This window comes from Protomyctophum parallelum (assembly GCF_964188405.1).
Source record: "Protomyctophum parallelum genome assembly, chromosome: 13".
In the NCBI taxonomy this organism is placed as follows: domain Eukaryota; kingdom Metazoa; phylum Chordata; class Actinopteri; order Myctophiformes; family Myctophidae; genus Protomyctophum; species Protomyctophum parallelum.
This window is the reverse complement of record NC_139708.1, coordinates 2,942,143-3,067,030: the sequence shown is the minus strand read 5'-3', so window position 1 is coordinate 3,067,030 and position 124,888 is coordinate 2,942,143. Positions and strand designations below refer to the sequence as shown.

At 44.4% G+C, this 124,888-nt stretch overlaps 6 protein-coding genes across 7 annotated transcripts; 2 read left to right on the top strand and 4 right to left on the bottom strand.

The window, feature by feature from the left end:
- Positions 1–10,895: 10,895 nt before the first annotated feature.
- On the bottom strand, positions 10,896–24,395 carry clpp (caseinolytic mitochondrial matrix peptidase proteolytic subunit). The gene is made up of 7 exons (XM_083779619.1): positions 24,321–24,395; positions 22,146–22,247; positions 16,435–16,506; positions 15,456–15,552; positions 15,035–15,222; positions 13,560–13,665; positions 10,896–11,672 (listed from the first exon to the last, which is right to left on the bottom strand). The coding sequence occupies exons 1-7, from the start codon at positions 24,330–24,332 to the stop codon at positions 11,485–11,487; spliced, it is 765 nt and encodes a 254-aa protein (XP_083635745.1). The 5' UTR covers positions 24,333–24,395; the 3' UTR covers positions 10,896–11,484.
- A 1,588-nt stretch (positions 24,396–25,983) lies between these two features.
- Positions 25,984–27,396, bottom strand: LOC310869639 (CAAX prenyl protease 1 homolog; the record flags this gene model as incomplete). The annotated part of the gene is made up of 1 exon (XM_083780470.1): positions 25,984–27,396. One exon carries the CDS (start codon positions 27,394–27,396, stop codon positions 25,984–25,986), a length of 1,413 nt encoding a protein of 470 aa, XP_083636596.1.
- Positions 27,397–29,674: 2,278 nt separating this feature from the next.
- Positions 29,675–30,772, top strand: LOC310869638 (tyrosine-protein phosphatase non-receptor type 1-like; the record flags this gene model as incomplete). The annotated part of the gene is made up of 1 exon (XM_083780469.1): positions 29,675–30,772. One exon carries the CDS (start codon positions 29,675–29,677, stop codon positions 30,770–30,772), a length of 1,098 nt encoding a protein of 365 aa, XP_083636595.1.
- Positions 30,773–38,101: 7,329 nt separating this feature from the next.
- aanat2 (arylalkylamine N-acetyltransferase 2) lies at positions 38,102–39,773 on the top strand (the record flags this gene model as incomplete). Its single annotated transcript, XM_083780464.1, has 3 exons — positions 38,102–38,288; positions 39,156–39,310; positions 39,465–39,773. The coding sequence occupies 3 exons, from the start codon at positions 38,102–38,104 to the stop codon at positions 39,771–39,773; spliced, it is 651 nt and encodes a 216-aa protein (XP_083636590.1).
- A 2,717-nt stretch (positions 39,774–42,490) lies between these two features.
- On the bottom strand, positions 42,491–121,429 carry rhbdf1a (rhomboid 5 homolog 1a). 2 transcript variants are annotated; one of them, XM_083779475.1, is made up of 19 exons: positions 121,103–121,429; positions 72,084–72,228; positions 71,090–71,232; positions 69,632–69,739; positions 63,975–64,188; positions 62,558–62,764; positions 61,340–61,468; positions 60,333–60,502; positions 59,556–59,807; positions 58,184–58,295; positions 57,982–58,056; positions 57,637–57,798; positions 56,448–56,548; positions 49,022–49,085; positions 48,842–48,936; positions 48,439–48,514; positions 47,888–47,988; positions 46,639–46,792; positions 42,491–44,098 (listed from the first exon to the last, which is right to left on the bottom strand). In XM_083779475.1, exons 2-19 carry the CDS (start codon positions 72,198–72,200, stop codon positions 43,679–43,681), a joined length of 2,700 nt encoding a protein of 899 aa, XP_083635601.1. In that variant the 5' UTR covers positions 72,201–72,228; positions 121,103–121,429; the 3' UTR covers positions 42,491–43,678. The 2 variants fall into 2 exon arrangements, with proteins under 2 accessions (XP_083635601.1, XP_083635602.1); XM_083779476.1 differs by lacking the exon at positions 69,632–69,739.
- On the bottom strand, positions 111,793–113,778 carry LOC310869635 (glycerophosphocholine phosphodiesterase GPCPD1-like; the record flags this gene model as incomplete). The annotated part of the gene is made up of 1 exon (XM_083780463.1): positions 111,793–113,778. The coding sequence occupies exon 1, from the start codon at positions 113,773–113,775 to the stop codon at positions 111,793–111,795; it is 1,983 nt and encodes a 660-aa protein (XP_083636589.1). The 5' UTR covers positions 113,776–113,778.
- Positions 121,430–124,888: the final 3,459 nt, after the last annotated feature.

The window sequence follows — 124,888 nt, the reverse complement described above, 5'->3', positions numbered from 1 at the left end:
AACCTGCTTGCTCAGGGATAAACTGAATCTTGGTGATCAGGTCCAAATTCGTGTCAGATCCTAGTGTCTATGTCTGGACCGGTTTGCAGTCGAATGTATGGCGGCTGGGATGAGGATCATCGTCTCCAAATCTGAGGCCATGGTTCTCAGCAGGAAACCGATGGATTGTGCAGTCCGGGTAGGGAATGAGACATTACCCCAGGTGAAGGAGTTCAAGTATCTCGGGGTCTTGGAGAAGGAGATTAGCCGGAGAATTGGAGCAGGGGCGGTATTGCAGTCGCTGTACCGCACTGTTGTGACAAAAAGAGAGCTGAGCCAGAAGGCAAAGCTCTCCGTCTACTGAACAATCTTCGTTCCTACTCTCACCTATGGTCATGAAGTGTTCCTACTCTCCCCTATGGTCATGAAGTGTTCCTACTCTCACCTATGGTCATGAAGTGTTCCTACTCTCACCTATGGTCATGAAGTGTTCCTACTCTCACCTATGGTCATGAAGTGTTCCTACTCTCACCTATGGTCATGAAGTGTTCCTACTCTCACCTATGGTCATGAAGTGTTCCTACTCTCACCTATGGTCATGAAGTGTTCCTACTCTCACCTATGGTCATGAAGTGTTCCTACTCTCACCTATGGTCATGAAGTGTAGGTCATGACTGAAAGAATAAGGTCCCGAATACAAGCGGCCGAAATGAGTTTTCTTCGACGGGTGGCTGGCATCTCCCTTAGAGATAGGGTGAGGAGTTCAGTCACGCGAGAGAGCCTGAGAGGCTCGGGCTGTTACCCGTTCAAGTTTGAAAACGGCATTAAAGTTTCGATCGTCAACATTGCGGTTATGTTACTTATGCATGTAGTCCACACGAGAGCGACGGGGCACTCCGGACACCCAGAGAAAGCTGCGTGTAGTGTAGGCTATATTATGCACGGCATGTAAAATTAATATGTGGCATTGTGGCATAATCATTCAGTATAGGCTACTGGGCATAATAAACTGTGCAGTAGCTAATGTTTTTCTTTCTTTTCATTACAAATCATTAAAATGTTAATGATTTTACATAGGCCTATATTCTCATAACTACCCTCTTCTGCCAGAAGTAGGCTACAAAGTAATGTAAACATTGATTGATTGATTGAAATATTTATTAACAGTTTGTAGAATTTACAGTACATTTTAAGCACAAACTCAATACAAAGACTGTCAACTGTGAGTGGACGACCCAATTAAGCATTACACTTGTTTACAACAGGGTCCACATTGTTCAATTCATCAAAACATTTAAAGACATACAAACATTTAGAGACATACAAATAGACATTTCTATGTAGCTAAAGAACAGAACAGGAATTCATCATATGGGAAGCAAAAAAGGGAAAAGATACAATATACAGTGAGGGGAAATGGGGGGGGATTCAGATTTTACAGAGGCCAGTTTCAAATTGCAGCCATCCGTAGGTGCCCTTTGAGAGCGGTTTTGAAGGAGTCAAGGGATTCACATGTCTTAATGACATAAGCATGAGATTCATAGTTTGCAGATCTAGTGCTCACAACGAGGGGCGGCATACGATGCATTGTGAACTTATGAGTTTGAGTTTGGAGATTTGAATATATTCGCCGGTGTGCAGCAACACCGCTGAATGTCAGATAATTGCTTAATTCCACCTGCTGCCTGCACAGCGCTAAACATTTAGCCTAATCTGCAGCTATTCAACAAGAGAAATTGCACATAGGCTTTACAAAAGTATAAAAAAAAGAGGAATTAAGGTCATTACACACTGGCGAATTAGCGACGCGATATATTCGTGCGAATAATTCGCATTTAAAAAAAAACAATTGAAGTCCATGCAAGCTTCCACATCAGTGGCGAATGTGCGAATGTGCGAAAACGCGACCGTTTTCGCTTTTATTTGTTCGCTCTGGTGTCGTATTTTGCAGAGATTCGCAGGCGAACTGCAACATGCAATATTTCGCATTTTCAGATCGCTTATTCGCATCGCGTCGCTAATTCGCCAGTGTGTAATGACCTTTAGACAGAGTGAAAACAGGCAGGTATAGAGGAGGCCTGAGAGGGACGGACAGACTGCATGCTGCCTATCTTTGTAGCCTATAGGCTACTAATCTATCTTTGTAGCCTATAGGCTACTAATCTATCTTTGTAGCCTATAATCTATCTTTGTAGCCTATAGCAGAGCTACCAACCTGCACACATTTTGTGTACCAACCACGCAATTCTAGGCGTATAGACACCTAGAATTGCGTGGTTGGTACACAAAATGTGTGCAGGTTGGTAGCTCTGCTATAGGCTATAATCTATTCTACACTAAACCATTAGTGGGCTAACCATAATGTAGATCATCCGATTTCTTCTTCTCTTTAAAGATTGGTAATCACCATAATTTATATCTGTTCTCCGAGAGAATTATAGACATTATGTACAAATATAAAAAAAAAGATAGCTGTGATACTGGAGGTGGAAAGTCTGGTGACGTGAGGTTAGTTTGGAGGGGAAATAATCTTATATTTAACGTTTAAAACCACTTGAACCACAGTATCCCATTTCAGGGGGAAACAGTGGCCAAAAATACCCTATGGACAAGCTCACGACATGTCGCAGCATGACATGTTGTGAACGTGTAGAAGAAGACCTGCTAGTTTGTGGTGAAGAGATTTGGTGTAGAAGAATGCACCAAGTACAGTGCAATTAACTAGAAAAGGTGCCCTTCTGGGCACAGGTCTCCACCAGGTTATCCACAGATCCGTGCAGTTAGAGGTAAAAACACTTTTCGGCCAGTTATAGCGCCACCTTGAGGCTGAGTTGAAATTGTTCATGTGGCATTTCGTCCTCGGCCTAGTGGGAATGTGGGTGCACAATTTCACGGAAATCACGCGATGTGTTCATGATTTGCAGCATTTTGTTTGAAACTGAGCACTCCTGTGAACTTTGGAAGCCAATCTTAACCAATCAGGATGGAGTCTGAGAAATCTGAAAGACCGGTTTGGTTGAATGGCTCTAGAGAGACTGTGTACCAATTTGCGTGATGTTTGGACAAAATCTAACTTGTTTTGCACAAAGCGGCCTCCTGGTGGCGCTATAACAGGCCGTTCTGGAAAGTTTGGGGCAGAGGTTCATCGTTGGCATCCAGGGAGTGTGTGTGCAAAATTTGGCATCGACCGGGTTAACGGTGGCCGAGATTAGCTGCTCACGGATGGACGGACACACACACACACACACACACACGGACGGACGGACGGAGTGTAAAACATACTCTCCCCCCATGCCTTCGGCCTGGTGGAGACAATAAGCATAGAGGATCTAGGCGATTCCCCCCCGTCCCCGTCATAGCACACCAGTATTTTACAGGTGCAAGTGTGAGGGAGGATCAATAGTCCAGACATCGGCAAGGCTTTCTTTAACCCATTAAATCTGGGAAAGCATCCGTGTCATTTTAGATTTGTATCTACTTGAAAGTTCTTTAAATTGTGAGAACTACTGATTTAGAAGGCGTTCGTAGAGTGCAAAAGTGTCTTTTTTTTGTTGTTGGCTGACATACAAAAGGCATATAAATCACAGGTGACGTCAGTGTAGTCGAATAGAACACATTATCCAACGATGTCAAACAGAGGCCTCCTTGTTTCATTAGGTTATGGTTCATCAGTCCTCACACCGTCCCACACAAAATACAAACATCCATTTCTAAATTATCCACCTCATACTTCTATGATCATTTTTGTTCACCCGTTAGACCTGTGTATTTTCATTATGTTATTTATCAATACAAGCTATCTGCTATTTTCACTATAAAATATATTTGAACCAATTAAAAAGTACTAACAAAAGTATGTGACTAAATAAGTGCTGAATGCACCACAGGCGTGAGGTCTGGGGGAACATGAGAAGTCTAAATGTACCATAACAGGTCTGTCACTCTGAGAGGGTACATATGGAGCCAAATGGACCATAACAGGTCTGTCACTCTGAGAGGGTACATATGGAGCCAAATGTACCATAACAGGTCTGTCACTCTGAGAGGGTACATATGGAGCCAAATGGACCATAACAGGTCTGTCACTCTGAGAGGGTACATATGGAGCCAAATGGACCATAACAGGTCTGTCACTCTGAGAGGGTACATATGGAGCCAAATGGACCATAACAGGTCTGTCACTCTGAGAGGGTACATATGGAGCCAAATGGACCCTTATGGGTCTGTCACTCTGAGAGGGTACATATGGAGCCAAATGGACCTTTACAGGTCTGTCACTCTGAGAGGGTACATATGGAGCCAAATGGACCTTTACAGGTCTGTCACTCTGAGAGGGTACATATGGAGCCAAATGGACCTTTACGGGTCTGTCACTCTGAGAGGGTACATATGGAGCCAAATGGACCCTTATGGGTCTGTCACTCTGAGAGGGTACATATGGAGCCAAATGGACCTTTACGGGTCTGTCACTCTGAGAGGGTACATATGGAGCCAAATGGACCCTTATGGGTCTGTCACTCTGAGAGGGTACATATGGAGCCAAATGGACCCTTACGGGTCTGTCACTCTGAGAGGGTACATATGGAGCCAAATGGACCTTTACAGGTCTGTCACTCTGAGAGGGTACATATGGAGCCAAATGGACCCTTACAGGTCTGTCACTCTGAGAGGGTACATATGGAGCCAAATGGACCTTTACGGGTCTGTCACTCTGAGAGGGTACATATGGAGCCAAATGGACCTTTACGGGTCTGTCACTCTGAGAGGGTACATATGGAGCCAAATGGACCTTTACGGGTCTGTCACTCTGAGAGGGTACATATGGAGCCAAATGGACCCTTACAGGTCTGTCACTCTGAGAGGGTACATATGGAGCCAAATGGACCTTTACGGGTCTGTCACTCTGAGAGGGTACATATGGAGCCAAATGGACCTTTACGGGTCTGTCACTCTGAGAGGGTACATATGGAGCCAAATGGACCCTTATGGGTCTGTCACTCTGAGAGGGTACATATGGAGCCAAATGGACCTTTACAGGTCTGTCACTCTGAGAGGGTACATATGGAGCCAAATGGACCTTTACAGGTCTGTCACTCTGAGAGGGTACATATGGAGCCAAATGGACCTTTACAGGTCTGTCACTCTGAGAGGGTACATATGGAGCCAAATGGACCTCTACGGGTCTGTCACTCTGAGAGGGTACATATGGAGCCAAATGGACCTTTACGGGTCTGTCACTCTGAGAGGGTACATATGGAGCCAAATGGACCTTTACGGGTCTGTCACTCTGAGAGGGTACATATGGAGCCAAATGGACCCTTTACAGGTCTGTCACTCTGAGAGGGTACATATGGAGCCAAATGGACCTTTACGGGTCTGTCACTCTGAGAGGGTACATATGGAGCCAAATGGACCCTTTACAGGTCTGTCACTCTGAGAGGGTACATATGGAGCCAAATGGACCCTTACAGGTCTGTCACTCTGAGAGGGTACATATGGAGCCAAATGGACCTTTACGGGTCTGTCACTCTGAGAGGGTACATATGGAGCCAAATGGACCTTTACGGGTCTGTCACTCTGAGAGGGTACATATGGAGCCAAATGGACCCTTACAGGTCTGTCACTCTGAGAGGGTACATATGGAGCCAAATGGACCTTTACGGGTCTGTCACTCTGAGAGGGTACATATGGAGCCAAATGGACCTTTACGGGTCTGTCACTCTGAGAGGGTACATATGGAGCCAAATGGACCTCTACGGGTCTGTCACTCTGAGAGGGTACATATGGAGCCAAATGGACCTCTACGGGTCTGTCACTCTGAGAGGGTACATATGGAGCCAAATGGACCTCTACGGGTCTGTCACTCTGAGAGGGTACATATGGAGCCAAATGGACCTTTACAGGTCTGTCACTCTGAGAGGGTACATATGGAGCCAAATGGACCCTTTACAGGTCTGTCACTCTGAGAGGGTACATATGGAGCCAAATGGACCTCTACGGGTCTGTCACTCTGAGAGGGTACATATGGAGCCAAATGGACCTTTACGGGTCTGTCACTCTGAGAGGGTACATATGGAGCCAAATGGACCTTTACGGGTCTGTCACTCTGAGAGGGTACATATGGAGCCAAATGGACCCTTTACAGGTCTGTCACTCTGAGAGGGTACATATGGAGCCAAATGGACCCTTACAGGTCTGTCACTCTGAGAGGGTACATATGGAGCCAAATGGACCTTTACGGGTCTGTCACTCTGAGAGGGTACATATGGAGCCAAATGGACCTTTACGGGTCTGTCACTCTGAGAGGGTACATATGGAGCCAAATGGACCCTTACAGGTCTGTCACTCTGAGAGGGTACATATGGAGCCAAATGGACCTTTACGGGTCTGTCACTCTGAGAGGGTACATATGGAGCCAAATGGACCTTTACGGGTCTGTCACTCTGAGAGGGTACATATGGAGCCAAATGGACCTCTACGGGTCTGTCACTCTGAGAGGGTACATATGGAGCCAAATGGACCTCTACGGGTCTGTCACTCTGAGAGGGTACATATGGAGCCAAATGGACCTCTACGGGTCTGTCACTCTGAGAGGGTACATATGGAGCCAAATGGACCTCTACGGGTCTGTCACTCTGAGAGGGTACATATGGAGCCAAATGGACCTTTACAGGTCTGTCACTCTGAGAGGGTACATATGGAGCCAAATGGACCCTTTACAGGTCTGTCACTCTGAGAGGGTACATATGGAGCCAAATGGACCTTTACCGGTCTGTCACTCTGAGAGGGTACATATGGAGCCAAATGGACCCTTACGGGTCTGTCACTCTGAGAGGGTACATATGGAGCCAAATGGACCTCTACGGGTCTGTCACTCTGAGAGGGTACATATGGAGCCAAATGGACCTCTACGGGTCTGTCACTCTGAGAGGGTACATATGGAGCCAAATGGACCTCTACGGGTCTGTCACTCTGAGAGGGTACATATGGAGCCAAATGGACCTCTACGGGTCTGTCACTCTGAGAGGGTACATATGGAGCCAAATGGACCCTTACGGGTCTGTCACTCTGAGAGGGTACATATGGAGCCAAATGGACCTTTACAGGTCTGTCACTCTGAGAGGGTACATATGGAGCCAAATGGACCCTTACGGGTCTGTCACTCTGAGAGGGTACATATGGAGCCAAATGGACCTTTACAGGTCTGTCACTCTGAGAGGGTACATATGGAGCCAAATGGACCCTTACGGGTCTGTCACTCTGAGAGGGTACATATGGAGCCAAATGGACCTTTACAGGTCTGTCACTCTGAGAGGGTACATATGGAGCCAAATGGACCCTTACGGGTCTGTCACTCTGAGAGGGTACATATGGAGCCAAATGGACCCTTACAGGTCTGTCACTCTGAGAGGGTACATATGGAGCCAAATGGACCTTTACGGGTCTGTCACTCTGAGAGGGTACATATGGAGCCAAATGGACCTCTACGGGTCTGTCACTCTGAGAGGGTACATATGGAGCCAAATGGACCTTTACAGGTCTGTCACTCTGAGAGGGTACATATGGAGCCAAATGGACCTTTACAGGTCTGTCACTCTGAGAGGGTACATATGGAGCCAAATGGACCCTTTACAGGTCTGTCACTCTGAGAGGGTACATATGGAGCCAAATGGACCCTTATGGGTCTGTCACTCTGAGAGGGTACATATGGAGCCAAATGGACCTTTACGGGTCTGTCACTCTGAGAGGGTACATATGGAGCCAAATGGACCTCTACGGGTCTGTCACTCTGAGAGGGTACATATGGAGCCAAATGGACCTCTACGGGTCTGTCACTCTGAGAGGGTACATATGGAGCCAAATGGACCTCTACGGGTCTGTCACTCTGAGAGGGTACATATGGAGCCAAATGGACCTCTACGGGTCTGTCACTCTGAGAGGGTACATATGGAGCCAAATGGACCCTTACGGGTCTGTCACTCTGAGAGGGTACATATGGAGCCAAATGGACCTCTACGGGTCTGTCACTCTGAGAGGGTACATATGGAGCCAAATGGACCTTTATGGGTCTGTCACTCTGAGAGGGTACATATGGAGCCAAATGGACCCTTTACAGGTCTGTCACTCTGAGAGGGTACATATGGAGCCAAATGGACCCTTATGGGTCTGTCACTCTGAGAGGGTACATATGGAGCCAAATGGACCTCTACGGGTCTGTCACTCTGAGAGGGTACATATGGAGCCAAATGGACCTTTACAGGTCTGTCACTCTGAGAGGGTACATATGGAGCCAAATGGACCTTTACGGGTCTGTCACTCTGAGAGGGTACATATGGAGCCAAATGGACCTTTACAGGTCTGTCACTCTGAGAGGGTACATATGGAGCCAAATGGACCTTTATGGGTCTGTCACTCTGAGAGGGTACATATGGAGCCAAATGGACCTCTACGGGTCTGTCACTCTGAGAGGGTACATATGGAGCCAAATGGACCTTTACAGGTCTGTCACTCTGAGAGGGTACATATGGAGCCAAATGGACCTCTACGGGTCTGTCACTCTGAGAGGGTACATATGGAGCCAAATGGACCTCTACGGGTCTGTCACTCTGAGAGGGTACATATGGAGCCAAATGGACCTTTACAGGTCTGTCACTCTGAGAGGGTACATATGGAGCCAAATGGACCTCTACGGGTCTGTCACTCTGAGAGGGTACATATGGAGCCAAATGGACCTCTACGGGTCTGTCACTCTGAGAGGGTACATATGGAGCCAAATGGACCTCTACGGGTCTGTCACTCTGAGAGGGTACATATGGAGCCAAATGGACCTCTACGGGTCTGTCACTCTGAGAGGGTACATATGGAGCCAAATGGACCTTTACAGGTCTGTCACTCTGAGAGGGTACATATGGAGCCAAATGGACCCTTTACAGGTCTGTCACTCTGAGAGGGTACATATGGAGCCAAATGGACCCTTATGGGTCTGTCACTCTGAGAGGGTACATATGGAGCCAAATGGACCCTTTACAGGTCTGTCACTCTGAGAGGGTACATATGGAGCCAAATGGACCCTTTACAGGTCTGTCACTCTGAGAGGGTACATATGGAGCCAAATGGACCTTTATGGGTCTGTCACTCTGAGAGGGTACATATGGAGCCAAATGGACCCTTTACAGGTCTGTCACTCTGAGAGGGTACATATGGAGCCAAATGGACCCTTATGGGTCTGTCACTCTGAGAGGGTACATATGGAGCCAAATGGACCTCTACGGGTCTGTCACTCTGAGAGGGTACATATGGAGCCAAATGGACCTTTACAGGTCTGTCACTCTGAGAGGGTACATATGGAGCCAAATGGACCTTTACAGGTCTGTCACTCTGAGAGGGTACATATGGAGCCAAATGGACCTCTACGGGTCTGTCACTCTGAGAGGGTACATATGGAGCCAAATGGACCTTTATGGGTCTGTCACTCTGAGAGGGTACATATGGAGCCAAATGGACCTTTACGGGTCTGTCACTCTGAGAGGGTACATATGGAGCCAAATGGACCCTTATGGGTCTGTCACTCTGAGAGGGTACATATGGAGCCAAATGGACCCTTATGGGTCCCATAAAGGTGTCATTCATGCATGTGTGGTGTGGCAAGATTTCCTTCAGCTTGGCAAAGACAAAACCCAGATAATCGTCTTTTGTGCTTAAGGAAAAAGAAGTTGAGCCAAACATCTTTGTGTAATTATGGATTCAGATCTAACCTTTTAATAATCACATCAAGGCATTATAACAAAACAACAAGCCTATTACCGTCTTGGAAATAGAGCAAGAATTACACGTTTCATGTCCACGCAAGACGTAGATACAAACATGTCCAATGTCTTAATCTGCAGCAGGTTAAGACTACAGATATGGGCGTCTCGGGGGAACAGCAGGGGGCCAAATGTGCCATAACGGGTCTGTAACTCTGAGAGCGAGTAAGGGGGTTATAAACTAGACTTGAGCACCAAAGTCCTGACGTCACTCCCGCCCACTACCCCGTATTGTGGGTAGTGGATTCGAATCCACCGCGGTGCATTCGGCTTTGTCGAGCGTCTTTCCAAAATGGCTGGTGTGCATAGAGCCTATCGACACTGTACATAATCCTATGGGCTGGGAGCGTCACCTGTCAGCAGGCAGTGTTGGGCGAGAGGAGTAGGACGAAGGCTCTACGTCCTCCCAGTAGGTGCTCCTCACTGGCAGGTGAGTCAGTAGGATACAACAGTGACGACACAGAAATGTGCATGGGGGATGAATGGAATCAATTAATTCATGTTCCAAAAACAGATCAGCCTGTTGATTCTGTCAGCTATTGTGTCTCGTTTATGATATAGAGTTATATTTTCTTACTCTTTGGATAAATGAGTACTTTTTCCACCGTCAGTTGATGCTTCATATCCGTACGAGTAAAATCGCCTGGCGGATTTGTTTATTTTTGGAACACGGTTCTTCTTATATGACTCGATCTAAGATTTCCCTATATGGGGAATTTCAATAGAAAATGATGATTCTGTGATCCAGGGGGAGAGCGGCCTTCAGAGCCAGTGATGTCAGACTTGGGTGCTCTATAGGGGGGGTACTGAGTTCCAGTAGGACTGTGTTTAACCCATTCTGACCGGGCACCCATTTTGGTGTTAGCATCATGTTATGCTTTAGCTATTGAAAAATAGCAGATCTACAAGCTCGTATCGCGCCACCGAGTGGCGCGATACGAGCTTGTAGGTCTGCTATTTTTGAATAATCGAAGAACGACTGACATTTTTAGAATCTGATCTCGGGTCAGAATGGGTTAATCAGACCAGTGTGTGTCCAGTGGAAACCTCGTATGAATCTGATCTCAGGTCAGAATGGGATAAAGGAGGCTAGGGGTTGTGGGTGCCTGTGGGGGCCTATGAGGGGGCTATAGGGGTGTCTGGGGAAGCTGCCCCGGGGCTCACAGAGGCTGCAGCAGCCTCCTTCTGTGGGGGCCTATGAGGGGGCTATAGGGGTGTCTGGGGAAGCTGCCCCGGGGCTCACTGAGGCTGCAGCAGCCTCCTTCTCCTGTGGGGGCCTATGAGGGGGCTGTAGGGGTGTCTGGGGAAGCTGCCCCGGGGCTCACTGGGGCTGCAGCAGCCTCCTATGAGGGGGCTGTAGGGGTGTCTGGGGAAGCTGCAGCGGGGCTCACTGAGGCTGCAGCAGCCTCCTTCTGTGGGGGCCTATGAGGGGGCTGTAGGGGTGTCTGGGGAAGCTGCCCCGGGGCTCACTGAGGCTGCAGCAGCCTCCTATGAGGGGGCTGTAGGGGTGTCTGGGGAAGCTGCAGCGGGGCTCACTGAGGCTGCAGCAGCCTCCTTCTGTGGGGGCCTATGAGGGGGCTGTAGGGGCGTCTGGGGAAGCTGCCCCGGGGCTCACTGAGGCTGCAGCAGCCTCCTATGAGGGGGCTGTAGGGGTGTCTGGGGAAGCTGCAGCGGGGCTCACTGAGGCTGCAGCAGCCTCCTATGAGGGGGCTGTAGGGGTGTCTGGGGAAGCTGCAGCGGGGCTCACTGAGGCTGCAGCAGCCTCCTTCTGCACCAGCTCCGGCTCGTCCCAGCCGGCCTGCGGCGGGTGCACCAGCACCTTGTCAATCAGCCCAAAGTCCTGCGCCTGCATGGGACTCATGTAGCGGTCTCTCTCCATCACGCTTTCTGGGAGAGAGAAGACGACACATGAATCCCACCTTCCACCTCACATTAGAACCCTTTAAATAAATACCTTCTACATCAGAAACTCACTTTGATTTCTTGATTTTTTTCAAAAATGTTCAAAAATAGCAAATAGCTAAATATTGTACAAGCTCACAGTGCAGCATGAAGTGATGTGAGCTCACAGCGCAGCATGAAGTGATGTGAGCTCACAGTGCAGCATGAAGTGATGTGAGCTCACAGAGCAGCATGAAGTGATGTGAGCTCACAGCGCAGCATGAAGTGATGTGAGCTCACAGTGCAGCATGAAGTGATGTGAGCTCACAGCGCGGCATGAAGTGATGTGAGCTCACAGCGCAGCATGAAGTGATGTGAGCTCACAGCGCAGCATGAAGTGATGTGAGCTCACAGCGCAGCATGAAGTGATGTGAGCTCACAGCGCAGCATGAAGTGATGTGAGCTCACAGCGCAGCATGAAGTGATGTGAGCTCACAGCGCAGCATGAAGTGATGTGAGCTCACAGCGCAGCATGAAGTGATGTGAGCTCACAGTGCAGCATGAAGTGATGTGAGCTCACAGCGCAGCATGAAGTGATGTGAGCTCACAGCGCGGCATGAAGTGATGTGAGCTCACAGCGCGGCATGAAGTGATGTGAGCTCACAGCGCGGCATGAAGTGATGTGAGCTTGTATATCTTATATATCTTGTATATCATGAAGTGATGTGAGCTTTTGTATATCTGCTATTTTTGAATAGCTAAAATGACACGGAGGCTTTCCCGGTTATAATGGTTAACAACAAATGTCTGTCCCATTTAACCCATTCTGACCTGAGATCAGATTCATACGAGGTTTCCTCCGGACACACACTGGTCTGATGAACCCATTCTGACCTGAGATCAGATTCTAAAAATGTCAGTCGCTCTTCGATTTTTCAAAAATAGCAGACCTACAAGCTCGTATCGCGCCACTCGGTGGCGCGATACGAGCTTGTAGATCTGCTATTTTTAAATAGCTAAAGCATAGCATGATGCTGACACCAAAATGGGTTCCCGTTCAGAATGGGTTAATATTAATAATACCAGTAAGACGCCCTGAGGGTGTTTTTCCTTTTTTTAATTTGTCAGTTCGCTTTTCGGCTACCGTATGCTCCGCTCTGCAGTCATATTAGCTTACCGTTGACTTAGATGTTAGCGCGGCAGAAAGAATGACTCGTCTCTCCTAATCCAGGGCGCTCTCCGTGGTTATGAACGGATCGATAATATGCTGGCGCTTCATTTCTGCTCCTCATCCGTCTCTCTCCCGCAAAATATGAACGCTTTTTGGATTATATATCGTATAAACTAAAACGATAGCAATGTAAGCTAGCAATGTAAAGCACACCTATTTAGCGGATTGTTTCCGGGTCGTGGTTTTCAGAGTAAAAGCGGCCATGTCTTTCTGGCACCCCAGAGCTCCTATTTTGAACGACTTCCGGCACTGATTGTGTTAAAGTCCATAGACTTTGATGCCATATGAAAAATGGTTTGGGTTCCAATAAATGTAATCAAATAACCGCTTGTGCCCAAAACAGTGAAACTATTAAAAGAGTCAGTATATTCAGTATTTACTCGAGTATATCATCGCTATTGGGTGGAAACCTCATGTGTCTGAAAACTGTTCGCTTCAGGATTAAAATTTTAAAAATAGCAAAAGTAGCAGATCTACAAGCTCAAAACGTGGTAATTCATGCTTCGTTTCGAGCTTGCAGGTCTGATACTTTTATGTGACGCCATAGTATGATCAAGTGGTGCATTCATTTACGAGAAAGCACACAAAAACGTTTGAATATGGAGGTGAGACGATGCTTTGTGCACCACTGGCAAACACACATGGACTGTACAGTGACATACCGATGGTTTCCAGAGGCTGGCCGGTGTGTTTGGCATAGATAATGTTGAGCTGCCTCTTCAGTTTGAGGATCTCTTCAGCTTGGATGGCAATGTCCGTGGCCTGCCCCTGTATGGACACGTACAAACAACAACAAACACATTAGTCAAACTAGAGTAGTCACAACATCTCAGAGGCACAGAACACCCAAATGTAGTTCTAATCCCGCCCACCCGGACATCTGAATAGCCCTCTGGCTCCTCCACAAGCTGGGTTTTAAACTAGGGATGCACCGAAAAGGAAATTCTTGGCCGAAACCGAATACCGAATATAGGAAACAGTTGGCCGAAAACCGAATACCGAATATCCGAATATGATTCATATTATATATAATTTTTCCTACCATTGCTGTCATGGCCGTACCTTAAAGCTACCTGATTTATGGCAAAGGAAATGGCTATGGCAAAACGTAACTTAAATAATAATCACCATTATGGGTCCATAAAACATTTATTCAGCTCTTTTGAATGCATTAATTGCATACACTATTCAGTGATATATTTTCTGCCTATTCGGGGGAGAAGCCGAATAGGCCGAAAATGCATTTTATAGCCATTTTCTGCCGCATATTTTCTGCGGCCGAATATTCGGTGCATCACTATTTTAAACGTTTAATTTCTTCTGATATGATATTTCGAAAAGGTTTTTCAGTGGACTTCGGTAGAACATAGTCTAAACCTACAGTAAATGATAATATGAGCGCCGGCGTTTTCGAATTCCATTCATCAAGTTTTTTAAGTGGTGCAACCACTTCTACATCCAGCTTACAATGTCCGTGTGCCTGTTTGTGTGTGTGTGTGTGTGTGTGTGTGTGTGTGTACCCCTGAGCATGAAATTGGAACGAGAGAAGTATGTGACATGGCTGCCACCTGCTGGACGCAAACGATACAGAGAAGAAATTGGAATCATACAAATTGGAACGAACCAATAGATGGGAGTTGCACCACTTGGTTCACACTGGTGTGATTTTTTTCTTCAGTTTTGGATTCTGGACTCACCGTTAACAGAATTGTTTAATCCAGGGTTCCACCGCTCGTAAAACACTATACCCGACATTTGTTTAATGCGTTTAATTCGCAGTTTTAAAATAATTAAAAAGAAACAGCGGATTTATCCGGGACCTGGTGACGAGGCCGTCACGTTATGATGACGAAACCGGAAATCAAGTCATCATCTGGGCTGCTAGGGCTTCTGGGAAATTGAGCCCAATGCAAGTGGACGGGGGGGGGGGTTTGTTTGGACTACAACTTGCTCTGCACTGTGGTTTCGTTCCGTATTGTCATGGCCGGATATTCGTGGTTGAAAGCTGCAAATACTTCAGCGTATGCTCTAAAAGGCAATAAAACAGTCTCGGCAGCGTAGAATATTTGATTAAATAGCGGGTAAAGCGTTTTATGCCGTCAAACTGTTAAGGAACGTTTCGCAAACTAAAACTCACCCTGGCTCCTCCAGACGGCTGGTGCACCATGATGCGCGCGTTGGGCAGCGAGTGCCTCATGCCCGTGGTGCCCGCTGTGAGCAGCAGGCTGCCCATGCTGGCGGCCTGGCCCACGCACCACGTGGCGATGGGGTTCAGAATGTACTGCATGGTGTCATAGATGGCCAGGCCCGACGTCACTACGCCACCTACAGCACCGGAGGGGAGGAGAACACACACACACACACACACACACACACACACACACACACGGTTGGTTCCTCAGTGGTTCCTTAAGACACTGGTTTGACTGTGTTCCTAGTTATAACTGCCATTTCCCCCTAGTGCTTTTTAGATGTGAACTGACCACTGTCTGTAATATGCATAAAACTGCTGAATGTGATGCCCAATGTCGTGTTCATTAGTATTATTATCATCTTACCAGGACTATTAATGTACATATGGATAGGTTTGTTGTTGCTTTCTGACTGTAAAAACAACAGCTGTGCAATAACCAGACTGGCCACCGTGTCATCAATCTGGAGACACAGACAGAGAGACAGACAGAGAGACCTTTGTTAATGCCGTGGGGGAAATTCCATTTCAGCTTCACCCGGCTGATGGTTTAAGCTTAGTTTACTGTAGTTTAAATATCTTGCTTGGACACACTTTTATCAATAAATAGACATGACCTATGAACAGCCATGAACACCTGTAAATCGCAACGGTTAACATTTAAATATTGCTGCCATTTGTTTCAAGTGTATCCCAAGCTAACCATTACCTTCGTGTACTGTAACGACACTCGTTTTAAAGTATATGTAAATTGTATTCATGTTTACAACTCGTACCCCATCAAAGTACATACAAGATATCTCAATCTGCCCAACAAAGCAGATCTACAAGTTCTGCTATTTTTTAGCAATGAGATTAAGTATAGACATTAGACAGAAAAGAAGTGGGCCAAGTACAGACAACTCACGTCCAGTTCACTAACTCTGCAGAGTAGTTCACCCAACACGTTACCGGTACTTATTTTACACACCTTGAATTCACGGAGATTTCTTCGTTTTTGCCAATTTGTCAAAGCAAATGATTTAATGCCATTTGTGTGGATGAACTACTCCTTTAGGTGTTGAAATTTAACCCATTCTGAACGGGCACCCATTTTGGTGTTAGCATCATGTTATGCTTTAGCTATTTAAAAATAGCAGATCTACAAGCTCATATCGCGCCACCGAGTGGCGCGATACGAGCTTGTAGGTCTGCTATTTTTGAAAAATCAAAGAACGACTGACAATTTTAGAATCTGATCTCAGGTCAGAATGGGTTAATCAGACCAGTGTGTGTCCGGCGGAAACCTCGTATGAATCTGATCTCAGGTCAGAATGGGTTAAAGGGAAAGTGTTGTGTTTACGCACCGGTCCCATGACACATATGATCCTTTCTCTGAGCAGACGAGAGTAGATGTCGTAGGCTCTCTCCCCTCGGCCCTGACAAGACAAAACATTAACAACAAGAATATAAATGACTGAGATTGAGAATCGGTTCCATCACAGAATTAATTCCAAAGTCATTGAGAATCAGAGATTTTGGCTTATCGAATTGTCTTATCTAGTGATGCACCGATGTATCGGTCCACTTATCGGTATCGGCTGATATTTGCTGTTATTGGTCCATATCGGTAAATAAAACTGACTTTAACCAATGGCAGTAGCTGATGTTTATCTGTAGTTGATAAGCATATATTTTGCATTGGCTATACCCAGGGGGCAAACCACCCTTTTTTTAGGAAACCTGCATTTGCCATGACCTCAAAGGTTGTCCACCAGAAATAGTATCTATGACCCCGTAGGATCACAACCTATATGGACAACCCGGTCAATTTTTTGCTGGAAGTCCAATATGGCCGCCGCAATATTGGCCCCTATTAGTTATAATGGGGGGTGAATAGGGCAACATTTTAAACCAAAACCAAAATCCACGAAACTTCTCAGGTTGATCAATGATATAAATATGAACATATTTTGTATTGAAGGTTTCCATGAAATTCAATATGGCCGCCACAATATGGCCACCACAATATTAGCACCCAGAAAATAGGTTTGGCTCTAACTTCTGAACCAGATGAGCTAGAAAGGCAAAATCAGTGTCTATTTCATGTTTTCTGACCATGAGAGACTCAATGGAATACCTATTTTTATTATTGGGTGTGTCTGGACCCTTATTGTGCATATTTACAAGATGGTGGCTACCCGAAATAGTGCTTTACCATGATTTCTACCATGATTGTTGACTGTTTTGAATATCGTCACCTTATTAAACTAATTGCCTAAGTCATTTTTTGCCAAATTGCTTTTTTGGCCTAAATCACCACCTGGTGATGCTGGCCACCTCTGGTAAAATCACCCGAGCCCTAATGTAAAAGGCCTTCCTGTTACACCCTATTAAAACAATGGCCTATGTCAAGAGAGAGATATTATTTTGCCTAAGTCATAATAAAATGTGACTTAGGCCATTTTAACACATGGGAATGGGAGTGAATGGGACTGAATGGGAGTGAAATGGAGGTACTGTTACTATGGGACTGATACTATGGGAGTGCATGGGAGGTACTGTTACTATGGGACTGATACTATGGGAGTGAATGGGAGTAAATGGGAGTGAAAGGGAGGTACTGTTACTATGGGTAACAGTACCCGGCCAGGAGACAACCCACAGAGCCTAGTCCCTCCATGTGCCAGAAGTGTACCTCCCAGCCTTGGCAGAGTAGTTCTGGAGTAGTTCCAACAGATTGTGTGCCCCTGGTTTTTCCCTAGTGCAGAGCTACCAACCTGCACACATTTTGTGTACCAACCACGCAATTCTAGGTGTCTATACGCCTAGAATTGTGTGGTTGGTACACAAAATGTGTGCAGGTTGGTAGCTCTGCTAGTGGGACTGATTGAGGGTAGCTACTGGGACGTAAGTCGGGACTTGATCACTCCCGGCTGGGTCGCCTAAGTGATGGGTATGATGTTGAGAGATCCGAAACACCGTTGACCTCAGGATACATCACTGAGGATACGTCCCAGGTGCATCTATGCGATGTTTTTTAGTTATAGTTCTTCTATTTATATAGTGACTCATAGGAATAGACTATGTGACAACCAGGTATAGTCTGGTGACACCGGAGAGACGGGTGACAGCCGGAATGTAGACGGCACCCGGGTGAGCAGTATGGGTTAGCACCCCAGCCTGTGTCCTCCGTGAGGAGGAAGTCCAACAACCCTCGGTGAGGCCTTTGGGAGGGCCATGCAAGCAGCAAGCGGAACCGCAGCACCATGACCCTGCAGAACCATTGCCCAATGCCCACCACTCCTGAATGAACTGTCTGGTGCTGGGACTCTGGTGCAACGCACAGGTCCTTGCTCTACTCCTGGTGAGAGCAGGAGTGGACCTGGTGAGACGTAGGAGGGGCCCGACCAGGAGACAACCCACAGAGCCTAGTCCCTCCATGTGCCAGAAGTGTACCTCCCAGCCCTGGCAGAGTAGTTCTGGAGTAGTTCCAACGGATTGTGTGCCGCTGGTTTTTCCCTAGTGGGACTGATTGAGGGTATAGCTACTGGGACGTAAGTCGGGACTTGATCAACCCCGGCTGGGTCGCCTGAGTGAGGGGTATGATGTTGAGAGACCCGAAACCCTGTTGACCTCAGGATACATCACTGAGGATACGTCCCAGGTGCATCCATGCAACGTTTTTTAGTTATGGGACTGATACTATGGGAGTGCATGGGACTGAATGGGAGTGAATGGGAGGTACTGTATGGGACTGAATGGGAGTGAAAGGGAGGTACTCTTACTATATGACTGATACTATGGGAGTGAATGGGAGTTACTGATACTATGGGACTGAATGGGAGTGAAAGGGAGGTACTGTTACTATGGGACTGATACTATGGGAGTGCATGGGAGTGAATGGGAGGCATTGTTACTATGAGACTGATACTATGGGAGTGAATGGGAGGGAATGTAACTGAATGGGAGGTACTGTTACTATGGGACTGACACGATGGGAGTGAATGGGACTGAATGGGAGTGAATGGGGTGTACTGTTACTATGTGACTGAATGGGAGTGAATAAAAGTGAATGGGAGTGAATGGGGGAGTGAATGGGACTGCATCGGAGTGAATGGGAGGTACTGTTACCATGGGACTGTCACTCTCATTCACTCCCATTCAGAGTGAAAGGGAGTGAATGGGAGTGAATGATATAGGTACTGTTACTATGGGACTGTCACTCCCATTCACTCCCATTCAGAGTGAATGGGACTGAATGGGACTGAATGGGAGTGAGGGAGTGAATGGGAGGTACTGTTACTATAGGACTGTCACTCCCATGCAGTCCCATTCAATCCCATAGTATCAGTCCCATAGTAAAGTAATCTCTAAGATACATTGTTTTGGTCTCTGATTTTATCTTAAATCATTCCTACAACTCTACATAGGATCTGAGGGGAAATGACAATATGCAAGGTCAAAGATATATGTCCCTTTTGTGTCATAAATCTTAGCCAATGGATTAATATTGCTTGTGTTTGCTAAAACAGTCAACAATCATGGTAGAAATCATGGTAAAGCACTATTTCGGGTAGCCACCATCTTGTAAATATGCACAATAAGGGTCCAGACACACCCAATAATGAAAATAGGTATTCCATTGAGTCTCTCATGGTCAGAAAACATGAAATAGACACCGAGTTTGCGTTTCTAGCTCATCTGGTTCAGAAGTTAGAGCCAAACCTATTTTCTGGGTGCCAATATTGTGGCGGCCATATTGTGGCGGCCATATTGAAATTCATGGAAACTTTCAATACAAAAAATGTTCATATTTATATCATTGATCAACCTGAGAAGTTTAGTGGATTTTGGTTTTGGTTTAAAATTTTGCCCTATTCACCCCCCATTATAACTAATAGGGGCCAATATTGCGGCGGCCATATTGGACTTCCAGCAAAAAATTGACCGGGTTGTCCATATAGGTTGTGATCCTACGGGGTCATAGATACTATTTCTGGTGGACAACCTTTGAGGTCATGGCAAATGCAGGTCAACCCCCTTTGCCCCCTGGGTACTATGTTGGTTATCTGTAGTCTACCAAGCTGCAGATTCTGAACATTTATTTCTTGTATTGAAGATGTGTAGTTTAGTTTCCCTGGCACAAAAGGAGGAAATAAAAACAACAAAAATGAAATAAGCATATATCGGTATCAGTATCGGCTAAATTGTTATTTTAAACATCGGTATCGCCCAATAATTTCCATATGGGTGCATCCCTACTCTTATTGATTCCAGCGGGACCTGACGTAATGTCATTGAAATCAAATCACTGGCACAATAATATTCCAATTCTAATCCTAAGAAAGATTTTGACTTCTGTTGAAGCCAACATTTGATGGTCTGAGGACATTAAATAAATGTGATCTAGTGCCAGTTTTAATCTCCATCCCTGTTAGAGCTATCACGATTATGACATTTTACTTGACGATGAACTATCCCTCATATAATGGCAATTTAATTGTGTTTCTGTCATTGAACATTATGTTCAATCACATTTCTGTTTAGCTTTTAGTCTTCATAAAAACACAAATAACTTATTTTAATAACTTAATTCTTCATAGTGGAAATATCCGATCTACAACATGCGTTTTGAACTGAAAATGGTAAATGGTGCATTTATATAGAACCTTTATCCAAGGCACATTACATAGATTGTGCATTACATTACATTGTGCATTACATTACATTCACCCATTCACACACACATTACATACATTACATTGTGCATTACATTACATTCACCCATTCACACACATTACATACATTACATTGTGCATTACATTACATTCACCCATTCACACACATTACATACATTACATTGTGCATTACATTACATTCACCCATTCACACACATTACATACATTACATTGTGCATTACATTACATTCACCCATTCACACACATTACATACATTACATTGTGCATTACATTACATTCACCCATTCACACACATTACATACATTACATTGTGCATTACATTACATTCACCCATTCACACACATTACATACATTACATTGTGCATTACATTACATTCACCCATTCACACACATTACATACATTACATTACATTACATTGTGCATTACATTACATTGTGCATTACATTACATTCACCCATTCACACACACATTCATGCATTACATTACATTGTGCATTACATTACATTCACCCATTCACACACATTACATACATTGCATTACATTACATTGTGCATTACATTACATTGTGCATTACATTACATTGTGCATTACATTACATTGTGCATTACATTACATTCACCCATTCACACACACATTCATGCATTACATTACATTGTGCATTACATTAACCCATTCACACACACATTCATGCATTACATTACATTGTGCATTACATTACATTCACCCATTCACACACACATTCATGCATTACATTACATTGTGCATTACATTACATTCACCCATTCACACACACATTCATGCATTACATTACATTGTGCATTACATTACATTCACCCATTCACACACATTACATACATTGCATTACATTACATTGTGCATTACATTACATTGTGCATTACATTACATTGTGCATTACATTACATTGTGCATTACATTACATTGTGCATTACATTACATTGTGCATTACATTACATTCACCCATTCACACACACATTCATGCATTACATTACATTGTGCATTACATTACATTCACCCATTCACACACACATTCATGCATTACATTACATTGTGCATTACATTACATTCACCCATTCACACACACATTCATGCATTACATTACATTGTGCATTACATTACATTCACCCGTTCACACACACATTCATACACCGATGGCGACCAATGGCGAACCCTGACGCCACGTGTGTGTGACGCCCCTCTGGCACTCCTATTGGTTAGCGAAAATACAATGTCTCGCCCGGGCGTTTTTGAAAACAAACCGCCTGCGGTCTCCGAGGCTACGCCTGGCCTAACACATAGGAGAACTGAACCCCCCCCCCCCCCCCCCCCCCCCACCACCACCAACACACACACTGACCGTTTGCTCCACCACTATAGGGATGAGAGGACTCTTCCATTGGGGGCTGTGATGGAATGTTCTGCTGCATCTGAATGCTGTGCTTCCACACTGCAACACCCTCTGAAACACACAGACAGCAATGTTATTCACCCATTCTGACCGGGCACCCATTTTGGTGTCGGCGTCATGTTATGCTTTAGCTATTGAAAAATAGCAGATCTACAAGCTCATATCGCGCCACCGAGTGGCGCGATATGAGCTTGTAGGTCTGCTATTTTTTGAAAAATCGAAGAACGACTGACATTTTTTTAAATCTGATCTCAGGTCAGAATGGGTTAATCAGACCAGTGTGTGTCCAGTGGAAAACTCGTATGAATCTGATCTCAGGTCAGAATGGGTTAACCTGGGGGGGGGGGGGGGTAGATTTGTATTATTACTACAATACCCACTTCAGCCCTATACACAGTTCGGCCATTTGAAAATAGCCAATCTACAAGCAATATGTCTCCATGCAACGCGTTGTGACTGAGCTTGTAGATCAGCTATTTTCAAGAGGGTTTTAGACACTTTAAAAACATATGAAATGGGACAGTCTGCACATAATGAGTACTTTCTACTTTTGGTTAAATAAGTCTTTTACCAAGACTTTTGTACATTCACTCAATTACATTTCTACATTGCAGTATTGCAGTAAAAAGAAAAGTGAGTACTTTTTCCCATCACTGGTAATATGTCCTAAAACGGTGGTTCTTAAAGTGGGATTGGGGACCCCCAGAGGTCAATGAGAGGGTTCCAGGGGGTCCCCAGAGGTCATTAGTCCCCAGTGAAATGAGTTAGAGGCTAGAGGGACCATCTCACAGCGCTTCCCAATGTGACACGTTGTGAGCTTGTAGATCTGCTATGTTCAACAACAACAATAACAATAGTAATAGTCTTCTGGTCCTTTCTGCTTTTCCCTTCAGGGGTCACCACAGCGAATCATCTACCTCCAATCTCACCCTGTCCTCTGTCACCACAGCCAATCATCTGCCTCCATCTCACCCTGTCCTCTGTCACCACAGCGAATCATCTACCTCCAATCTCACCCTGTCCTCTGTCACCACAGCCAATCATCTACCTCCAATCTCACCCTGTCCTCTGTCACCACAGCGAATCATCTACCTCCAATCTCACCCTGTCCTCTGCCTCCTCTTCTCTCACACCAACTAACGTCATGTCCTCTTCACCACAATACATCCAGAAATCCTCTCTGCCTGGCAGTTCCATCCTCAACATCCTTCTACCGATATACTCACTGTCCTCCTCTGTACGGGAGCGTACCTATGTTCCCCAGGTTCTATATGTTCCCCACTTACCCCTGCAAAAAAGGTTCTATGTTCCCCACTTACCCCTGCAAAAAAGGTTCTATGTTCCCAGGGTTCTATGTTACCCACTCAACTAAAAAGGTTCTATGTTCTCCATTTAGCTATAAAGGTTCTATGTTCCCCATTTACCTCTAAAAAAAAAAAGGTTCTATGTTCCCCGCTCACCAAAAAATGCAGGAAATATTACAATTTATAATTCAAATTATGAATGATATGTCTAAGCACACATAATGGGGAGAAACTTGTCCTTTGGGTGACCTAAGAGTATCCTTTGCCCTGGTGGTCATCCTGGTGGTACTATAGACTATATAGCTTCTCTGCTATAGTCTATTAGACTAGCATTGTTTCTGCTATAGAGTCTATTAGAGCAGATACATTACAGTACATTTCAAGGCAAGCACAACTCAATGCAAAGACTGTTAACTGTGAGTGGACGACCCAATAAAGCATTACACTTGTTTACAAGAGGGTCGACCTTGTTCAATTCATCAAAAAACATTTAGAGACGTACAAATAGACACTTCTATAGCCAATGAACAGAACAGGAATTCATCACAAAGGAGGTAAAAAGGGAAAAGAAACATAAACAGTGAGGGGAAGGGGGGGGGGGGGGTGATTCAGATGTTACGGGGGCCAGTTTCGAATTGCAGCCCTTTGAGAGCCGATTTGGTCAGTTACACTTGCAGCGGGGACTGGACCAAAGATCAGAACTGACAGACCATGCCCTTTGCGTCACTCTCACTCATATAAGCATGAATACATCTAGCCCAATATGTGCCCTCGGAACATTTTAATTTGTGCCTATTAATCATTCAGATCCAATACTCACTCGTATCAGCATGTTGACGTGATGTAACGTGATGTTTTAACCCCGCTGTCACACTGGAACTACTTACTGACATTCGTCTGCCGGCCGGGGCTTTCTGCTTCCGGGGTCTTATGGTTTGCTATTTATCTTGGTACATCACTGCCATCTAGCGGCCATATGGAGGTAAGACATTCCCATGGGAAAAGCCAACAGGGCTTTTAAAAACCTAAAACAGCCAGCCACCAGGGGAATTTCAGCAGTGGTGGGAAAAGTAGTCAAATGTTTTATTAGTAAAAGTATCAATACTGCAATATAAAAAATACTTGAATCCGGAATTCAAAAGTATTGGCATCAAACTGTACTTAAAGTAGCCTACCACAATTAAAAGTACTCATGCAGAATGTCTCATTTGAAGTTTTCAAACAAACGTATAAGCAAATGATTTGAAAATGTCAGATCTACAAGCTCACACTGTATATAGGGCTGAGATGTATGAAAAGAGGCCCTGTGCAGTGTGCGCCACAGCGCAAAGCCAGGTCTGGGCTGGGTGCTACACTTGCATATAGGCTATTCTCTTGATTAACGTTTTCCAGTTTTTAAGTGTTGAGTTCTTTTGTCAGACCTCTAAAATGTCATTCCTGCATATAGGCTTAATAGTTATATAGTTACGGTCAATTTCACACCAGAAATGTATTAGATTGCATGTGTCTTATAAATTACTTCCAGTTGCTGTTTAGGCTCTCTAGTGCGTTGTGTTGTGTTGTGTTGTGTTGTGTTGTGTTGCTGTTTAGGCTCTCTAGTGCGTTGTGTTGTGTTGTGTTGTGTTGTGTTGTGTTGCTGTTTAGGCTCTCTAGTGCGTTGTGTTGTGTTGTGTTGTGTTGTGTTGTGTTGCTGTTTAGGCTCTCTAGTGCGTTGTGTTGTGTTGTGTTGTGTTGTGTTGTGTTGTGTTGTGTTGTGTTGTGTTGTGTTGCTGTTTAGGCTCTCTAGTGCGTTGTGCGTGCTGTGCACTATTGCTTTCAACTTTCAAGAACTGTGATGGCACAAAAAGAAAAATGATTAAGTGAAGGCCCCCACCTTCACTTAATGCAGCCCGCAGGTTGATATCAACTGGTGGCCTGGGGGGCACATGTGGGGCACCGCCGCACCCACTGTATTTATATTGGCAACTATATTGTCATGTAGTGCTCTAAACAAACATTAAAATCCCATAGACCTGGCTGCCATATGACATAATCCTCAAAAACGTATTGGAGTGTATTGGAGGGACTATAGTTCCCCTTAAAAAGCATAATATGTTAATTGTTTTTACATAATGTATTGGATTGGGACCAAGACCATTTTATATTTGACAGTAGCTATAAGTAACTGATGGTAATTCCACTGATTCAGTCCCATCTTTTTTCTTTTTTTTTTAAGATATTTTTTTGCGGCTTACGCCTTTATTGATTTTTTAAGGGATAGAAAGTAGGCTGACAGGAAACGGGAGAGAGATGGGGGGATGACATGCGGTAAAGGCCGTGTCGGATCCGGGAGTCGAACCCGCGGCACACCGCGCGCGACTGGATCACCAGTCCGGTGCCCAGACCGTTACGCTACGGCCTGGGCCATTCAGTCCCATCCTTGTGCCATAAAACAGAAGTAGGTCTACTGTAATTGACCCAACTATTCTGGCCCCGTCAGGCCGTCAGTTCTGCCTGGCCTTTGCCTGCAGTGCTCTGAGGCGTTCCAAGAGAGGAGGGTGGGAATAGTGCCACATGGAAAATGTCCAGTCAGACACAGGGAACACCAAGTTGTCCTTGTTAAGCTTAATGAGGGCAGAACAGAGATCAGAGGTTTTGCCCATGGCCCGTGCAAAAGCATCTGCCTGGAACTCAAATCTGCGGCTTAAGACCGTCAGACAAAATGACAGGAGCTCATTGTAAGGTGAGAAAATGAACTGGAAGATTATCAATAAGCCAATTAAGGTAGGCTGGCTGTCATGGAAGCCAAAGGCTAGGAACAGGTCCTTCCGTCCAATCAGAGCAGCGAAGAGGATGAAGCCCAGAAAGGAATCCATCTGACTGATGACAATATTCTTGACAGTATGGCCAAGCTTCCAGTGTCCCAGCTCATGAGCTAGGACTGCAAGGACCTCAGCATCGTTGCAGCCTTGCTTTTTGTTATTTGGCTTGGCTTTGGGCTGGCTGCTGGGTTTGTCGTGAGCCTCTGTCTGCTCTGGGTGGGGTGCATCTCCAGACTTATTCAGAGGGAAGTAATCGTCCAGGAGGGTGTCAAAAAGCACAATGCGTTTATTCTTGAAGAAGCCATAAAAGTAGGCATTGCTGTGTGAGGAACGCTTGGAACCTTCCACTACATAAATCTTGGCAAGCGGGAAGTCAATAGACCTGGCCATGTTTTCGATCTCTGTTTTCAGTTCCCCATCTGGCAGTGCAGTGAATTTATCAAAGAGCGGAGCGATGTAGTCAGCATAGATGGTTACAATGATCAGGGAAACACACAGGGTAAAGAGCCAGGCATAGATAAAGAAGTAGTTTCCCCCGACTTTTATGATGTAGAGCAGCAGGGCTGTCACAGGCAGCAGGATACACTGTGTGACAACAAACTTCCTCACAGCATCTTTCAGGAAGAAACCCATTGTCTGCTGATTGAAGCCATGCTTCTCCTCGATGACAAATGTGCTGTAGATGCTCCATGGAAGGCCACTTGTGGCACTGAAAAGGGTGGCCAGGCTCAGAAACACAAGGGACTGGGTGATCTCATCATTAGGATCAAATCCAAAGTGATCCGTCACAGAACCAGCCACACCCCACAGTAGAGGGATTCCACCAAGGAGTAGAATCAGCGTTCCTTCAGTCTCAGAGTAGAGTCCAGACCAAAAACTGAAGTTGCTCTTGTCCAGCTGGTACAACCGTGACCTCTCAAATGTGTCATCGTCCACGATCTTCCCCAGCTCCTGGGGAACGCGTATGACTGTCCTGTAGATCCTTCTCTGTCTGTATGCAAGGTATGCCTCCCAAAGGTATATGGTCCACGAAAACCCCAGCACTGAATACAATATTAGTTTCTCCACTGGTAGGCCACGTATAGTTTCAATCATCTTGTTCCTATTTCCAGCACCTGTGTTATCTAATCTGGGTTTGCTGGCTAGCTAGCTTGACTGCTTTTTGAGCTTTCCCACTTTAGTAGGCCTAAGTAAAGTATTGTCGACTGCACACTTGATAGACACACTAACAGAAATCCTGAACTTTGTCACGGTTCCCAGTTCCCATTTCGCCTTTACAGACTTTATGTTTCCAGACTATGACATCAGTCCTCTATGGCATGTACATTGTATGATATGACTCCATATTAAGGCAAGGCTTCAGCCCAATTGGCCTGCGTGCGTGCACATTGTCTGTCTGCCTGTGTCTAGTCTGCCTGTGTCTGGCTGGATCGGCGTTCTGGACAACCGGATATTCAAATATGCATACTGTGTGGGAATATTGGTCGGCCTGGCAGTTCTTGACAACCGCCGATCCAGCTGCATTCCGTCTGGTCATGAGTTTGAAGTCGATCTCGGTCGGGCTGTTCGAGATTCACGGAAGGCTGATGTACACTCACGTACACTCACACAGACTTTTGCATATTTATCCCATTTAAACCTTATTTAAAAACGCCTTCTAAATCCTAACCTAAGTGAGGGTCGCACAAAAACATCTATTTTTGAGGGGCACCTCAATTTCTGCCTTTCAGAAATGTAATCATATGTCAGCCAAGTCTATGGACTAAAACAACAGCACCCACGCATGACGTCATGTGGCAGGCAGCCGAGTCTATATGGACTAGGGCTGTCCCCGCCTAAGGATTTGTATAGTCGACTGATAGATGAATACATTTGCTGTTAGTCGACTAATAGTCGACTAAGCAAAAAAAAATTGTATATAAAAATACAATATTTACAAAAATATACAAAAATATTGTATTATTCCACTAGGTCTGTGGGGGACATAAACACATTTGAACATTCTGACTGTTCAAATCTTTTTTTTAAACAACTGAGAGGCTTGTCATTAGCCAGATTGAGCACAGCAGGTGAGATTGAGATTCTGGAGTCTTTCAGGCCAGCACACTGTGCGATTCAAGTCACAGGCAGTGGCACATTGCCACACAGGCAGACACACTCCAGATGCACATTGGAGATTTGAACAGTCAGAATGTTCAAATGTGTTTGTCCCCCACAGACCTAGTGGAATAATACAATATTTTTGTATAGCTTTGTAAATATTGTATTTTTATATACAATTTTTTGGGGCAAAAAAAAAAGTCGATCACACTTGTATGAACTGTATTTATATCGGCCACATGACATGACGTATCACGTCGTCAATGTGAAAAGTCCGTAGACTTCTGTCATATGACTTCTTCAAAAGCCATGCATTGGAGGGGCTATAGCGCCCATCAAATGGTCTATAGACGTGGCTGCCGTGTGACGTCATTCCGAAAGCCAGGCGTTGGAGGAGCTAGCAGTGCCTCCCCTAAAAAGGAAAACTATCTAATCTATACTATTCCTGTTGCAAACAAAAATGACACAGATGCTTTCCTGATGTTAAAGGTATAACAGCGTATAGGCTTTCCGGGTAATAGTTGGACAGATAAAGCACCATGTTATCAGCTTGCCAGTGACACGTCAGGCAGGTCATTGCATGAGTGAAACATGCTAACTCTCCCTCCACTGCCCTGACTTTGTGACGTCAGGGAACGACATCATCAGAGCCAATTTAACAGACCACTCGCCTGCGTAAGTCGACTTATGAAAGAATTGTAAATCTATGGTTCATGTTGTTAAAGCTCAGAATTCTTAGCCTCTGTGTTTCTGCCTCTGTGTCTGTGAGTCTCCATCTGGGCCCTCTCTTCCTAACCTCGTGTCTGTGAGTCTCCATCTGGGCCCTCTCTTCCTAACCTCGTGTCTGTGAGTCTCCATCTGGGCCCTCTCTTCCTAACCTCGTGTCTGTGAGTCTCCATCTGGGCCCTCTCTTCCTAACCTCGTGTCTGTGAGTCTCCATCTGGGCCCTCTCTTCCTAACCTCGTGTCTGTGAGTCTCCATCTGGGCCCTCTCTTCCTAACCTCGTGTCTGTGAGTCTCCATCTGGGCCCTCTCTTCCTAACCTCGTGTCAGGAATCTCTGGGGATTAGAGATAACTGACTATAACGGAAACGTCTGTTTCCATGGCTGTCAGAGGAATATCTTTGCGAACACTTTATCCAGCAGGTGTCCGAGGGCAGGACAGCAGGTGTCCGAGGGCATTGTACACAATACAAGTCAGAGAATATCCCTTCAGAATGGCAAAACGTCCACATAATCGGAATGTAATTACCAGGACAGTCTATCCTATTTCAATGACTATCATTGAACAACAATCTGAAAAGTGTACAACACTTTATCTAGTAGGTGTCCGCACCTTATGCAATACAATACAAAGGCACTCATACAATACAGTGCGGAAGGAATTCACTGAAATAGAGTCGTCAGGACAGTGGCAAAACCTTTTCAAAACAATCCAAAACCAAGACAGTGAATATCACTCCTACAGAGTGGCAAGGATGCCATGGAATCGTGAGTTGAACCGATACAGGGATTACAGCCCATATGATCACAGTCGGGTAAAACTTGAAGACAGTGAAAATGACTTCATCAATGCAAGTTTAGTCATGGTGGAGGAAGCTGAAATGGCTTACATTATATCTCAGGGTCCTTTGAGGAACACATGTGGACACTTCTGGCAAATGGTCTGGGAGCAGAGTTCCAGAGCAGTTATAATGCTCAACCGAGTCACTGAAAAGGGAAGTGAAGCATGTGCCCAGTATTGGCCCACCACAAAAGAGAAACAAGTGGTGTTCACAGACACAGGATTTGCCGTGAGACTTGTGTCAGAGGAGGACATGTCCGATTACACCGTGCGAGTACTAGAACTGCAAAATGCAAAGACAGGGGTGTGCAGGGAGATCTACCACTTTCATTATATCGCATGGCCTGACATGGGTGTCCCAGAATCCCCTGCCTCCTTCCTCGGCTTCCTCTCCAGGGTGCGGGAGTCAGGTTCCTTAGGTCCAGAACACGGGCCGTCTGTGGTACACTGCAGTGCTGGGATAGGACGCTCTGGGACCTTCTCTCTGGTGGATGCCTGCCTGGTTCTGATGGACAAGAAGAAGGACCTATCATCAGTTGACATCCAGAGAGTCCTACTGGACATGAGGAAGTATCGCATGGGCTTGGTCCAGAGCCCAGAGCAGCTCCGCTTCTCCTATATGGCTGTCATAGAGGGAGCCATGGGCTTGGTCCAGACCCCAGAGCAGCTCCGCTTCTCCTATATGGCTGTCATAGAGGGAGCCACGTCTACCCTGAAAGACACAACACAGCAGAAAGTGACGCTCAAACACAACGACATCAAGCCAGATCAATCTGCCTCCTCCACCAACACCTCCACCGTACATTGATGACAGGCTAATCGCTGTCCATGGTTCTGAAATCGCACACACATTGTTTCCATCAGAGTCGTGTAGATGAGAGAGTTAATTAGGACAACTCTGTTCACTTCATCATCATTTTTCGACCACGGTCTAGATCATGGATTTCACAATGACTGCTCCATATATGGAGACAACCTATAGCTATAGCTAATGCTCCTCATGCCAAAGTGCCAGAGCTCGCACAGCAGTCTGCCGTCAACCAGGCGGACGCGTGAAGGAGTGAGTGAGGTTCATGAATGGTGATATTATGTGTGTGCTTATTGGGCAGAGAAGTACAGAGACCAAATAAAAAGCCTAAGAAAAATAAGAACTAAATTGTTGAACGTAGAGATGAAATGCACGAGCTGTGTATTTCTTCATCACAGTGACAGGCCTCTGAAGTTCAGCTGGGTCACTGTCCATAGACACAACATCCACATTCAGCTGGGTCACTGTCCATGGACACAACATCCACATATAGGCTAGACACGCCAACCCAGACCGGTCCAGCTCAGTCTGAAAGGATCTGGCAGCCTTGTGTCCATAGTCATTATCAATAATCAGCAATCCAACCCAGGTCCACCCAAACCGCTTCATAATCTGGAGTAGAGCTTAGTTGCACCTTGGATGAATAATGGAATAAGACATTATTAGGCTACATTATTCACACGCTGATGAATCTCCTACACAGATTCCACAAAGGACAAGGCCTAATCATTATCTTTTTACACTGACAGCGAAGACCTTCAGCTCCTGCAGGAACGCACACAAGCTAATGAGAGGTAATAGGCATTATAAATTACATTCACTAGAGGGAGGTATTTGTCAATCGTGTGAACTACTTGATACCAACATATTGTATCTATAGCAGTTCACCTGGAAGGCATCGCTTGGGATTGTCCTAAAGAAGGAGGGGGACCGATTCCGGCCACTCAGACAGGAGCAGGTAGTATAACTGACGTGGTGTAAAAAAGGTGTAAAACATCTTGATTTTTATTTTCATCTTTCTCAAAAAGATGAAGATGTATACATCATAACAGATTGGAGAATTACAGTACATTTCAAGCACTCAACTCAATACAAAACGACATAACTGTGGACGACACTTGCGGGACGTGGTATCAGATAGCTAGATATGGACTGAAATAAAAATAGGCCTATAACCAAAAAGTTGTAGTGCCGATTGCCGATGTGGGCGACCGGGTCCTGTTCTCTCATGTTATATCTCATGTTAGTGTTGATTTAGGCTGAAACCATTACGTGCAGTTAATTTGCTTCTTTTTTGGCCTATTTGATAGGTATTTTCTATGCATTTTGTATTTTGTGGGTGATGGGTCATTGATTCCTTTGACCTTTTAATCTGGTTGCCCTGTGCTCCACTCATATGTAGTTACTTCACGCTGTCTTATGGCGTTTAGTTAGTAAGAATTATTATTGCACTGTCTGGCTGTCTCAGCGTCTAGAACCCTGCATGTAACTGACCTTGAAGGCCGGGCGTTCCCTTATCAGCTCGTTGCCAGAGCCGAGACTGTATGACAATTTATCCTTAAAAGCCGGGTGCCATGCATTGCCAACCTCTGTGCTCTTCCGGTTTAGGGTCTGTTGGTTGGCCAGTGATTGAATTATGAACTACAGGTCATTCCCAAAACTACATATCCCAATACATTGGTTAGATGTTCCTCTGTATTGCCACGTCTATTTTGTATCATTCTCCATTTTGAGTTAAGAAGTATAAATACCCAATGCCATTTTGAAACGGCATTGAGAGACCGCGTTGGACCGCCCCTGCGGGGTCGGTCTAATTTGATTGTAAATTATGATTATGCTGTATGTGAATCTCGTTCTGTCTCTCTGGATCAATATAAAATATGACTAAAACCCTCACTCTGAATGGATCTCTCGTCTGTGGTGAACTCAGGTAACATTTCGGTATTTATAAGGTAATTCTAACATTGTTTATATTGGCTATTTACTTAAAGTATCCTGGTAAAAGCTAAAGCTAAGTATATATTGTAATTCGATTACTTCTAAAAGTATTTTGAGAGTTCCGGTGTTTCGGTGCTCTCCGCTCTCAGCTCTGCTGTCGAAGCTATTTATAGTAACTCATTTTAATACAGTCCTAAGTAAAACATATGGTGGAAATATATCTATCACTATTTTCCTCCAATTTTGCAGTTAAGTGCGGTTTTTTGCCAATTCTTTCCTTCGTTTTAATATTTAATGTATTCCCTTGGAGCCGTATGGTATGGCAGCTGCCATATAGCTTGCCATATACCCAAGTGACACCACTGGACATAAACAATTTTAAAATGCAAGTCACCCCTTTGTTTCCCCAAGAGGAAGAGGTTGTTTGTGAGCTCCAGCACCTGGAAAATTACCAGCGAGTCTCGAAAGTAAAAACTCAATGGGGTCGGGGTGGTGACATGATTGGTTTCTAAAGCAGTGCGTGTAGCTTTGTGTTCAATGGGGTGTTCAATGGGGTGGTGAGTCTGACATGATTGGTTTCTAAAGCAGTGCGTGTAGCTTTGTGTTCTCACCAGCGTTCTTGCTTGCCTCTCAGTAATGTCCAGGCCAGGCGTATCGGTAGGCGGACATCTCTGATGGTGTGACAACAACCGACTATCATTCAGTTTTTCATGATTTCCTATGATGAAAATCATGAAAAACAACATACTGTACTATAGTATGTTGTTTTGCATGGTTTTCATGATTACATTATGAAAATCGACCTACAGTAAGTATAGTATGTTGTCAAAAATCATGATTTTCTTCTTTTTATAGTGGAAAAGCATGACGTATTTTTAGTATGTTGTCGTTTTTCATGATTTCCATGTCTTTTTTTGTCTTGTTTGTGCATTTTTGCGCGTGCGTGCGTGTGCGTGCGTGCGTGCGTGCATGTGGATGTGTCCAGCAAATGCGATTGGTGTCTATGGTGCTTTGAGCTAGTTAGGTCAGTGGGTGAGCTTATACACGGAGCCAGACAGCTTAATCTGCTACCAACACTGAGGTATCTTGCAACCCCACAAAGTCTTCTGTGACAGCTCATCTGTGATGGTGGCTATAGTGTCTGCCATCCATTACAGATCACTCACATACATTGCTAGAACTAAAATTAGATAGATAGGTCACTGAAAGCATGTACTATAGCTTCCATGAGGAATATATGAGCTAATTTAGAACCCAAATGCATTTGTCCACGGAGGCCCATTTAAATGTATTTTGTGCCAGGGACCCCCATGAAGGAGGACTTTTCAACACAACATTGGTCAACATGTTTCTAATGTTACTAATGTGTTGTGAGTGCCTGAGAGGTAGGCTAGCGGTTTAATAATCTAACTCGTGGCAAACAGGTTTCATGTTCAAATATTTTACCTTTACTGCCCAATTGTCAATGGCAACTGCTTCTTTTCACCTGACAGGGTAGAGTTTCCCCGGCTGGACATAGCGTGTGTAAGGAACACACGCTATGCTATCCTTTCCCCTCCATCAGGCTGGCCAGGGGGAGGTAGTTTGTTTTGTAGTTATTATTTAACTTTAAGCTCCCAGTCCCAATGCATTATTAATGGCAATAGCACAAACCTTTCACATAGTAGCGTAGAAGTGTTCTTTTGTAAGTTAGCCCTTTGTTTATGAGCACAAAGACAAGCAACATTGCAAGTATTCAAATTTTCAAGATACTTAAAGCAACTGAAAATGTCAATGGAGGTAGAGACTGTTATACTGTATAAATGGCTTTAATGCAAGAGACCCGGTTCAGGAATATAAGGTTGTTTTCTAATCACTTGCTTTTCGATGTGCACAGTAGGCCTACATCATTTTATTGAGGATCTAAACAGCAGCAGGTATCGTTTCTGTCTCTGAGGTATTGCGAGGTTTGGTTGCCAGACAGGAAACGGGGGACAGTCTTTTGATACTTTGCACGTTCAGAAACGTACTTTGTGCTCTTTCAATACCTCTATCTAAAAGTGGTTACCTAAAATAATAAAGGAAACAGAAAGTTTGTCATTTGAAACCGTGTCATGAATGACATCATTTGGAAATGGAATCAACGAAAAATGGAAAATCAACGTAATGAACTATTGATATCACAACCACGCCGCTCAAAGGCGTGTGTATGTGTGTATGGTTTGTTACATAAAAGTTCAGGTGTTTCTGTGTGCCATATAAGGGACAGTCGACGGCCAGTTCTTACTTGTTGAGACTTGAGACTGGCAGCTGAAAGTGACAGCATTTGATGTTATAAAAAAACAGAAGCATACAGTAATACATATTACTATGACAGATGAGACCAATATCAAACTATAGAAATCTTCAGATCCGTCAAAATCATCAGCGTGAGATCGACAGCCTTGATTGTCGAACAGGTCAGCATAAACAGGTTTACCTCAGGCCATTCAGAGCGAGTGCTTTCTCATTTAATTAACCAGCGATAAACCTCTTTGAGCCAACAAATCTCCCCCACTCTGGCTGTCGCTCACTTAAGGCCCACATGCCCTTGGTCTGCTAAAATACGCGTGTCACCACATCCAGGGCCAGGCACACATACCGTCCGGGAGCACATGATCAGTGCATGTGCCTATAGATGCATGTGCCTAAATACATGTGCCTAAATACATGTGCCTGAATGCATGTGCCTAAATGCATGTGCCTGAATGCATGTGCCTGAATGCATGGTCTTATAGTCTTCATCTATTTGCCTGATGAATTAAGACCTATAAACAAAAAGACGTTTTTGGAGCTTTAAAGCAGTGTGCGGATGTTTTTACCTTCTTCTCCTTCAGAACCTAGCTGGCCTAAATACAGGTACAAGATGTGCACACAATCTCCTCTGTGAACTGTGACGAAAGAAGCACACACACACACACACACACACACACACACACACACACACACACACACACACACACACACACACACACACACACACACACACACACACACACACACACACACACACACACACACACACACACACACAAGCACTTGGAATTGTAGGAATTGAGGCATATGTTTGACAATTTGGCCAGTGTTTGACCAGGTTTTATATAGTAACCTATAGTTTGTTGATTATAGTGTGTTTTGCAAAAATCGGTCTCATAGTGGCGCTATAACAGGCAGATGTGAAAAATGTAGGGAAAAGTTTTTCCTTGGCCTCTAGGGAGTGCGCATACAAAGTTGTACACAGATCGGTGCAGTTGCAAGTAAAACATGATTTGGCCTATTATAGCCCCACCATGAGGATGATGTGAAAACATTTAAGTGGTATTTCTTCCTCATCGTAGTGGGAATGTGCATGCGTAATTTCACGGAAAAATCGCACACTGTGTTCATGATTTGAGCCATTTTGTTCTAAACGTGCAAACTTTAGATGTAAATCGTAGCCAAATAGAAGTTCGGGCCACTTTGCGGTCCTCACCTCTAGTGTGAGACACACACACGTATATGTGTGGGTAAATTCACTAGATTGCAATGTCAGTTAACAAAATACATATACAATTTACATAAATGGCCTTGCATGATGAATGGATAAAATCTGTACGAGGGATGTAAATAATTGTGATAAGTGAAATTTAAGTGGCATTTCATCCTCTGTCTAGTGGGAATGTATAATTTCACGATTTGTGGCTTTTTGTTCGAAACGTATACTAATCCTGCAAGCTTTGAAAGGCAATCTTAGCCAATCGGGATGGAATATGGGAAATCGGACGGATCCGTGTTGATCACATGACTATATGTATACTGATTTGCGTGATGTATGGTTAAAATGTGTACGTAATGTAATGAAACATGTTTAGCAAAACTTTGCCTCATGGTGGCGCTATAACATGCTGTTCTGAAGAATCTGGGGCAGAGGTTAGTCATTGGCATCCAGGGAGTGTGCGTGCAGAGTTTGGCATCGGTCGGGCCAACGGTACAGAGATTAGCTGTACACGCACGCACACACACGCGCAAAGTTATGGCCATTTTTGTATACCAAATGTCATCATGCTTTAAGTAGCATGTGGCAATTGTGACTATACTAAACTATAGGGGGTTTTCATGATTCTGAATCCATTCCAATCATTAGTTTTGCACGAAAAACACTCCTTGGCCTAAAAACGGCCACAGCCGTCATCACAAATGTGATGAGGTCAGCACATTTGGGCACATTTGGGCAAGTGGCTATGGTCGAATTTAGGCCAAGGAGTGTTTTTTGTGCAAAACTAATGCTTGGAATGGATTCACAATCATGAAAACCCCCTAGTTAGACATGTTACATGCTACTTAAAGCCTTATATTGGTGGTCTATGGTGTGGTATACAAAAATGGCCATAACTTGTTTTCGCGATGTTTCCGGCAGAGCAGGCCTCTCATTCTGTGGACATTAATGATGTTTCCGGCAGAGCAGGCCTCTCATTCTGTGGACATGTTTCCGGCAGAGCAGGCCTCTCATTCTGTGGACATTAATGATGTTTCCGGCAGAGCAGGCCTCTCATTCTGTGGACATGTTTCCGGCAGAGCAGGCCTCTCATTCTGTGGACATTAATGATGTTTCCGGCAGAGCAGGCCTCTCATTCTGTGGACATTAATGATGTTTCCGGCAGAGCAGGCCTCTCATTCTGTGGACATGTTTCCGGCAGAGCAGGCCTCTCATTCTGTGGACATGTTTCCGGCAGAGCAGGCCTCTCATTCTGTGGACATTAATTTTTCCGGCAGAGCAGGCCTCTCATTCTGTGGACATTAATGACAGAATTAATAGAAAAAACACAAATTAAAAGTACGGCATCACAGGCTAAACTCTATTCCTTGAGCTTTTGGCCCCCGGCTATTGAACAAATCACAGGTTGTGGAATGTGCATCCACAAAAAACGACTATGAAGTTTGGACTATTTAAGAGTAAGACAAATAAAATAGGGATAAACACATGAGCAACGCAAAGTTCTGTTTGTGTTCAGGCAGCAGAGGATTTGGAGACTTTAGAGACACGTGTGCACAGTTATCCTACTTTAGAGATGGCCACTTTATGAGACCAGATCAGGACGGAGGAGGAGGAGGGAGGGTATGAGAGTGCAGGGCGAAGAGGAGGAGCAGTGGAGGGTCGAGAGGAGCAGGACACGGTCGCCTGGATCTCTCCCGCACCACGACACTGACTTTAGAGTGCAGTGCGAGGGAGTGGAACCAGCGGAGAGATCTGGAAATCGTCATTCACACGCTATAGCAGTGACCTGACCTCCTCAGTTATTCACCCAGCATCAGGTATAGCTAAATAATACGAATAAAGAGAGCGGATAGAAAAGAAGAAGGGTGGAAAAAAGTCTGTCTGGTTATTCAGTCAGTATGACAGAACCGTTCACTAGCAGCTTGCCCTTCCTCAAACCCTTCTTCCTGAAGACGCCCGTCGGAGGGGTGAGCGGAGGGGTGAGCAGCGCTCGGCACAGGCAGCGGCGGAACACGCTCCCCGCCAGCGAGTACAGGAACCTCACACCGCAGGACGCCATCAGCGTGTTCGAGATTGAGAGGGAAGGTATGTGTCCACCCCCAAGGCTGTCACGAGCACAGATTTAAGTTGACGATTAATTGTCACACAAATAATTACGATTGACGATTTCATTGTGTGTTTCGCACTGAACATTGAATCATATTTAGGCTTCGTTACCAAAAATTGCACGGTGCTGATATGACAAATAACTTAAAACTTATACAAAGAAATGACTGACATTTAATAATTAGATACTTTTTTGCAGAAATAGCAGATGAATTGTAAGCATTGTAAGCTTTTTATGTTATTTTTGGAAAATGTTTGAAAACATTTAACATAGAAACGATTATGACCCTATCCCTATCCACCACTGTATCATGAACCAGGTCCATTTTACACGGTTTGTAGTGGAATCATGGAAAACATTGCTTTCTAATTCTACTACAAAAATGGTTTACCGGCCTGGGCCGTGGCTCAGCGGTCCAGGCACCTTGGCTGGTCATCCAGTCTGGCAGTGTGCCGCGGGTTCGACTCCCGATCCCGACGGCCTTTACTGCATGTCTTCCCCCCATCTCTCTCAACATTTCCTGTCAGCCTACTGTCTGTCCCTCCATAAAAATATTAAATAAAGGCGAACACAAAAAAACATATATATATATATATATATTAAAAAAAGGTTTACCTCTGACTGGTTACTAGATGAACCTTTCCCCAAATAAGTCCAAATTCTGTATTACAATACTGAACACTAAATACTAACCCTGTGCTGTTTAAAAAAGAAAAAAGAAAGCAGAACATAATTATTCCTATAATATGGGATATAATATTAGAATATAAATTATATTGATACTTAATTATTCTGTCCATCTGACAACCTTTGTCTTTGTTCACCATTTCTTGTCCCTCCCGCAGCATTTATCTCCGTGTCTGGAGAGTGCCCACTCACTCTGGATGAAGTCCTGAACTTCCTGGGCCAGTGCCCAGAGCTGTCCCTAGGCTGGTTCGAGGAGGGACAGTTGGTCGCCTTCATCATTGGCTCGGGCTGGGACAAAGAGAGGCTTTCTCAGGCAAGCGCCTTCATTTGAAACACAATAGGATTGTTGCAATTTAAGTGTACTGCATTTCAAAAATTACGAATAGCTATTTCCCCCACAAAACATGTAAGACAGGAGGTGACTATCGAAATGGCATTAACGTTTCTGTGTACTTGTCCCAACATAGGAGGCCATGACTCAGCATGTCCCAGGAAGCGGCACGGTGCACATCCATGTGCTGTCAGTGCACCGCCACTGCCGACAGCAAGGCAAGGGCTCCATCCTCCTGTGGCGCTACCTGCAGTACCTGCGCTGCGTGCCCGGCCTCCGTAGGGCTCTGCTCATCTGCGAGGAGTTCCTGGTGCCCTTCTACCTCAAAGCTGGCTTCAAGGAGAAGGGCGCCTCGGCCATCTCCGTGCAGAGCATGTGCTTCCAGGAGATGGAGTACATGCTGTGTGGACAGGCGTACGCACGACGCAACAGCTCCGTGCGTTAACCACCTGAACCCATTCCTATTCTGGAAGGGGGGGGGGGGTTGGCCCAAAATAGCAGATCTGCAAGCCACGGCACTTTGTTGTGAGCTTGTAGATCTGCAATTTTGGTGTAGACGGAAAAAGAGCGGTCCAAGTACTGTTGTAACTCAGGTGGCTTGTGGTGGACATTTTTGTCAAAATTAATTTTTTGCCACGGACAAAATGAGTGGACTATCATATCACCAGAAACACATAACGAGCTAGTCCTACAGTAAATGACCATTAACAGGTCTGTATCTGAGAGTGTACAAATAGAACCAACAGGGTCCCTTTGTACATTTGTACACTCTCAGAGTTAAGGGGGTCCTTCCAAATAAAACTGTTGAGAACCAACTAGTACTAGTTGGACTCCTAATATGCCATAGTGTTGTAGTAAATAAGTGTCTTGACATTCAATAATTGCGTCTTATGATCAAAATAAGTACATTATAATGGTGTGTAAAAAAGAAAATCTGAAAATTTGCCACAGACAAAGACCAAGTCTTTGCCACGGACACATTTGTCTGTGTACGGACATATTGATGAGCCCTCAGGGTAGCACTGGCCCCACACAGCAGACAGATGGAAGGACGGACGGACGGACAGACAGACAGTCAGACAGACAGACAGACAGACAGACAGACAGACAGACAGACAGCGTCTGTGTTAAGTGTTTGTACACCTGACAGAAACCGTGTCAGACTGGGATGGTAAAAGTCGGTACCTCACAAGATCCCGGATCCAGTGGCAACAAAGGAATGGGGACGGCCTGACCTCACAGCATACCAAGAAAGGTTTTCAAGAGAGCAAACAGATTAATTTCCATGGCGGTTGACAAGCTAAATGTGCATCAGCCATATGTATTGCAGATCCTATGATGTAAATAAAGCATTTATTTCTTTTACCATTAGCGTCTGCGCTAAGTTTAGAATTGTTCACTTTATTGCAATGGAGTTCATTCTCGAACAAAAACTATATATCCATCCTACTTCTGCATTAATATTCCAGTTGTGATGTAAATATTCTATTTTTGTAAAGCTCGTAAATATACAAAGGTGTGATAAAAATCATAGACTTTGCCTTGTGTGTTTTTTGTACTGCATGTGATTTGTTACTTGATGTGATAGTTGTGATGATATTGAGGCATTAAAGATGCTTCTACTTAAATTGCTTCAGCGGGAAATGTATGATGCAAAATGTACAGGTCATAATGACCATGCAGGATAATGGATTAAAACAACCCGTGGGCCCCCAACTAAACACAGTTTAATGATAATATAACATTAATATATATTTTATTAATATATACATTTACAACCTTGAAGCTTTTGTCCTAATCATGATATTGATAAATGGGAATCTATACTTTACTGGTTGGCTGTAGGTACCACGGACTGCTTCCTCTGGTTGGCTGTAGGTACCAGGGACTGCTTCCTCTGGTTGGCTGTAGGTACCAGGGACTGCTTCCTCTGGTTGGCTGTAGGTACCAGGGACTGCTTCCTCTGGTTGGCTGTAGGTACCAGGGACTGCTTCCTCTGGTTGGCTGTAGGTACCAGGAACTGCTTCCTCTGGTTGGCTGTAGGTACCAGGGACTGCTTCCTCTGGTTGGCTGTAGGTACCACGGACTGCTTCCTCTGGTTGGCTGTAGGTACCAGGGACTGCTTCCTCTGGTTGGCTGTAGGTACCAGGGACTGCTTCCTCTGGTTGGCTGTAGGTACCAGGGACTGCTTCCTCTGGTTGGCTGTAGGTACCAGGGACTGCTTCCTCTGGTTGGCTGTAGGTACCAGGGACTGCTTCCTCTGGTTGGCTGTAGGTACCAGGAACTGCTTCCTCTGGTTGGCTGTAGGTACCAGGGACTGCTTCCTCTGGTTGGCTGTAGGTACCACGGACTGCTTCCTCTGGTTGGCTGTAGGTACCACGGACTGCTTCCTCTGGTTGGCTGTAGGTACCACGGACTGCTTCCTCTGGTTGGCTGTAGGTACCACGGACTGCTTCCTCTGGTTGGCTGTAGGTACCACGGACTGCTTCCTCTGGTTGGCTGTAGGTACCAGGGACTGCTTCCTCTGGTTGGCTGTAGGTACCACGGACTGCTTCCTCTGGTTGGCTGTAGGTACCACGGACTGCTTCCTCTGGTTGGCTGTAGGTACCACGGACTGCTTCCTCTGGTTGGCTGTAGGTACCAGGGACTGCTTCCTCTGGTTGGCTGTAGGTACCAGGGACTGCTTCTTTCCATGGGGTTTGGCCTAATATTATTAACACTATGCCTACGCCTAACCGTAACCTCACAGAAGTCTAAATTTAACCTTAAAAGCATGCCCAACCGAGGCAAAACACACTGAAAAGTCAGATTCGTAGGTAGCATATATCTGATTGGTGCATTCAAGAATTTACCCACATTTACAGTATTTGTATTTTGTACAAACTACAATGAGATTTGTAGTTTGCAACTTGTATTTTGTGAGATTTGTGAGTCGTGAAACACAAAAAGAATATTGGCTCTAAATTCACTGCGTCAGGGGTTTTCAAACCAAATCAACTAAAAATCTCAAGGCACTCAAAGCGTGTTCATGACAAAACATAGTCGATCTACAAGCTCACAATGCATTGCTCCACAACATGATGTCGTGAGCTTGTAGAATGAAAAAGATGAAAAACATTGTCGAGACACAAGTTCAGACAAATCTCTGTAATAGATATTCTTTTCTCTTTTACTGTTGTATTCAGGTACATGTGAGTAGACAGGTAGCTAAAACACTACCGCGTTTAAAACAATCATCACTTCTTAAGAAGCAATAAACAAATCAAGGAAACATTTGAGTGCTCAGCATAATGTAGCAAAAGTATGGCAGTAGTTGGTACATTTATCAACAAGGCACCAAAGGTATTAATATTTGATTTTGTTTGTCCCTGGTTCTTTATGAGGTTGCCTGAATAATAATAATAATAATAATACGGGTAATAATAATAATAATAACAATAATAATAATACTTATAAAACTAATAAAACTACTTCTGGGTTGTGAATGCCAGTGTTGGCTTCTTAAATCCCTGCCTCACACACACAGGGACAGAGAGTTTTTATAACCGTGGTTCTCAACAATTATTATTATTATTCTTTTCAAGCATCACCAGTTTGGTATGCATCAGGATACAGAGCCTCCGTCCTGTAGCCATCAGGCTACAGAGCCTCCGTCCTGTAGCCATCAGGCTACAGAGCCTCCGTCACTCTGAGAGGGTACAAATGGAATTTGTACACCAAAATAACTTTGGTTCTAGAACTGGTTCCATTCTAGGTTCTTGGAACCTTGGTGCTTCCACGGAACCGGTGGCCATTTTTTGGTTCCAGCTCCGAACCAACTTTTAGGGTTCTGAACCAATTCATTTTCAGTGTAAACACTCTGAACTGGTTCAATATTAGGCCGGAAAAAGAAGAACCGAACCGGTGGAAAAGGGGCCTCAGAGAGTTACAAACGTGAAAAGGGTTCCATTTGGTTTGCAAATATCAATCATTTAGCTGGGGACCACCCATAGGAACCAAATCAAGGACCCATATGGGTCCACGGACCCCAACTTTGGAGAACCACTGGTTTACAAGATGTGGAAGTGCCATCATGCCCTGGGTTCACTGCACAGTAACGGAGTAACAATAATCGGGGGGTAAGGAACGTGATTACAGGAAGTATGAAGGGTGACATCGTGTGGCATATCTAAGTATACAGACAGAGTTAAAAATAGAATTACAAGCATATTTCAGTTCACAGAGAAAGGGAGCAATAACCGCCCTCCCGCTGCCTCCCGGCCACACGAGGCCATAGCAGAGACATGGGACACCGAGCGGTCCCACCACGTCTCTGTACCTGATGTCCTCCTCCCCCCATGTGTTCCAGCTTCAATGGAGGTGAGCGTTGAGGTCGTACTTCTCGCAGAATTTGTCCGTGAAAGGGATGCACGTGATCAGCTCGCACCACTCGCACTTGATGGGGTACACATAGAAGAGCACCGCGAGGCCCGCAAACAGCCCCACAAACACCACCAGGAAGACCATGATCTGACAGCGCTTGCGGTACATGTCCATGCGGCCGAAGCTGATGTAGGGCAAGAAGGCGAACGACAGGAAGAAGCCAGAGATGAAGCCACAGATGTGGGCGAAGTTGTCGATCCAGGGCAGCAGGCCGAACGCGAAGAGGAAGAGCACCACACAGAGCAGCTTGATGAAGGCCCGCCACGGCTGGGCCAGGATCTGCCAGCTCTGAATCAGCTCCACGAACAGACAGGCCAGGATGCCGAACTGAGAGCCAGCCGGGCCCACCTGGGAACGAGGGCGAGACAAGAGACCAGTAAACCAAAGAACTTGCACGAGAAGTTTAAAATACAACTTTGCAATCAAACAATCTTTAAGAAAAATCTTGTAGATCGATAGATAATTATTACCCAGTGATATGCAATGGGGATATATGTTTTACCCTGTCCCTGCTCCTGGTCAGACTGAATTAAATTTACTTTTGGGAAATGTAGAATGTTTGGTATGTTTGAAATGTATGTTAAATAATAATTTAACAGTTGAAAAAATGTGTTAACCATGTTGACCCTGGTGTCCGTATTTTGGCCAAAATTTGTCTTTTTTATAGAAGAATTAGAAGATCGACACGCTCACCCTCACTGCGTCGCATTATTGTGAGCTTGTAGATAATAATATATATAATAATATTATTATTACTTGCGCAAGCAGAGCGCGCAAGTAATGTTTTCGCCCGGTCTCCTTCGTCGTGACAGCTGTTCCGCCATTCGATGCTTACGCAGAAAAACATCAAATCTGTGCCTGTGTTGCTGGACCAAATGACCACAAATGACCATATCTCTTACGTCATCATTTAGAGCTAGTCATACGTATACTATATACATAATCAGTAAAAAATAAAATAGCAAATTGTGCCTGATCTGCTGGGACCAGAGTACGTGGTGTGTATGTGTATGACTAGCTCTTAATGATGACGTAATTATGGTCATTTGTGGTCATTTGGTCCAGCAACACAGGCACAGATTTGATGTTTTTCTGCGTAAGCATCAAATGGCGGAACAGCTGTCACGGTTTTTGGCGCAAAGTAACCACAGTATACCGCTAATCAACTTACAACTACACACTTTATACAGTATAGAGTATAGAGTATATATGTATACGTATATAGTATATGCCTATATACTATATATATTTCTTACGTCATCATTTAGAGCTAGTCATACGTATACTATATACATAATCAGTAAAAATAAAATAGCAAATTGTGCCTGATCTGCTGGGACCAGAGTACGTGGTGTGTATGTGTATGACTAGCTCTTAATGATGACGTAAGAAATATGGTCATTTGTGGTCATTTGCTCCAGCAAACCAGGCACAGATTTGCTGTTTTCTTGCATAAACATCAAATGGCGGAACAGCTGTCACGGTTTTTGGCGCAAAGTAACCACAGTATACCGCTAATCAATTTACAACTACACACTTTATACAGTATAGAGTATAGAGTATATATGTATACGTATATAGTATATGCCTATATACTATATATACTATATATATTACTTACGTCATAATTTAGAGCTAGTCATACATATACACACCACGTACTCTGGTCCCAGCAGATCAGGCACAATTTGCTATTTTAGGTAGTAAATAGTTACACCTAATAATTAGACATTTCAAATGTTCCTTCACAGAGATATTGAGATTCCACCGTTTACAGAAAAATTATACTGTATAACATATTTTAATTCAGTTTATATACCTTTTTTTTCAACACATATAAATGATTTATTTGTCTCTGAAAAACTAAAAAGGGATCCAGAATATATCTACAACGATAAAACAGTATTTCTTATATAGATAGAAACTTGAATCATACTTAATAATACTAGATGTTTATATGTATAAAGTAGGTAGCAAATAGTTACATCTAAACATTAATCATTTCAAACGTTCCTTCACAGAGATACTGAGATTTGACAGTTCACAGCGGTCGAAAGGACTTGCGCGCTCTGCTTGCGCACTAGTTGGCCATTTATGGCCTACTAGTGTGCAACAAGCAAGTATGCACTCGACAGAGTGCAGTTCTAGTTATTATTATTTTATAGCTTGTAGATGGGCCATTTTTGCCATTTGTCATACGAAGATGTGTAAAGGGCTTAAATCGTTAAGAAAAAGCAGAGAAACATTGGGGAGAAAATTAGTTAAAAAAACAATTGAACCTTGATGAGGACCCTACAGTAATATGTGGTACAATACATGGACCCAGTGTTGCCTGATGGAAAATATTGAATTATCATACTGGAGGCGTAAAATTATCGTATTTAAAAGAATACTATCGTACACAGCCAAAAAAGAGAAATCACACGGTAACTACAGTACAGTATGTGATTTCACAAAAACTAAAAAAATATATATTGTAAGAAACAATCTTGTACATTTGGGATTTTTTGGAATTATTGATGGTACAGAGGGTGCATGGACCCTACAGTATGATGGGGTACTGTATATGTGATGGTACTGTTATGTGATGGTACTGTATATGTGATGGTACTGTATATGTGATGGAGCAGTGATTAGTTACCTCCGCCCTGTAGGGCAGGAATATGGTACTGTATAATGTGATGGTACTGTATAATGTGATGGTACTGTATATGTGATGGTACTGTATATGTGATGGTACTGTATATGTGATGGTACTGTATATGTGATGGTACTGTATAATGTGATGGTACTGTATATGTGATGGTACTGTATATGTGATGGTACTGTATATGCGCAGTGATGGTATGGTAGTAACGGTACTGTATATGTGATGGAGCAGTGATTACCTCCGCCCTGTAGGGCAGGAAGATGGCGGAAGCGAGGTTGCCAGTGATGCCGCTGAGGATGTAGATGATTGAGATGCGCAGCCAGCCTGCCAGCTTCTCCAGGTCTCTCAGGATGGTCATCTGGAACGCCACCGACACAAAACAGTGGAGGATTCTGGGTCGAAAATGCAAAGAAACGGGACAAAACGGATTAGTACAGCATTTTATCCTTCCTTTGATTCTCTCTCTCTCTACTGTAGGTGGTCCTCAGACCAGGCCTCCATCGTTGCTTCCAGTCATCCATGTCCTCCATACATCCGGCCAGCTCGTTGGTGCTTTGTGCTCCTGCGTCGTTCTTGAGTACATCCACATATGTGGGACGTCCTCGTGACCGGTGCCCATGTGTTGGTTCATATGTGGGACGTCCTCGTGACCGGTGCCCATGTGTTGGTTCGTGTCTTTGGCAGTGTCCTGCTAGTCTCATTCTCCTGTATGCTATTTTCTGGCTCACCCTTGGCATTCCATCATACAGATTCTTGTTGGTACCATGTGTACTCTTGCTAATGTTAAGTACTGCACGCAGCATTCTGGCGTAGCACCCATCTAGAGACTTCTGCAGGGTTGGCTTCAGGGTCCAGCATTCACTGCCATATAGGAGAACAGACTCTACCGTTGCATAGAAGACGCTGAGTTTGGTTTGACAGGGAGGTTGAAGTTCCAGACACTGGCCATGTAACTGTAACTCTGAGTGTGTACAAAATGTAACCAAATGGACCCGTTAAGAGTCATTCTGTTAATTCAACGCAGGGGATATTTCACAGTGTGTAAACAAGCACAGAATGTTGTGACGTTAATCCGCCTGTCTAACAGAGTCAGCAGCCAACCAGTGAGGGCTCTGTCATCAAGAGGCTGTTCCACCTAAACTGTATCTCGTTGAAAGTCCTAATGAGAGCATGCAGAGAGGGCTCTTTGTTTAATTAGCCCCGTCGACTCATAGGAGGCAGCATGAACATGCAGTGAGGAAACCACTGCATAGTAATGTAGTAGTAATTCTGAGCACATATGGACCTAACGATTATTATTTTGTTGTGTCCCTATGTGTCCACTATCACTAATTATTAATTCATTCATTATTTCAGAAAATATATTTTATTTTTTATAATTTTATATCTCTGTTCTGTTTCTCTACTTTCCATTTGGCCTCCCTGGCGCCCCTTAGTGGCTGCACGGGGATCCACTTTGCAAAGCTGTGGGTCAGCCAGCCACTTACCCAGCATGAAGGAAGAGTGAGAGCCAGAGCCTGTAGAACTGGTCAGGAATCTCCGGGTTGAGGAAAGGCAACAGGCCACACACGTCATCCATGCAGTGGACCTGATGAGGGACACAGCACGGCATGTCAAAGGCAGCATGTGGTGATTTCACACACAGAATCTGCATGCATACATGCTGTACCCCGGCACTTGAAATGACAAGGTGATCTTGTTGCTAAAAACATTTAGATAAAACAGCTGAAACAGCGTATAAATTACTTTAGGTACAATACTAAAGATTGCTTCACTTTGAAATACAGGAAATTCATCCTCTGAATGTACCGATCCCATCCTAACTAGTAGGAGGCGCAGTGGGTGCTATTAATATGGCACACAGGGACCAGTTAGGGGTTAAGTACGTGACTTGCACAGGCACACTTCACTGACAGCCTCTCTACCCACTCAGCTACAGCTAGACAGCTAGACTGTCCCTGGCCGTGTGCTGAAGACTTCAATAAAGACCAGAGAAATACAAGACTAAAGGAAAAGGAGGAATACAAAGGGGCCTTACTTGGGAGCAGAGAGTGGCCTCTTCGTGAAAGTAGCCCATCATGAAGTCACAATATTCCCGAGATGTGATTTCGCACCTCGAAGAATGAAACAACCACAGTAAATAATCGCACGATGAAGCCCAATTCATACATACCCGATCTACAAGCTCACAATGCGTCATTGATGTGATGCGTTGCTAGCTTGTATATCAGACTATTTTGTCACACAAAGGAGCATCAATTAGGCTTAAAGGGATATTTCACTTTAAAAAAAGTTTAGGGTCATTTCAACATCTGCTCTGGCTTTAGCTATTTGATATTCATTTTATGAGAAACGCCCCTTTTCCTGTAACTTGTACAGTATGAGAGTAAATGAACGCAAAGTGAAATATCCTGATGTAGTTACAGGTGAACTCTCCTCACCTCCCTTTGGTTCCGATGCAGCAGGGCCGCCCTGTGATGGTGCAGTCTATGTGAGGCAGGTTAGTGTGGTTCCCTGTGTTGTATCGGGTGCAAATCTGAAAGTACAACAAATCACTAGTACCTTCACTACTTCAGGCCAAAGTGCTACATTAATAATTCACAGGTTTCCCCTCTACTCACCGGCCATTTGGTGATGTCATCAGGCCATTCATGAGGTGACACTGAGGCAGGCTCAAGACATATCCTGACATCAGATGACAAAAGTTAATAACACATTATGAAAATGCAACACCAGTCACGCTGTGACTAAACTACTGCAGTGGTGCAGATGCAGTGGTGCAGATGTTTTGGTTAAAACAAAAGGTTTTTTGTTCAAAGGTTAAATCACTATATTCTGACAGTAATTAATGCTATAGACTAGAGTGTTTGTTCAGTAACAGAGGTCTCTATATTCTGACAGTAATCAATGCTATAGACTAGAGTGTTTGTTCAAAGGTTAAATCACTATATTCTGACAGTAATCAATGCTATAGACTAGAGTGTTTGTTCAAAGGTTAAATCACTATATTCTGACAGTAATCAATGCTATAGACTAGAGTGTTTTGTTCAAAGGTTAAATCACTATATTCTGACAGTAATCAATGCTATAGACTAGAGTGTTTGTTCAGTAACAGAGGTCTCTTCTTTGTGTCATCACTTGTTTACACTGACTGAGTACTCTTGAGTTTAAAAAAGCTGGAGAGACATGGAGACTCCTGTTACTGAACAAACACTCTATAGCATTGAGTATTATCACAATAATGAGCTTTTTAACCAAATAAAATCACCTTAAATCTCACAAGTGACTTAAACTAAAGTCTTAAACAACAATGTAAGCTTATTCAGTGAATTATTTTTTGCATGTGAAAGTCTGCAGAACAGAACACCCATCACCATCCAAGGTGGAGATGAACAGAACAGAACAGAACAGAACAGAACAGAACAGAACAGAACAGAACAGAACAGAACAGAACAGAACAGAACAGAACAGAACAGAACACCCAACAGAACAGAACAGAACACCCATCACCATCCAAGGTGGAGATGGTGAATGAATACCTAGAAGTTCCTGGGAGTACACGTTCAATCTCTTCAGTATTGATTCTACCTGACTGTGTATGCTCTATTTTCACTGATAGGCTGTATTATACAGATACCCACTCTTGAAGCAGCTGACACTTATCAGTGTCTTGAGACTGTATAGTCTCATGTGACATCCACTGTTGATGGTGAATCAATTTTAGGGATGCACCGATCCGATACTCGTATCGGAGATCGGCGCCGATCCAGGCTAAAATTCTAGATCGGGTATCGGATCGGTGGCCGATCCATTATCCGATCCGATCCGATCCGATAATAATTACAGTATGAAAACAACTCTACCTCCTCTGTGACACAGCAGTGTAGTATTTTTTTTTTTTTTTTTTAAGATATTTCTTTTGCGGCTTACGCCTTTTATTTGTTTTTGAAGGGACAGACAGTAGGCTGACAGGAAACGGGTGAGAGATGGGGGAAGACATGCAGTAAAGGCCGTGTCGGGCTCGGGAGTCGAACCCGCGGCACACTGCGACTGGATTACCAGTCGGGTGCCCAGACGGTTACGCCACCGCCTGGGCAGCAGTGTAGTATTGACAGTATAACATGTGGAATGCAGCCAGGCTAGCCTGCGCACACATTAACCTGGTCTAATTGTTGCACAGTTATTTAATAAATAATTCAGTGCATTTATATCTGTGTTTGTTACATTTTGTTTTACAAAGTTGGGAAAGTAATGTTTAAGTCAAGCCTTGATGTTGCCTTACACAAAATAATGATTCCAGACTCCACACAGTGAGGCATACAGCTTAATAGGTTATTACGTTTCTTTGTGGGGGGTATCGGATCGGTACTCTGTATCGGCAGATAATGGACCCCCATGTATCGAAATCAGTATCGAATGCCAAAAAGCCGGATCGGTGCATCCCTAATCAATTTCATTAAATTGTATTTATAGGATACCGGAGAACTCACCAGTTTACCAAGTCGCCATGGAGAGAATTCATGCTGTCTTCATCAATGTAGTTTGTCAAACACACAGATGTTATAGTTCATTTCCAAAGTGATCAAATATTTTTTTGCAATCAAATGGTCAGCTAGATGATGATACAAATGATAAGTAGGCCTATACCATTTCAGGAATTGTTTACTGATTAATTACATTGTTTCGGTAGGCCTACTTTGGTGTTTAAACTTTTAGCATTCCTACTTTCTCTAGTGTTACAGTAACTCTAAACAACTATCCTCTCTCTCTCTCTCTGTGTCTCTCTCTCTGTCTCTCTCTCTCTCTCTCTCTCAATTCAATGCAATTTAAATGAAGGTGAAGCAAAACTAAATGGTGGCGAGTTGGTAAACTGGCGAGTATACCTGTATAGTGTATAGAGTATACCTGTATAGTGCAAAATCACATCAACTTGTCACACAGCACACAGCGATACACTTGTACAGAGTCCCAACATGATGACACATGATGACACATGATGACACAAGCACTTGCCGACGGCGGCAAGTGCTGCGAAGAGGTGCTGGAGGGCTGGATATGCTGTGTAGGCTCTGCACATTCATATATTTATTGGTGAGAGATGTGCAGTATATTCACTGGTGATAGACTGCACATTTATATTTATTATTGATAGAATATGCATTATGTTAACCCGTTAAGACCGAGAAAGCATCTGCGTCATTTTAGATTTTAGCGTTGGCTATTCAAAAATAGCAGATGTACAAGCTCACTTGTACATTTGCAATTTCAGAAGGTTTTTGAAAAATGTTGAATCATTTTGCATTATGAAACTACTGATTTAGAAGGCATTTGTAGAATCGGTCTCAGAGTCAAACCAAGAGCAGATGGCTACGGTCAGACTCATACTGTAAGTCTATATATTCTATTGTATTTTCATTTTATCTTTCACATCTATCCACTCTTCGGGCCGATTCATACTCCTATTTTACCGCTGTTTCGGCGCTGTAGTGACGAAATGATTTAGGCTCGTCAGAAAATGTCAGTAGCACCGAAGAGCCGACTTTAGGACGGTACCCGGCTACCCGCCCCCCCCCGAACCTCAAATGACGTCACATTGTAGGCTCTACAGCGCCAAATGACGTCACATTGTAGGCTCTACAGAGCCAAATGACGTCACATTGTAGGCTCTACAGAGCCAAATGTCATCACATTGTAGGCTCTACAGAGCCAAATGACGTCACATTGTAGGCTCTACAGCGCCAAATGACGTCACATTGTAGGCTCTACAGAGCCAAATGACGTCACATTGTAGGCTCTACAGAGCCAAATGACGTCACATTGTAGGCTCTACAGAGCCAAATGACGTCACATTGTAGGCTCTACAGAGCCAAATGACGTCACATTGTAGGCTCTACAGAGCCAAATGACGTCACATTGTACGCTCTACAGAGCCAAATGACGTCACATTGTAGGCTCTACAGAGCCAAATGACGTCACATTGTAGGCTCTACAGAGCCAAATGACGTCACATTGTAGGCTCTACAGAGCCAAATGACGTCATAATAATAATAATAAAACTTTATTTGTATAGCACCTTTCATGACATCAAATGCAGCTCAAAGTGCTTTACAGAACAATGGAGAATAAAATAAAAGCAAAGCATAAAAGAAAAGCAAGGCAACGACATTAAAAAACAAGCAGTAATGCAATACAGTGAGGACATGAATAAGATCACTTAAAGGCAATGTTGTAGAAGTGGGTCTTGAGCTGAGCTTTAAAAATGTCTACAGAGGCTGCCTGACGAAGGTACAGAGGGAGCTTGTTCCATGCCGATGGCCCGTAGAAGCAAAAAGCTGCTTCCCCGTATTTTTTAGTTGCCATTTTTTTAGGCAAAGCGAGCAGGCCAGCAGTGGAAGACCTTAGGGGGCGGTTTGGGACATATTTAGGCAAGCAGTCATGTAGGTAGGAAGGTGCGAGACCATTGAGGGCTTTATAGACAAGTAAAAGAATTTTAAAATCAATCCTAAAAACAACCGGAAGCCAGTGCAGTGATGCCAAAACTGGAGTAATATGTTCTCTCATCTTAGTTCTAGTTAAAACTCTGGCTGCTGCATTTTGGACAAGTTGTAATCTGTCAGTTGTTTTCTTAGGCAGTCCTGAAAAAAGTGCATTGCAGTAATCAAGCCGAGAGAAAACAAAGGCGTGGATTAGCGTTTTTGCATCGTCCAAGGACACATAGGCTCTGATTCGTGCAATATTTCTAAGGTGAAAAAAGGCAATCTTGGTAACATGATTAATGTGTGAATTAAAATTCAATTCGGAATCAATAATAACCCCCAGGTTCTTTACTGTACTGTTACTGTCTACAGTCAGGTTGCCAAGTCTGCTTAATATTGATTCTTTCTGCTCACTAGAGCCGATTATGAGAACTTCTGTCTTGTCCTCATTTAGCTTGAGAAAGTTCTCACTCATCCAACATTTGATGCTAGACAGACAGGTAAGCAGCGGGTCTAAAGCACAGGGATCATCTGGAGCCACAGATAGATATAATTGGGTATCATCAGCATAGAAATGAAAATTGACTCCGTGATTGGCAATGAGTTCGCCCAGTGGCAGTATGTACAAGGAGAAAAGCAGAGGGCCAAGAATCGAGCCCTGTGGAATACCAGAACTGATGTCGTGTTTGTCTGAGTCAAACTCGGCTAGATTGACAAAGTAACTTCTGTTTGATAGGTAGGAGGAAAACCAGGACAGGGCCGTACCAGACAGGCCTATCCAGTGCTCCAGACGCTGTATTAAAATTGAGTGATCAATCGTGTCAAATGCAGCCGTTAAATCTAGAAGTAAGAGAACGGATACATGTTTCTTGTCAGCAGACACCCTCAGATCATTCATTACTTTTACAAGTGCTGTTTCTGTGCTGTGGCCTTTCCTAAAGCCAGATTGGAATTTGTTGTGTACATTATTGTTCTGTAGAAACACATCCAATTGATGAAAGATACATTTTTCTAAAACCTTGCCCAGAAAGGGTAGATTTGAAATGGGTCGATAGTTACCCAAAACAGAGGGATCAAGATTGTGTTTCTTGAGAAGGGGCTTAACTACAGCAGTCTTCAGTCTGGGAAGACGCCTGATTGTAGAGAGCTGTTTACAATTTTTAGGATATCTCCAATCACACTGTCTAAGACTTCTTTGAGAAAGTTGGTGGGAATTGTATCTAATGAACAGGAGGATGATGTCATCTGTGATATAGTTTTGCGGAGTTCGTCTTCCTCAATTTCGCAGAACGATGATAGGCTCCCCCTGGAGAGATCTACCCTGGGACCATTTGCTGCTGTTTGACGGTTTGCGCTAGCAGTAGCACCATTCTTAATATCGGCTCTAATGTTTGAAATTTTGTTGTCAAAAAAGCATGCAAACTCATTACACTTAGCTTTAGAGGCCGGGAATGACTGCTTGTAGGACTGGGGGGGGTTTAAAAGTCGATCAATGGTAGAGAATAGGACTCTAGCATTTTTCTTGTTCTCGTTAATAATGCCAGAGAAATATGCCTGCCTTGCTAAACGCAAGGCTTTGTTATAGGCGACTGTTGACTTTTTAAGAATCTCTAGGTGGATGGTGAGTTTGTTTTTTCTCCAAGCTCGCTCAGCTCTTCGACATTCTTGCTTCAGTGAGCGTGAGAGCTCATTTATCCAGGGTGTTACTCTGGTATTATGTTTCTTTTTTGTTTTCAAAGGAGCCACTATATCAAGAGCTGACTCTAGTTTAAGATTAAAATTTTGAACCATATCATTCACTGGGGGAGTATCGGGCAATGGGGGACCCAGGTGACGAGAGAACTCGTCGGCAGCAGAAGAGCTAAAAAAACGCTTTTTTATGGTATATTCAGTGATGTTTTTCTCTAGATCAGAGACAGTCATATTAAAACACAGCAGAAAGTGGTCTGACAGCTCGGGCCTTTCAATAGTCCTTTCCACAGTGATGTTCAGCCCTCTAGAAATCACCAGGTCCAGAGTGTGCCCATGTTTATGTGTAGGCCCAACAACATGTTGGATAAAATCAAAGGAGTGCAATAACTCTAGGAAACCCATAGCCATAGCATCTGTAGCATCATCCAGGTGAAGATTAAGATCACCTGAGATAAGAGTTCTGTCATAGTTAGTGGAGCAGATAGATAGAAGTTCTGATATTTCTGTTAGAAATATTGCTTTACTGCATTTTGGCGGGCGATAGATGCTAATCATTGGCATGGAGGCACCATGTAGTATAGTGGCCTGGTATTCAAAGGATGTAAAGCTGCCAAGGGTCAGAGCCTTGAATTTTAACGTGTCTGAAAAAATTATTGCCAGTCCACCTCCTTTCTTAGCCTCGCGAACAGAGTGAATGAAACTGTAGTTTGCGGGACAGGCTGGCGCTAGGAGAACAGCTCCATCTGAGCCCAGCCATGTCTCTGTTAGAAAGATTATATCTAGCTTCTCTTTACAGATTATATCATTTACAGAGGAGGACTTATTTGTTAGTGACCTGATGTTAAACAAGGCAAGATTAAGCTTGTTATCACATTTTTGGGGGCTGTGATGCCTGAGAGGCACATTAACCAAACAGCATTCTCTCTTCAGACCACTCCTTGTCTTGGACACTCTATTTGAAATAACAGTAGGAATGTTGTGGACCTCAACCTGTACAGTGATAGAAACACCAGGCTTTCTAGAAGCATGGGGTCCATACATGATTGTTGCTGCGCATAATGGACCCTGTTCATATCAGTTTTCAAGTGTAAATTGATAATCTGAAATCTGAAAATCGGTAGCTGGGTTTGGTGACAGTTGGAGGCAACGTCTGGTAAGGGGGGTCAACTTTAATCCAATGTTCATCCGTTCCACCATGTCCGGGGTGAAAGGGAGATGTACTGGTGAGGGTGTTAGAAATTCTTCATCAGTCACACAGTCATCATCATCACTTTCATAGAGCAACAAAGATTCAATCGACCGTTGAGCATCTTCCTTGGTGAGGGGCCTCATCATCAGTGCCTCCATCGCCTGTCGAACTGCTTCCAATTTTTCCACCAGAGCCAAATGACGTCACATTGTAGGCTCTACAGCGCCGAACCGACTTTTAGTCGGCTCTAAAATAGGAGTATGAATCGGCCCTTATCTGTGGCCATCTCGTGTTCTGCTGTTACCGTTGTTGCTGAACCCTTCATTGTCACAGCATACAGTAAGTCAGAACCCTTCATTGTCACAGCATACAGTAAGTCAAAGCTCTGAAACACCTGAACCCTTCATTGTCACAGCATACAGTAAGTCAAAGCTCTGAAACAGCTCAAAGTTTCCAACCAGAAATTAAGAGTTGGTAGCACTTTTCAAGTGAAGTTTCCCTAATTGGAAATGTCTAATATCACATGTCTAATATCACATTGCAACCTTACCTTGGGTCCTGATGACACACAGAGCCGTGCCTTACCTTGGGTCCTGATGACACACAGAGCCGTGCCTTACCTTGGGTCCTGATGACACACAGAGCCTTACCTTACCTTGGGTCCTGATGACACACAGAGCCGTGCCTTACCTTGGGTCCTGATGACACACAGAGCCGTGCTGTCTGTCTTTGCCATCTAGCTGTGGAGTGCTGGGATGCCACGGCCATTTCACCCACACAGCCAGAGTACTCTGATATACAGAACACACAGAGGGAAATCATTTCACCCACACAGCCAGAGTACTCTGATATACAGAACACACAGAGGGAAACCATTTCACCCACACAGCCAGAGTACTCTGATATACAGAACACACAGAGGGAAATCATTTCACCCACACAGCCAGAGTACTCTGATATACAGAACACACAGAGGGAAATCATTTCACCCACACAGCCAGAGTACTCTGATATACAGAACACACAGAGGGAAATCATTTCACCCACACAGCCAGAGTACTCTGATATACAGAACACACAGAGGGAAACCATTTCACCCACACAGCCAGAGTACTCTGATATACAGAACACACAGAGGGAAATCATTTCACCCACACAGCCAGAGTACTCTGATATACAGAACACACAGAGGGAAATCATTTCACCCACACAGCCAGAGTACTCTGATATACAGAACACACAGAGGGAAATCATTTCACCCACACAGCCAGAGTACTCGGACATACAGAACACACAGAGGGAAACCATTTCACCCACACAGCCAGAGTACTCTGACATACAGAACACACAGAGGGAAACCATTTCAATACTTCACTCACAATAGTATTAGCATTGCATTAGTACGAAGCAGACAGACAACAAGTAAGATGCGTAAACCCGGGAAGCGAACGAAGATGTTGTGGCAGTCAGACACACACACACACACACACACACACACACACACACACACACACACGCACACAGCGCAGGCATATCTTCGCGCACAGCCGCGGACAGACGAAGCTGACGCCCGGCTTTTTAGACAGCTGGTGGATGGAAAAGAAGCTCCACCCCCGCGGCTGACTGACGCGGAGGAGAGCGTTTCCGGGAATCTGTCCGTCGCGCCCGCGGCTGTGTGCTAAGGTGTGCCCCCGGCCACACAGAGACCTCTGTATCATTCTAATTTCTTCTCTGTATCGTTCCAATTTCAGTTGCCCTCTGGTGGCGGGCGGGTGGTGTTACAGCGTGACACACAGACAGACAGACAGACAGTTTTGGCCAGCTGCTATAGTTAGTGCTCGCTTCGTTCGCAACTAGAGAATAAGCTTCGAGTACAAACCGAGCACTCGTCCTCCTGTGTCTGGACGCAGCCAGAGCGGTCGTTCCGCACGCAGCAGGCAGAGTTGCGTTCGATGGCTCTCTTATCCCTGATCAGATGGTGGACCTGCTTATCTTGCCGCATGCAGGGAGAGAATTTGGCCCCCAGGTGGATCAGAGCCTCCTGATGGTGATGAGATTATAACAGGAGGTTACGAATAAACTGCAAAGGATGTTATATTCATATTTGTGCATATTTAACTACGTATGTCATTTTTTCGGTTACTGTATTTGTACTTGTATAATGTATAATATCTATCTACTGTTGAATAAAATGTGTGCAATATACAGTACAAATTGCTCTTACCGAACTCGGCCCAATCCAGAAGTTCTCCTGCTGTACAAACTTAACATTTTCATACACGCCTTTGTTTCTTAAAACCTAGAAAGGAAAAAAAAAAAAAAAATGAATTACAAAGAGTAAGTACAGTGTTATAATAGGAAATAAAATAACTCATTGCGAGAGAGTGATGTGTAAAGAATTGCTCGAGGCTGAGCAAATGACTCACAGAATCAACCGTCTCGTGCTGGGAGAACCCCACTGGTGCAATACCATAGATGCATACAGCCAAGATAGTGATCAGCAAATGGACAAACGTGATCCAGTAGGTAAAGAAAGGCCTAGTGGAAACAACATGTACATTAATAAAACACTTAATCAATTTACAATTTATCCAGTGACTTATCGAGTGCAAGATCAGAATAAACAGCAGGACTGCCTAAGAAAACAACTGACAGATTACAACTTGTCCAAAATGCAGCAGCCAGAGTTTTAACTAGAACTAAGATGAGAGAACATATTACTCCAGTTTTGGCATCACTGCACTGGCTTCCGGTTGTTTTTAGGATTGATTTTTAAATTATTTTACTTGTCTATAAAGCTCTCAATGGTCTCGCACCTTCCTACCTACTTGACTGCCTGCCTAAATATGTCCCAAACCGCCCCCTAAGGTCTTCCACCGCCGGCCTGCTCGCTTTGCCCAAAAAAATGGCAACTAAAAAATACGGGGAAGCAGCTTTTTGCTTCTATGGGCCGTCGGCATGGAACAAGCTCCCTCTGTACCTTCGTCAGGCAGCCTCTGTAGACATTTTTAAAGCTCAGCTCAAGACCCACTTCTACAACATTGCCTTTAATTGATCTTGTTTTTTGTTTTTTTTCATGTCCTCACTGTACTGCATTACTGCTTGTTTTTTAATGTCGTTGCCTTGCTTTTCTTTTATTCTCCATTGTTCTGTAAAGCACTTTGAGCTGCATTTCATGTCATGAAAGGTGCTATACAAATAAAGTTGTATTATTATTATTATTAACCCTAACACAGAGGTTCTCAAACTTTTTCCAAATTATATTCATTTGGCCACAGACCCCCATCTGAAAATGTTTTGTGCCAGGGACCCCCAGAAGTGACATGCTGTGAGCTTGTACATCTGCTATTTTTGAATAGCCAACGTATAAATGGATAAAGTCCTTAAACTGATTGTGATGCTGTATTCTATGTTTTTTTTTTTTTTTTTTTCGGCTTTTGCCTTTATTTTATATTTTTTATAGGAGGGACAGACAGTAGACTGACAGGATGGGGGGGTGACATGCAGTAAAGGCCGTCGGGATCGGGAGTCGAACCCGCGGCACACTGCCAGACTTGGGCTGCCGGCCAAGTTGCCTGGACCGCTCAGTCACGGCCCAGGCCATTGTAATGCTGTATTAACTCATTTAGCTGGGGACCCCCTGGAACGCCCCTCCCAAAGGACCCCTGGGGGTCCCCACTTTGAGAACCAATGCCCTAACCAACTAGCAACAGGCAACAAGTGGTCAAGTAATTATAGTTGCAAATAAAAGGAGTTCTGAATCTAATCAAGTAGAGAAAGCGAGAGGATCAAAGGTACCTGTGGTCATCCATGTCTTCTATCTGCCTCTTGACATAGCTGTCGATGCGTTTGCGATATGTGCGGTTGGTCAGCTTTCCCACCATGCCGAGCCCATAGGGCCTCTTCTCTCGAGCAAAGAGCTTCTTGACGGGTACAACGATGCGCTGGCCTCGCCGCTGGCCATTAACGCTCACCACTTCCTGCCGCAAGGGCACCTTCGGTGGACCTGGGGTTCCCTCTTTGGCCTTCCGCCAACCTCGCTCCAGAGGTCTGCGGCGGACAGGAGACGTCAAGAAAGACACAGACATCAAGCCATGTCTCTAATTCAGGCAAATAGTAACTAAACTTTTCATAGAGTGGTTACATTGACACTTGATTTGTTTTGGAACCCTGGTGACCAAACAGGTCTCCACAATGTGTAATTGTTTTTGGAAATTAGTTCTAAATTATATTTATAACTTTTATATTTCACATGTATGCCTTTTATTTCCCCAATTCCTTGATGTAATTCTCAACAGTAATGTTGCTGTATTGTATTACTCAACGACAATGTGCAAATGAGAATAAATACATTTTGAATGAATAAAATTGCAGTGTAGTAAAAGTACAATATCTGAGATGAGATGTAGTGCAGAATAAGTATTGAAAAAAACGGAAATAAAGTAAAGTGCAAATAATACCTCTCAAAATTGTACTTAGGTAGGTATTACTTGAGTAAATGCACATAGTTACTCTCCAACCGCTGACTGTGTGACAGACGGTCTTATCGGGTGTTGCGTGCGTGGCTGAACTCACAGCATGAGGTGGCTCTTCTCCAGCTCGCTCTTGTCCAGGGCGCTGCCCGTCAGCTCCGTCTCGTCCATCTTGTTTCCGCCGCCGGCCTCCGCCTCCTTCATGGCGGCCTCTGACGGAGACTCAAACACCTCGTCAGCGTAGGTGGACAGCTCCTCGTGCATCAGGATGTCCTGGAGGTGGACGGACAGACTAAGGACTAAGCACGCGGCTTGGGAATTGTATAATCGTGCTGCTGCTGCCAGGTACTTTTCAGGAAAAAGAAGAAGAAAATAACCTGTGTTCGCTCTATTTTGGGCCACTTGATTTACACTTGGGTATATTTCTAACAGACGGAACAATTACAAAGATTAATGTGATGCACTGATCCAAGGGATCCAATTACATTTTTATTTAGTTACAAGCTCTCGTAAATACTTTTCATTGGTTAAATATTCATTTAAAATCTCTCTGTTATATAACTCTCTATATCTTCAATATAATATTATTATTTTTTTGCATTCCAAGGTGAGTGAAGGATCAAAAAATGAAAAGTAGAGAATACTTGTTTTAAAAAAAAAGAAGTGCATGATTAACAGCTGCAAAATAATATAAAAAAATCAAAAACTCTGGATATACACTGTGTGATGCAGGAGGGAGGGACGTGCCTGAGCATGCCTGTGTGGGGTTCCCGTGAACCACGTGTGCTCGCCCAGGTGTGTGTTGGTGGCATGAGACAGAAGTGTTTTGAACTATATATATTCAGTGGAAAAGCTGTGTTTTTGAATGCTGGAGTTGGAGTTTATGAAACGAATTATTATTATTAGTGCCGGTATTCTCTTCTTGCAAGGTCACAATGTGTCACACTGCATCATTTATGAAAAAACATTAAAATGAAAAAACAAGATTATTAAACAAAGGAAAATGCACTTCTCACAGTGTCCTCTGGGTTGTGCTGTTGGTCCTTTATTGTTTTGCCTTCCACACAACTCAACCTTAATGACAGTACAGTAAAGTACAGTACATCTTACCCTGGCAAAGAAGGAGGTGTCCAGCTCATCAGGAAAGTCCACCACGTCTTCCTCCATATAGAAGCTGGCCGGGGTGAAGCTTCGCCTGTGTGCACGCTTCAACGTGTTGGTGTCCCGCAAGGAGCGCCCCTACACACACACACACACACACACACACACACACACACACACACACACACACACACACACACACACACACACACACACACACACACGCACACACACGCAGGCACCCACAGATTCCATGCATTTATATTAGACAGATATTTTCATGTGTCAAATTGCACACTGTCGAGGTCTGGTGACTGTGTCCGTCCGTCCGTGTGTGTGTGTGTGTGTGTGTGTGTGTGTGTGTTCGTCCGTCCGTGTGTTCGTCCGTCCGTCCGTTTTTTTTATATTACTCCTCCAGATTCTGTCCAAAAATCCCGCAAATGGTTACACAGTATCTCTATAGTCATGTGTTCAAATGGTTACACAGTATCTCTATAGTCATGTGTTCAAATGGTTACACAGTATCTCTATAGTCATGTGTTCAAATGGTTACACAGTATCTCTATAGTCATGTGTTCAAATGGTTACACAGTATCTCTATAGTCATGTGTTCAAGACTGATCTGTCTGATATTTCATATTATTCCATCCTAATTGGCTAACAAACTTTGAATTGGCTTTCAAAGTTTGCAGGATTGGCCCGTTTGAACAAAAAGCCTCAAATCATGAATGCAGCGTGCAATTTACCTGAAATCTTTCACTGACTTTCCTACTAGGCTGAGGAATATATCCCACCCTTTTCACATTGGCCTGTTATAGCCAGGTGGATTTTTGCAAAACACATTTTTGGAGCAAAATGCCTCAAATCATCCAATTGCCATCCATGACGTAAGAAGAAATGGCAACCGTTTCACATTGGCCTATTATAGCGCCACCAGGAGGCCACAACCTGACCTGGCCCGGTGGAGACCTCGACTGGTGACTGACGTTTTGTGACTGAAGAGGAAGGTCGAAATGTCAGTCACCCTTCCAAAATAATAAACACATGCGGAACAGTGGAGTGCTGCCTCCAGTACATGTTATTTGGGTAGTCTCTCCTGAAGTGCTCAGGTATTATTCTCTCTGATGTAAGTTGTCCCCTGTTGAGCACCGACGAGCCCTTCTACCTTCAACATGGCCGGAGTGGCTGGCACGCAATTGTCTTTGTCACCAGTCTCAAGCAGCTCACCTTGACGAGAGCGGCCGCGGCCCTGAAGCTCATCTTGGCCACGGACTCCCTCTTGCGTCGGCGCGGCAGCCGGTTGAGACCCGAGCGTGAGCTGGTGAAGGAGCAGAGCGAGGCTGCGCCGGGCGTGATGGGGGTCTGGGGCACGCTGTAGCCGTCCACCTCCTCCACCATGCGGAAGGCCCGGCCGCGCGCCAGCGGGTCCACAATCTGTGAGGTTACACACACAATGGAGGAAACAGGTGTCGTTAGAGCACAGCGAAACAGCTCAGAAAGAGAGGGGATAGAATTATTACATAACCACCTAATCGCAATTAGGTCTTTCCAAGACCGCTCATTAGAACACTGACATACATTTTTGGTCAACACCATGAACCCTGAGACGGCGGAGGAAGTGCAGTCTTTGCTGTAGCTTACTACAGAGACTGTCCATATGTGTATTCCAAGTTAGTGAGCTGTCAATCCAAATGCCCAAGTATTTATACGAGGAGACCTGTGAGACGATCGAGTCATGAAGGACCACAGGACTGTGTTACTGGTCACCAATACTCTTGGGGTCGAACACCACTTTACAAAGCTCTGTACCTAAATCCCTATCCTTATCCAGAAGGGCTAAGATGGCAGTATCATCCGATAATTTTATGATGTAATTATTTGGGTTGCCACTTCTACAGTAGTCATTTGTGTACAGAGTAGAAAGGACAGGTGAGCTAACGCAGCCCTGGGGTGCTCCAGTACTCCGGGTTCTTCACACTGACCCATGTATAGGAGTAAAACGATACAATCCTCAAAGCTGGCCATTGTGAAATATGACAACCAACTGATCTATACTGTAGATTTTCCTAAACGTTTTTACTTGAAAACACACATGTTCAGCTAAAAATAGTTGATCTACAAGCGTACAAGGCATCAGAATGCGCCAGCATGTAGGCAAGCTGCTTTCAGCAAAGAGATGTGGTGTAGAGGGAAAATGATGGGGAGCGGGCCGAATGATGTATATTGTATATGTGGTTTTTATTTTTCTTAACCCATTCTGACCGGGCACCCATTTTGGTGTCAGCATCATGTCATGCTTTAGCTATTGAAAAATAGCAGATCTACAAGCTCGTATCGCGCCACCGAGTGGCGCGATACGAGCTTGTAGGTCTGCTATTTTTGAACAATCAAAGAACGACTGACATTTTTTTTAATCTGATCTCAGGTCAGAATGGGTCAATCAGACCAGTGTGTGTCCAGCGGAAACCTCGTATGAATCAGATCTCAGGTCAGACTGGGTTCATCAGACCAGTGTGTGTCCAGCGGAAACCTCGTGTGAATCTGATCTCAGGTCAGAATGGGTTAAGATATCTTTTAATCCTTTAATCATGTGGCAGTTTTTCAGTTGGCAGTTGAGAACAAATGGAGGAAACCTGGCTCGTACCTTCTGCATGCCGTGCTGCGCCGACGGGACGTAGAGGGGCGGCGGCGTCTCCGTGCTGGTCAGGGAGACGTTGTCCTGGCTGGGCAGGTCCATCTCTCGGATCACCTGCGGCTTCAGCTTGCCGTAGCGCAGGCTGCAGTGGCGCAGGCTCTTCCTCTGCCATTTCTGTGTGGCGTCGCCGTCCTTGCTCACCCCGAACCAATCCGCCGTGCCCCTGACGACGCAACACCAGCAAACACCGTCGGGTCAGCCGGTGGTGGAAAAAGTACTCATTTGTTTTACTTAAGCAAAAGTATCAATACTGTCATTTAGAAACGCTAGGTTGCAAGTAAAAGTCTGGAATTCTAAATGTACTTGAGTAAAAAGTACAAAAGTATTGGCATCAAAATTTACTTCAAGTGCCAAAAGCTCTGGATTAAGAGCGTTTGCTAGATGCCTAAATTGTAAAATGTATAATCTGGTACAGTACAGTAGTACAGTAAAGGTTTCCAACGAGATGTCCCTCCTAGGATGGATGGAGTTACAAACATGCAGTGCACTGATAAGACCAAACCAAAAGGAGAACCTGGGGAATATGCCTGGGCAAGTTCATGTCCAGACACACGCATACAGTATGCAAGCAGTACATACACATACACATGCACCCACACTCACACACACACACACACACACACACACACACACACACACGGAAGGCTCACATGCATACACACACACACACACACACACACACACACACACACAAAAAGGTTCAAATGCATGCCCCCACGCGCACGCACACACATACACACACACACTGACACACACATACACACACACGCACGCACGCACACACACACATGGTTCACATGGAACACGGCATCTTACATACTTAAAGCATGCGATATATCAAATTATCAAAGGTTTATATATAAATACTGTACATGTATATAATATACATTATAAATACAAACGTGTGTGTGTGTGTGTGTGTGTGTCCGATAGGCAGAGATGAGCAGTATTTGAAATACATGTATTTGAAATACGTATTTGAAATACTTTTTTGTATTTTGTAATTTGTATTTCGCTGAGATGGAAGAAATGAGATGTATTTTGTATTTAGATACATTTTTTGACCCAGTATTTGTATTTTGTATCAAAATACATTTTCAATGTATTTTGCCCATCAGAGATGGGCAGTATTTGAAATACATGTATTTGAAATACGTATTTGAAATACTTTTTTGTATTTTGTAATTTGTATTTCGATGGGGATGGAAGATGTATTTTGTATTTAGATACATTTTTTGACCCAGTATTTGTATTTTGTATCAAAATACATTTTCAATGTATTTTGCCCATCTCTGTGTGTGTGTGTGTGTGTGTGTGTGTGTGTGTGTGTGTGTGTGTGTGTGTGCGCCCGTGCGTGTGTGTGTGTGTGTGTGTGTGTGCGCCCGTGCGTGTGTGCGTGTGTGTTTATGTTTGTCTGTTTGTTTATTTATTTATTTAAGAACAATATTCTGAAGAGCAGTCTCAGAGAATGCCTCAGTAACAGAGACTGGAGTCATGTTGTTAATATTCTGAAGAGCAGTCTCAGAGAATGCCTCAGTAACAGAGACTGGAGTCATGTTGTTAATATTCTGAAGAGCAGTCTCAGAGAATGCCTCAGTAACAGAGACTGGAGTCATGTTGTTAATATTCTGAAGAGCAGTCTCAGAGAACGCCTCAGTAACAGAGACTGGAGTCATGTTGTTAATATTCTGAAGAGCAGTCTCAGAGAACGCCTCAGTAACAGAGACTGGAGTCATGTTGTTAATATTCTGAAGAGCAGTCTCAGAGAATGCCTCAGTAACAGAGACTGGAGTCATGTTGTTAATATTCTGAAGAGCAGTCTCAGAGAATGCCTCAGTAACAGAGACTGGAGTCATGTTGTTAATATTCTGAAGAGCAGTCTCAGAGAATGCCTCAGTAACAGAGACTGGAGTCATGTTGTTAATATTCTGAAGAGCAGTCTCAGAGAACGCCTCAGTAACAGAGACTGGAGTCATGTTGTTAATATTCTGAAGAGCAGTCTCAGAGAACGCCTCAGTAACAGAGACTGGAGTCATGTTGTTAATATTCTGAAGAGCAGTCTCAGAGAATGCCTCAGTAACAGAGACTGGAGTCATGTTGTTAATATTCTGAAGAGCAGTCTCAGAGAATGCCTCAGTAACAGAGACTGGAGTCATGTTGTTAATATTCTGAAGAGCAGTCTCAGAGAATGCCTCAGTAACAGAGACTGGAGTCATGTTGTTAATAAAGTACCAGCTCTGACACCCTGAGGCCAGGAAGTGGGAAAAAAAGAGACATTTTACAGAGGAAGTGAACGCAAGCTAAGCTGTTTCTAAACTAGCTAATTAGCAGCTGCATGGATGATGGGACACGTGTGAAGTCCCAGTGCCCTCCATTCTGCTAGACAGCACTGGTGGAAAATGTATACTCACATTTTTTACTTAACCAATTCTGACCTGAGATCAGATTCTATAAACGTCTTCTACATCCTGACAGTTTTCTGAAAAACCTATGTTTCTATGTCAGTCGTTATTCGATTTTTCAAAAATAGCAGACCTACAAGCTCGTATCGCGCCACTCGGTGGCGCGATACGAGCTTGTAGATCTGCTATTTTTCAATAGCTAAAGCACAACATAATGCTGACACCAAAACGGGTGCCCGGTCAGAATGGGTTAAGTAAGACCAGTGGTGGGAAAAGTACTCAATTGTTTTACTTAAGTAAAAGTACCAATACTGCAATTTAGAAGTACTTTGTTACAAGTAAAAGTATACGGAATTGAAAATGTACTTTCACAAGTTCAAAATGTGTACAAAATCTATTGAAAATAGCCGATCTACAAGCTCACAATGCATCACGTTGCGACGCATTGTGAGCTTGTAGATCGGCTATTTTCAAATTGCTAAAATGTATAGCGTTGAAGTGGTTAATGTATCAAAATTTAAATCTCCAGCCTGGGCCGTGGCTCAGCGGTCCAGGCACCTTGGCCGGTAGCCCGAGTCTGGCAGTGTGCCGCGGGTTCGACTCCCGATCCCGACGGACGGCCTTTACTGCATGTCACCCCCCCGTCTCTCTCCCCCATTTCCTGTCCCTCCTATATTTTTTTTTTAATTAAGGCAAAAGCCACAATAAAAAATAAAGAAAATTAAAATAAGTAACTATACTACAAATAATTGTAGTGGAGTAAAAGTACAAATTTTGGCTCCGAGATGTAGTGGAGTAGAAGTAAAAAAGTACTGGAAATTTAAAATAGTACAAATACCTCAAAGTACAAATACCTCAAAATTGTACTTAAGTACAGCACTTAAGTAAAAGTATTTAGTTACTTTCCACCACTGAGTAAGACTATCAATACTGCAATATAAAAAATATCAAAATAAGTCAAAGTCCAGAATTCAAAATGTACATGAGTAAAAGTACAAAAGTATTAGCTTCAAAATGTACTTAAAAGTACCAAAAGTAGAAAGTATTCATTATGCAGAATGTCCCCCAAGTTTTCAAAGTGGCCACATCTTTTGAAAATAGCAGATCTACAAGCTCACAATGCATCGCGACACTTTGGATTGGATTGGATATATTGAAATGGCCTAAATGTATCTAGGGCTGAAGTGGTTAATGTATGTTTTGTAACAATAATCAAAATCTACAAAGTAACTAAAGTTTTCAAATAATGTTTGTGGGGTAGAATATTTGCCTATAGTGCGGTAGAATATTTGCCTATAGTGTATATATATATTGTATATTTGTTTGTATATTTGCCTATAGTGTATATATATATTGTATATTTGTTTGTATATTTGCCTATAGTGTATATATATATTGTATATTTGTTTGTATATTTGCCTATAGTGCGGTAGAAGTAAAAGCTAGACAGCATGACTAACCCCTGCTGCCTGCATACTAAATGACACAAGATCTGGAGGGAAAACCGTGACTCGCTCTAATTGAAATTGGGACTCAATTTTGTAGCTCATAAAAATGCTCAGCCTCCTTTACATTGTGATAAATAAAAACATAAAAACGCTCAGCCTCCTTTAAGTTTACATTGTGCAATTCTGTGGATAATATAATTGGTTGTGCTTTTTTCTGTGTTTACTGTTTAGCCGTTCCCCCAAATGTACATAGGAGCGTTGCTGACAAGGCACAAACCCACCATCTCCATATTTCAACTTTTTATATATTTTGGTATGTTAACACCCTACTTCATCATACAAGTGTCACACAAAAGTAAGTAGTGAAATTAGCAGATCTACAAGCTCACAACGGGCCGCGATGCGACACGATGTGAGCTTGCAGATCGTCTACTTTCACAGTTTCTTTTTTCTTCTTCTTTTGTTCATTTAAAAAGGGTATGGCTTTGGACATACCCCAGTGTGACATATTTCCACCCAACAGCAACAATACATGGCAGCTGTGTGTGCCTTGGTTCGTCACAGCGGTGGCCATGGCCTCGCTGACCCCAGCCAGCTATAAATAGAGCCCAGCTTCACTGAACACCTGGACGTCAAAGTCGCATCCCATCCCGCTCTAATCAGACCCTCTAGAGTCTAAACAGTTGTGTCGGGGCTGGCCTAGCATGGCATGGCAGCCAAAAACCAAACCCACAGCATTTAAACCTGGGCCTGCTAATGAGCTCCAGTCCCATGCAATAACAGTCCCTCAGTGATGAATGCTGTCTGACAGATGTGCATGATGATGTGTGGTCCCTTGTTGTGTGACTACAGTCATTACTTTAGCTCAGAATATAGGGGGGTTTTGACTCCTGTTCTGACTAAACCCAGCATCCCTTGTGTAAGTGAGATGACTCATAGCGGTACCAGGAATACAACACTGTCAACACACTACAGTCAAGTCCTGAATGTAAAAAAAAATCGCACCCGTGTGAAGTGAAGGGCGCTCTCATCATCATGCATCATCTCATACTGGCCAATCAGAATGCCTGTTGCCACAAATGTATATTCAATGTCTGCCAGTCATATTTGGCAGACATTTGACCTAATTTCTCCTTTCACTGTCGATGGCAAATATGAGACGTGTGGGGACAAGATGACGTACATTTTCCTTTCATTGTCAATGGCCTTTAATGTTTGTGTTGCGGACATTTTGTGGGGACAAAAGCTGGAGGGGCTAGCGCCCCTCAAAAATGACCCTCACTGGTCCTTGAATCCTGAGGAAGACATGCAGGAGCGGTCTATGATGCTTGTGACAGTACAGTATAACACTTTGACAGCACAGCGGAACCTCCTCAAAAGCATGAAATATCATCACTTTGCTTACTGTATATGCTTGGCACAGTAGCTTACCAGCACTAGAGCTGATGGCAGAATGTATGGGTCAGGCTAAAATAAAAGCATTTCTTATCACCTTAAAACCAAATGTATACTTTCAAAACGTATTTTTTTTGTTGTTTTTGTATGTTCCGCTATAACGACATACCCCAAAACAGAGATGCCTATACCTTATCTAATATCTACAGTGGCATCCATCATATTATCACAATATCACATTACAAGATGCGCCCCATTTCTCCTCAATAATGATCCTGCCCCAGGGCCCCTGACCGTGAGCCTGACCTTGACGCTAACCCCTGCCCAGTCTTGTGAGGGGAGGGACCTCCTCCCGTGGTACCTGAGCAGCGTTCTGGAGAGCGAATGGTACTTCCTGGCGCTGCGGCGAGCGGCCCGCTGGCCCTTAATGGGCACCGTGTTAATCCGCTCAAAGTGCACTCTCCTGCTGCTGCGGGCGGGCGGACGGAGGAAAGGGAAGGAAAGGGAAGGAAGGAAGGAAAGGAAGGAAGGAAGGACAGAAAAAAGACAAGGACAGGCAGTGAGAAGGAAAAGAAGTGCAGCTGGACGGCGCCAATGTCCGAAAGAAAAGCAGATCATTGTTAAATCCAGACTTTCTTTTTAATGTTAACCCATTAAGACCTGAGGCCGATTCTACAAATGTCTTCTAAATCAATTAAAACCTACAGTATGTTGCTGTGGTAAACGTTTTCATCTCAGTGACCCCCAAAAGTACACAGGTATGTATTTGGCCGAAGATCCCCATCTGAAAATATTTTGGTGATATATTTTATATATATTCAAAGATTCTATAAGCTCATATTGAATTGATGAGCTTGTACAGTATATCTGCTATTTTTGAATAGCCAAAGAAATCTAACACTGATGCTTTCCTGGTCTTAATGGGTTCAATAGAGACAAAGATGTTTACAATTCAAAAGATCACATGAAGTTATGAATTCACCCACTGCAGACACAGTCATCATGCAAAGAGCAGCTTAGGAAAGAGTTAAAGGCTCGCAGCATCACTGGAGTTAAAGAGTTAAAGGCTCGCAGCATCACTGGAGTAATGTTAGAAGATTAGGTTGGACAGTGTTGCACTTCCACGGTCCTCACTTCAACTATAATGAGTAACATGATGCCCCAAAAGGCTTTGGGCAAATCAATATGCAGTGGAACAATCCATGTGGAACACACAGACTCTCCTCCTGTTATCTTCTCTGACGTGTACAACCGCATGCTGATACACTTAAAGTGTTTTTGTTGATTGAGTGATGAAAGTGTAACACTTTCATCACTCAATCAACAAAAACGAAAATAATGGAACCGCAACGGTCCTTTTTTTACACTATAGAGTTAAATTAGAGTAAACACTTTTTTCACATTTTTTACTGTATATTGTTGCCTACCGGGTCCAAAACAAGATTGCTGTATGCTGTCGGATATCCCATTCTGACCGGGCACCCATTTTGGTGTCGGCATCATGTTATGCTTTAGCTATTTAAAAATAGCAGATCTACAAGCTCATATCGCGCCACCGAGTGGCGCGATACGAGCTTGTAGGTCTGCTATTTTTGAAAAATCGAAGAGCGACTGACATTTTTAGAATCTGATCTCAGGTCAGAATGGGTTCATCAGACCAGTGTGTGTCCGGCGGAACCTCGTATGAATCTGATCTCAGGTCAGAATGGGATATACAACAAGACATCTACAGTATGATTCTCCTAGAACACAGACGGGGGGTTGTCGGCAGTCCATGCTAAACCAAATGCAGTTGGCGTTTTATCTGAGCGTCTTTTACCTCTTAATGGTCTGTGTGATGGATGACTGGCGCTGCAGAGCGGGCCGGCGGTGGTGGTCAAAGAGATCGCGCGGGGGCGACTGGAGATGAGACGTCTCCACTGGCATGCTGATGCTGCGCAGGAAGCCCTGTCTCTTCACCGGCTGGAGGGAGAACAACCACGCACACATCACATGCTGTCACAGGGAAGGGAAGACCCAAGGAGGTCACAGAGACAGACCCAAGGAGGTCACAGAAACAGACCCAAGGAGGTCACAGAAACAGACCCAAGGAGGTCACAGAAACAGGCCCAAGGAGGTCACAGAAACAGACCCAAGGAGGTCACAGAAACAGACCCAAGGAGGTCACAGAAACAGACCCAAGGAGGTCACAGAAACAGACCCAAGGAGGTCACAGAAACAGACCCAAGGAGGTCACAGAAACAGACCCAAGGAGGTCACAGAAACAGACCCAAGGAGGTCACAGAAACAGATGGAATGGAGGAAGCACTCCATGGAGGAAGTCAGAGTAAACAAAACACTAGTCTTTCTTGCGAGCCAGACTTGTTGCCTCCCACAATTTTCGACTGACAAAATGCCTGTGTCATACAGTTTGGAGCACGGAAGCTCTGAAAATGACCATATGATGAAGCGGATATGACACCTCCTCCCCACTTCCGTTTCGTCTTTACAGTCGCTCAAATGTATCCAAATGCAAATCATCTAAGCATAATTATATAGCGTGCTGCTCAACAGAAATGGAAAGTAAAAAAAAATAAAGCAATGTAAAGATATCTTTAAGATATATCTTCGCTAACAAATTGGTGAACAGATGACAGCGTCCTCTCTCGGATTTCGGGACTACAGTATATAGCATACGGAGATTGTGGAACAGTTGTCTGGCTGTATATATATATATACACGAGACAAACAAAACACGAACAGAAACAGTGGATCCTACAGTGAACAATGTCCTAATGACACGTCCATGTGGGCTCAGAGAGACATGAGGGTACCTGAACGAAGGTGGGAGGCTCGTCGAAGGAGCCAGCGGCCATGGGAATGTCCAGTTTGAGCCATGGAGGTTTTTTCCTCTGCAGGCTGCTGGTGCTCTCCCGCCGTGGTTCAGCCATGCTCCCTGCCCCGCGCCACGCCTGCCAGCTACACGCAAACACGCACGCATGCACACACACACACACACACACACAGTCACACACACACATGCACACGCACACACACACACACACACACACACACACAAACGAGACAAGACACAATGAGGCACGCTATGATGATGATGATGCCAAAAATTAGAACAAATATTACTGAAATAGTGAAAATAGCCGATCTACAAGCTCACAGTGTGGCGCGAATAGATCGGCTGTTTTCACTGGTTTGGGTCCCGGAAGAATATCTAACTTCTGTTTTGGGACACGGGCTGAAAAGTTTGGGAACCACCGCAGTATATGATACATGATTATATTTGAATACAGTGCTATTTATGAGTATCACAATGATTCCAACAAATTCTCCCGGCATTCACTCATGTGCTAGCTGCAGCCTCTTTTGCCTCATGAGTATGTTGTTTTGCAGAGATGTCACACAAGAGGGCACTGAAAGTCTCCTGACTCTAATCTAGGATATCTCTAGTATTAGTAACAGTTGCTGAGGGAGCGCCACAGAAGGCCAGTTTTCAAAATAACACAGAAAACATTTAACAACTATGTTAACTATGTACTACAGGAGTCGGGATGTTTATAGCCTCAAATCGAATCCCTAAATGCTAGAGATTAAAGTCCAATCTAATTCCCACTTGCAGTAAAATGTTGTTCTCCTTCCCATGTATGCTTTCCCCATAATTAAGTACATTTTTATACCAATACCTACCTTTGTACTTTGTACTCAAGTTCATTTAGACATTTTCAGACCTTTTCCAACATTGCGGTATTGAGATTGATTGAAAACTTTATTTCAGACACAATGGGTCCATATACAAACAACATGTAAAAACATAACAGTAAATACAAAAACAACAACACAGAGATAGCCTATGTATCAGGCTATTTTCATCCAGTGTTTCCAGAAACATGAGGAGAAGACTGTATCACTCTGTGTGATCCCTGTTAAGGCCATAATTAATACATTCTTTGATTCCCTCAATCTACACATGAATCTAAAAATAAAATTCCTCAGTACAGCATGAAAGGTAGGTACATTACTGGTCACAAACATTTCACTTGCACTGGTCCATCTTGGGAGTCTCAGGAATATACGAAAAGCATCATTATATGCCACCTGAAGTTTTTTCATTTTCACTTTTACTTTTACTTAAGTAAAAAATGTGAGTACTTTTTCCACCACTGGTAAGTTAGTAGCTGGCTTGCATGATGTGGTCCAGAAAGTTAGTTGTAGAGAAAGTTAATGATGTGTCCTGGCATCAGTACACTATGAACGGTGTCCTGGCATCAGTACACTATGAACGGTGTCCTGGCATCAGTACACTATAAAGTTAATGATGTGTCCTGGCATCAGTACACTATGAACGGTGTCCTGGCATCAGTACACTATGAACGGTGTCCTGGCATCAGTACACTATGAACGGTGTCCTGGCATCAGTACACTATGAACGGTGTCCTGGCATCAGTACACTATGAACGGTGTCCTGGCATCAGTACACTATGAACGGTGTCCTGGCATCAGTACACTATGAGCGGTGTCCTGGCATCAGTACACTATGAACGGTGTCCTGGCATCAGTACACTATGAACGGTGTCCTGGCATCAGTACACTATGAGCGGTGTCCTGGCATCAGTACACTATGAACGGTGTCCTGGCATCAGTACACTATGAACGGTGTCCTGGCATCAGTACACTATGAGCGGTGTCCTGGCATCAGTACACTATGAGCGGTGTCCTGGCATCAGTACACTATGAACGGTGCCACCGTGTTTAAGTTAAAGTTAATGATGTGTCCTGGCATCAGTACACTATGAACGGTGCCTTCATAATGATGTGTCCTGGCATCAGTACACTATGAACGGTGCCACCGTGTGTCCTTCATATTCACTCCCCTTAGGAGGATATTTCTACACAATGACACGGTGTCTGTCCTCTGCTGATAATGCAGTTTATAGACCCTGGAAATATACTATAAGGCGGCAAGGCCTTGTGGAGAAAGATGTCTGGGAGCAGGAAGATAGTAAATACAGATACAGCTTGTTGCACGACAACACAGACCTCCTATCTCCATATTTTACCTTTTGTATTTTTTCGTAAAATGAACAGAGACGACGAAAGTATAACTAAGTATGGTTATATTGCTAGGTATGATGAAACGCTGTGGCTCCATCCGTTGTGCAAAATATTTCTAAAACTACAAAACATATATTTCTATTAATTCTTGCTGCCACGGGCATACAAAGTTTGCTGCTGAAAGGTCCAGTCGGCGGTTTGCCAGATTAACTCTCTCTCTCTCGCACGCGCGCACGGCCGCGCGCACGCACGCACACGCACACACACACACACACACACACACACACACACACACACACACACAAAGACCCTGTCACAGATGACTACGGCGTAACAAATGGTTCAGCCGATGAAGGATCGTGTTTGCTCGTGTCTGAATAAAGGCCTTAATATTATGGACTGACTCCAGGATGTTATTCATATCGCTCCAATGTTTTTCATCCACTACGTACATTTGCTCTATAAATACACAGCGTGTACACCGTTGGGAATTGGCCATTTATTTATAGTCCCCATGAACTATTCATAACTCTGGCACTGCATGCTGTCATTTAGTAAACACTGTTGTGACAGTAGGGGAGCTTTGGCCCGTGAGTCCTAAACAAACCTGTCAGAGAGTAAGAGGTTAACCCATTCTGACCGGGCACCCATTTTGGTGTTGGCATCATGTTATGCTTTAGCTATTGAAAAATAGCAGATCTACAAGCTCATATCGCGCCACCGCGCAGCTTGTAGGTCTGCTATTTTTGAAAAAAATCTAAGAACGACTGACATTTTTAGAATCTGATCTCAGGTCAGAATGGGTTGATCAGACCAGTGTGTGTCCAGCGGAAACCTCGTTATGAATCTGATCTCAGGTCAGAATGGATTAACGTATACGAAGCACAGGTCTGCAGCGTCTACACATACAGCTAGGCCGCTCACAATTATTCAACATTTTTCATACATTTACACAAACAAAAACAAATCTTTTTTGAATGTATAGTTATTAAATATGTCAGCGATTTCTTTTTTATTTGTCAGATCTGCCCTGAGCAACTTTTGTTTACGAGCCTAAAAAAACAAACATAGTTGTTGTTGTGCAATGCCCAAAAAACATCAACAATGAAAAAAGACATCAACAATGAAAAAAAACATCAACAATGAAATTGATAATCGCAAGTGTCATGACAGCCCTATAGACATAGCATGAGCCCTATAGACATAGCATGAGCCCTATAGACAGCCCTATAGACATAGCATGAGCCCTATAGACAGCCCTATAGACATAGCATGAGCCCTATAGACAGCCCTATAGACATAGCATGAGCCCTATAGACAGCCCTATAGACATAGCATGAGCCCTATAGACAGCCCTATAGACATAGCATGAGCCCTATAGACAGCCCTATAGACATAGCATGAGCCCTATAGACATAGCATGAGCCCTATAGACATAGCATGAGCCCTATAGACAGCCCTATAGACATAGCATGAGCCCTATAGACAGCCCTATAGACAGCCCTATAGACATAGCATGAGCCCTATAGACAGCCCTATAGACAGCCCTATAGACATAGCATGAGCCCTATAGACAGCCCTATAGACATAGCATGAGCCCTATAGACATAGCATGAGCCCTATAGACAGCCCTATAGACATAGCATGAGCCCTATAGACAGCCCTATAGACATAGCATGAGCCCTATAGACAGCCCTATAGACAGCCCTATAGACAGCCCTATAGACAGCCCTATAGACAGCCCTATAGACAGCCCTATAGACAGCCCTATAGACAGCCCTATAGACAGCCCTATAGACATAGCATGAGCCCTATAGACAGCCCTATAGACATAGCATGAGCCCTATAGACAGCCCTATAGACAGCCCTATAGACATAGCATGAGCCCTATAGACAGCCCTATAGACAGCCCTATAGACAGCCCTATAGACATAGCATGAGCCCTATAGACAGCCCTATAGACAGCCCTATAGACAGCCCTATAGACAGCCCTATAGACAGCCCTATAGACAGCCCTATAGACAGCCCTATAGACATAGCATGAGCCCTATAGACAGCCCTATAGACATAGCATGAGCCCTATAGACAGCCCTATAGACAGCCCTATAGACAGCCCTATAGACAGCCCTATAGACATAGCATGAGCCCTATAGACAGCCCTATAGACATAGCATGAGCCCTATAGACAGCCCTATAGACATAGCATGAGCCCTAGACAGCCCTATAGACATAGCATGAGCCAACCCCAGCATGCCTCCATGACCTGACCACCCTGTCCACCAGCCCCACCCACCTGCTCAACCACCCTGCCCTTAGCCATTGCCAGCCCCCCTGACACTTGATCTCTGGGTCAGCTGCAGTGGATATTTCTGCTGTCTGTGTGTCTGTGTCTGTGTCTGTGTGTGTGTGTGTGTGTGTGTGTGTGTGTGTGTGTGTGTGTGTGTGTGTGTGTGTGTGTGTGTGTGTGTGTGTGTGTGTGTGTGTGTGTGTGTGTGTGCGTGCGTGCGCGCGTGCTTGTGTGTTTTTGTTTTGTCAGAAGGGTTACATTGGTGTGACAGCGTGTCACATGTCACTTGGGTCAAGAAGACAGCTTGAACGGCACTCCTTGGCACGTCCACCCCAGAGCCCTGGCCTGGCCCTGGCCCTGGCCCTGGCCCACCCCAGAGCCCTGGCCCTGGCCCTGCCCTGCCCCTGGCCCTGGCCCACCCCAGAGCCCTGGCCTGGCCCTGCCCTGCCCCTGGCCCTGCCCCTGGCCCTGGCCTGGCCCTGCCCTGCCCCTGGCCCTGCCCCTGGCCCTGGCCCACCCCAGAGCCCTGGCCCTGCCCTGCCCTGCCCCTGGCCCTGCCCTGGCCCTGCCCTGCCCCTGGCCCTGGCCCTGCCCCTGGCCCTGGCCCACCCCAGAGCCCTGGCCCTGCCCTGCCCTGCCCTGCCCCTGGCCCTGCCCTGGCCCTGCCCTGCCCCTGGCCCTGGCCTGGCCCTGGCCCACCCCAGAGCCCTGCCCTGCCCCTGGCCCTGGCCTGGCCCTGGCCCACCCCAGAGCCCTGGCCTGGCCAGCTACAATTCATGGAATATTTCATGCATGCAATAAAATTCGGAATATTCATTTGACTCCGAGAGGGTACAGAATTGAATTGACGTGAGGGTAAATGTATACACTTTTACTGTGTGCAAGTGTGGCGTACATCCAAACTGCAAGGCCAGATTGGAGAGGAAACAGCCTGAAATCTCTTTGTTGATACAATTTAATATGTTATGGAATGGAGAATCCACTGCTGTCCCTAGAGATCCCTATGCACATTCCTCATTACTACAATAACTAGGTCTGCAGCCATGTTCAAACGTGAGGCATGTTTACTTTTTATCCGTTTCTGTCACAGAAGTCAAACTCCCTGATCTACTAAATATCGGCAGCGTTTCAGATTTTGAGCTTGATAATATTGTCCCTGGTTGCAAGGCTGCAAGCAGCATGTGCTATAATAAGATCAAATGCCACGTACGTTCCTCAATTAATTCACAGATGGAGCTCAGATGGAGCTTGGCGTTACCTAACGCACGTGTTTCACAGTGTTATGTGCAGTTGGTTTTACATCTGGATGCTCTGTCTGGGTCCATTGTCAGGCTTCTGTGAGTACATCGACATTACTTGAGAGATCACTGTAGAATTGTGAGTGTTAATTTAACGCTAAGTCCAAAAAACGAATCCCTTTATGACTTGCACTCAGGATTTAACAGTGATGAAATGCGATCTGTGTGTGTGTGTGTGTGTGTGTGTGTGTGTGTGTGTGTGTGTGTGTGTGTGTGTGTGTGTGTGTGTGTGTGTGTGTGTGTGTGTGTGTGTGTGTGTGTGTGTGTGTGTGTGTGTGCGTGCGTGCGTGCGTGCGTGCGTGCGTGCGTGCGTGCGTGCGTGCGTGCGTGCGTGCGCACATTATTGTGAAATGCAGGAACTGGTGGTGTTCCTCGCATTGTGACACGAGGCATGTCTGATGAGAAGACATTTGTGTTATCATGTGAACTTGGCATTTTGTTTGTCACATATTTAGCCGTGACCTTCTGCAATCTCCACGTGAGAGAGAAAAAGTGAGGCGGCAATGTGTAAGGCTTGGATTTTATAGCTAGCCGTGTGCGGGTATCGCATCACAAAAATAAAATAAAAAAATCTAAAAGCTCAAAGCACGTCGCAGCGTGACACATTGTGAGCTTGTAGATCTGCAAGTGTTGATGCTTAACACCCACGCACAACTAAGTAGGAATGAGGCAGAAACAAGCGAGATGAGCTTTTCCATAACACCGGGGCTCCACCGGGCGCGTCAGCATCGCGTCTCCGTCACCGTCACAGAATGTTCCCTTTTTAATCAATGAAGGGTGGCTCCACTGCCCGCGTTGCGTCGCGTCTCCGTCACCATTCAAATTGCCCCGGTTCGTTTTTTGACGCACGCGACGGAGACGCAACGCACCCGGTGGAGCCCTGGTGTAAGTGGGGCTCTGCTGTGCAGTGAATAGCATCTTTTGCCTCTATTGTTTCCAGCGTCAAGCCTCGCTGCGCTGGCTTGGAGTGAGACTGAAGTCACAATGGCTTGTAGTGAATATTGGAATAATATAAGCGACTGGCTATTCAGACGGGGTAAAACAGCATGATGTGTCTTATTAGTCAAGTGGTGCTCGCAGCACTTTAGATAATGGGATTAAATGCAGCAGCACTGAGCCGAAAAATATGAAATTGTTGCCACTTTGTTAAGTAATTAAACAGTGTTTGCTTAATTTCTGCATTGTTTCAACAACGGTATCAAAACTTAAATTACGTTTTCTAGCATTGGACCAACAAAATGTGTGGATTTTTTTTTCTTCATAATATCCTGCATGAGGCAATTGACACACACGTCACACACACACACACACACACACACACACACACACACACACACACACACGAAGCTAGCACAATACTACACAGTGTGTCTGAAAGAAAGAGACTCAGAAGCATGCACAGGAAAAGCGAGAGAGGACGAAAGAGGAAAAAGCAGAACCTCGGCCTAGGCAAGGCAGGAAGCGCTGCTATAGTCAGGAATGAGGGATCCGGACTTCTCACTAGCCAGATTAATGAGGTCATGCTTCGTGGCGCCTGCCTGTTCACGATATAAGCAGCGCTTCTTCCTAAACCCGTCCTCTGTGATTGTTGTCCCCGTCCCGCCTGGCCACGCGCACGGGCTGAGACTTTGCCAGAGAAATAAGCCACCGCAGGTCTATGAAAACCAGCCCAAAAGAAGCGACCATCGGCCACATGAACACTTCAAAGTTCAAACCTACACACGTCAAAATAACCTTGAGGATAAAAACAAGAAATGATCACAGTGATATTTGTTAGGTCTCCGCTGTCTCCCTCTATTAGTATGATTATAGAGTGTCGCAGTCCCGCCCCCTTTCAGAACGACGAGTGGCCCAGGAAATGATTCTCCATTCATTTTCTCCATAGGCTTTTCAAAAAGTATTTATATAAAGACGGTTACGCCGCGCACAAAGCCAACTCGGATCGTGACAAATCAACAAACTAACAAACTAAAGACGATCAAATAATTTGAAAGAAGAAAATAAAGGCAGGATACAACACTATTTGTTTTGTTTTTCTTCTTACTAATTATTTGATCGGCACAAAATATTGTGTTTGTTGTCATGATTTGTCACGATCCGAGTTGGCTTTGTAACAGTCTTTATATAAATACTTTTTGAAAAGCCTATGGAGAAAATGAATGGAGAATCATTTCCTGGGCCACTCGTCGTTCTGAAAGGAGGCGGGACTGCGACGCTCTATTGCGTGTATGTTTTGCCATAACCTCGCGCCTCGCGGCAGTTGTTTGCGTGCGCTGTCTCCGTTGTGTTCTCCCCCCCCCCCCATATTAGTCTCATTATTATTTTAGTAACGTGTCGTGTATGTTTGTGTCACAACCTTTCAGCCGCTTTTATATCGATACTCTTCCTTCCCCGTCACCTTGTGAGTGTTGAGCATGCTTATCTCTGCTGCCTGTCTGTCTGCTGCCTGTCTGTCTGCAGCCTGTCTGCAGCCTGTCTGTCTGCTGCCTGTCTGTCTGCAGCCTGTCTGTCTGCTGCCTGTCTGTCTGCAGCCTGTCTGTCTGCAGCCTGTCTGTCTGCAGCCTGTCTGTCTGCTGCCTGTCTGCAGCCTGTCTGTCTGCTGCCTGTCTGTCTGCAGCCTGTCTGTCTGCAGCCTGTCTGTCTGCTGCCTGTCTGTCTGCAGCCTGCGTCGTGGCTGGCAGGGATATTTGACCCTCCCCTTCCCATTGGCCAGAAGGTAGCTTTGCCGTTGGTTGGTGGCCAGAGGAGCCAATCAGATCAGTCTAACTAGGTGGCGGAAGGTGGCGAGTTGGTGAAATAGTCACTTACATTTCATGGGCGATGTTAGGTCAGGTGTCACCTGACAAAAAGTGCAAAATGTGGAATATTTTTTTACATTTGAACATATAATTTGTACCAGTACATGGCAAAATTATACACAATCATTTGGGGGACCTTGACATGAAACAAGAACCACTGTTTTGTTTTAAACAATAATCAAAACGTTTGGAAGTAAGACCAAAATAAGCAACTACACACCAAAAACAACGCAACCCACAGCAAAAAACACAAGTGGCTTATAATAAGCGGACATGGCAACACTGGTCTCCACCCCGCCTCGCCTGGAGCACTGTGCTCAGTGGCCCCACTTGGCCCGCTGAGACTGTGTCAGCCACTCTCACGCTAGCGCCCTGTGGCTACTAGCACTAGCACTAGACCACGGAGGTCTCAAACATTTTACTGTCACGGACCCCCATCTGAAATGAATTTGTGCCAGGGACCCCCATAAGGGAAGATTTGTCAACATAATTCAAATATAGGCCATACTGTACTAGCTGGATTGTACTGTAGATTGCCTATTTTCAACAGCCGAAAAATAACATAGGGCTTTGTGTTTAAACTGTTCCTCACTGAGACACTGACCCCCTGGAACCCCCTCAAAGAGGGGTCCCCAGACCCTACTTTGAGAACCAGAGCTCCAGACAGTACCCAGACGACACTATTACTAGCTTCTGTCCATTTTTGTCGTAGCCGACGGTGTGGGTGTTTCCCACACTGCCATTATTGCAGCATGGTTCGGTTTCACCCGGAGATTTTGTGGAATGCTGGGTATGGAATGCCGTGTGTGATGATTACAAATTCAGGTTGGGTCCCCGGGTGGGTGATTTTTGGAATGTACAACACAAGGGAATCGTGAATAATTCATAACTTTCTATTTCTAAAAACAACAACTGAAGCGTCCTGACTCATCCTCACTATGCTGTTGAAACATGTCGTACATCATTGTTTGTCATGTTGTCAGCTAACTGGGATGTTTTTACAACTTAACCAATTAATCACTTGCCACATAACCACAAACATTTTCTAAATTATTTAAAAAATGACAAGCTCATAAATAAATGCTGAGAATATAACTACTTATTTTCGAATGTCTTACAATGAAATACCCCGAAATTGGGTCGGTAGGGTCTAAAGTGGTTAAACAAGGCATTCAGTGAATTGGGACCTAGCAGTCCTATATTTAACCTATGATGAATGTGAAAAAGGAAAGGCAGGCAATGCTCTAATAATCTGCAATTTACAAGTGCACAATGAAACAGCACTGCCCCCATCCTGGCATCCTGGCCCACCCAAGCCTTTTTCTGCCCCCATAAAGGCAGCTGAGTTCAAGGTGGCACTTCTTTTAGCTACAGAGCGTTCATGCACTGTTTGCCTCAAAGCCTCACCTGTGACAGCTGAGCTTAATTTATACTAAACCAGCGCTATTCTCTGCATGACTGCAGCCCATTTACCAACTCATTATTATATAGGAAATGATGGCCTGAAGACTTCATTTACCACAAAGAATGTGTGCGGCATGAAATACAATAGATTGAATCTCCCGAGAGAGAGAGAGAGAGAGAGAGAGAGAGAGAGAGAGAGAGAGAGAGAGAGAGAGAGAGACTCAGTCGACTCAGGTTTTAGCTTATCTACCTACGTAAGGCAGTTGGACATCTCCAGCCTTGCACCTGGCAGTGGTGTAAAGTAACTAAGTACACCATTTAACTAAGTAAAAGTACAATTTTGAGGTATTTTTTTTTACTTTAATGGATATTTACAATATTCAATACTTGAATATTGGGACATTCTGCATAATGAGTACATTCTACTTTTGGTACTTTAGGTACATTTTGATACTAATAATTTAGTATTTCTGCATTGCAGTATTGATACTTTTACTCAAGCAAAACGTGCAAGTACTTTCCTCCACCACTGGCACCTGGTGCTGCAGGACCTCACAGCCTGTCCTCTATGTTTTGTCTGCCCGTCTGTCTCCCTCCAGCTAATGGATAGAAATGGCCCCCATGTTAAAAGATCCAGACGCAGAATTAAAAACAAGGCCTGGAGAGGAGAGGAGTGGCCGTCGGGCTGAGTGATTGTGTAGGAAGTGCTAGTTTCTCGCGTGCGCTAGCATGTAAAGATGACGGTATAGGAAACTAATCTTGCGGTGTGCACAGTGCGAGGGATGGGAGGAGTGGGCGCTTTCCCTCTTCAGATCCGTGTCTGGAAGTCACAACAAATCCCCTTTAAGAGCACAGATTAGACTGTAGTGAGCATGCAGGTCATAAGACAAGCCTGGGACTGTGAATAGTCATTGTGGGGAAACCGTTACGCTGGCAAACCCTTGCTTGAATTGTTGCCATAGCGTACGTGCACTGCACCACAGCAGCACCAAACATTTGACCTCTCCGACCTTAACCCATTTTAGACCCGAGTTAAAAACATTCACTTTGAAAGAATATATATTCAAAGATTTGCGCCACATTTTTCACGATTTTTCAAAAATAGCAGACCTACAAGCTCGTAGCGCGCCACTCGGTGGCGCGCTACGAGCTTGTAGATCTGCTATTTTTCAATAGCTAAATTATAACATAATGTTTAAAGCACCAAAAGGGGTTCCCGCCCCAAAATGGGTTAAGATAACACGATCAAGTGGATTAGTTAAATACTTGGTGAGGTTCAAGGATTTGGATATCCACATGGCTATACCCACCTGCAGTTAGAGCACTATATGCCGCTCTTTATTTTATTTGACTGTGGAACTCGACTGTCTGTGCGACGCAGATAACGAGCAGAGTGAAGAGAGAGCCTGGGTGGAGGCCAGATATGGAGTTCAATCAACACACTTTACCTCCAAGGATATCATGGTCTCGTGAAGGACTTCCTCCATGCAAAGGCTTAGTTCTTCTCAGACTGACCTTCAGTTGTTTGTACCTCCTCTACAGGTACTTTATAATCACCGTTGTGCAAGAGGGGATGAGTGACATTTTGAATCTCCCTGCTCCCTGTGAGACAAGGCAGTCCACTGTCAAAGCCATGCCTGTCTGTTTGAGTACTCCGACTACCCTCCTCCTGAGAGACACGAGTCCCAGGCCCATGCCAGCTGGGCTGCCATGTTGACTTTGGAGGAGGACAAGAGAGACGCACGCCTCCCAGGCAGGCAGGAGGAGGACGAGAGAGACGCACGCCTCCCAGGCAGGCAGGAGGAGGACGAGAGAGACGCACGCCTCCCAGGCAGGCAGGAGGAGGACAAGAGAGACGCACGCCTCCCAGGCAGGCAGGAGGAGGACGAGAGAGACGCACGCCTCCCAGGCAGGCAGGAGGAGGACAAGAGAGACGCACGCCTCCCAGGCAGGCAGGAGGAGGACAAGAGAGACGCACGCCTCCCAGGCAGGCAGGAGGAGGACAAGAGAGACGCACGCCTCCCAGGCAGGCAGGAGGAGGACAAGAGAGACGCACGCCTCCCAGGCAGGCAGGAGGAGGACAAGAGAGACGCACGCCTCCCAGGCAGGCAGGAGGAGGACAAGAGAGACGCACGCCTCCCAGGCAGGCAGGAGGAGGACAAGAGAGACGCACGCCTCCCAGGCAGGCAGGAGGAGGACGAGAGAGACGCACGCCTCCCAGGCAGGCACTTGGCTCGGTTGTTTGTCTGTCGGTCCAATGTAGGAGGTTTGGCCCTGAGCTGAGACCAACTGCTCCCTCAACCTACTGATCAGCTGAATCACACGTTGAGACCAACTGCTCCCTCAACCTACTGATCAGCTGAATCACACATTGAGACCAACTGCTCCCTCAACCTACTGATCAGCTGAATCACACGTTGAGACCAACTGCTCCCTCAACCTACTGATCAGCTGAATCACACATTGAGACCAACTGCTCCCTCAACCTACTGATCAGCTGAATCACACATTGAGACCAACTGCTCCCTCAACCTACTGATCAGCTGAATCACACATTGAGACCAACTGCTCCCTCAACCTACTGATCAGCTGAATCACACATTGAGACCAACTGCTCCCTCAACCTACTGAGGCCTAAAAAAAAAAAACTTTGGTTTCCGATTGGCTGTCATTTTTGGGCTGAGTAGGTAGGGAATTTATTTTATTTGATTTTTTATTTTATTTTTTCGTGGGAAGGATGGGTAGCAAGGAATTTATTTTATTTTATTTTATTATCGTGGGAAGGATGGGTAGCAAGGATTAAAAAAAAAGATCCTACGGCTTCTACATATTTCATATTTTGGCTATGTGAAATAACTGTGGCAGTTTTAATGGTTAATACAACTTTACATTGTTTTCATTACACAGTGACATACCTGGAGTAGAGGCAGCAGGTTTAGAAAATAGGGTTGCTGATATTTTCTGCTGCCCTGCGGTTGGCTTTGGCAATTATTTTGGTGGCATTTTAATGTGCGGTGGCAGTGGCACCACAACACACACGCAACAGAAACACAACAATATCGGCGTGTGTTATTCAATGTGTGTTTGTGTTTCCCATTGAACCGGGTCTGCATGTCACGTTAAAACATGTTCCCCTAAATATTTCTGTCGGAGGCAGCGCGGTTTAGTTGAGAGAGTTGCGACATCTCCGTTCACTGCTTATTCGTGGGGCTGCATGTGTCATTGATCAGTCCATTGTCGTCACTCTCTGTCTCTAAACAGCTCTAGTCTAGAGGCTGCGCTCCGCTCCGCGGTCAGAGCTGAGCAACATGGCGGCGCACAGCGCGCTGTGTTGACAGTGTTGTTACAAACGATAGTGGTTCTACAACTATTCCTACGTGGATTTTATTTTTTATAACGTAGGATGAGGTCGCGTGTCCCGATGGTCTCATCAAAGAGAATTTTAATGATCAAAGACCTTTTTGGTCTTGACTCGGTCGTATTCTGAGGGTTTTTTTTTTTTTTTTTTTTTTTCACCAAATGCCAATAAAATAATATGGGTCGCGCATATTTAATAGAGTCGGTCGGCAACCGGAAACCAATGTTTTTTTTTTTTAGGCCTGATCAGCTGAATCACACATTGAGACCAACTGCTCCCTCAACCTACTGATCAGCTGAATCACACATTGAGACCAACTGCTCCCTCAACCTACTGATCAGCTGAATCACACATTGAGACCAACTGCTCCCTCAACCTACTGATCAGCTGAATCACACATTGAGACCAACTGCTCCCTCAACCTACTGATCAGCTGAATCACACATTGAGACCAACTGCTCCCTCAACCTACTGATCAGCTGAATCACACATTGAGACCAACTGCTCCCTCAACCTACTGATCAGCTGAATCACACGTTGAAAAACATGCACTGTAACCATCAATAGTTGCTATGAAATGTAGCCACCTCTGGTGTCCCTAGTTTGGGCATGTCATTATAGGGGGGGGGGGGGGGGGGGGATTTTGCTATTCATCATGAATGATAGGGTTTAAGACAAGTGGTTATCATGAATCATGCACACTGTGGTTTCTTCATCACCATGGTTTCTTTCATCTATAATAGCCTGAATTTCTCTTTCGCTTCTATATACAGTAGTTTTACCAATCATTGCATTCTCTATCACCGTGCTTACAGCTGATGTCATGGACAGGACAGGGATATGGAGTCTAATTGCCTGAGCTTTCCCTCATACAGAGAGACATCTCGAAGGGCTAAAAGGAGCACCAGACAATAGACACGAGGAAGAAAAGGTTTTATAAAGCCTGATTTAGGATATACTTCAGCCGAGTCAGTTTTCAGTTCTTCAATTCTTTTCAGAGAGCGACACGGCCGTACAACAAGGTATAAATGAGCTTTTATGCTGCTGGAGAGGCTTTGTGGGAACATAATGGAAGCAGAGAAGTTGATACTCTGCATACAGAGCACAACAGAGGCCGAGTTCAATCAGCCGGAGCCTGCAGCTCTGGCTCTCTGGGAACAAGAATCAAATAAGACAGAGGGGAGAAACGATAATTACTGTAGGTTCCCCTGCTCCCTGCTTCTTAAATCTCATCTATTCTTGGATATAATCTGAAGGCCTTTGGTCGATGCCCCCCCCCCCCCGTGCCCTGGATCACTTCATATTAGGAACCCTGCTGGTCGAACTGATGGCAAAAGTAATCAGAATTAATGTCTGCTGATACGCCTCAACCGGGCTGTTGTTGCAGCGCTGTTGCTGTGAGTGGTAAACTATACACACACTGCACAGGCTCACAGACTGTCAGAACCATTTGCGTTTCCCTCCCTGTGGTAGTGGTGTTGCCGCCCGCCCGCTTTGCGGTGAGAGAGCGTGTGTGTGACTGATGATGACTCATTCTTTGTGTGAAACTACTTCTGGGACACTATATAGTAGGTCCGCCCACGCAGAATGCTCCCTGCTCACTGAACTCTGTGAGGCTACAAATGTAACCAAAATGGTTACATTTTGTCAGTGGTGTAAAGTAACTAAGTAGATTTACTTAAGTACTGTGGCCAGACAGTGGCCTTGTGGTTAGAGTGTCCGCCCTGAAACTGGGAGGTCGGGGGTTCGATCCCCGGCCGGGTCATAAACCAAAGACTGTAAAAATGGGACCCAATGCCTCCCTGCTTGACACTCAGCATCAAAGGGTTGGATTGGGGGGTCAGTCCCTGCTTGGCACTCAGCATCAAAGGGTTGGATTGGGGGGTCAGTCCCTGCTTGGCACTCAGCATCAAAGGGTCGGATTGGGGGGTCAGTCCCTGCTTGGCACTCAGCATCAAAGGGTTGGATTGGGGGGTCAGTCCCTGCTTGGCACTCAGCATCAAAGGGTTGGATTGGGGGGTCAGTCCCTGCTTGGCACTCAGCATCAAAGGGTTGGATTGGGGGGTCAGTCCCTGCTTGGCACTCAGCATCAAAGGGTTGGATTGGGGGGTCAGTCCCTGCTTGGCACTCAGCATCAAAGGGTCGGATTGGGGGTCAAATCAACTAATGATTCCGGAGCGCGGCGCACGCTGCGGCTCAGCGCTCCAAGAGACGGGTCAAATGCGGAGAACACATTTCACTGCGGTAACGTGTGTGACTAATCGTACGACTTTGACTTTGACTTTACTCAAGTACAAGTTTGAGGTATTATTGAGGGGGCGCTAGCCCCTCCTATGTCCAGCTTTGAGGGAAACACAAACATTGAATGCCATTGTCAATGAATTGCCAGCTTTGAGTGTTTATGTAAACACAAACATTGAAGACGAAGGTGAGAACGCAAATTGTGATTGGCCGGAATTACATGATGTATGATGATAAGAGCGACCCTCACTTCACATGCGTGTGATTTCTTTACTTTTACTTTTATTACTTGATTATTTCCAATGTCCAGTACTTTTACTTCTACTCTAGGTAAAACATTTGAGTACTTTTTCCACCTCTGGATTTTACTGTGTACACATTTAAAGTACATCCCCAACCACGACTGCGGGCTGACATGCATACATGTGCTGCCACTTAAAGTGTTGAGAGAAACCATCCGGAATGTGAAATGTTACTTCACGAGTTCATTCCCCCAATGCGAGCAAGCTGTGCAACCTCCCCATCCACCCATAGCCCACTTCTCTGGACACGACCAGCCTGCTTTTGTTACTGTCTGCCTCGCTAATCCAACCCAGTCATCACACAGTCCACACAGACAAAAAGAAGCTCTGGAGGTCGAATGCCATTCCAGTGCATAGCCTTCCCCGGCACGCGACGCCAACACTTTTCAGCATGGCATCGCGGAAGGACGATGTGACATATGCTCTTTCATCATCTGCTTTGGGCCTCCTTGTAGCCAGGAAGAAGTCCCTTCGTCCCGCTGTGTAGGAGCCTGTTGTGTTCTAGTTACACACAAGGATATGGTGTCTCTCTTTGGGGTGGTAGAGCGGTGCTCTACAAACAGTATTCCCATGGGCCCTATACTTAGTAGAAAGGATTTCCACGGGCTACACTATATTTATACATTTGCAGAAAACAGCTGACCTACAAGCTTACAACGCATGGTTCTGCTGTGTTCAGCGACTGTACACACCAGAAGAGGGATGCTAAGGTTCAACGCATGGTTCTGCTGTGTTCAGCGACTGTACACACCAGAAGAGGGATGCTAAGGTTCAACGCATGGTTCTGCTGTGTTCAGCGACTGTACACACCAGAAGAGGGATGCTAAGGTTACAACGCATGGTTCTGCTGTGTTCAGCGACTGTACACACCAGAAGAGGGATGCTAAGGTTCAACGCATGGTTCTGCTGTGTTCAGCGACTGTACACACCAGAAGAGGGATGCTAAGGTTCAACGCATGGTTCTGCTGTGTTCAGCGACTGTACACACCAGAAGAGGGATGCTAAGGTTCAACGCATGGTTCTGCTGTGTTCAGCGACTGTACACACCAGAAGAGGGATGCTAAGGTTACAACGCATGGTTCTGCTGTGTTCAGCGACTGTACACAGTACACCAGAAGAGGGATGCTAAGGTTACAACGCATGGTTCTGCTGTGTTCAGCGACTGTACACAGTACACCAGAAGAGGGATGCTAAGGTTCAACGCATGGTTCTGCTGTGTTCAGCGACTGTACACACCAGAAGAGGGATGCTAAGGTTCAACGCATGGTTCTGCTGTGTTCAGCGACTGTACACAGTACACCAGAAGAGGGATGCTAAGGTTCAACGCATGGTTCTGCTGTGTTCAGCGACTGTACACACCAGAAGAGGGACGCTAAGGTTCAACGCATGGTTCTGCTGTGTTCAGCGACTGTACACACCAGAAGAGGGATGCTAAGGTTCTGCTGTGTTCAGCGACTGTACACAGTACACCAGAAGAGGGATGCTAAGGTTCAACGCATGGTTCTGCTTTGTTCAGCGACTGTACACACCAGAAGAGGGATGCTAAGGTTCAACGCATGGTTCTGCTGTGTTCAGCGACTGTACACACCAGAAGAGGGATGCTAAGGTTCTGCTGTGTTCAGCGACTGTACACACCAGAAGAGGGATGCTAAGGTTCTGCTGTGTTCAGCGACTGTACACACCAGAAGAGGGATGCTAAGGTTCAACGCATGGTTCTGCTGTGTTCAGCGACTGTACACACCAGAAGAGGGACGCTAAGGTTCAACGCATGGTTCTGCTGTGTTCAGCGACTGTACACGCCAGAAGAGGGATGCTAAGGTTCAACGCATGGTTCTGCTGTGTTCAGCGACTGTACACACCAGAAGAGGGATGCTAAGGTTCAACGCATGGTTCTGCTGTGTTCAGCGACTGTACACGCCAGAAGAGGGATGCTAAGGTTCAACGCATGGTTCTGCTGTGTTCAGCGACTGTACACACCAGAAGAGGGATGCTAAGGTTCAACGCATGGTTCTGCTGTGTTCAGCGACTGTACACACCAGAAGAGGGATGCTAAGGTTCAAGTGTAAGCCACTATTATGTTTGTACTCGACTACATTTACTGTAGGCACCTCTAATGGTTATATAAATATATATAGCACCATTTGACAAAGGTACTAAATAACACCTTTATCCATTGGTGATAAGTGCTATGATAGCATGCATACAGTAGCACCCCTGTGATTACGAGAATTAAGAAGCACTTTTAGTGCTTTTTAGAACCATTTCTGTTTACCATGTTATGTTATAAACATAAGATGCTAGCTAGTATATCTACTTGTCAGTCTATTTAGTTGCAGCTCATACTTTTTATGAGCTATTATTCCTTCACCTTGTTGTTGTTTGACAAAAGTTCATGGCACTTAGGCTGACCTTTGCACTTTGCTTGGAAGCTTCTGCTGCTAAGTGCCTAAATTGACACAAATGAAACGGAAACTGTGGACAGACCGGCACTCTGTTGTCCGCACCATTCCAAGCGACTGTCTCACCTTCACTCACTCACATTCCTGGCGTCAGGGCCAGAACAATTTGCTCAGTGTCTTGCAGTTGAAATATCTGTCATTGAGGACCAGACTGTGGTTAAATGTTAACACAGGGCGTCTCGCCCTCACTGTCACCACCCCCTCTGACCTGTGGTTCCTCCACTGACAACATCTCTCCTCCTGCTCCAGGAGGATTTATATTCCACCCCAACCCCTGACCAAACCCCCCCATACCCCCCCCCCCCAAACCCGTTATCGCCTGGGTCAAAAAGAAGGTGTGGGCAGTAACATAAACCTGATTTATCTAAACGCGCATTCATTGTGAGCTTGTAGATGTAGGCTATTTTTGGTATGCGACACAGTGCATAGCCAGGTGTAAATCAGTCATAAGTACTATAACAATATGGATGCACTCTAATCTTCTATCTCACTCTGTCAGCTGCAGTAACATGCAGCCAATCTAATTATATCCAATTTAATGGGGAATAGTATAAAGATTATAAAGACTATAAAAAATAACAACAATCCCTGCAGACCAGAGAAGTGAAAAGGTGACACAATGTGATGATGCTGTGACTCATCACAAAATATAATAATAATAATAATAATAATAATAATAATAATAATAACAATAATAATCATTATTATCTTCTATTTGCAAATTGAGATTGTGAGTTAAATATTTATGTGGAGGTGAGGGGTCGTTTCTGGGTTTTTGTAAAAGCTCCAGAGTGAAGGAACCCGTGCAAGTTTACAGTTTGGAGCTGTGTGGAAAACTAGTCATTAAGTTCACACATTCCTCTCTCCTGCGGAGTGAAGAATTATCTCCAGTTCTAATGAGGATAACAATGTCAGCAGAAGAGCTTTTGGAGGGGGAACCATTCGAGGATGTACAATTTTGGGCGAAGAAAACGGCTGTGATCCTTTCATGGGAATGTACTAGCATAGGCTGCAATTAAGAAAACGTTCCTGGAAATGACGCGTTGACAACAGAGACGCCCAGAGACGCCAGGCTTTACTGTGGGACGGCAGTATGGCTTCAGTTAGAAGGCCGTCTGACGGCAGGTTTAATATTCACCACCTGTGGCCTTAAAGTACCAAAAGTAGAAAGTACTCATTATGCAGAATGTGTTTTTCTAATGTATAAAATGTATAAAGATCTATTGAAAATAGCAGATCTACAAGATGCATTGTGAGCTTGTAGATCGGGTATTTTCAAATAACCAAAGTTGAATTAGGACCGAAGTGGTTGGTGTATGTTTTGTAATAATAATAATCAAAAGCTACAAAGTGACAACTAGTAACTGATGTTTTCTAATAATTGTAGTGGAGTAAAAGTATAAAATTAGCCTCGGTGGAGTAGAAGAAAAAGTACAGAAAATTGCAAATACCTCAAAATTGTACTTGAGTAAATGTACTTAGTTACTTTACACCACTGATACTCTCATGCTATACTATATAACACTCCGATGATTCAATAATTTTGCACAGGTGAATTATTTATCGTGTTCATAACTTCATATAGTCTTATTTATCGTGTTCATAACTTCATATAGTCTTATTTATCGTGTTCATAACTTCATATAGTCTTATTTATCGTGTTCATAACTTCATATAGTCTTATTTATCGTGTTCATAACTTCATATAGTCTTATTTATCGTGTTCATAACTTCATATAGTCTTATTTATCGTGTTCATAACTTCATATAGTCTTATTTATCGTGTTCATAACTTCATATAGTCTTATTTATCGTGTTCATAACTTCATATAGTCTTATTTATCGTGTTCATAACTTCATATAGTCTTATTTATCGTGTTCATAACTTCATATAGTCTTATTTATCGTGTTCATAACTTCATATAGTCTTATTTATCGTGTTCATAACTTCATATAGTCTTATTTATCGTGTTCATAACTTCATATAGTCTTATTTATCGTGTTCATAACTTCATATAGTCTTATTTATCGTGTTCATAACTTCATATAGTCTTATTTATCGTGTTCATAACTTCATATAGTCTTATTTATCGTGTTCATAACTTCATATAGTCTTATTTATCGTGTTCATAACTTCATATAGTCTTATTTATCGTGTTCATAACTTCATATAGTCTTATTTATCGTGTTCATAACTTCATATAGTCATACACAGTAGAGTTCTTAGTGTTTATATAAAGGAGCACTTCATTGGTCCTCACTATTACTACAAGACGGCACGATTTCAGGAGTTCTGTCTCAGAGGTGGGCTGTGGACAGCTCAGAAACCTGCCATACCAATGACATCATAGAGTTCTGTCTCAGAGGTGGGCTGTGGACAGCTCAGAAACCTGCCATACCAATGACATCATAGAGTTCTGTCTCAGAGGTGGGTTGTGGACAGCTCAGAAACCTGCCATACCAATGACATCATAGAGTTCTGTCTCAGAGGTGGGCTGTGGACAGCTCAGAAACCTGCCATACCAATGACATCATAGAGTTCTGTCTCAGAGGTGGGCTGTGGACAGTTCAGAAACCTGCCATACCAATGACATCATAGAGTTCTGTCTCAGAGGTGGGCTGTGGACAGCTCAGAAACCTGCCATACCAATGACATCATAGAGTTCTGTCTCAGAGGTGGGCTGTGGACAGTTCAGAAACCTGCCATACCAATGACATCATAGAGTTCTGTCTCAGAGGTGGGCTGTGGACAGATCAGAAACCTGCCATACCAATGACATCATAGAGTTCTGTCTCAGAGGTGGGCTGTGGACAGTTCAGAAACCTGCCATACCAATGACATCATAGAGTTCTGTCTCAGAGGTGGGCTGTGGACAGTTCAGAAACCTGCCATACCAATGACATCATAGAGTTCTGTCTTAGAGGTGGGCTGTGGACAGCTCAGAAACCTGCCATACCAATGACATCATAGAGTTCTGTCTAAGAGGTGGGCTGTGGACAGTTCAGAAACCTGCCATACCAATGACATCATAGAGTTCTGTCTCAGAGGTGGGCTGTGGACAGCTCAGAAACCTGCCATACCAATGACATCATAGAGTTCTGTCTCAGAGGTGGGCTGTGGACAGTTCAGAAACCTGCCATACCAATGACATCATAGAGTTCTGTCTCAGAGGTGCTGTGGACAGCTCAGAAACCTGCCATACCAATGACATCATAGAGTTCTGTCTCAGAGGTGGGCTGTGGACAGCTCAGAAACCTGCCATACCAATGACATCATAGAGTTCTGTCTCAGAGGTGGGCTGTGGACAGCTCAGAAACCTGCCATACCAATGACATCATAGAGTTCTGTCTCAGAGGTGGGCTGTGGACAGCTCAGAAACCTGCCATACCAATGACATCATAGAGTTCTGTCTCAGAGGTGGGCTGTGGACAGATCAGAAACCTGCCATACCAATGACATCATAGAGTTCTGTCTAAGAGGTGGGCTGTGGACAGCTCAGAAACCTGCCATACCAATGACATCATAGAGTTCTGTCTCAGAGGTGGTCTGTGGACAGCTCAGAAACCTGCCATACCAATGACATCATAGAGTTCTGTCTCAGAGGTGGGCTGTGGACAGCTCAGAAACCTGCCATACCAATGACATCATAGAGTTCTGTCTCAGAGGTGGGCTGTGGACAGTTCAGAAACCTGCCATACCAATGACATCATAGAGTTCTGTCTCAGAGGTGGGCTGTGGACAGTTCAGAAACCTGCCATACCAATGACATCATAGAGTTCTGTCTCAGAGGTGGGCTGTGGACAGCTCAGAAACCTGCCATACCAATGACATCATAGAGTTCTGTCTCAGAGGTGGGCTGTGGACAGCTCAGAAACCTGCCATACCAATGACATCATAGAGTTCTGTCTCAGAGGTGGGCTGTGGACAGCTCAGAAACCTGCCATACCAATGACATCATAGAGTTCTGTCTCAGAGGTGGGTTGTGGACAGCTCAGAAACCTGCCATACCAATGACATCATTGATTGGGGATAGAAACCACAGTGTTTCTCTTCCTGTAAAGTTAGCATGCTAACTGTCCAAGCTGTCCACAGCCATCGCTGCTCTGAGACACTGGAGTGAACAGACAGAAATGGTGTAATATTCCCTGTTGGAGTGAGGTTGAAAATGGCCAAAGTGGTCCTTTAACTCTGAGGAGTGTACTAATGGAATGCATTTACGGGTCCATTTGGTTCCATTAGTATACACTATACACTGTGGAGTGAGGATAAATGAACACTGGGATTCTACTGTGTGCCAGTGTTGAATGCCAGATACAGCTCCATATGGCCTGTTTCTGACTGACTAATAATGGTGTGTCTTTTCCCAGGACTCTACAAAACTACAAATAGATGCTACAAAGGCTTATCTTTCACTTTGATGGAAAAAAGAAGTCTCACTCAATGGATCTGCATGTCGCCTCACACGGTCACACCGCCTGCTGTATTGGTCTTTCTAATCTAGAGGAAGCAGCCAACAGCAAATCTCACCGGGCCCGAGCTATATATATCCCTATACCTTCAGACAGCTCTAATACGTGATGAATACCATCAAGAATCTTGCCTCTCTACTGTGTTAGATCAGGTTAAACCCTGTAGTGGTGGGCTTAACTTTAAACAGCCTTTTCTCTCCCCTCTGGGATAAAATAGTTGCTGAACATTGTAGGCCAACAGAGCTGGAAAGTCCAGCTGTTAGATACATACAGTAGAGCTCCACACAGTATAGTCATCTCTAGAAGAGTGTACAGTTTCAGATCCAGCAGGGAAGCCCTTCACCTGGGACTGTGGGATTCTGTCCCAGCCCTTGATATACTGTACAGTACATGAATGGTAAATGGTGCATTTATAGCGCCTTTATCCAAGGCACTTAACATAGATTGTGCATTACATTCACCCATTCAGTAACCATGCAAGGCACCAACCTGCACATCAGGAGCAATTAGGGGTACAGCGTCTTGCTCAAGGACACTTCGACACTTCCCTGCACACTGGCGCGCTTTTCGGATTTTTAGCAGCGGTTTTCCGCCGGTTTTCCAACAAAAAACGCGTCCAGTTTGCAAGGACCTTAACTCTGGGGGAGCCTGGGATCAAACTCCGGCTGCTATACTGGCCACTCTACCCCTGATCCACTGCCACCTGCACATTAGGCAGGGTGTGGAGACTGCTGAGTCTATATAGACTCTAGAGCAGATGGCTGGTTCTCAACATGGGGTCTGGTGGACTACCGGGGTGTCTAAAATGGACGCTTACAGGTCTGCACAGTAACTCAGAGAGTGTACTACAAATGGAACCAAAATGGACCGTCTCAGAGTTGACCCATTAAGACCTGAGGCCCGAATATTCTACAAAATGCCTTCTAAATCAGTAGTTATTTTTTTTACCAAAATGTTCAAAAACAGCAGATGTACAGTACAGTATAAGCTTGCAGTGCAGCACGAAGTGACCTCGAGCACCTGTTTGCAGTTACCGATAACTATGGACCACACATTGCTTCCTCTTCTTTCTGCGACAGAGTACAGCATCTTGCAATGGGTCTGGTCCACAAGATTCGATACACCACCAAGATACCCATGTACCTGTCTAAATACTTCCTTAATGTAAACGAAGTCCACACCCACAACACCAGAGGGAGTGCAACAAACCATGTACAACCCAGATTCTGCTCAACGTTGATATGCATCAAATTAGTTAACTTGCTATGATGGTCTTGCTCTGCATGGGAACCACAATCCACACTGCCTAAAAATCCAACCAGCCAATTGGCTCCATATCTACACTCAAGAGTTACAGACCTGTGAAAGGGTCCATTTGGACACCTGGTGGTCCCTGAACACCGCGTTGAGAAACAGCTGTATATGGTTGACAACAGCCTGCCCATGGCACTAGTCCTATACTCCATGGTAGTTAACAGCCTGCTCATGGCACTAGTCCTATACTCCATGGTAGTTAACAGCCTGCTCATGGCACTAGTCCTATACTCCATGGTAGTTAACAGCCTGCTCATGGCACTAGTCCTATACTCCATGGCACTAGTCCTATACTCCATGGCACTAGTCCTATACTCCATGGTAGTTAACAGCCTGCCCATGGCACTAGTCCTATACTCCATGGTAGTTAACAGCCTGCTCATGGCACTAGTCCTATACTCCATGGTAGTTAACAGCCTGCTCATGGCACTAGTCCTATACTCCATGGTAGTTAACAGCCTCCTCATGGCACTAGTCCTATACTCCATGGCACTAGTCCTATACTCCATGGCACTAGTCCTATACTCCATGGCACTAGTCCTATACTCCATGGCACTAGTCCTATACTCCATGGCACTAGTCCTATACTCCATGGCACTAGTCCTATACTCCATGGCACTAGTCCTATACTCCATGGCACTAGTCCTATACTCCATGGCACTAGTCCTATACTCCATGGCACTAGTCCTATACTCCATGGCACCTAATGGCACCTAAAAAACCTAAAAGCCCAGTGTAACAAGCTAAGAAACGGTGTAATTGCCATGACCAAATCAGCCAAATGTAACTTTATCAATGATAAAGCCGAGGAAATCAAAAACAATCCTCGGGAGCTATGGAAGTTACTAAACAACCAACTAGGCTGTGGTCGGAAACTAAAAACCAGGTTTACTAACATAAACATCAAATCGAATAACACCCTCATCACTGACAAACTCGATGTAGCCAACCACTTGAACATCTTCTTTACAAACATTGCAACAAAGCTGGTTAGCAAACTGCCCTCCCACTCTGGGCGTTTTGGTGTAGAGCACATCACAGCCTTCTACAAAAACCTTGGTGTTTGTAAAGATGATTTTAAAATGGCAATGGTAACAACCGAGGAGGTACTTAAAAAACTGAGTGCCCTCCAACCCCACAAGGCCACTGGCCATGACAATATTCCCTCCAAATTTCTCAGAGACTCAGCCTTTTCCATAGCTCCAGTCATCACCCATATAGTTAACCTCTCCATCAAACAGGGACAGGTCCCCCAAGATTTTAAACTGGCCAAAGTAACCCCCTTGTACAAAAAAGGGAGTAAATTAGAACCCGGCAACTACCGCCCTATTTCTATTCTAAGCTCCATCTCGAAAGTGATGGAAAAAATAGTCTATGAACAGGTTGAAAAGTATCTTGCCACTAATAAATTGCTGTACGAGTTCCAATCTGGTTTCAGAACATCCCACTCCACTGACACATGCCTCCTCTATTTGAGCGACCACATCAAACACGAGGTGGATGCTGGAAAATACTGCGGCATGGTCATGCTGGACCTCCAAAAGGCTTTTGACACCGTGAACCACTCCATACTGGTTAACAAGCTTAAAGCTATTGGTTTTGATAGCACATCAGTGAGCTGGATGCAATCCTACCTGGAGGGGAGAGAACAGATGGTGGAGGTGAACGGAACACTGTCCCCTCCCCTCCCAGTGAGCTGTGGCGTCCCACAAGGAAGCATACTAGGGCCTTTACTGTTCCTAATTTATGTTAACGACATGACTTCAGCTTGTGACTGCAACTTGTTCCTGTTCGCAGATGACTCAGCACTGCTGGTCTCGGACAGGAACAAACTGCAGGTTGAAAAGACCCTCAGCTCTGAACTCGGTAGAATCTGCACCTGGCTCGCTGATAACAAACTATCCTTACACCTGGGAAAAACTGAATCCATCCTCTTCGGATCAAATAGTAAACTCAGCAAGGCAGATGGCTTCTTGGTTAGAGTGGGTGACAATATTATCACACGAAAAGATGAAATTACCTACCTAGGTTCCATCCTGGAGGCCAATCTTTCCGGTGATAAAATGGCCACCAACGTAATCAAAAAAGTCAATCAAAGAACAAGATTCCTTTACAGGATCTCCTCACTGGTCAGCAAAAACACCTTGAAGACCTTAACAGGAGCCCTCGTACAAGGTTTCTTTGACTATGCATCCACCTCTTGGTACCACAGCACCTCAAAGGCCCTTAAAACAAGGCTCCAGACCTCTCAAAACAAACTGGTCAGGCTCCTACTTGGCCTCACCCCCCGAACCCACCTCACCCCTGCCCACTTTGACAGGCTGGGATGGCTTAGGGTCGACGACAGAGTACAGCATCTTGCAATGGGTCTGGTCCACAAGATTCGATACACCACCAAGATACCCATGTACCTGTCTAAATACTTCCTTAATGTAAACGAAGTCCACACCCACAACACCAGAGGGAGTGCAACAAACCATGTACAACCCAGATTCGGCACAAACAAGGGACTAAATTCTTTTCGCTCCTATGCCACCAAAATGTGGAACGCCCTACCAACAGTCATTAAGACATGTGAATCCCTTGACTCCTTCAAAACCGCTCTCAAAGGGCACCTACGGATGGCTGCAATTCGAAACTGGCCTCTGTAAAATCTGAATCCCCCCCACCCCCCCACCCCATTTTCCCTCACTGTATATAGTATCTTTTCCCTTTTTTGCTTCCCATATGATGAATTCCTGTTCTGTTCTTTACCTACAGAGAAATGTCTATTTGTATGTCTCTAAATGTTTGTATGTCTTTAAATGTTTTGATGAATTGAACAATGTGGACCCTGTTGTAAACAAGTGTAATGCTTAATTGGGTCGTCCACTCACAGTTGACAGTCTTTGTATTGAGTTTGTGCTTAAAATGTACTGTAAATTCTACAAACTGTTAATAAAGATTTCAATCAATCAATCAATAGTCCTATACTCCATGGTAGTTAACAGCCTGCTCATGGCACTAGTCCTATACTCCATGGTAGTTAACAGCCTGCTCATGGCACTAGTCCTATACTCCATGGTAGTTAACAGCCTGCTCATGGCACTAGTCCTATACTCCATGGTCGTTAAAGAGTTGAGATGAATTAATGAAATTCAACATGTGTGTGATACTCACTTCTCTCAGGAGGCCACAAGGAACTGGGTCAGACGTTAAGTGAGGGCAGTTGGTCTGAATGAAACCAAACAATGACACTGTAACAATATGGATACTCTCTGTCTGCAGCCAATCCAATAACATCCAATTACATGGGGAAGATTCAGGCTATATTATATTTCATTAGCTATAAAAAAAAATAACAACACTCCCTGGAGAATGTATAATAATAAATGAAGCTGAATCCCTCCTTGTCAAATTGAATATAGACGTGCTTCATTCCCTTAACAACCTTATGAAGGAGCTGTGAAAGCAGCCTAACTTCATTAGCAATGAAAATCCCAAACACACTTTGTTTTATGTTCTCTTGGAGCTTGATCGATGCAGGATTATTGCGTAATTATTGAAAAAAAAAGAAAAAATATATATTATTTATTATTTTAGTTTCTATTTGTGAACATTTAACTTCTAAGCAAAACATATTTAAAAACGTTTTGATAGATATTTAGATTTGTATACATATATATTACAAACATTGGCTACATAACGGTATCAGCCAAAAGAAAAGGTAAAAGAAAAGGCTGATATATAGGTCGGCTCAAATGTTCCCACTATTATCAGGAGATCAATAACATTAGCGTTTTACTTTGTTAAAGGTTGACGTGCACGCTTGACCCTTTGACCTCCCCGAGTCCAAAGAGGCATCTTTAGATTTATGTCTTAAGAGGAGAGGCTAACTTCAGACGGCAAAAGGGAAAACAAACCATTTCTCTCCCCAACCTCATCCCTGCATTTCCAGATGCGTCAAACAAAACAAAAAAAACTACACAAGTACCTTATTGTCTGCGAGGCGGCTCGGCATTCTCCTAGTTAAGTGACTAAGAGGGGACTCTCGGCAGCAGCATGCCCCAACAACATGTGATCGTCCCCATCTAAATAGTTTCCAGCATGATATCAGCCTGAATCAAGGCCTACAAAAGGCTGCATTGTACGCCTTGCATACGGTTGATGTGCATAGGGGCTGAACGAGGGCCATTGTGCAGCCAAAAAAATTAAATAGCAAGGCTGAGGCTGCAGGGGCTTCATTCCTTCCTCAATTGAAACGGCGGCCTAAGCAGATTCTCCTCAGGGTTAATTACTTGCTGTGAGGCGCATGACTGGTTAACCCCGTGATGCTGGGGCAGAGACGGTCCGGTGCTTAAGTGCAATTCAATGGTTCTCTCAAACACTATCACGTCAAGGACCCCGACATTGATATGCATTTGGCCGCAGATCCCCATTTGAAAAGACGTTGTGCCAGGAACGCCCCCACAAGAGCACATTATTTATGTTGTCAAGATCTGTCAAAATGTGTGCTTCTACAGACTATAGCTGAATGTTTTTTTAAAGTGTTCCTCGTTTTCCTGGGAGGACCCCCTGGAACCCAATCAAGGTCCCCTGGGGGTCCCCGGAAACCCAGTTAGAGAACCAGCGGTTCTAATTTATACCACATCGTACAGCAGTACTACTGTAAGTCATTTCTCTCACAGAAAATAACATATTTTGAATAATGTTTTTTTTTATTGAAAATCTGTTATGCACTCTCATCATATGATGAGGCATAAGGCTATAGTGTATGCCAGCCATGGATAAAATGGCCTTTAAAAGGTCATTACACAATGGTTCGGGATGTTTTATTCATGCAATTAATTTGCCCCAAAATGTTTGTTTTTTTGTTTCAAGTACTTTCACACTAAACACAAATATTGCGCGTCAACAAAGCAATGCAATTCATTCGGAACACAATTTTCACCACTAATAAAAGCATCAACCTGCATGAATGAGGCATCGACCCCATGAATAGTTTTGACTATTCATGGGGTCTAATAGTGCTGCAAATGTCGTATTGTGCGTATTCACCAGAGACAGAAAAGGATCATGACACAGGGACATGATCTATTTGCATACTACTATCAACATTCTAAGTTTATCCTCGTGGGGCAGTACAGTAACTTATCGTTAGTATTAAAAATATCTCCACAAAGGAAAGAAGACGTACATCGTCTCTGTCACCTCACTTCACATCCTGTCTGGGAGACCCCCGGCCAGGGGGGCCAGGTCCCATTACTGCTTGGTTTTTAAAGAGGAAGGAAGTGGAGAGCAGCAGAGAGGATCTGGAGAGACGGGCAGGAAGCCACCACTGCTTCTCCATGTCCGCTCCACACCACCACGGAAACAACAAACACTTGTTCACGTGCACGAGCACGGGCACGAGCACGGGCATGGGCACTCATTGACGACGACGACGACGTTGCACGCGCAGAACATACCATGTACCTCCGCCCCCCTGCCTGGCCCTGCCTGGTTGGTGTACAGTACACATTCACAGCGACGTGCTACACACTACAGACAGTAACCCACTTTCAGTGACCCCCCCCCCCCCCCCCCCCCCCCCCCCCCGCCCACTCCATCATGGCAATGAGGGGCCAGACTGTGAGACGTCTATGCAAAGCTGTGGGGCTTCTGTTGAGAACGACACATGGAGACTAGTGCCCTGTACAAATAATTAGCCAGGTTAAGCTTGTAGATCTGCTATTTTTGCTTTTTTTTTTTTATGTTGAAAATCAATACATATTTTGGGAAATTTGCCCAAAATAGGGAATCCTATGCCACGGTACTCATCGTACACCTATACTGTATGATGAAGTATACATTCTATACTGTATGATGAAGTATACATTCTATACTGTATGATGAAGTATACATTCTATACTGTATGATGAAGTATACATTCTATACTGTATGATGAAGTATACATTCTATACTGTATGATGAAGTATACATTCTATACTGTAGTTAGTTAGTTAGTTTCATTTATTGTCCACGTGTGGAAATTTGTCTTCGGTCTCAAACAGTAAAAAACAAACAGTTACATTACAACAACAGCAACAACACTTAACACAATTATTTTCTCATGGCAAAAAGTGCAGGACAACAGTGGCAGATACATTGGAAAACAAACTAATCTAGCGAGACATGGTATCATTTAGTGCCTTAATGGCATTTGGTATGAAAGAATTTTTAAAAATGTTACGGTTAGCTCTTGGTACTTTGTACCGTCTACCAGAGGGAAGTAGTTGGAACTCGCTGTGGAGTGGATGAGAGGGGTCGTTTGCTATCTTGATAGCTTTCTTACGAAGTACCTCCTTGTAGATACAGCCTAAATGTTGCTGTCTCTTCCCAATTATTTTTGAGGCTAGATTTACTATTCGCTGCAGCTTGCTTCTTCCTTTGACATTTAGATTGCCAAACCACATTGTCATGTTAAAAGTCAAGATTCCCTCTATCAGGTTTTTATAGACTGTTTGCATGATATGCTTGCTCACTCTAAAGGAGAGATGGGCAGTATGATGAAGTATACATTCTATACTGTATGATGAAGTATACATTTGCTTGAACCGATGTCTGACCTATTCTGTCCAATGGGTTTTGTGTATTTTTGTTGTTATTCTGGTGCAATTGTACAAACATTTTACAAACAACTTTCACATATTCAAATGATGTCTACCTGTTACTTTTCTAAATAATAATACATAATACATACATAATTTGCCTGGGCCAGCAGCCATGTGATCTTTCAACCAATCGGCGTTTCCATGCCCAACAACAAAGTGCTGTGATGTGAAAACCAGCGACACACACACACACACACACACACACACACACACACACACACACACACACACACACACACACACACACACACACACACACACACACACACACACACACACACACACACACACACACACACACACACACACACACACACACACACACACACACTTCACTGGGTAAAAATCAATGCCGCCAATAAATAATGTGTATTCACCTGTCTACTGTGTACAGGACCTTTCAAGGAGATATGTTTTACCAGCTGTGACAGCGTGGCTGGTAATGCCTTGTGAGTCTCTATCTGTCTGAGGACAGATTGTTTCAACAACCGTGCATGATGCAGTCATCAAACTACAGGTGTAAGTAGGGGCACAGCAGTAAATCCACGGAATCAGTTTAGTCGTTAGAATTAACCCATTCTGACCTGAGATCAGATTCTAAAAATGTCAGTCACTCTTCGATTTTTCAAAAATAGCAGACCTACAAGCTCATATCGCGCCACTCGGTGGCGCGATACGAGCTTGTAGATCTGCTATTTTTAAATAGCTAAAGCATAACATGATGCTGACACCAAAATGGGTGCCCGGTCAGAATGGGTTAAAAACAAAATAATAAAAAAGTACATACAAAAACTGCATTCTGTATTCTTCACACAAAGCTGTCCCCTCCCCCATGGGGGGTCTCATGGGTGAATCCACTCCGTACACGCAGAGATGGGCAGTATTTGAAATACATGTATTTGAAATACATGTATTTGAAATACGTATTTGAAATACTTTTTTGTATTTTGTAATTTGTATTTCGCTGAGATGGAAGAAATGAGATGTATTTTGTATTTAAAATAAAACTTTTGACCCAGTATTTGTATTTTGTATCAAAATACATTTTCAATATATTTTGCCCATCAGAGATGGGCAGTATTTGAAATACATGTATTTGAAATACGTATTTGAAATACTTTTTTGTATTTTGTATTTCGATGGGGATGGAAGATGTATTTTGTATTTAGATAAATTTTTTGACCCAGTATTTGTATTTTGTATCAAAATACATTTTCAATGTATTTTGCCCATCTCTGCATACACGTGGAGGTCACATCCATCCACAGATATAGAAGCAGCCAATACGCTGCCTCGTTAAAATGTATGAGACATGGGAAGAGTAAAAATAGTTAATTAGACCTAAACCATAAAGGTTAAGCCAGTCCACTGTGTGAAAGGATTATGAAAGCATTAGGCATGGAAATGTACCGGCTAATTCCCTACGGAGCAGAATGGATTGTCAAAGTTTTACATGTGTGAATTAAAGTTTGATTAAATTGCTTGTAGGAGGTACAGTACAAGACTTGTGGATATCGTTAAGCAAGACTTTCCGCAGCCGGAAGCAATTGAATATGTGATTGTGTGTCTGGTCGTATACTTGCGGACGGCATTGGTTCTCTCAACCTTTTCTGGATCAGGGTCCACTTGAAAATCTCCAAAGTGTTCGTGGCCAACCCATCTGACCACAGCCGATCACATTATCTATGTCAGTGGTTCTCAACCAGTGGTCCTTGAGGGGGTTCCAGGTGGTCCCCAGCTAAATGATGGAGTGTTGGTAACCAAATGGACCCTTAAAGATCTTTAACTCTTGAGAGTGTAAAATGAAACCAAATGGCTGGGTCCATTTGGTTTCATTTTACGCTCTCAAGAGTTACATTATTGTTAAACATCTGTATTACTTAATCTACAAGAAGTATACACAATTAGAGAATGTAGAATAATTGTTATTTTGATCGTATGCAGCCTGTTATCTCTCCTATGGTACCAACATCAACGACAACAAAATATGCTAAGTTTGGGGTTTGAGAAGATAAAGGCCTACTTACTCATAGTCCAGTTTTCGGTGACGAGGTGACCACCGAAAACTACAACATGATGTCACGCCACGGTGGTCACCGCTCGCACAACACATCTCTGTTTTTACTAACCACCGTTTCGGTGATTACCTCTTCACTGAAAACTGGACTATGAATAGGTCTTTAATCTCATCAAACGGTGGTCCGTGGCTCAAATGCTGAATAAATAATGGACCTTGATATAAAAAGGGTTGAAAACCACTGCTATATGTCATCATGTAACAGCACAATTCTCTCACTGGTATTGTGAGGTCATAATGCTCCATGATGCACGGGGTAGGAGGATGTGGTTTTGGATGCTGTTGCTGCTTGTTTTTCTGTAAAATGGCTTTGCTTGTAAATATTGGTAGTTGTGGGTTTTTTGGTCTTGTTGCTAAAGTCTAGTTGCTTATTTGGGCTTGCTTCCTAATGTTGTTTAAATCCCTGATTCTCAAACATTTAAATGTCAAGGACCCCCATATATAATTATCCGCACCGCGCACGGATACCCATCTGGAAGTATTTTGATCTGTTGGCGTCATTATGTATGCCATCCATGCCCAAATTTAGGCAATCTAAGCCCCATTGACTTCCATTAAAGTACAAGTAAAATATTTAAAATAAAGTATATATATGTCACAATACAAAAATGATTGTGGGCTTGTACATTAGTCTTGTGGCAATGCGCACAAGAAATCTGAGTGCTGCACGCACGCACGCACACGCACAGTCTAGCCTCTTTCAGAACCATACAGTAAAAAAACATGTTTGTTCTAAAAACGTATCAACTGTGTAATTGCTACCGTATTTAAATGTTTTCAACTGTTGTATCCATGCAAATGGCTGGATGAAAGAGGAACAGTAGTGACAGATAGACATCATGAAAATCAACTCTAATGTATTCTTTGGCATTTAGCACAAACCAACGTGACAAACAGAGAGGCGCTTACTCACACCTAGAATATGTGCTGTGCCCATCGCCATGTCTCCCAGACTACCTGTGTACACAATCCCACATACATTTCCCACTATACACCCTCAGGCCAAGCTTGCTGACTGCTATGGAATGTGCACAATCCACCATTTAAACTATGCTCCCTTTCATTGTCAACTCCTGGGATGGATGGCACACAGCAGAGTGACACAAGGCCTTCTAGCAGATTGTGGACAAAGAACAACAGCTAGACGTATACATACATTACGTTATGTGTTTAGGTTGTGATGTCATAGATGGGGTCAAATGCGTTATAGCAGTGTATGTAAGTGCCGTTCGGCAAATGTGTAGATCCATCGAAGGAGCATCTTGAAAAGCCTTATAACGATACTATTCTCCTCCCAGCCAACAGGGATAATAATGATAGTTGTGTCAAAGGTTTTTCACTTTTATTTCATGTAATATTTACAATGTGTATCGTAGAGCACAAAGAGTAGATAGTTATCCAGTACAACGTACTGTACTATTGGGGACCGTCTCTGTTTAGCCAGTGAAATAACCAGTGCCTGGTTTGGGCCACGTGTTTCATTTCGGTGTCCTTGACTTGCCGCCCACTCGCTGATCGTCCCTCCAAAGAACAGTTGAAGGCACGCTCACCGCCTGTACTGGCTGAAGGCACGCTCACCGCCTGTACTGTAAAGAACAGTTGAAGGCACGCTCACCGCCTGTACTGGCGGAAGGCACGCTCACCGCCTGTACTGTAAAGAACAGTTGAAGGCACGCTCACCGCCTGTACTGGCTTGCTGGTTAGCAAGAGACATACGGTCTGCTCTGATAAAGGTCACAGTCAGGAAGCGAGCGTAACCTGAGGGGAACCCCCCCAGAGGTGAGGCCAGGGTCCCTGTACACTACCAGATCAAGGGGAGAGAGAGAGAGAGAGAGTACAACGAGGAGGAATGAAACCATGCTGTAGCCAGCTGTGACGAGGCTGAGAGCTCTGTGGAAAAGTCCCGACAAAGGCACAGGAAGGCCAGGAAGACTGGGAAGGCTGCGGCGGCGCCCTTGGGACATTCACAGGGCCAGTGTGGGGGAGGCCTCTTCTTCACTCCCCTGATTTCACTTACGAAAACACACACAGCCTGTCCATGGAAATAAATGTAGTGTTGCTCCCACTGGTCAAGCAGTGCGCAGACACACGAGGACACTTCCTCACTCTATAAACGGTTTGACAATCTAAATAAACACTCTCAAATGAAGGTCTAACTATGGCCGAAAGGGACACATACTGGCTGTAAGGACTTAGTGAAGAAGAAGAAGAAGAAGAAGAAATGCGTTCTGGTAAATCAAGTTTACCAAGGGTAACTGGACTAAGCATCAGATACTTGTTTACAGCCAGGCCCACATGGAGCATTTCATGGTAGTGGTTCAATGCCTTGTCCAAGGGCACTTCAACGGTGGTAATTTTAACGTGTCGGACCGCTGATTCGAACTGGCGACCTTCCGATATCTAGCCCGCTCCGCAATCCACTCGGCCACCGCTGCCACCGCTGCCACATAATGAGTGAAGTGAATCCTGCAGTGAGCGAGGGAACCACTAGGCGTACTAACTGTTCAATAGGTTTGTGTTCCCTGCATGCCGTGCTTTTGCTTCGCCCGATATTACACTGCCATTATTGATGTCTTGGCTACCGCACAAGATGGGTGTGATTATCTGGGCAGCCTGAGTGAGGCTTTACATCATTTTCCCTGGCGCAGGGCAACGCCGAGCTTTTGTCAGCTGGCAAATGGAAGGGAAAGTTGGCATTGGCTCTGCGGAGCAGCACACAAAGACAGGAGGGCTGATTCCCTCTAAAGAACAGACTTAAAAGAGTCAGGTGCTTCTACTAGCTTCTAAAATCTACTAGCTCATACAGTTTGTACATTTGCTATTTCACTACAGTAGGGTTTTTAAAGCCACTTCAATCCTTTCACTAAATGGTACAAAATAGATGAGCTGAAATCTACTACTGTACATCAAAAACGTTAAGAACATTTAAATACCCTTGAATAAATATAAAGAAACAAGGAATGGTGATCCCTCACAAGACACAGATTTTAACATTACAAATACTGTAACTGCAGCATAGCACATCCCAGTCACGGCAACAATATAACACATAACAATATAACACACATTAACATTACAAATACTGTAACTGCAGCATAGCACATCCCAGTCACGGCAACAATATAACCCCTAACCCTAACCCTAACCCTAACCCTAACCCTAATACTGTAACTGCAGCATAGCACATCCCAGTCAATACTGTAACTGCAGCATAGCACATCCCAGTCAATACTGTAACTGCAGCATAGCACATCCCAGTCACGGCAACAATATAACCCCTAACCCTAACCCTAACCCTAATACTGTAACTGCAGCATAGCACATCCCAGTCATGGCAACAATATAAGTGCACTCATCAATTATCTGCGTGCAAACATTGACCCATTTGATGTGTAGAGAAATATGTATACCGAGAAAAAAAGGAAAAGGAAGAAAAAAAAAAGAGCCAGCGAAGGCCAAGTCAGAGAAGACTTCCAAAACACACCCTCGTTTCTGGGAAAAGCTGTTAGGAGTGAGTTGGGCTGGTGGTATGTGACGTTGGTGGGACCGCTGAGACGGCCCACATATAACTGCATGTGCAATTCCATTCAGGGAACAGTCGACTTGGGTTTTAGCACTCGGGTATACACAATGAGGATTCGCAGCCCCCTGGGCATGCCGGCTGGCGGTGCCAAAGATAGCAGGGGAGCTGGAGTGGAGGGGGACGCTATCCTATTTAAAACTGCAATCTCATATACACACTGTAACGGTCCCAGGATATTGTGTCAGGCAGGGTGTTCCTAGACATGGCTCTCTCTCTGGCCTGAGACCGACCTGAGAAAGAGTACAGTACTATACAGTGTGTGTAGAACAAGAGAGATCCGTGCCGTGAGAGTAGAAACTAAGACTGTACGTCACAATACAGACATGATGTTCATGTGAGAGAGAGTATAACCAGTGTGTGATCCACATGACAAATCTCACCATGCAAAAAATAGCAAAACCTATTGCTGGGGTTCAGATGCAATTCTTCTTGAGGATTGATGTGAAATGTGGACAAAGATAACAAGACATTCATGATGTGAAATGTGGACAATGAGGACAAGACATTCATGATGTGAAATGTGGACAATGAGGACAAGACATTCATGATGTGAAATGTGGACAATGAGGACAAGACATTCCCACTGTCGGAGCTATGGTGTGAGCCTTGCAAACAATCCCGGTTGAGATTTTAGCCAGGTGTGGTGGGACTGCGTACTTTTCATGCAACAACAAAAAAAAGAACTACTTAACCCATTTTGATTTAAAACGTTCACGATAAAAAAAAATTGCAGACCTACAAGCTCATAGCACGGCACTCGGTGCTGTGCTATGAGCTTGTAGATCTGCTATTTTTCAATAGCTAAAGTATAAAATAATGCTTAAACACCAAAAGGGGTTAAAAACTATTATTTTCCCATGGTGCCATTCTGGAGACACATGATATTTTATTGGGTTATCTGTGGACTGGACACGCCCTCCCAGAGTTACTACTACACACTGACAAAGGGTAAGATCAAAGTGCAGGAATATTGGTGATTTTCCGAGCACTGGCCATCTGGGAAAAGACACTGCATTCCCACAGTGCTGAAAATGAGCTGTGCCGTGGGGTTAACCAGTCTCAGAGCTAACACAACCTCTGGGACCACAAAACACAAAGTATCAATAAACCCAAATTATTAGAACCTAACCCCCATTAAAATAGGATATATATTATATTGCATTTATTACTAGAAATTAACTACCGGGGACTCAGAGGGCAGTGTGAAGTTTAATCATTTTATTTAGTTCAATCAGAATTTAAGGGCTGAGCCCCATCCCGAGAGATGATCTGTGAACTTTAACAAGAATCAATACTGGTTTTTACTTTCTTTTATGAGGCCCTTCCACTCGTTAAGAAGCATGAGTAGTATGCTCATAACAGGGGTTTAAAAGAAATAAGAAACGATTATCAAAATGAAATGAAGATAGAAGCAGCAAACTGTCAAGATAGATAGTCAAGATACTTTATTGTAGTCTGACATAATTTCATTTGTCAAGTAGGCTATTAACTATGTGCAATGTTTAACATTTTTAAATTAACATTCGACTCAATGTCGACGTAGTCTAATTTACTTTGATTGTCAAGTACTACATACAATTATTTTATTATTATTAGATTATATTTTTTTCCTATAAACAGCTATAGACAGCTATAGTGTTTGTGTTGTCTGAACACAAACACTATAGCATTAAATGCCATTGACAATGGATGGAGAATTTACGTCATATGTGTCCCAGCAAATGGGCTGCGTATGTCAGTGGGAACCCTTGGCCAATAGAGACCACCATTCTTGATGATGATGTACAATGATTAGAGCGACCCTCACTTCCGGTGTCGTCTTTTGCAAAGCAAGATCCCTTATTTCAGTAAGATCAGCAAATGACTCCACATAGAAACGGAGTGGTCTCAAAGTTCAGATCTTGGGTTTGTTTGGCTCCACTTTGTCAGTACCATCATCATTGCAGTGCCATCATAACCTTATTCACTTCCATGTTAAAATGTAAAGTATTACAAAAAGTATAAAACATTTCGAGGCCTACTAGTAGCTTGCACAAGGTTTGGCGCTGATCGGTCCAGCGGTTTGCGAGATTATCTCCGGACACACACACACACACACACACACACACACACACACACACACACACACACACACACACACACACACACACAGTCACACACACACACACACTGTCAATAGACGGCTAGCCACGCCATAAAAAACAGGCCAGGCCCGATGTCTGCGTCAAGTTAATTACTATCGGTGCAGACCATGTTACTGCATTCTAGAATTAATGAATGATTGGTTTATTTTGGTCATAAACTATGAAGGACAGCACTTGACAATCTGTGTCAACACATCATACATCATCATTACATGCTTTGGCCAATCCATTTCACAAAGACATTTCTCATGATCAGTGGGCGAAAACAGAATAGGCTGAAGCCCAACTTTAAGTATATTTGTCACATCACAAGGTGCAAAGGAGGTGAAATCCTACATTTTACCCACAATATCAGCAATATACGGCTGTTTAATGTTATATTATATGCTTTTCCAGAGAAATATGAAATATACAAATCACAATCCATTCGGAGGGATTTGCATTGCTAATATTAAAAGCATCTGAATATGAAAATATTTTTGCTGGGGGAAAAAAAAAAAACACAAAAACGTTTGTCAAACTGAAAACAAACCTCGATTTGAGTATTAAAAAAAACACAATCTGTGTGTGACGTGTGAACTTAATTGGCAGAGTTCTAAGTGATTCTGCATTCTCTTCACAAGTCCTTTCAGATCCAAAGCAGGATCAGAACACGGACAGACATCCAGATGTGTCAATGCTCTCAGACGTGGCTACTGGCTAGATCAGAAGACACTGAGCGAATTCAAATGACACGTTCCATCTGTAACCTCCAGGTCTCTTCCAGGGGCACTAGCAAATGACGTCAGCCCTTCTCTCATGAAATTGTGCCGTTCCATAAAGCAATAGAGGACCTTTCCTCGACTAAGCCCTATTAGCCACCTGACCGATGCGTCAATTGGCAAGTAAGGATGAGTTTGAAATTGCATACATTGACAATTTGATGCACTTTCAATACCTTCCACCTAGGAACGGAATGACTGATCAATGTTTCGATGTGGCCGACTGCTCATGTCAGACTGAGCGCTGAGTCTTGGTCATTTTGAACTGGGTGAGGTGTAGAAGGAGCGGGTGTGATCACCACCTCTGTGATCACCTCTGAGGTGTAGAAGGAGAGGGTGTGATCATCACCTCTGAACTGGGTGAGGTGTGGTAGGAGCGGGTGTGATCATCACCTCTGTGATCACCTCTGTGATCTCTGTGATAACCTCCTGCAGGGAGTGCTCCTCCTCTACTTTGAAGATGTTGGATTGCTCCCCCAGGTCCTCACAGATTGTATCATAAATAAGCCCATCGATACCCTTCTCTCTCAGCGTCTTCCTGGTCTCATGGTCATTGTTGTGCTCTCCCCAGCAGAACACCACCAGGCCTTTCCCCTGGGCCTCACTGATGTAGTCAAGGTTCCTCAAGAGATCCTCGGTGTGGGTGCAGATACCCAAGATGTTCTCGCTCTGTGCAAAGCTCATGGCAATGTGGGTGTCTTGGCAGCGGACGTCCATCATCTGTGGGTAGCTGTCTGTGACGCCCTGGGTCAGGAAGAGAATGGGATATCGGTTCTGCTTCTGGCGCACCATAATGCAGACATCTGGGTTGAAGCAGGAGAAAACTATTTGTCTCTTGCCTGCATTCTGCAGAACACATGACAAGATGATGTCCAGAAAGGTGTTCATGTTGAAGTACGATGACACATTGCTGTCCCAGGATTCATCCTTCCTCTGGCAGATCCACTTCAATTCAATGTTGAAGCCGACATGCTCGGGGACAGCTTGGAAGATCTGTGAGAGCGAGGGGAAGGGCTGATATTCATCAATTTCATCTTCATCATCTTCATCGTGATCTTTATGATCATTAACTGTGATGGCAGTGGCATGAACCAGCTTCAAAAGTTGTAGCTGATCAAAGGTCAGCTCTTTTACTGCCATCTCGAGCAGCTGCAGAGAAGTCTTGTCATTTTTCTTCTTGGTGGAAATACAGCAGGTCAGGTCATGGTAAATAACAGGGATGGAATCCTTGGAGAGGTGAACATCAAACTCCACAAAGGCAGCACCATGTTCAGCAGCACGTTTGAACGAGGCTATGGTGTTCTCCCTGACTTTGTGGTGCTCGGCTGCACGTGTTCTGCCAGCTCCTCTGTGGCCAACATGCAGGGTGCTGCTTTTCTGCAAGTATTTAGTGAAGGAGCTGCTCATGTCACACTGCAGGCCCTGGATGGGCCGGATTACAAGGTAGTCCACTCTGACTTTCCCAATGTTCTGTTTCTGAGTGGAATTTCGTCCCATGATAGGAAGCGTGACCACTCCAACGTCCTTGCCACTCTCTAGGAAGCTAGAGGAGAGGCAGCAGGCTGTGCCCACATGTCCTGGGTGGGTGTCCCCCTGGACCACATGTTCACCCATTTCCTCCTCAAAGAACTCAAAGGTGATATCCAGGTTGTCTGGGTTCATGGTTTGGATGCTGTACTCCAACCACTGGGAAGACTCCAGGGCATAGCCACACTCTGGCTGGTTGTGGCGAGGCTTGTAATCTTTCTTACTGATGCTGCTGGTCTCTAGGGTGGTGGTGATTTTCTGCCACGATGGAGGGCTGAGCGGCTCCTCTTCCTCGTCTTCCTCCCCCTCCTCTTCAATGCCTTCCCACTTTAACTTGATCCTGAAGCGAGACTTTTTGTACTTCTTCTTGGTGATAGACACTGGAGATTTCTTGGAATCGTGCAGCCGCAGACGAATCTCTGTCTGGCACGTCAGCCACCCAGAGTCTATGCATGGATTCTCACCATTGTGAACTCCAAACTTGCCGTCGTCAACATTCAGGTGTGACTCTGTAGGGCACAGGGTGCGGGGCTGCTGATGGGTCTCCCACTTATTCACTATCACATTACAGCCTGCACTCTTTGAATTCAGGAAGAAGCCCTTGAAATACCGATAGTTTGACACAGCTCCTTTGGGCAAGGTGATCGTCGTACTCCATGTCGTGCCCCCATCAGTCGGCTGTAAAGTCACAGCTCTTTGATGTGACCAGTCACCAAGGGCCTCAGAGCTGCCCACCACAGCAATGACCTCACCTGGCAACGTGTCTCCTTCTACGACGAGAGTCACTTCACTGGTTTCCATAAAGGAGACAGTGAAGGACACAGGCTGCTTGGGATTCATGTAGACTGATTCATGGTTCAGACAAGCTAACCCTTACTGCTTCCACGCACTGCTGCCACCTTTAGGCAGCCCCGAGATGGCTCTCAGCCGAAGAGGGACAATCCTCAAATGAAGCTGATTCATGCCACTTACAGCCAACTTCTGAAAGGAAACTGACTAGTCGCTTCTATACCAGCTGTTGATGACGTCAGGTGAAGATTGATGATGTCAGGAATGGATTTCCTTGTAGAGTATGGTAATCAATATTGGCCATGGGCTTGTTTTCGTGTCACAAACATGGAGCCCACTGATTTGTTTGCGCCTGATGCCATGACGGCACATTGAGGTTAGACAACACACTCCATATTTGGGCGTAGCTGCTCCTTATCCCATTCTGACCGGGCACCCATTTTGGTGTCAGCATCATGTCGTGCTTTAGCCATTTAAAAATAGCAGATCTACAAGCTCGTATCGCGCCACCGAGTGGCGCGATACGAGCTTGTAGGTCTGCTATTTTTTGAAAAATCGAAGAACGACTGACATTTTTAGAATCTGATCTCAGGTCAGAATGGGTTGATCAGACCAGTGTGTGTCCTAGTGGAAACCTCTTATGAATCTGATCTCAGGTCAGAATGGGTTATAGGGGGAGGGGGGTGGGGCAGCGGGAGCACGCGCTCCACCTGGCTCCATTGGCTAGGCGCCAGTGACCCACATTCCTTTCTTCAAAGTTCCCAGGTAAACCAACATGTAATGTGCGTCGAGTCACATCCAGACTGTGCACTGTCTTTATGGGTCACAGTGAAATTAAGGCTACAGAGACTGAACCGTTTGGCAGACTGTCAAATAAGCAAAATGAAAATGGTTGTACATAGTTACAGTAGACCTGCAGCAGTGGATGAGACTGCACAGACAGAAGCTGCACCAACACCACTGGAAGAACATGGAGAGGAAGCAGGCATCAGACAATATATCAATGTTATATTGATAGCGTGATAATATATATCATCTGGGGTTTTGGATATCATAACATTGTGATATGATATTGTCTTTTCCCGGGTTGGGCTGTAGTCAAGAAAGTCCAAGTTTATCTGCACTGCGCTACACGTACAACAAGCTAAAACAAGTCATGTTAGCCAACAGAATAAAAGGAATTTCAAGGTATTACATGAATCAAGGTTTTGGGATTCCTTCTTCAATACACGTGACCTAAGCTCCCTCTTGATAGATGAGGTGCTGACTGAGAGATGAGTGGAATGGCTCGCTGACAGATTGGGGTGCAGGAGACCAGAAGAAGACCTGAAATAGCCCCACACTATAGCGCTGCATTACATCACAAGTGATTTTTGCTGTCATGGCTGCCTCTGCAACAGACCATGGGAGAGGCAGTAAATACTTTGAGTCAAACAATTAGGCCATGGGAAGAAGCACTTTGAAACCACGCAACGCGTAATGGTTTGCAAACAGCAATGAAACAGAGATGCACATTTAAAAACCAACCTACATTCATAATTAATGTTAATTAAAGCCATTAAATTCTTAAGTACAAAACGATGAGCCAGTGTGAATACTTCTGTAACAATTTCCAAGTTCATTGTGTGCGTTTGCTTGCTTGCTTTGCGCATTTAAAAACGTGCTGCAGACATTCAAAACATTGTGAAATGACATCGTCATGTAATTTCCAGTTGACATGGAAAAAAAACACTTTTCCCAACAATTGAAAGCTCAGTGAAAACCCTCGACTCCGGCCACATCAATGTCGAGCGTAATACCGATTGAGCAATCAAGCCAACCCAAAATGAAACGGAGGTTGAGCGCTCATTGGCATCACTGTACTCCTCTCTGTGAAGTCATACCTGACATGCTTTAAGAGGCGCAGCCTTGTTGTCTTCAGCTGTAGGAGCAGCTGTAACTGATCTACTTAGCAGGCATAGCACGCGTATTGTCTCTGGAGCAGCAGAACAAGTTGGTTAGCATGTTGGACTGCAGGAGATACTGTTGCCTTGCCCTAGATTTACGACTGGAATCTCAGCCGTGGAGGAGTCATGAATCAATGAATGATACCAAAGAAGTTTGAAAGGTTACCGTCTATTTATAACAACAACCTTATCGCCATAAGCCCATATAAACACTAATGAATATGTTGAATAATTTAAATGCAATTACATTCCAAAATATTATAGATAATAATAATAATAAATAATAATAATAATAATAAATGTTGACAACTTACTGAATGTAGTGAAATGTTGTGTAAACACAGTTATTATACAGTTGTAGCAAAATGATATGCAGGACGATAGAATGGCGAACGACAGGTCAAAATGATATGCAGGACGATAGAATGGCGAACGACAGGTCATCCCAGGCCTAATTCTCATTTCAAAATGTTGCATGTGATACACTGGTGTTTGATGCAGAAGCCGTAGCTGATCTAGCCCATTCTGACCATTAGCTATTGAAAAATAGCAGATCTACAAGCTCATATCGCGCCACCGAGTGGCGCGATACGAGCTTGTAGGTCTGCTATTTTTGAAAAATCGAAGACACTTTTAAGAATCTGATCTCAGGTCAGGATGGGTTAATAATGAAACTGTCAGGATGTAATAGACATTTTTAGAATCTGATCTCAGGTCAGAATGGGCTAGAGGAGCATGTGGTCTGCACTCTGCAGTGCACACATGGAACTGTTCAGCACAACAAAGATGGTTTTCGGCTCAACTCAGAAACAGCTCTGTGTCCAGACAGACAGAAGAAAGCAACCAGCTATTTCAAAAAGAAACACACAGGTCTCCTCCTGACAGGAAGGAACTTCCGAGGAGCTACAGTACCACTACTTTGTGTAATTATCGACTCTACAAAGAGAGACCGGTCTTGGTTAAACGACTGTCCTTGCTTGTGAACACAGTCACACCATCTTGAAGTGATTAAGTTACACGTATGACAAACATCAACATACCGCTCTCATACAAAGTCCTTGCTCTAAGCCGTTGGACTCGAAATCAAATACGCCTGTGAAAGAAAAGGTAAGAAGAACTGAAAAAGACCAGTTTAAAAATAAAGACATATGTCATAGCAAAGTGGCTCTGCAACTCTGCAACTCACCGTAACACTATGGCTTAATTTATCCCATGTCACTTGAGCCTGTTGTACGACCAAAATGACAGTACAGTATGTTTGGCACCTTTTCAGCTGAGAATATGCCATTATTGTTGTGAAACATATTATACTGTAAATTAGCCATAACAAGTAATTGTGTGCAGGACTGTGAACTTGGCAAGAAAGACAGACAGACAGACAGACAGACAGACAGACAGACAGACAGACAGACAGACAGACAGACAGACACTGCTCCATGAGTCATGTAGGCATGACTTCAGTGTGTCCCCTCAGCAGTCCCCTGAAACACCCACATACCATCCAGTCAACACGAGCCAGCATAGCTGATCCACCTGCCTACACCAGGGATAGATCCAGACCCCCCTCTGGTGTGTGTGTGTGTGTGTGTGTGTGTGTGTGTGTGTGTGTGTGTGTGTGTGTGTGTGTGTGTGTGTGTGTGTGTGTGTGTGTGTGTGTGTGTGTGTGTGTGTGCGCGCGCGTGCGCGCGTGCGTGTGCGCGTTTTTCTAAGACTGCCGGTCTCCATCTACTGTATGTATCACATATACATGTGTGCACACATGTACACAAACATTCAGCCGCACACATATATATGCGCAGTGGAAATAATCCTTCTCAAGTCCAGCTGGAAAGACAGTATATGATGTGTGTATGACTATCACCATCTCACATCATACCGCTAGCTTTATTGGTGTGATTACATCACCCCCTGTCATGATCCTTCTCCGTGAGATAATGTTTCAGGGGCATTGGACACACCAGAGAGAGAGTGGGCCATGAGCTGCCAGACAGAATGCCTCTCAGTTCACTTTAGAGTGGCCAGGTATGCTACCAGAATGAACAATGTCATGTGACCTTTAACAATATGCAAGTAGGTTAAAGGAGTAGTTCACCCCAACTTGTAAGTATTTTCTATCAATATCACTTCATGGGCTGTGGAATTGATAGAAAATATATTTTTTTTTGGGTGAACTACTCCTTTAAAGGAGCACTTCACCTACAGTATAATATTCAACCTGATCTTCAGATAATTGGTCCTCACTAATGCTCATTATAAGATGGCACAATTCTCGTCTACTCACTCTGTGCCTGTGTCTCTGTCACTCTGTGGACAGTTCAGAAACCTCCCTGCCTATACCAGTGACATCACTAATTGGGTTTCCAAGCAGAAACTACAGCACTTTCGCCCTGAAAACTTAGCACGCTGAAAATAGACGGATGCATGTGTTTGGTCCGACGTACTAAGTCCGACACCCTACCCCAAAACCCTAACCTCACAGGGAAGCCACGGGTGAGTTTTATCCTGCAACGCATGTGGGGAGCCACTTGTGAGTCTTAACCCATTCTGACCTGAGATCAGATTCATACGAGTTTTCCACTGGACACACACTGGTCTGATTAACCCATTCTGACCTGAGATCAGATTCTGGGTGAGTCTTAAACAGCCACGCATGTTGTCGGACTGTTGGACCAACATATGCGCCCTAAATAGACACCATTGTTCTTTTATCAACAAAAAGTCTGCAGCCTTCTACGTCACTCGTAGGCAGGTTTATGAACTGTCCACAACCCTCCTCTGAGACACAGACCAAGTAGATAGAAATGGTGACATCGTATGCTGAGCAATAGTGAGATCAAAGTTATACTAAACAATACCACTTTGATGGAAACTGAAAGAACCCTTTTTCTCAAAAACTAACTCCATTTATTATGCTGGAGTATAATAAAAGAAAGGGGTGTTTAGTGTAGCATGTCATGAGACATTTTGAGTCATTGGCATTGCTGTGAGATAAAAGCCACAATTCTGACAGGGAAAAAACATTCTTTGAAGTTCTTCCAGGGTCAGAAGGTGAGGAGGTTAACAGGAGAAGTCTGTGCTCTTTCATGCTCTGTTCATATTTTGTATCTTGTTTAATTTGTTCTCTCCATATCTCTCTCCAAGTTTAGCTGGAGTAAAATAAAAATAGAAAAGGTGCTAATTCTGGTGAGTGTGTTTTCCTGGACGCGAGCTGTGTTTTGTGGCCGTCATTCTGGCCCAACGATTTCCCAGGGAAATATAGCGTTAGAGCAGGGTTCATCGCCATGCCAACTTGTGGTCCATGGACATACAAAATGACAAATATTACCAGAAACAGAGCTAGCCCTAAATGTATACGTGCTGTGGTCCTCAAAGTGGGTTGAGGGACATTCAGGGTTCCTTGAAGGTGGCCCAAATTGACCATTGCAAGTCGGTAACTCCGAGAGTGTACAATTGGAACCAAATGGAACCTACGGTCCATTTGCACACTCTCAGAGTAATGTTGGTCCTTGAAAATGAAACGTTTAAGAACCACTGTATTGGTGGACTCCAAATGACATTCAGTAATTGGGTCGTATGATCAAAATAAAAACATTATAATGTTACTAAATCAAAAATGTGCCACAGACGGCGACAAGTCTTGTCTTTGTGTACTTGTGGGGACATATTGATGACCCCTGTGTTAACCCATTCTGACCTGAGATCAGATTCATACGAGGTTTCCGCCGGACACACACTGGTCTGATGAACCCATTCTGACCGGGCACCCATTTTGGTGTCAGCATCATGTCGTGCTTTAGCTATTTAAAAATAGCAGATCTACAAGCTCATATCGCGCCACCGAGTGGCGCGATACGAGCTTGTAGGTCTGCTATTTTTTGAAAAATCGAAGAACAACTGACATTTTTAGAATCTGATCTCGGGTCAGAATGGGTTCATCAGACCAGTGTGTGTCCAGTGGAAACCTCGTATGAATCTGATCTCAGGTCAGAATGGGTTAAAGGCCCCGCAACATGTCATTCAAATGTTTTCCACTTGTGATTGTATTCCATGGCCATCATGTGTCTCTACCAGACGTTTTGGGGTTGCTCTTCTACAGTCTACTCTACTCTAGGCCTACTATATAAAACATTAATAAAAGGACCACAAGACTGAACACTAGAATACTGGTTCTCGGCGCGGATCACTGGCGTAGCGGTCAGGGCTACCTATAGGCTACAATGTGGCCTGACCGCGTGGTGCGGGTTCGAGTCCTGACCCTGACGCCTTTGCAGTGCGTGTCACTCCCCATCTGCCATCTCTCTCAACTGTCAGCCTACGGTCCAATCATTAATAAAAGGCATAAAAATCCCCCAAATTCAATCAATATATATAAAAAATTAATACTGGTTCTCAACATTGGGTCCGTGGACCACCAGGGGTTCGAAAGGACAATTACGGGTCAGTAAAAACTCAGAGATTGTACAAAATAAAAGGAACCAAATGGACCCATGAAATAAGGTCTCTGGGTAGAATTAACACTGAGCATAGTTCCAGTATAATTAAGTTCAGCCCCCCCATCTCCCCCTCTTTGTACATGCTCAGAATTGCATGGATATGCATGGGACCCTATGTTAAGAAACAGTTCACTATAGAAGACATAAATAGCATCATTGTTGATGATATCATTATGATTGATGGTCATGGGGGGGGGGGGGACCCGGCACAACAAATGATTCTACAACTTACATCAGTTACTACTAGGTAATTGGCCTCTGTAGGTTGCATTGTATTGTTTAGACTAGAGTCATTTGTATATATTTGTTCCTCTGCCTGTCAGTCTACAGTCAAAGCATTTTTATTGTTGGTTTCAACAAAACCTTATAAAGGTACTATAAAGTCCTCTCCTCTCATTCAAGTTGGCTAAAAGTCAGTCAGGAAGACAGGGTTAAATTATGGCTAAATTATCATGCCACATTCTTTCTATAAACCACTCCACAATAGCTAGATCTGGATACTTTTAAGGTGATTTCCAATCCCAACGCCTGTGGACCAACATATAGACACATTCAACTACACAAGGTGTTTTCAAATGACATTATAACACAGCAGCCAGACTATACAACAGCCTTCAGTATAAGTAGCTTTAATTGACACCCTGTCGCATAATTGATGCCGGTAAATAATGTCATTCAGTTCCCTGCTGGTTTTCCTCTTTGATAAACTGACTGTTTAATTCAACCTACCAACCATTAAACCAAAGATATATTTCTCCCTGCCTGATTACGACAGTGAAAGCAGGCGAATGAGGAGTGACTCGTGCCGGACCGACCGACCGACCGACCGACTGGCCTCCAGCCTCCTCCTCTCACGGTTTATATTCCAATGATAAATAAAATAACACAGCTTGAACTTACCCTTAAAATAAGCAGCTCGGACGTTGCCAGGCGAGGTATTAATCCAATTCCAAAGGCGCTCCCCAATCACTGAGATGTGGCTGTCACATCATCCTGGACAGGAGCAAGGAATGATTTGCTTCTACCAACCAACCAAATCGCACATCAGATGTATGAATCCAACAGATACAAAATACACATCCACTGATTTACTGTGTAACGAGCGACCGGGACAGCGCAGACGTTCCAGGAGGACACGGTATAAATATAAACGCCGGCGGTCCGGTTGTCTTCTCCCCCCCGCCTATGGACAGAGCATTCCCGGCGCACTCCATGGACCCGCACCGGGGCAAGTTCTCCTTCTGCCGGTTGGAAGCCTTAATTCCGTTCCACTGGAAAGCCCGAGCCCCGCCCCCTCAGCGCCCCGAGCCCCGCCCCCTCAGCGCCCTGAGCCCCGCCCCCTCAGCGCCCTGCACTGGAGACGCTCGAGCGAGAGGACAGTCAATCAAACTCAAACAGCCAATCGGTGCACGTGGGGGGGGGGGGGGGGGCGGTGTCGCAGCTCAGTCAATCAGTGTGACTAAGCAATAATATCTATTATGGGCAGGCAGTGGTTATTAAACATTTTTATTTCTTTATTTAATGGACCCCAGATAACTCCGATACAAGATTTTGATGAATTGAACAATGTGGACCCTGTTGTAAACAAGTGTAATGCTTAATTGGGTCGTCCACTCACAGTTAACAGTCTTTGTATTGAGTTTGTGCTTGAAATGTACTGTAAATTCTACAAACTGTTAATAGTAATACATATTTCAATCAATCAATCAAAAAAAGAACCAAATGGAAGCGTCCATTTGTACACTCTCACGTTACAGGGTATATTAGGTTCCTATTAAACATCATAGCTGGGGGGGGGGGGGGGGGACCCCTGGGAGAACCACTGGTTTACTGTAGTCTTAAGTCAGAAGTCAAAAATATTTTTTTCTTATCTTAAACAAAATGAATGGACAGGTGGAGAAATGAATGTACCATTTACTTGCATTGCCATGATTGATTAACAATAAAGGAGATAATACAGATCAACCTTGTGACTCTTAAACTTGAGTCAGTGGTCTGGTCTTAAAGGACCACTTCACCACATTTCAACCTATCTTCATATAATTGGTCCTCACTAATGTTAAAATGATAAACAAAACAAAACATCTACTCAGTCAGGATTTGCCTTTTGTCCTGAACATTAGTGAGGATGAAGATAGGCTGAAAAGTGGTCCTTTAAGCACAGAGATAAATAGATGTTTTAAAAATAAACTGGAAATTTATGCCTGAGAAACTAATATAGTTTGTAACAATTCATCAATTCACCATTGACACAACGCCCAAGAGTTCATGTTTACAATCTGTGGCATTCCATTATTTGTAGCCAAGATTCCTCCCATACTTCGACTAAGGGATTTTCCAGCCATGGCATTACTCATACACACAGTAGATTCTTCATTATTCTGTATTCATTTTACCTTGAGCGTGTACTCTCTCAGAGTTACAAATGGATACATTAACATTGAGGATTTGGTGTAGCCTATACGGACCATGTAATCTGTTCTCAGTGGGAACCAACAAAACAGAATCTACATTAACCACTTCAGCTGAAGTGGTTAATGTAGTTACAGAGGTTTTCAACTGACAAAACACACACAGTAACCAGTCAGCAGTTTTAAGTGTTATTCACAGCACAGCGGGCGTATGCACCTCGTCACAACTATAAAGACAGCATGCAGCCACGTTCGCACAGCGACCACCAGTCCAGAAAGAAAGGAGAAGATGCTGCAATGAAAAGGAGAGAAAGAAAGGATCGAGAATGTTGGACCACTTTCTATTCGAAAACAAGATCCAGCTCACAAGATCGCTCGCAACGCATTGAATATGTGCCTTTTGCTTTGCTTTGAGTATTTCTACATTGTGGTATTGCTATACTTTTACTCAAGTAAAAGATGGGAGTATACTTCTTCCACCACTGGATGAGGAGAGGAACAACATGATGACAGGGGCCACAGGCCAGGCCTTACTGTAATCTGGATGAGGAGAGGAACAATATGATGACAGGGGCCACAGGCCAGGCCTTACTGTAATCTTTAGATGTGGTTGCTGGGAACCAGAGAGGCCCTGCAGCCACCCAGCTTCACCCAGCTGACCTGCTGCTTCTGAGACTGAAAACCACCTCCTCAGGTCTGCTTGCTCTCCTCAGGATCTCTCCTCACAAGGTACACAACACTGCTAAGTAAGTTCTGAGTTTTACTTTAACTCTGAGCAGGTGCAAATGGAGCTGTACAGTGTAATTGCGAACGCAATGAGAACTAACTATGAGACCCTGCAGATCATGTCTGTGTGTGTGTCTGTCTGTCCGTCTGTCCCGCTGTGACACCACCCGCCCGCCACCAGAGGGCGCAGCTGTAGCACACACACACACACACACACACACACACACACACACACACACAGTAGAAAACTTACAAAAATTACTAACTAAAAAGAAAAAAAAAGTACGTAATTTATTCTAATTGTTGTTATTGCAATTTACGAGCTGCGTTCGCTTCCCGCGTTTGCGCGTCTTACTTGTAATGTTCAGAATGTAACTTATATATTTTTCCTTTCATTTATTGGTTTATTTGGGAGGGAGGGTGTACATTAATCAACAGAGAATTCAAATACAACACAGTAATGTTACACAGGAGTTTATCATAATGCAACTTTTCATCTTTAGTCGACCCTGATACATAGAAAAATAAAAACAAGATAACACAGAAAGTAGGACAAGACAAGGTTAAAACAGAATACAAAACAAGTGCATTATAAAGTACAACGTATATAACAGTCAGTATATCTGTCAGTTAATGTCCCTTAAGGGTGATTTATACTTGTTTGTACGCCGGTGTCGCTCACTGAGAATAGTACAATAGTAGGCCTACACACCAAGTATAGACCCCCGGGGGACATCGGTCAACTGCTGTAAGTATATAGGGCTTGAGTGGTTTGAAAAAACCTCAAAACTGCACTGCCAGGGTTGCAAAATGATTTTTGTTTCTTTTGGATTGCAGTGTTTTCTATGTTTTCTTATAGTGATATTCTATGATGTACAGTACATTCAAAAAGGCTACATGGGTGATGGGTGTGCAGAATCTTTGTGAACTTTTGATGCCTAAATATAATTAGTAATTGGCTCTGTACTTTATGCACTCATTTTTCCCTTGTCCCCAAAATAGTCGATCTATAAGCTCACAACACCTCACAATACAACGCCTTGTGACCTTGTAGAACGGCTTGTATTTTTCTGCCAATGTTTCCCCCCCGAATAGGGATGCAAGTGGTTAATTCAGTTAGCTTTCTGGGAGCTTTCCTGCTGTCCAATGAACCATAGCGTCTTGGGAGGCATAACGTCTTCCAGGGCCTGAAAAGGGACTGTAAAATGGTTAATATAATACCCCGTAAACAACCTCCAGAGCTGATGTCAAAATGTATTGATAGCCAAGAGCAGGTAGGTCATCATTCTCCGTACAGTGTGACTCTGAGCCTATACTGACCAGGAGACAGATGGGTGGTGTCAGAAGCATGTCCGTACAGTGTGACTCTGAGCCTATACTGACCAGGAGACAGATGGGTGGTGTCAGAAGCATGTCCGTACAGTGTGACTCTGAGCCTATACTGACCAGGAGACAGATGGGTGGTGTCAGAAGCATGTCCGTACAGTGTGACTCTGAGCCTATACTGACCAGGAGACAGATGGGTGGTGTCAGAAGCATGTCCGTACAG

Bases quoted from the DNA above. Each gene is read 5' to 3' on its own strand.
- clpp (XM_083779619.1), bottom strand. The intron at 16,507-22,145 runs GTCAGTGTGTGT...TTGTCTTGTCAG, and splicing joins CTATAGTGGTGGAGCAAACG to GGCCGAGGGGAGAGAGCCTA. The intron at 11,673-13,559 runs GTATGTCACTGT...TCTCTCTCCCAG, and splicing joins CCAGCCTCTGGAAACCATCG to AAAGCGTGATGGAGAGAGAC.
- rhbdf1a (XM_083779475.1), bottom strand. From the start codon at position 72,200: ATGGCTGAACCACGGCGGGAGAGCACCAGCAGCCTGCAGAGGAAAAAA. The intron at 59,808-60,332 runs GTGAGTTCAGCC...TGTCCGCCGCAG, and splicing joins GAGAAGAGCCACCTCATGCT to ACCTCTGGAGCGAGGTTGGC. The intron at 48,937-49,021 runs GTGAGTAGAGGG...TTGTACTTTCAG, and splicing joins ATGACATCACCAAATGGCCG to ATTTGCACCCGATACAACAC.